Source organism: Acipenser ruthenus, chromosome 6 (genome assembly GCF_902713425.1).
Source record: "Acipenser ruthenus chromosome 6, fAciRut3.2 maternal haplotype, whole genome shotgun sequence".
NCBI classification, from domain to species: domain Eukaryota; kingdom Metazoa; phylum Chordata; class Actinopteri; order Acipenseriformes; family Acipenseridae; genus Acipenser; species Acipenser ruthenus.
Genome location: NC_081194.1, coordinates 17,575,477 through 17,719,655, shown reverse-complemented (window position 1 = coordinate 17,719,655; position 144,179 = coordinate 17,575,477). Strand labels below are relative to the sequence as shown.

The 144,179-nt window shown below is 37.2% G+C and overlaps 4 protein-coding genes across 5 annotated transcripts; all 4 read right to left on the bottom strand.

Moving 5' to 3' along the window:
- Nucleotides 1-3,229: 3,229 nt before the first annotated feature.
- On the bottom strand, nucleotides 3,230-24,198 carry LOC117410929 (low-density lipoprotein receptor-related protein 11-like). Its single transcript, XM_034017891.3, has 9 exons — nucleotides 23,301-24,198; nucleotides 21,775-21,932; nucleotides 13,831-13,972; nucleotides 11,474-11,599; nucleotides 10,973-11,200; nucleotides 10,562-10,732; nucleotides 8,261-8,317; nucleotides 7,941-8,012; nucleotides 3,230-7,009 (listed from the first exon to the last, which is right to left on the bottom strand). The coding sequence occupies exons 1-9, from the start codon at nucleotides 23,923-23,925 to the stop codon at nucleotides 6,855-6,857; spliced, it is 1,734 nt and encodes a 577-aa protein (XP_033873782.1). The 5' UTR covers nucleotides 23,926-24,198; the 3' UTR covers nucleotides 3,230-6,854.
- A 1,742-nt stretch (nucleotides 24,199-25,940) lies between these two features.
- Nucleotides 25,941-96,382, bottom strand: LOC117410928 (mitogen-activated protein kinase kinase kinase 5-like). Its single transcript, XM_034017889.3, has 30 exons — nucleotides 95,226-96,382; nucleotides 76,927-77,066; nucleotides 70,535-70,558; nucleotides 64,543-64,736; nucleotides 63,134-63,302; nucleotides 61,923-62,029; nucleotides 58,092-58,262; nucleotides 55,373-55,485; nucleotides 54,172-54,331; nucleotides 52,126-52,279; nucleotides 51,299-51,406; nucleotides 47,111-47,160; nucleotides 46,129-46,224; nucleotides 45,734-45,815; nucleotides 45,189-45,322; nucleotides 44,648-44,775; nucleotides 43,326-43,462; nucleotides 40,274-40,379; nucleotides 37,365-37,522; nucleotides 35,679-35,856; nucleotides 35,252-35,269; nucleotides 33,523-33,700; nucleotides 32,747-32,915; nucleotides 30,752-30,937; nucleotides 30,136-30,241; nucleotides 29,639-29,885; nucleotides 29,341-29,453; nucleotides 28,918-29,027; nucleotides 28,454-28,530; nucleotides 25,941-28,241 (listed from the first exon to the last, which is right to left on the bottom strand). Exons 1-30 carry the CDS (start codon nucleotides 95,632-95,634, stop codon nucleotides 28,181-28,183), a joined length of 4,083 nt encoding a protein of 1,360 aa, XP_033873780.3. The 5' UTR covers nucleotides 95,635-96,382; the 3' UTR covers nucleotides 25,941-28,180.
- Nucleotides 96,383-98,782: 2,400 nt separating this feature from the next.
- LOC117410910 (C-X-C chemokine receptor type 1-like) lies at nucleotides 98,783-104,353 on the bottom strand. Of its 2 annotated transcripts, none has more exons than XM_059025148.1 (4): nucleotides 104,237-104,353; nucleotides 103,794-103,843; nucleotides 102,687-102,755; nucleotides 98,783-102,441 (listed from the first exon to the last, which is right to left on the bottom strand). In XM_059025148.1, the coding sequence occupies exon 4, from the start codon at nucleotides 102,430-102,432 to the stop codon at nucleotides 101,434-101,436; it is 999 nt and encodes a 332-aa protein (XP_058881131.1). In that variant the 5' UTR covers nucleotides 102,433-102,441; nucleotides 102,687-102,755; nucleotides 103,794-103,843; nucleotides 104,237-104,353; the 3' UTR covers nucleotides 98,783-101,433. The 2 variants fall into 2 exon arrangements, with proteins under 2 accessions (XP_058881131.1, XP_033873746.2); XM_034017855.3 differs by having other exon boundaries at nucleotides 102,687-102,762; nucleotides 104,237-104,352.
- Nucleotides 104,354-110,628: 6,275 nt separating this feature from the next.
- Nucleotides 110,629-113,792, bottom strand: ccn2a (cellular communication network factor 2a). The gene is made up of 5 exons (XM_034017417.3): nucleotides 113,531-113,792; nucleotides 112,956-113,172; nucleotides 112,589-112,840; nucleotides 112,085-112,296; nucleotides 110,629-111,843 (listed from the first exon to the last, which is right to left on the bottom strand). The coding sequence occupies exons 1-5, from the start codon at nucleotides 113,591-113,593 to the stop codon at nucleotides 111,547-111,549; spliced, it is 1,041 nt and encodes a 346-aa protein (XP_033873308.1). The 5' UTR covers nucleotides 113,594-113,792; the 3' UTR covers nucleotides 110,629-111,546.
- Nucleotides 113,793-144,179: the final 30,387 nt, after the last annotated feature.

Genomic DNA, 144,179 nt, shown 5'->3' with positions numbered 1-144,179 from the left:
GTGGAGTAATGGTGCACCAGTCAACCATATCAAGAGCTCTGCATAACACTGGCCTGTATGGGAGGGTGGCAAGGAAGAAGTTGAAGTTAGCCAGAAAGCATGAGAGTGACCCAGCTGCGATGTGGGAAAAGGTTTTGTGGTCAGATGAGACCAAGATAGAGCTTTTTGGCCAAAACTCAAAGCACTATGTGTGGCGCAAACCTAACACTGCCCATGCCTCAAGACACACCATCCCTACAGTGAAGTATGGTGGTGGCAGCATCATGCTGTGGGGATGCTTCTCATCAGCAGGGACTGGGCATCTTGTTAAAATTGAAGGAAGAATGGATGGAGCAAAATACATGGAAATACTGCAAGAGAACCTGCTTCAGTCCGCTAAAAAACTGAAGCTTGGGAGGAAATTCACCTTTCAACAGGACAATGATCCCAAGCACAAGGCCAAAGCAACATTGGAGTGGCTCATGAACAAAAAGGTGAATGTCCTACAGTGGCCCAGTCAAAGTCCTGATCTCAATCCCATTGAGAATCTGTGGCACTATTTGAAAATTGCGGTCCACAAGCGTCGTCCAACCAACCTGAACAACCTGGAGCAAATCTGCCAAGAAGAATGGGCCAAAATCACTCCGACACTGTGTGCAAAGCTGGTACATACTTACCCCAAAAGACTTAAAGCTGTTATTGCAGCGAAAGGTGGCTCTGCCAAATATTAATGTGTGGGGGTTGAATACTTATGCAAGCAAGATATTTCAGTTTTTTATTTTTCTTAAAAATATTTCCCAACATAAAACCAATGTCACCTTACAATAATTGATTTTGAGTTTCAGTGTTTTAAAACAAAATATCAAACAGAACGAAATTTCAATGTACCATTTGTAATTCAGTAATATGAGAGAATTGGTCAGGGGTCTGAATACTTTTGCAAGGCACTGTGTGTGTGTGTGTGTGTATATATATATATATATATATATATATATATATATATATATATATTACACATACAGTACTGTGCAAAAGTTTTAGGCAGGTGTGAAAAAATGCTGTAAAGTAAGAATGCTTTCAAAAATAGACATGTTAATAGATTATATTTATCAATTAACTAAATGCAAAGTGAGTGAACAGAAGAAAAATCTAAATCAAATCCATATTTGGTGTGACCACCCTTTGCCTTCAAAACAGCATCAATTCTTCTAGGTACACTTGCACAAAGTCAGGGATTTTGTAGGCATATAGTCAGGTGTATGATTAAACAATTATACCAAACGGGTGCTAATGATCATCAATTCAATATGTAGGTTGAAACACAATCATTAACTGAAACAGAAACAGCTGTGTAGGAGTGTGGCAAAGTGGTGAATACGTGCAGGTGAGAGCAATGCAGAGCGGATTAATCACACAGACAACGTTGTACAGGTGCAAGGGTGTTTATTCAATTTATTAAATGTCCAGAGCCTTGAGGCAAACCTGCAAAAAATAATAGTGTTGGAAGTGGTACAGCGGCGTGTATCACTTCTGATTTATAATCCCACAGGTTTGACCCGTAACCCTAAGTCCAGTTCCTTCACCCTCACAAAACACAAAACACAAGACAGTGCGTGATTTTAGTGCTAGTGGTGAGTTGAGTGGTGAGGTACGGGTTTTTCGCTGGCCTGCGGCTGCAGCTCCGGATCGTGCTCAGTATTCTTTAGTGACAAAACGACACACAAGACACACAGTGTTAATACACAGACACGCAAAACACTCACGGTTCTTTAGGACACAAAAACGGGCTCCTTCTAGGTTGTTTGATTCAACCATATGCAAAGGAACAGATCACGTACGCTACCCCCCTATTTATATCCTCGCTCATGACCCCTAAGTTAACGAGCGTATCCGCTCCTCCAATCCTCGGATGCCACACCGTTTACCGTCGGGGTCGTGGAGTTTGGATACCGTAGCTCCGTTCCTCTCCTAAATGACCGACTTCCACCTACCCTACGGAATAGATTGTCGTGCCATTTAATTAAGGGTACTCTGATCCTCTTGCACCGTGCCCTCACAGGTCGAGAGGGAGATCTAACACCAAAAATCATTCGATCTCTGTCACAAGGAGGAATAAAACTGGGTGAGGAACAGCCAAACTCAGCTAACAAAGTGAGGTTGCTGAAGACAGTTTACTGTCAAAAGTCATACACCATGGCAAGACAAAGCACAGCAACAAGACACAAGGTAGTTATACTGCATCAGCAAGGTCTCTCCCAGGCAGAAATTTCAGGGCAGACAGGGGTTTCCAGATGTGCTGTCCAAGCTCTTTTGAAGAAGCACAAAGAAACGGGCAACGTTGAGGACCATAGACGCAGTGGTCGGCCAAGGAAACTTACTGCAGCAGATGAAAGACACATCATGCTTACTTCCCTTCGCAATCGGAAGATGTTCAGCAGTGCCATCAGCTCAGAATTGGCAGAAAACAGTGGGACCCTGGTACATCCATCTACTTTCCGGAGAAGTCTGGTCAGAAATGGCCTTCATGGAAGACTTGCGGCCAAAAAGCCATACCTCCGACGTGGAAACAAGGCCAAGCGACTCAACTATGCACGAAAACACAGGAACTGGGGTGCAGAAAAATGGCAGCAGGTGCTCTGGACTGATGAGTCAAAATTTGAAATATTTGGCTGTAGCGAAGGCAGTTTGTTCGCCCGAAGGGCTGGAGAGCGATACACGAATGAGTGTCTGCAGGCAACAGTGAAGCATGGCGGAGGTTCCTTGCAAGTTTGGGGCTGCATTTCTGCAAATGGAGTTGGGGATTTCGTCAGAATTAATGGTCTGCTCAATGTTGAGAAGTCGGGCAGATACTTATCCATCATGCAATACCATCAGGGATGCATCTGATTGGCCCCAAATTTATTCTGCAGCATGACAACGACCCCAAACATACAGCGAAAGTCATTAAGAACTATCTTCAGCGTAAAGAAGAACAAGGAGTCCTGGAAGTGATGGTATGGCCCCCACAGAGCCCTGATCTCAACATCATCGAGTCTGTCTGGGATTACATGAAGAGAGAGAAGCAACTGAGGCTGCCTAAATCCACTGAAGAACTGTGGTTAGTTCTCCAAGATGTTTGGGCCAACCTACCTGCCGAGTTCCTTCAAAAACTGCAAGTGTACCTAGAAGAATTGATGCTGTTTTGAAGGCAAAGGGTGGTCACACCAAATATTGATTTGATGTAGATTTTTCTTCTGTTCACTCACTTTGCATTTTGTTAATTGATAAATATAAACTATTAACATGTCTATTTTTGAAAGCATTCTTACTTTACAGCATTTTTTCACACCTGCCTAAAACTTTTGCACAGTACTGTATATATATATATATATATAATGTTTTTTTTTTTTAATATGATTGCAATGGAAGAGGAATTATGAAAATTTGTATTGCAAGGAGGTGAAACACATCTGCTAATAATTGTCTTCGGTGTGTTAGACAGACCTTTGTCATGCCCTACGCAACCAAAAGGTACGACAAAGATCTTGACCCTTATGTGATGTATGAAAGTACCTGCCACAGTTTCAAATAGACTTTGAGTACCACAGTATTTCTCATTTTGTATTCGTACCAAAGTGAAAGAGTGTATAACTCTTATTTTGTTTTTATTTTGGCAGGTTTGTTAGAATAATGACAGAATAAATCCCTAGAGTTTTTTTTTCTTTTTTCTATGAATGCTGCAGGAGATCCCAGAACAAGGATACCTAATAATGTAAAAATAATGATTCATCAAACGCAGTAGTAACTGCATGTTCAAGAGCCCCCCCCCCCCACAATTTTTGCCTTGCGTTTTAACTGTTGGCTGCCTGCAGCTTCTTTTAACTTGGCAGTCTACCATGTTTTGTCACATGTACTACCAACTTTATCTGAAAGCTCACTTGATTTTAGGTTTGTATATATAGGGGCATACAGTTCAGAGATGGTCAACATGCAACACTTAAAAAGCTTTATGTTGTTTAACAATCATTTCAATCACAATTCTGAAAATAACATTATTTGACAAATTGGGGGGCGAAACGTCCAGTCAATTGTTTATGCAGTGCTCTAGTTATTGGATCTCAGCTGGTAAACGTCCAATCCTAGTGGACCTGGATGCGAGCGAGTACCTGGAAGTCAATTGGCAATATGGCGCTTTGACAGTATACTGTCCACTGTCTTGTGTACCAAGGCTTCTGCACCCTTCAAGCCTACAAACCCTGGGAGAGTTTAGATACGAGACTGAACGATCATCTTGATTTCCACTTTTTGTTTTACCGCTTGTTTGGTCTCTAGAGTATTACATTTGGCTCAGAAAATCATTACAGATATGATTGCAATGGAAGAGGAATGATGAAAATATAGTCTCAGAATTAATTCCCCAAATGTGTTTCATATACACAGTCAATGCTCATTAAGACAAACTTGGATTAAACAAATTTCCTGATACTATGAATTTTCTATATGGTCCCGAACAAATTTAGCAGTTGCTTATTGTAAATTACAAATTGCCCTAGTTCAATGTGTGTAATATGGGAAATGTTTTAAGTTGCACCAGGAGGCTGTGCGGTCCAGTGGTTAAAGAAATGGGCTTATAACCAGGAGGTCCCCGGTTCAAATCCCACCTCAGCCACTGACTCATTGTGTGACCTTGAGCAAGTCACTTAACCTCCTTGTGCTCCGTCTTTCAGGTGAGACGTAGTTGTAAGTGACTCTGCAGCTGATGCATAGTTTATACACCCTAGTCTCTGTAAGTCGCCTTGGATAAAGGCATCTGCTAAATAAACAAATAATAATATACTCTATTTTAGTGCTATTTTGGTACTACTGATCCTATGATGCATTTTGAGTTGCCATAGTGCTTGCACATCAATTCCATTTCTATGAAGCACAGAAATGAGTGACCAGTGCTAAAAATGTGGATTATCCTTGCAGACAAAAGTGGAGGTGTTGAATTGCACCACCGTACAAAAAAGGAAAGATGTTGCTGCAGATTTCAACGTTCCCGCAAACACTTCCTCAACCATTCTGAAAAACTGGGATACAGTAATACAGGCCTATGAACAGCAAAATTGTGGATGCAAGTTGACAGCATTTCAGATTTGCTGAATACCCTGATGTTGAGGATCCCTTGCTTTTGTGGTTTCAAAATGCCTGTGATTAGAATGGGACATGCAGATATCAAGTTGCAAATGTATACTTTTTCACTTACACTTTCACTTAGAACCGTATTTTCAATAAAATGCACAGTACTTTTACATTTATAATACTTTTCATTGTACTGTAATTGAAATTTGATTTCAATGTAACTTCAATAAAAACTCCTGATAATAAGAATTACTGATCAGTGAAAAGACCTTTTTCGCTGGTCCCTTGCAATTCGTATTAATGAGAGTTGACTATATTTTGTATTTGTTTTCTATTGCTAGAGGATAAACACAATGATTGCTGTGGGTTGATCTTCCTGAAAATGAAAGTTGTTAAAGCATACAGTTCCCTGTACCTTCAATTAAAACACCATATTTTTACAATGTCACACTGGTATGCACCAAATAGTACATCACTTACATGCAATAAATATACATTGTTACACAATAGCACCATCTTCTGGATCAGATTAAATTAGCACATATATTTCTGCCTGACTGCTGAGTGTAGTACATTCCTAAGCTTTTCTAAAAGATGTTAAACTGCAGAGCAGGTTTTCTGGTTAGGTTAAGACTTTAAGAATATGTGGTAAATAGAAGGCTTTACAGTAGCACAAGTGTTTTGTACCAGCCATATCCGAATTCTTAGCTTCCATTTTGGAACCCATGTAGCAGGGAGGAGAAAACTGACTATATCATTGAATTCAGTGCTTTGGATTTATTTAATATTGGTTTGTAAGTTGAACAAATAAAAAAAAAAGAAATGGCCACACCATAAACACAAACAAAGGCTTTGTGTAGAGCACTAGTAAGCTAATACCTACTCAAGTTTTACAGGGAGTCACTGAGCATAGTATGACATCTGCTAAATAACCAGCAATGAGTAAAAACAGTAATTAGAATGTTACTGGATTATCACAACATTAACAATACAGAACAAACCCATTCTAAAAATCTGAACTGGGGCTATGGGAACAGGTAGGACATGTCCATACTTGCCATAGTAAACAGCAGTTGGTTGCTGACCTATTAAGATACATATATAAGGTGCCTTAATAATACATATATACATCAATAGTTTATTTTGATTGCTTTTTTAAAATTATTATTTATAGCTGTAGTTTTTTTTTAAAAAATGCACTGCCATTTTAAATAAATTTTAATTTTAAGGAAAATTTGACTTCATTGTTGTAAACCTAATTTCAGATCTCCATTAAACACTAGGATTTTCTTATATATTTTCCTTGGGCTTTAGTCTAAACAACACTGACTGTGCTGGTAGGTGGCTATTAACTAGTTAAACCAATAGGGAGTGATATGACACAGAGCGTTTAACCCATATACTTCTGGAATTATATCCTACACCTCCACTGCATACTGGTCCCTTTCAAACAACTAACTGATGCATTCTCTCATTAATCTGTACATAAGGTGGTGCACAAGAGGCAGGAGGCTATGCAGATGACCTTTTATTGGTTATATGGACAAATCTCAAAAATGGTCAAGGGTTGTTTAAACTGTTTCTTTTTGTAGGGTTCCATTTTATTTTATGAAAAACTACATAATTCTGGGTGCTTCTTCACATGTTCACTAAGCCTCAAACACAAGAATATACCCACTCTGCTGTACAGTATAATATACATATTGTTGGCTCAAGCTAAACAAAGTTGTTTTTGGGTCCTTCCAATTCCGCCGGAACCTCTGTGTTTGCAGCTACAAGTACATGCCATTGATGAGGTAGTCTGACTCCTCCGATGTTATAGGTTGCACTTTCTTCAGCTTCTTTCTCACAAGGCGTAAGCGGCAGACGACCATTAGCAGGAGCAGGGCGGTAATGGCCAGGCCCAGAGCAAGAGGCAGTACAGCACCTGGTGAAATGATATTCCAAGAAACCACTCTTAGACATGCCTTCAGGGGAAAACGGAGCGAATAAACAACGCCAGCTGTGTCCCATCGGACATTCTGCAGTATCAGTCACTGAACACAGAATAGTAAATAAACACATTTCAGATTCCTTCTTCGGAAAAGATTAATGTCTCCACTATCAAACTGGTTCCAATAGAAAAAGCACATTAATAGACATTCCATTACCACACAAACATCCATTACCGTATATAAAAGGCTAGTGACACTGCACAGTGTATGTTGTATGTATATTTAAGTTCTGTTCTGTTTAGGTTAGTAAGTTCTTCACTTACGGCTTGAATGTTTTTTGGTTTATCTCTAAATATGTCACACATAGGTTGAGACTGAGGAAAACAGGAAGCCGGTGTTGAACCTCAAAGTGAGTGTAGCTAACAAAATATTTCCACAGATATTCCCCGCTATGCACATCCGTTAACTATACACTGTAGCTCTCAGTGCAGTTTGTGAAAAAACTAATGTTTTATCAAACATGTACATTATTTTCATTTTAAAACATGATATCCAGTACTACAATAAGTTCAAGAAATCTATTTGCAAGAGATGCTTCCAGATTATCTTGCACTTCCTGGGTCATTTCACCTGGAGAGTGAAATTGTTCCCACACCTTCAAGGCTAATTTTGCTGTCGGTAACCAACCAGCTGCTTCCCCCTAATGATTGACATGCTCTCCAGCCAGTAAGATGCTTTGACCTGGAAGACACTGCAGGGACAGACTTTCTGGAAGCCAAGGCAAGCAAACGGAGAACCTTCTTGAATCTAGTGCAGTCCCAGACACCATGTGTTAAAATGAAAATTCAGCCAGCATAACAAATGCAGTATGTTTTGTAACAGAATATAAATTCTCTGGTAATGCATGTCCACATATTGTCTCACCTGACTCTGGGACTGGGTGTCCACCTCCAGCTTCACCTTTATCCACTGAATCTTTCTCTTGTGGAGCATCAGCTTTAAAAACAACAGAAAAAAAGATACATGTCAAAGAAACAAACAGCCCTGACTGGTTACCTACTTGGCCCAAAATAACATTCTTATTCATGAATTTCTGCAATGCTGAATCCCGGTACTGTGAATTAAACGTATCATCAAAAAGGGATATTATAATGGCTAGGTTGATAAGTGTTTTTTTTTAATTCACCCTTTAACAAGCGGTATGTGTTTGATTTTCATTTTTGATAAGATTTGACAGAACTTACCAGGCTCATTGTTTAAGCTGGAGGGAGGATCAGTAGAATTGTGTGGTGGGTCTTTGTCTAAGAATTAAAAAAATAGACATCGGTACAGTGTATTAAGTTTATTAACAGGGCTTACATAACCATGACTCATGTCTGCATCACTCATGAATAAACAAGAGTAATGACATGGAGGAAAATAACAATATTCAGCCACATGAGGGTAAGTTGTTATTAGGATCAAGGATGAACAAGACAACTGTAACATGTTCTGCACACTATATGTTGTTCCCATTTTAAGGGTCTACAAAGTCAAAGATTCTAAGGCTGCCACATTTAAAACATTTTGTAAACATGTAAACTACCTGCAGTGAACTAAATGGCACTATTTAAACGATGGGCGGGGCCTTTTCAAGAAAAAAAATACTACCAAAATACTCAGTACCTTGCAATCGGGCATTACGCATTATTTCACATTTACTGAAGTACTAAGTAGTACATAATCCACTTGTCAGTTAAGGAGTAAAAATAAATTAGATACATAAGGAAAAGGTATTTGCACACATGTGTTTATTAGTTTTGTCTTATGGCTAATTAACATAAAGCATGATGTTAATTTATACTCTGCAGGTCTACAGATAATTTACACAAGCAAATTTAAAATAAAAAATTGACACGACAAAATAATAATTTTAAAATGGGCTCCACCTGGGGGGGAGGGGGGGGGGGGGGAGGGATAGACTTGTCAGCTGCTTAGCAAGTTTATAGTTTATGGATTTTCTAAACGTCCATTCGTAGTAAACTAAACTAAAGGATTTACATGTTTAAAGGTGTAAGCCTTAGAAGAGTTCTAGTCTAACAAAAGAGTATATCCAAATACCATCTGAAAGTACTGCCCCTTAAGTACATCAGGGGTGTGCAATCTTTGAAAAAAACTTGTTGTCCAAGGGATAAAATGCTAGAAAAATCTATTTGGCCTTAAAAATCTACTTGCCCCCTCCCCATTGCACAAAACACACACAATAAAGTAGAATATAGCTTGTAGGATGTTGGTTTGATTTAACAGTGAACACAATCAATCACTTAGTGATTAACAGATGCAGATCTAGCCTTGTAGAGCTTGACAGGTTCTCTAAATTCTTGAATACACAAAAGGTTCCCTGTGACCCCACCTCACCTCAACAAATTTATAACATACTTTAAGGAAATGTTCCTTTCAGTGCAGTTTGGAACACATTTGCTAGTAAATTTAAGTAACATACTAAAGCCCCTTTCACACTGGCATGCTGTACTCGGGTCAGGACCCGGTGTCATGCGGGTCGGCTACGCGATTTCACACTGCTTTTGATAAAGCAGGGTTGACCTGGGTGACGTTTTTCCTTTTGTTATTTTTGCACCCGAACGCTTTGCATTCTGACATAATTCACCCGGACGTCGTTCACTAGTGTGGGTGACTGTCAACGATATGACGTAACAGCAGCGCCAGAAAGGTTCCAATATGGTGGCGGCCTGCATTTCCAGCTGACCCAGAAAGCTGACAAAAAAATTGAAATACTGGCCAAACGATTGACTTTTTAACAAAATTGGCGCAGCGAGACGCATTTGTTATGTATACAGAGCATTTTGAGAGCCTTGTTATTTTGAGTACAGTTCCCCTTTAAGAAAGCAGCATCATTTATTTGCTAATTTACAAACATAAATACTGGTAATTAGTCTGTATGTTGCCAGAAGCTTTCAGGCAGCCATTTCTGGGTTTCTTTGTAACCAACAGAAGATCAGCTTCTTCCACAGCTAGCCAATCAGAAGTCATAGGTGGGACAGAAACACTTCAGCAATTCAATTTTCAGAAACTTGCGCGGCTCTCTATAAACATACTCAGAGTGTCTTTCTAGCAACAGAACGAACATAGGAAAAATAAATAAATAAAAACTACTTGTCCGACGGGAAAAGTATAATGGCAAAACTTGCACACCCCTGTACACAATGGTGGTAAAACATGCAGGGGATGTAGTTTGCTTTCCCTCAACAGGTTTATAATCCTACCAGTAGCCGAGCCCTCACTATGTAAATAGTAGACACTTAGCTACTACTTAGCATACACATTTAATAGGGGGGTTCTCCCGACCAACCAAGCCTCTATTATCCAACCTCTATCAAAGTCTGTCTGCTTTCTTGCCCATCGTGACTGAGACTAACTTTCAACAGGAAGATTTACAGAATAAATGTGAGAGATGCCATCAGCATAACACCGTTAGTTTTGTTGGGCTAACCCTTGTAACTTGTAAGACCCACAATGAAATAAAGAAAACAAAAAGACTTCTGTACCTTGTTTCTTTACACATTCATTGACGCAGTCTGCTTCCTGTAGGAAGTTGTTTCCATTGCCTTTGCAGCCACCATAGATGAAGTGCTTGCAAGTCCCTGTGGAAGCATCAAAGAACCAGCGAGGAAAGATACCTTTGCAAGGGCCAGCAGCAGGGGGCGCCAGACAGTACTCTGAGAACAGAAACGCTGTTTAAAAACTGGATCTAAATGTAAATGCCCATCTGACACAAATTAGAGGGCCAGATGTATTTTTCCCATGTTCTGTGAACAATGTTGCATTTTGTGTGCACTAAATTCACAAGCAAAAAAAAAAAAGTGTACATTTTATAATTCTCAATAGCCTTTCTTATTGATGTGCATACATAATGGTTACATAAGCATCTATACAGTATAGACTCTGTACACAAGTACCTGTAACATGTTTGTTGCTTTGTGTAGTCTTTCCCTGAGTTAATGGGGGATTGGCTTCTTCCCTGTTGTATGTATGTAAGGATGGTTGCAGTTTTTCCATTGTTGTCTTCCTTGGGTCTTCGGCAGTGGTCCTGTATTCACTCCCCTCTGTCAGGATCATAGTCTTCATCTGGTTGACCCTCTCGGAGGAGTGGGTAACATACTTGCGGCTTCCTTTAGTCCCTTCAACTGAGGGAAGTGAAGACAATAATCCTTACTAAGCAGCAGTGAGTAAACAATTATTTCTAACCATTAATGTTCAATATAGCCTACCACTAATTTTATACTTTATAACGGTTTAATCTAAAAGACATAGGTGTCATGAACACCTTAAAAAAAAAGTTTTTCATTTAAAATATAATCTAAGGCAAAGTATGAATTTATTAGGCCCAAGGACTTTGAATACATCCTGAGCAAACAAATTGAAACATACTATGAACATCACACAGTATTTGAGCTCACTGCTTTGGCAGAAGGCTTCGTCTGACCCGTCGAGACACTGCTTTTTTCCATCGCATGCAAAGGTGATATCCACACAGCAGCCATCATCACACATGAACTGGTAGCGGGAGCAGAGCCCTGGACAGACTGGGGGACAGAAATACTCGTTATTATAGCCAGCAGGGAAAAATGCTCAAGTACCACTGTCCAGTAATGACCTACTCTGGGACAAGAGGGACTAAAGGTTTACACACTATGCTGTCAATGTGTCTCTCAAGAAGCAAGCAATACCTGTCCACTATTCCAGGAATAAGGAAACCACAGACAAAGCACGACAAGACAATTACATTTGATTGAATTAAATACATTGTGTCTCTGAATGCTAATGGTGTTCGCCTCTCTTTCAGGAGGGATAGAGATTTGTTCCTATCTGGCTCGTGACCTTCATGCTGTACTAACATTTATTGGTTTTAGATTTTAATAATTTTTCCAAGGATAAGGTCAGGATGGTACTTCTATATTTTAGCAATTTGTCTGGCTTTTTGAAAGTTTGTTTTGTTTTCTGCTCTATGGGCGTCACTACAGTAGTGTAACACTGGCTTTCTTTACAATAATGTTTGGCACCCAGAGTGGAACATTATTTTTCTATCGTACTGTTTGTCTAAATATGCGCCAAATTCCAGGGACAAATTGAAGAATCATCATCTTAGTGAGACAAAAATACACTGAATGATCTTCTGTAATCGTGTTGCAAATCTTGAATTAAGAAATGCATATCACATAACAGCAATAGCACAAGGACTAATGAAACTGCTTAAAAAAAAAAAAAAGTGGACGAGCTGTATGAGTGCATTGTCACGATTGTCATGAAAGCACATTCAGTCATTTCACAACAGACTGTGCTCAAATCTGTTTATACATTTATTTACAAACACAAATAAAAATACATTAGTCGATGTATATACACAGCTCCAGACTGTCACTGACAAAACTACTGAAATCTCAACAGCAAGCCAAACTCTGTATAGCTCAATCAATAAAACCTTTACATGCGATTTCTAAGATCATTACATTGAATCCCACTGTTGAAAAGTATTTTAATACAAAAGTATTTCTCTTATAATAAATATATTAGTTATATCCTTTCCTGGACTAATCTGGAATTAAGAATCGTACAGTGTACATGTGACATTCAAAATATTAGCATAGCTACTCCTTAACTACCATAAAATGGCACACACTGGCACGACACTTAGAAGTTTGTTGTAAACCTAAATAAAATGTCTAAATAAAAAAAGAACATGATGAAGTGGATTTGTTTCAGTAATAATTGTGCTACCATCATTACATGCTCCCTCTAATCATGTTGCAAAACTTGACCTCATTTTAAACTGAGCAGCGTACTAACCTGCAATGATTTTGAAATACAAAATCAACATATACAGCATTTCTGTTTCAATACTATGTTTTCCTCTGGACATTTAAGCATGAAATATAGTGCACAGCTTGGGTTAAATAACAGCTTGATCAGCAGGGTACTTCGCTGTATGCTGATAAACAAGTCATTATTCTGTATTTGTGTAATAGGAAAGGTCAAGAAGAAAGCATTAGCCTTCGCTCTGTGCTGTTATCACATACTTTAGCTAGATTGCTGTAATACAACAATACAGTTCAGCTTTAATCCACTTCCTAGTCCAAATGCAGATATACAGGAAATACAATTAAAAGCAAGTACTTGTTTAATAACAGTCCAGTTGTACTGTTTTCAGCTGCATGCTCATAGGAATCAGACCCAATTCCATATATATTTTGACCTATTTTCCATTGTAATGTGCAATTCTGCAGCAAACACCTTATCTATTTGTTAATTATTTTTTAGTCTAATGCTTTGGAAGAATATATAATTGTCATTGCAAGTACAAATAATGGATGTTGAGCTCTGTTTTGTCATGAGTATGGTGCTGAGGTACTCCTTGGTGCAGTAGCACAGCCCTCACTCCTATACGGTAAGTAATACTGATAATAAATAAACTGTAGAACTCCCATCCTGACCATTGATAGCTATATATAGAGCACATAGGGGTCTAAATTATCTAAGCAGTGTCAGTTTTGAATACAAATCACCCATGTAAGAAAATCCCCAGCTGGATTACTATAATATTAAACAGTGGCAGTATTCAGACTGGCCACTGACTAGAGCATTAAAATACAACACATAGTCCTCACATTACATTTTTTTTCAACTTCATGATTTATTGACAAACGAACCTTGAACAAGTTGGTAAAATGTAACACCAAAGCAATAGACAGAGAAGGAGATGAAGGAGGAGCTGACTGACAAAAACATAATTTCTCTGAGACACATCTAGGTGTTGTACCTGGTGCTTTGTGATCTGATTGGAGAACAGTGACTGTAACGTTGTCTGAGCTCTTCTGACCCGCAGTGTCTGTGACTGTCAGCTGGAAGTGGTAGGACCCTTCTTTTAGGCCAGTCAACTTCAATATCCCAGGCTGAGGAGCCTTCATGGAATAAAATCAACAGCAGAGTTAAACAGTGACGGATCTGAACAGCAAACAAACAAAAACAAAATATAATATAAGGTACAGTAAACACAGGTACGTATGGTAAAGCGTGGTAAAAACATATTAAAATCATGGAAAGAACATGAGGAAATGCAAAATTACCACGCAAATGTGCCACGGAAATCAGTAAAGGCTTATAATTTCCATACTGCATGAATAGAAACTCTGGTATCTTCCATAACTCTTACAGGTTGTGCATTTCTATTCATTATTGTGGCAGGGCGGAAATTTCAACCTGTCAAAACACGTGGGAATGTGCCTGGCGCCGACAATTGAATACATGATTATGATCCAGCCACAGGTGTATAAAATAGGTGTTCACGGGTGTTAGTTTAGAATTAGAATCGAGAATTAATGTCGGTGTTCGTGGTGAAGGTTAGGGTTTTTTTATTATAAATTTTATTATAAAAAAATTTAAAAAAGGGAAAAAAAGATCATAAAAAAGCATGGTGCAATAGCATCGCCAGTTACAGGCAGAAAGAGCTCTGTGGTGCGGAGCTTGTGGGACGTGTGCCCATACGAAGACCCCCTCTGGATGGAGGCCTACTATCGGGGTGAGGTGAGCATGGCAGAGGAATGGCTCTGCCTGTAGGTGCGCCAAGTACCGGCCTCGCAACCTCCAAAGATGGCCCCTCTCTCCTTCCCAGTGCTGAGGGATGGTGGCCTGGACACTTTCCTCTCCTGCCTCGAGGACCAAGGTTGGTACCTCGCCTGTGCAGAGCCTGGGCACTAGACAAGGTGCTGCCCCTTTCAGGGAGCAAAGGAGCCACCTGCCCTGGTAAAAAGGGGAGGAGTGGCCGTCCCCGAAGACGAGCAAAGAAGCCGGTGCCAGCTCCAGAGCAGAAGAGTGAGGAGCCAATGTCACCATTGCCAGTATACCACACATCCCAGCCAGCTGGGATGACTACCTCAGCGCGCTCGAGGTAGAATCTTTTGTTTAGGTACTACACCAGGTTAAATAAATCTAAGTTTGCAAGCTATGCTTTCAGTGTTGCACATGTTTGGGAATTTCACCTGGAGGGAGAATTTGTCCCCACCCCCTTAAATGGCTTCCTTCCTGTCATTACTCAACCACCTTCTTCTCCTATTGATGAACATGCTTGAAGACAGTGCTGTGTAAGTGCAAGTGCAAATTGATAACCTGACAAAAGGTTTAGAAACTGAGAGCTTCCTTTAACCTAAAGTAGTACCAGATGTCCTAAAATAAGAATTCAACAATTGCCAATAACATGTTAATGTTGTGACAACTAATTTAACTAATGTGCTCTTTGCTATATTATATAAATATATACATATACAGTATATTTTTGAATTTTATATATATAGAATAACATCAACCAACAGAAGATCTGCATTTTCTCCGTGGCAGTCCAATCATAAGTGAGCGGAGGTGGGACATAAACAGTTGAAGGTATTCTCTGCCTCGGCTGAAGAGTAAATTTAACCAATGGGAGAGTGTCACAGGTGGCTTTGTGTGACATGTGAGTGGTGACGTCAGGTTCAGGAAGCAGCAGTCAAAAACAAAGTATGAGCTGAAACTGAAGCGCTATGGCTGTGCTCAGTGTTTTATTAAAATAATAAAGAAACAGTTTAAACAAAACAAAACCACTTCCACAAAACAAAAGGGCATGTTGACCAAACAAATAAACAAACAATAACGAAAAACAAGTATATCGGTATATAGCGATTGTTTTTCTCTTACTTCACAAATCACGTCTCGCCTCTGACACTCTCCACCTTCTGAGCCGAGTGGGTCTTTTATATTCGTGGCTGGAGCCTTAATCACCTATTAATAAATTACCTTTTTAAGGCTCCAGCCACATTCCCACGAGAGTTCTAGGGAAGGGGTTTTAACCCCATACCCACGACTACATATTACAAGACCGGCTCTCTCGCCGGTCTCAAACAGCAAATAATAAAAGACGGACGGTGCTCGACCGCCCGCACATAAACACAATAATGATTAGAATGGACGGCTTCGTCCGCCCGCCTACAAATACAATAATAATAATAATAATAATAATAATAATAATAATAACAACAACAACAAATGAAAACATACATAAATAAATACCAAGGGGTGGGCACTTTGCTCCCGATCACCGCTCGCATCCAGTTCAAGACTCTTGTACTAGCCTACAGATGCCTTGACCAGTCTGCACCCAGCTACCTCCAGACCCTCATCTCTCCCTACACCCCCACTCGACCTCTCCACTCCGCCTGCACTAGAAGACTAGCTCTACCACCGCTACGCTCCCCTGCCTCCAAAGCCCGCTCCTTCTCCACCCTTGCTCCGCAGTGGTGGAATGACCTTCCTACAGATGTCAGGACTGCCCAGTCCCTGACCACATTCCGGCGCCTCCTTAAGACTCACCTCTTCAAAGAGCACCTGTAGAACTCCTCTGTTTGTATCCTGGGACACTATCACCCTTCATGTAAATGTGCTTTATTTTGCTCTTATCAGCCCCCTATTTTACTGCATTTAATCCTGTACTTCAGAATACTGTAATCTGCCAAGTTTTTAACCTGTAGTACTTTGTATTTAATCACATCCTGATGGAACTATCGCTATTTAATCATATCCTGATGTAACTATCACTATTACCTGCTGTATTATTGAATTGTGGTTTGTCAAACTTGTACTTTGCTTGAACAAAAGTTATCGTATTTCTTGCTCTTATTGTATTACTTGTATTGTAACGCTTGAAATGTTTTTGCTTACGATTGTAAGTCACCCTGGATAAGGGCGTCTGCTAAGAAATAAATAATAATAATAATAATAATTTCAGTTGAAGGTCTTGGGAGTTTAACCAATGGTGAAGTCAAAGATCTGCCCTGGTTTTGCTGCTGTCCAATCATTAGTGAGCAGGGGCGGGACATAAATATACTAGGGTAAGAGGTATGAGAGTAGCTGAATTTCATGCAGTATTGCTTATTATAAAGACTGTTATTGAGAATTATGTTGAGAACTTCGAAGTAATAGTTAGAATTACTTTTTACAAATTAAAAAAAAAATGTCATCAGACAACGGAGGCATCGTAGTTGATTTAGTTACAAATCAATTTTCACAAAGAACTTTCTCAGAAAAAAATGTCCTGCATAGTAATACTTAAAAAATCAATAGAATCTAAAAAAAAGAGAATTGGGTCTTTTTAAAAGCATTTTTATTACTGTTTTTATTTTAGTAAATGTAACAAATTTTCACAGAACTGTTCATTCGGGCCACTGGCACTACCTATGAATACTTTTGAATTTGCATTTTTGGAGTTTTGCAAAACAATTGCTGAAATAAATAATTGTAGACATCTATTTCTTGTAACTTCTTTTCCTCATCCACAAAGGCAAAACTTTTGCTACAAAAGATTTTTCCTAAAATTCTTTGTTTTGGAGAAATTTCTAGAATTATAAATTTCCATTTGGGTATGTAAACTTTTGACTACAACTGTATATATACAGTGTGGTATATATATATATATATATATATATATATATATATATATATATATATATATATATAGTGGTGGCTAACTCGACACCTTCACTTAATTCTCTTGGTCTTGGTCCCGGATTTTCTCCATATAAAATATATGCATCCTTCCTCTTTACATTTTTTAATTCAACGCCACGCTTTACTCGTAACTCGACACTTATTACCAGTACTGAAGGGATAAAAACTATTAAAAAGACTAGTGGATAACTTGACACTGTCGTTTCACGCGACTGATCTACTTGACACTCTTGTTTCACGTGGCTGACCTCTGACTGGAAACGGATCGTTCGTTCACTCATTCATTCGCAACTACCAAGTGCAGCTGGTTACAGACTACTATCAGTTCATAATGAGTGAGAAGTGAAAAATGAGTTCGCATTCAATTGGCTTTAAAGCTCAGGTTATTCCAGATAACAAAACCTTGTCAGCAGAACTTTCAAAGTGCGTGTTTTTGCATGCGAAACAATCGACAATGATTGATTTATGTGTGTGTGACAGGCTGACCAAGGTAAGGAGACTCAGAGTCAGGATTTTGTGTATTTTGTTTTAATTAAACAAAATACACAAAACAAAAGGCACGATGGCCAACCAAAAAGACAAACACAAAAACAGGCTTTAAACAAACTATATCAAGAAAACAACTCTCTCTCTCTCTCTCTCTCACACACTCTCGCTCGCTCGCTCGCACGCACGCACGCACGCACGCACGCACGCACGCACGTCTTCTCACAGACACAAACACTCACCAACTAACATACCCAACCACTCCCTTTTATACAGGTGCCTGGGCTAATTGGGCAATTCGCACCTCATTAGCCCAGGCACATTCCACACATTCCTCACACAAACTCACTGAACCAAACCCCAAACTCACTCTAAACAATACAAAAAACACAAAACCACCACAAAATAGGCTGCACCCCACCACAGTGTGGAACTGTAAGTTATTTATTATTGTTTTTGTTATTTATTAAGTTAATTCTGTAGAATGTACATTTGTTAACTTTTGCTATTTAAGCCGTCAAATTAGACAGTACAAGCCAATAACTAATAGTCAACAGTTTGTGCACAGTTTGTTTTAATAAAAATAACACTGTCGTTATTTTACTAATTGTTATTTCAATCGAACTCTACAAGTTGTACCGAGTTTGTACAGTACTGTATACTGTAATTGATTCAATCACCGCAGTTCTTTCAACCATTTTCATAAGGACATTTAACCAAAAATAAACTTGTCAATACTGTAATAATGTAAAGGTGTGAGTTCTGTTACTTATATGCATGTTAATGCCATGGCTCATGTGCATCCGTGGTTAACTTGACACACTAAATGGAATCCCATGGGACGTCGTGTTGACTATATATATATAATAATAATAATAATAGCTGGGCTTCAGTGAGTTACAGGAAAATAATTCCATCTAGGGTTTATGTGACGTCATAATTTACAAGACAGAAGGTCAAGTAATTTATAAACTGTCACAGAAACCCGAGATGGAATTGTTTTCCTGTAACTCACTGAAGAGGCCCATACATGGATACCCTTGTGATGCTAATACTAAAGAAGACGAGGTTCAGCAGGACAGTTGGGTTTTTTTAAACGTAGTGTTTCAGTCCTGTACAGACGCTCTATGTCGTTATCTGTTAGTGTTTCAGCTTTATTTGGATAATTGTCTTTACCTTGTTTTAATTTCCTGCTCCTGTCCAGTTTCTCTGAGATACGTGCCAGCTTTACATAATTTTTTTTTTTAAACATATTCTCATTTTGTTGATCGTTAATGAACATTTCTGTACTGTGGGTGTTGTCGAGTGATTGAAAACGAGACATTTTGTGTCTGAATTGAAAGTGATGGTCTCGAGGAGTCGAATAGGTCAAAGTTCACGTATATTTTCCTCTAGGGGAATTATTACTTTTTGACATCACTACTGTGCTATTATGCTTTTTTTTTCGAATGGCTCAGGATGCAAATATAGCCTTCATCCATGTATTATATATATATTCAGACAATACATTCCCAAATTACTGATGATTTATTGATAATGTGAGGCATATTAACCAACTGCTGAGCTTGCATGAAAGAACATGGCAATACAAAAACAATGCATAAAATACAAGTTAGACTGACAATGGAAAGTCCTGAAGTTTCTTTTTTGTATCTACTGTTTTGAAGTGAGTGGGAGTACCTGAGGGAGGATTACCACTTAGTTTCAAAAAGAGAATAATTATCCCTGGTACAATTTAATCTGCAGCCTCTCATTTGCCTATTGAAGTACAGTGATGTCAGGCAACTGAAGTGAGCTGTGTTAACAAAGGGAAGCTTTGTCCTCGGTGAGGTTGTAATTTGATAGCATCTAATCTAAACCCCAGCAGCCTTTTTTTTATCCTAAACCCTTTACTCTGTACTCAGCTTTACAATCAGGGGACTGCTATATGTTATACAAACATATCACAACTACTGCTTGGAGCCACTTCAAGGTTAATTAGTAATGTGGCCAGTCTGAAACCCTCAATGTCATATGCTTTATAGTATTGCTTCCTTACAGAGTGTACCCTATTTGGGCCATGTGTGCACAAAGTTTTTATCAGGAAAAGTAAACAAACTCTGCATTGTTCTCTAAACACAGGTGAATCCTTAGATGGCTTACTGTAAGCTGTTCCAAATGTTGATCTGGCCAATTTACCATTATGCTGGATAAGTTAATCAAAAACCAATCAGTAAATATAATCATATCCTATGTTTCATATACAATGTAAGAGTTAATCTATTCAATATAAAAACATTTAGAGCCAGAACCTACAATATCCTTGTGACTACTGTACATCTGGCATCTCAGCAATCCTTCAGCACTCAGCAGTACTGTGTTTTTTAACACAGTTTAAGAGAGACCATTATTGAACTGTTCCTTGTCTGCAATCTTCTCTATGTTTATATGGTCATTACGGCATAAGCATATTATATAGTCAGACTATTATTTGTAGAGGTTGTCTTACTGTAGAATCTAAAACAACATAAAGTTTCAGGAAGGTAATTCTAAGAATACACCTGTAGGGAGGTAAGGAGGCTGTGTGGTCCAGTGGTTCAAATCCCACCTCAGCCACTGACTCATTGTGTGACCCTGAGCAAGTCACTTAACCTCCTTGTGCTCCGTCTTTCGGGTGAGACGTAATTGTAAGTGACTCTGCAGCTGATGCATAGTTCACACACCCTAGTCTCTGTAAGTCACCTTGGATGAAGGCGGACGCTAAATAAACAAATAATAATAAGTAACAAATAAGAAAATCAAGCACAGATTAGATCAGGATACCCTTACATTCCTCTTAATTATCAATCAATTGGTAGCCAATAATAATCAATACTGGTAAATTTAAACCTACCTCCCAATGTTGTTTGTGACATGCTTTGAGTTTACATACTCCTCCTTAACATCCTAAACCTCCTCCTCACTTTCAGCCTTGGCAAGGGGGTGAAAATATAAAATGTCTAATCATCTGCTAATATGCTAAAACTGCATGAGTTGCTTTAACTGAATGTCCAGTCTGGCAGCTGAATGCACTGCAATGCACAAACCATCTAGACAAAATTATAAGGATGTATAATTTGAGGATTTGTAATTTATCCGATAGTAGATCTTTTTTGACAATCAGGTTTGTAGACTTTCTACATTCAGGTAGAAATAGCGGTAAAGTCAGTCTTGGGACACATACTACTGTCCTTTTGAAATCTGCTTGCCACTTTGTCACTTCTGTGAGCCAAATATTTATGCTGTAATTTGGAGCAAAATGGCATTTGCACAAGAAATATTCAATCTCTACTATTATTAGTGCAATACAGTTTTTCTATGCAGTTTTATGTTTATATTGAACACACATAGTGTAAAGGGGTGCTTTACCAAGACAAACATCTATTTTCTTACCCCAAATTAGCTTTATCAACCTAATCACTTCCTGTGCCATAGGTCACATGGTAAGGTTACATTTAAACAAATAGAGTGAATTTGACATGCAGCACAGGAAATCAGCATAATCTGCATTAAAGTAAAATACCAAGAAAATAATCTGCAACAAAAGAAAGATGGGGTCTGTGATATTAAATGTTGCAAGTGCACATTGAAGGCAAGGGATTTTATTTCAAACAATGGTTATCACAGCTTTAAACCCAGTTAACACATTTCAAATAAACACAAGAAATTATGTTAAATGCTTACTTGAGCTCCATATCAGACAGACAAAATAATCTAGCGCTTGTACCTTCATATCAACAGAGGGGTCACCCTGTAGTAGAGTCCACTCATAGCGGGTAATTGCCTGATCATCCAGACTGTCTCTGCCATCCAGAAGAACCCAGTCTGTAGGTAGCTGGAGCACCACATCCTGGCCAGCATCACTTCGAGGAGGCTCATCACTCACTATACAAGGAATAAAGGGATTGTAACAGATGATTACGGAGCACAGGAGGGGACACAGGAAAAAAATGTATAGATCTTGTGCGCACGACTTGAGATAAAAATATTGCATACATGAATCATTTGCCATTGTAAAACAAACACCAGTGATACAAACATAATATTCAATCCACTACTACAATATCCACTAAACCAAATGTTTTTATTTTAAGTATAATCAACAGTTTAAGATACTAATATAATTATACATCATAGCAACAAAAATGGCAAGAGCAGCCTGTCTGCTTGCTGGCTAGTGTTTCATCACCTTTCCTGCTGGAATTTTACTGAATTGGTTCATTGTATCAGATTTAGATAGAAGTGCCTGAGTGCAAGACCAAGTAATGTATCTAAACTTGGCTTACTGTATGTTTCTGGGGGAAAAAACTGAACATTATAAACCACAATAGTGGGTTTTCTGAACATACCACCACCAATACTGTCCTTCCCTGCACCCCCAGGTAACACCACAAACAAGTAAGCCCCATGGTCTGGCATTATTGGCAACTGTCATTGTGACAGGATACAATATCCTTATGGTTTAGTCCCACCCAATTAATTGGATGAAATGTCAATGCAAAATGTACATTAACATGTGCTGGGATACTCAGTTGACTGACCACGTGATATGACACTTCCAGTTGTAAGTGACCAGTTCAGTTAGAGTCTAAACACCTTTAATGCTGAAGGCTCAGTGACACACAACCTAACATTCAATTTACAAGAAATTACTCGCTGTTCTCAACCACCTCGTTACATATCTACCACACCTGTGCATCAGTAATCATTCTTCTTTACTGTGTTTTTTTAGACTCCATAGGGAACAAATAATGAGTTAAATAAACAAAATTCACACAATAAATGAGACGACTTTCCTTATAACCCATCCGCAAACACAGTTACGGTATGTAAATTGTGCTATTTTTTCTTCTTCTTTTTTGTTACTTCATTTGACTGATCTGTAGACGGTTGGAATTCGTTTTTATTCTAGTAAACTCCATTAAATAAAGCCAGACATTCGGTGGGATGTGAACTATGACTATAAAACTATATAATATTCAACGCATAATGTTTTTAACTTTACAATATATTCCACAGACGTAACCTACGTTACATAATGTACCTGTAGTCTGTAGACCATACTCTTGTGGTTATAGATCATGTATACATTTTTACATAAAAAAACAAACAAAAAAACATGTTTGCTTTTTAAAGTGTTGTTATATTATCTTCTACACAAAAACATATATTGAATAATAATAATAATAATAATAATAATAATAATAATAATAATAATAATAATAATAATAATAATAAGCAACACACACACACCTTGTAGTGTCGCATCATCCACTGGGCTATTTACATGAGGCCCTTTCCTGGAACCTGTATGTTTATTCAGATCTGAATCCGCGCCCTTGTCACCGGGGTAGAGGGTGTTGTTGGAAGCCAGACTGTAGCTGCTGTATCCCTGATGCAAGGAGAATTTGCAGACATTTCTGTTTTTGTACGTACAGTTGAATAAAAAGCAATTGAGACTGTCCTCCGACCGCTCCCGTTCCAGCTCTACCACAGCCACTGTGCAACGAGGGTCGGAACAGCAGGCATGCAGGCAGTCTCTCCAGCTGTAAATTCTTCCAGGAGCTGTCAGGAAGGTGGCCCCCGAGTCGATGGAGTCCTTCGCCCTGATGATGTAGTCCTCTATGGCATTGAAGCTGTCCAAGCACACATCCACTGGCCCCATCCCATCCGATCTCTTCTCTTCCTGACCTTGTTGGAGGTGCTTGCGAAATTCATCAAGCAGCTCTTCCATCCCTGAGATCTGCGTTTTTAAATCTGAAACACGAGACGATTTGGCGAAAATGCATTGCCCCATCCAAAGCAAAGCGAAGCAGAGAATGTGGAGACGGTGCTTGTGCAGAACCCCGTACGGCGGTGGCATATTTGCGCAATGCATTTGTAGTTTATATTTAAGAAAAAAAAAAAAAAAAAAGGTTACTAAAAAGCAAGCCCCACGTTCTCATTTTCCCAGTAATATAAAGGTCGTGACGAACGTACTGATTTGCTGCGCTCAATTAAAACAGCCCTCTTAGATGGTAGGCAAACATTCGCCGTCTCTTGTTCCTGTCGATTTGCACTGTAAGGAAACACAGATTAGTTATATTGATAACATGGTGGTACTGTACACAGCTCAGCACTAGGACTGGGTGACAGCTCCATCCAGCGCTGTAGAGAGAGCTTACACAGCCACCTGACGTCACAGAAACGTAACAGAATAAAATGTTGCTTATTTGCAAATACAGCGTTTGCTTATCCAATTAGAGCAGGGATCTCCAACCTGGTCTTGAAGCCTGGATATCCCCAATCATGCAGGTTTTATAGGTGTCTTTCTGTCATCAATGGTTAAGAACATGTTAATCTTGGCTAATTAAGCGAAATATTTGGTTCAATTAAGTAACTGAGAGCTCAGGTGAAACAAAAAGCATTAGACCATGTAGCTCTCCTGAACCAGGATTGGATACCCCCGAATTAGAGGGTGAAAGTACTGTTGATTATTTTTCATCCATAACTTCAAAAACACTCAAACATAGATTCCAAGGTAAACCATATAATACATTAAACAGACAATTGGTTCAGCTAGTGCCTTCATCAGTGTTGAATCTTGTGACCACTATCTGTTTGATTTACTTCTCCTTGAAGCAAGCTATACACTGCCCTGATGGGACGGTTCATTTTTGTATTGGCCAGTGCCTATATTTTGAGATTTTTATTTACAGTATAAGTCTATCACGTTATTTATTTATTTATAACTATGAAACCATTTACTGTAATGATCTTTTTATGATTCACAATTTAATACATTTTTCTTATTCTATTGTATAAACTACAACTGCTATTTTATAACCCATTGGAATTTCAGCCTATATCATATTGTTTATGGATTATGTTTCATTCACTTCATTTAAATGAGAGAGATTAGAAGGAGTTGAAATGATCTAGATGCACATAACAAATTCAAGATAACATTTATGTTTGTATTTGAAGTGCAGTAACTATAAGCACTATCACTAAAGATCAAAGAACACACATGAATAACTGGAAAGTTCCTGTCATGACAACTCTAAATAATAATTATACATCAAAGGAACTTTCCTTGTTTATGATGTGAATAAAAATGCATCACGTGACTTGGAATGATATGCAATACAAATTGCATTAGTGTACCAGATTACAGACAGGGGCGCTGGAACTAGGGGTACTGGGGGTGCGGTAGCACCTCCCGGATTGAAGTGCTGTGCACCTGCTTCCATCATATACAGGGGTTACAGTTTTGTTCAATGGCTTTCAGCACTCTCACTATAAAAATTGTTCTAGTGCCGCTGATTACAGAACAAGTTGGGGTTTGAAAAGAAAGGAGCTACAAACACTAACAGCCATCTTTTTTCTTTGGTTAAGTTACTGACATCTGGTGGTTCAATATACACATTTCATTATGAACTTTCCAGGTGTGCTGAAAATACATGCATTGAAACTACGCACAATCTGCCATTGTGGTACTCATAACCATAAATATGGTTCATACTGTACATAATTGTAACCTGTCTTTGTTCTACATAATTCCTAAACAAAATATAAAATAGCTAAATAGGTATTTGATGAACAGCACAATGCAGAATTATGCCCTTCTGATCCATTAATTCTATATTCAACAAATATGGAGTCATTAACATATACATATGTATACATATATATATATATATATATATTTTTTTTTACTATAGTCTTTCTCTAGTCTTATAACATACTAGTTTAATGTCCAGTTTTTACATGTATAATCCTCTCTGAGCAAGCATCTAATTTTTAAGGTTGTCATGGAGGCACTAAGAGACATCAACATCCATAGACTAGTGTCAGATAAAACTCTCAGAAGACAAATCAATACAGGGTTATTAAAGAAAACAGTCACACAGGGTCATGAATATATATATATTTTTCATAAAATGGTCTCTATAATGACTTTGCAAACAATACTTTTTTTTTTTGGTTGTTCAGATAATGTATTTATTTAAAAACCTAGGCTAAGATTTAGTTCAGGGATCATGGATGTTTGCTTCTCCTATCGACCCTTTCTCCCTAAATTATTTAAACACCAAGGAAACTCATCTCCCTAACCTCCACTTTATTTGCAAGCAGTCTTCAGTTAGGATGGATAGCGTGGCTTTCTTACGGTTGGTCCATCATGCTGGCCTCATCAGATTAGTTCCTCCCCAGAGTGGCTTCCTTCTCCCCATGTGATCCTGAACTATTAGCAGAAACCTCACCCAAAGAAGTAACCATGATCCAGGCACTAAATTGAAGGTATTTAACCAGATAAGCAGGAGAGGCAAGTGATATTCAGTAATTTGAACAATGCATGCATTATATAATATAATACACGTTGTGCCTTACTAAAAAAATATTTGTGTGGAAAAATGCATTCTAAATATATCTTGTAAGCTAGAATGAAAGGAAACTCTTTGGCAGAAAAAAAAGTTTGTTGAGATTGCATTTTGCTTATTATTCCACAAAGGAATCTGAAATAAAAAAAAAAAATCAATGCATTTATTTATCAACACACTTGAGTTGGGCCCAGTGATTTTTTTTTTCTTTATTCTTAAAATTACATCTTTATTTTACATTGAAGTTTGCAGCTACTTGGCATTAGGAATAGTAACATTTTTTACACACATGTAACCCTTGTGCTCTGAGCAATGATGCAGTCATAAATCGAAGCAAAGTAACCTGGATTTGGCTTTAAATGTTTGTGTTTCAAACACGTTACAACAATATCAAAGCTGTATAACTCAGTAAAAATTAACAATATGTTTTAGCAATACATATATTAGTTTAGATTAGATATAATTTTATGAAACAGATCATGCATTAGTCAATGTGTACTGAAATTATTTTTTTAACATTTAATATTAATTTATGTGAATTTATTAATAATTCATTTAATGAATCATTTAAGTGGCATTTCTTCTCTATCTCTACATAGAGAGAGTTATGACACTCAATATTTCCCCATTAAAAATAAGTCACTGCTGTAAGCAACAATGTTCTTGGTTCCATTATTGCATTTCAGTCTTCTTTCTCTCATACTGTGTGAAACGTGCTGCCTGCATGTTCCCAATGCTGTTTCTGCACAAACTTCAGTCCCAAATTAGACAAGAACAAATCAAATTACATTAAAATGCACACTGCCATACACAAAAACACAAAATGTGCACACAAATGTTCCATAAACTAACATTTTGTAACATGTGATAGAAATTGTAAACATGTAACTTTAGATTGTAAGTTTATGACATTATTATACAATTATTGATAATTTGAAAGGAAAACTACCAAAGGGGCGTAGGTAGAACTACAGATTTTGCAGTGAAGTCTTATAGAAAAACTATTTTCTTGGTATGGTCTTCCATTTTTAGGTCAAACATTGCACAAATGTATGTGTCCTACTATATATTAAAAACTTCTAGAAATACCACTTTCCACTACGTACCATAAATAAATAGTACAAGGGAATAAATTCGGGGAAGCATACCTCTAGCACTGAAAATATATATATCAGTGTCATAAAAATATATAGAAAAAAAGAAATTGTGACAGTTGTGGTCCTAGACAGTGCATTCATCAGCGAGTTTGTTACCAAGTCAATGCACTGTAAGCTTCTTTTTATTAGCATGGCATTCATTTGAGCTAGTTTCAGGTTATTTATTTACTAAACAACTAATATGGCTAAGTTGGACAATTTACTGTTTATTACACAATAGAACAGTTTTGCTTTTTTACTTCAGCACTAAAAATGCATTATGTCTAGTTTTTATTTTCTTCAAAATATAAATGGATTTACAGTATTTGAAACCCAAGGTGTTAGTTTCAGTTTTCTTAAAATTTAAAAACTGAAAACAACAATCATATCTAAAAGGCAAGAAAAAGAACCTCAGCCGCAGGATAAAATCATTGCACTATTTTAAAAGACTACACTTGTAATGGTACAGGGATTGTTTTTCATTGTAAGTAAATGTAATAATACATTACAGAAGCATGGTAGCTTAGATATAGACTAATAAATATTGAATAGTAAAGTGCAGTCTCTTCAAGAGAATACTATTTCAGATTTGATGGAGGCTTGCTTCCACGAAAGGAACATTCCACAGGTAAGGTTGTTACCAGGGGTTCTTTCTAAATTCCATGATAGCGTTCCACAACTTGCACAGCATTCCTCCTCTGAAAGACAACACAATAATAATCAACACAGTTAGCATTATTAGACAGAATTTTTTTGTTTTAAGCTTAGTTGCCATTCTCCAGTAGGATACTGGTCTTTCTACTCAGAACCTAATATAATTAGATAAGCCAATCTGTGATACGTTTAGAATTACTTTTTCTTTTATTACATATTTTTTTCAAAAATTGACAAATAAAAATCTTTAGTATACCTTAATCTTAAGCCCTTTAGATCATCTCTTGTCACATAGTGAAGAATATCAGTCAGTGTGTAATCTTCTGCCAAAAGCTAGGATATTGAACAATCATTAGTATGCACTTCATTGAAACAGAAACCTATTTCTTAACAGTGTCTGATCTAAGCTGATGTACAACAATGAACAGCACACATGAAAATTAAGTGCAAGTAAAAATGACTTCTAAATGTATTGAATGTATATAGGGTATGATGAAAAAAACTAAAACAAAACAACATTCCAGTCTGTAGGAAACATAATTAATGACTTCTGAGTCAGACAGAATCCCAAAATACATTGGGCTATTGATTGAGACATTCTTTCAATTTTATACTGGTTTTAAAATCACTCTCACGAAAACGCAAAATTATCTAAAACCTATTTTTGAACACAAAACCACTTGCACTAACCGATGTACAGTATGTGATAATGAATCTTACCCGCTCTATAGTATCATGGTCAGCATTGTGTTCCTTCATCCAATTAGTCAGCTCAGGGTCTCCTCTGTGTGCACTGGAAGAACGGTGAGTTGCTGATAAGGCAGGTATGTCTGTGTGAAAACAGGTAGTTGTTAAAGTCATTAAGTCATTAGGTACCAGGAAGCAGACAATTAAAATATCTTCAACAGAAGAGAAGGGGCACAGTGGAAATAGAGCTAGCTCTAATAAGAGGTAAGGATATTAAAACATTGTTGCTGTTCAGAGCTGTTCCTATGTGTATAATGATGTCACAGACTCTTAGCAGATATTTTAGTTAAAGTTATTGCAAGTTATTGAATTTCTTCCGATTTTGATTGGAAAATTGGTGTCTCTGCAAACTGTCAAGCAGCACTGACAAGTAGCACTCTATTGACAATTACCGACCTATTGGTTGAGATTTAATTCTCAGTAGTTTGATCTCTTGGTCCCTCTCCTCAATAACCTGATGCAGGATGCTTTGATACTCCTTTTCCTTCTCCAGCAATTCCTCCAGTAACCTTCAAGACAGAACAAAGTGAACCGAGGTCAATAAAAGGCATCTGAAAACTGTGACGTTTCTAATGTCTGATTAACTAATTCAGTAGACGATGATACAAAGGAAGGCAGATACTTTTCACTTTAAAATCAGATGGCAGTTATTTTTTCAGATCTAACACGGTGACAGAAAGCAGGAGTGACATGCCTGTTGGTTTCTAGTTTCATCCTGCCCAGCTGCATGCTCACAGATCTCTGAGCAGTATGCGAGTCGTCGTGGGAGACGGTGGAGCTGAGCGTGCTCACGCCTGAGGTAGGCACTGTGTCGTCGTTGGCGGCACTCTGCCTCTGACCGCTCTGATTCCGAGTGTCGTCATGGGGATCCAGGTCATCCTCTGCATCATCCTGGTCGGCCGCGTCGCTCTCTGAGGCCAAGCTGAAATGAGGCCTTAGTTCTGCAAACAACAAAAAAAGAATTACTAAGTACTAAGAATTTGAATCGTTTAAAAAATATTGTGAAGGGGTGTAATACTTAATGTTATTTTGGTCCTGCATTTAAATATACTTGAAGGGGAACAGCAACCTAACCATTTCTTAAATCCTGTTTAGACAAGTGATGTATGACACACGCGATATATCAAATTTGTATACATCTAAACCAATGCTGATACCAGCTCTGCTTCACAACACTGGCATGTCTCATACCTGGAACCAGAATGGTAATAGCGGTCTGCACAGCTTTGCGGATGATATTGTCCAGTGCAAACATCCAGTGGGGTTTAATGTTATGGTTTCGCAAGACTTTATTTACCTAGTGACAGGAAATGAAGTTCATTATTAGCATTATTCCTTAATACACATAACTTAACAGATTACACACACACACACATTTGTTAAATTATAATAAATGTACAGGTGCCACTTAAATATATTTTAAAATGTACTTAGAATGGACTATATAAAGCCATTGAGACTCAGTCATAAATCATGTGATATTCTTACTGCATACCAAATCATTTTTTGTATGTTTTTTCAGTCAAAATCCACTAAATACCAAGTTCTAAAAAAAGCTTGTGAATTCCATTAATTAGTTTATCCTGCCACAAACAATATTAAACGAAGGGTTGCTTGTAATTTTATTATCGGTTGAGGTACAGGTAAGTAGCATTGATTGAGAAAATGACAACAGGGCTTGCAGTTCAGAGGTGGGGATGGGGAGGGTGGTAGGTGTAATGTATTACATAGGGACAGCTTTAAAAAAATTACTCCTACTGATCAGGTCAGCGGCCATGACAGTTCCAAGTTAATGGGATTGACTTACCGCGTCCTGGAAGCCAAAAAGCACCACCTGCAGCTGGCTGATGGCATGACTGTCAAAGTCCAACTCCAGCTTGAGCCGGGAGAGAGTGTTGGCGATGATTTTGCGGTCAGTGGTCCTTACAAACTCTCTGAGACTCACCACAAGTGTGGATATGTGCTCTTGTTTCAGTATAATCTCCTCACTTCCCTGTGTAATTTGTGAAATAAAAGAATGAGCTGCTCGCTGTTTAGATGGCTGATAATTCATTCAGCTCCCCAGCTTACTTTGCAGCTTGAAGTATAAACACCAAAGAAAATTCTCACTTGCTATACAAAACTAGCTCTATAACACACAGGTTCAATTTCTTGCTTCACACTATGCTGAATGTGTTATTACAAACGGAAACATAACTTTTTTTTTTTTTGCTGCAACAAGTTTAAACTGCAGTGTGAGCCTTTTTTACTTACGTACAATTATAAAGGATAATCTGAGGCATCACAAAATGTAGAGGCATCATAAAGGTAGGGCTGTATCATATTACCATCAAATCCTATTTGATTTATTTTCTTTTTCAAAATCTAAAGCAGATTAACATTCTTGTCTGGCATCTTCCTGGTAACTTTCATTCCAGCTTGTTATGATAAAGAATTAGTATCAATCCACATGCGATTTCAAATCCAAAAGAAAATATACAAAATACAAATATGCAGATGAAAATTAGGCACTTAATTTTATTGATGACAGTCCTTTGGCAGTATTCAACTGCCTGAGAACTAATCTTGCATGTTCTCATTTAACATCACTGTAAATGTGGTGTGCACTTTACTGTCTATTCTTCTTCTTCTTCTTATTATTATTATTAATAATTACTATTATTAATTAGTTACTTAGCAGACGCTTTTATCCAAAGCAACTTACAGAGACTAGGGGGTGAACTATGCACGGACCTCGGTTTTACGTTTCATCCGAAGGATGGAGCACAAGGAGGTTAAGTGACTTGCTCAGGGTCGCACACAGTGAGGCAGTGGCTAGGACTGAACAGGCAACCTCCTGGTAACAAGCCCCTTTCTTTAACCACTGGATCACCAAGCCTCTAAGTCTTTGGATGACTCAACATCATTTAATTTAATATATTTTTTGTAGCACTAGTGTTGTCGATGCACAGCTGCCACAGATTTTCTGATCCCAGTTAATACGAGGTCAAAAGGTGCGTGTGCACCAGTAAGAGGAAAGTTAAGGGCTACAACAGTACAGCATTACACTCACTCATATATTGTTCTTGCCTTTTAAGTTGCATTTCTGTCATTTTTTGTTTCAATGTTTACAATGTTCTGGTATCTTTCTACATTTTACCTGCACCAACATTTTTAAATTAAAGGTATTCCGAACAGGTATGTGTTCTGTAATGTCTTGGTATGCATTCCCATAACTGGAAGCAACTCCCAAATCCCAAATCCCAGATCCTCCTTTACTCGCAAAGATGCAGCAGGAAGGGCAGGAGCTCACATGCACAGCTCTAGCATCTGATTCCCTTGGTCCTGAGAACCAGAAAAATCACCTGCAAGAGCTGGACAGATCTGCTCAGATTATCCCTGCAAAAACACTCCCAGTTTACCAAGTGGCACTGGTCCTGTGAGCTGCAGAAAATCTTGAAAGTGACAGTTGCAAATATAATTGCTGCAATACAATTATTTAAAAATGTATATGTTATTTGTCCAATGGCTAGAAAAAGAGAACAAATAGAATGTTATTGCAGTTATTTAATGGATGCACAGAAAGTATTGTTGCATGCCCTCTTACCAAAGACTACAGAAGGCCAGCATCTTCCAAAGACCTTTTATAAAGACATAGCTACGGTTGACAGAAACACATCTTAAAAGAGCCGGAACAACATGTGAGCAAATAAAAATACAAACCCTACAAACTTGTTCTCTTGTGGTGTGTGTGGTTACTTGCCCTTTCAAAGTTATCAGCAGCATTGCAATAAAGACACACGACAACACTGCTGTCTTTTACCTGTGCCAAAGCTTCCACCAGGTTCTTGACCACCTTGTCTTGGTCTTCTGTCAGTATTTTATGTAGTGTGGATCTCCTTTCACTGTCTTTCTTCAGCATGAAGAACCCAGTGTCCTTTTCTTCAGGGGATGGAGGTGCACTGTGGTCCTCAAAGTTCTCAACAGGTATGCTGAAAATAATAATAATAATAATAATAATAATAATAATAATAATAATAATAATAATAATAATAATAATAATAATAATAAATAATACATAAAATGGTTTCTGCAGCATGTTTTCTAAAGAACTGTATTATTCTGTTTATTCCAGCCTATGCTGACAGGAATTTACAGATTAGCAAAATACTTTTGCTCAATAATAGAATGTAAGCTCTGATTATTTTGTTATGTTATGTATATCATAATATGAGAATGTATTTTGAAACATACATCTGCGTTTATAATCCAGAAACATCAGCTATTGGTGCTTTTATTCTAAAGTGTTCACTTTTTTGTGTACTTGAGCTTGAAATGAGCAGTGTGCTGAAAAAACGTAATATACTTTATATAAAATACAGACACTGCATGAGGTGATGGAAAATAAATGAACGATTTGTAATAAAAAAAGAACAGTATTTAAATAGAACTGACAAAAATCAAAATGCCAAATAATTAAAACAATATTCAACTTGTAAAATGTAATTCTTGGCCAGTGTACATGTCTTCTCCATGCATATCGGTAATTGCTAAAACGGTGTTTGCAAACCAACTTTGTAAACAGAAGGAAACTTGTACCCCAAGAATAAAGATCTGCTTCCTTTGACGTCTTTCTCACTGAAGCATTTGACTCTTGGTTTGAAAACGAAGGGGTCGGCCTTCAAGTCTGTGTCGGGGGAGACCGAGTCGTATTCACTGCTGCTGCTTGTGTCTTCCACTACCACCGGGACTGGCAGAGAGATACTGCGCAGATACTCTGAGGGGGCAACAATAACATCAACAAAACAACGACCAAAAACAGAACACTTTCAAAAGACAACACCGTTTTTCTGCAAAACTTTTACAGCAAAAATTATGGAGTGGTATTTTTTTATTTATTGATTTTTTTTTAATAGAATGGGTTGCAAATGTTTGATCGTTTATACAGTATTCCAAGTTTTTATTTATAAAAAAATGCACTTTATTTCATCATCCAAATAAAAACATGTTAAGGACTTATCTGTTAGGGCACTTTCACACCTAGTTCACTTGCGAGTAATTCGAATTGTGGTTTACTTGCAGACAAACACATTTTTTTTCAGGTTTGCTTCGATTAGTTTCACACCAGAAAAATTCAAGTGAACCCGAGTTTCTTTTAAAATTAATTCAAATTTGCTTGTCTGGTTCACTTGCAGCTTCATCCAGACCACAGTTCTATTGGTTTAGAACGTAGCTGCGTACTAAGTAGCCAACTAGCTAATACAGGATGGAATACACTTTTACACAATACACAATACAGCATGGAATACACTTTTACACAATACAGCATGGAATACACTTGTAAGCATATTTAATGCTGCCTTCCCAAGAAGCGGCTGGGTACAGCAGCAAATTTAAAAAATATGTGGAAACGGCTGAAAGTAGAAGCACTGTAAAGTTGTACTGGAATTATTTATTATTATTATTTTATAAAACAGGCCTACATTAAGTTGAATAAGGATGAAAATGGTTTTGTTGCAAACATTTTGACATATATTCCCCCCATATATATAATTGTATATAATTTTTGGTTGTGAACAGTTAGTTTCATAAAAGTTGGCAATATATTTTGGGATTTTTCATATTTTTCCAGTTAGTACGAAGTCTGTAGTCTACAGAATTTTCTGGACTAACTTAGTAACGTGTTTTATTATCCTCTAGAGGGCAACAGCAGTTACTTTGGGTTCGTTGCAATTGAGAATATTTTTAATACGCAGCTGGGGACTATTTTGAGCTGCTTAGTTCGTTGCAATTGGTATTAACTTGCGTACTAGTTTAATACCGACCTCCGTACTAACCACGGGATCATCCCCAGTTAGTTTGTTCCTTTTAGTTTGTTGCAATTGACCCACGATGTTCTTGTCTGGTGTGTATGTATGTGTTTTTGACAAGCCCTGCGTTGCGTATGTGAGACAGTGGGGAGACACTTTCCTTGGTCCTTGCTGAAGTAGTACATCAGTAGCTTCGTGGTTTGGAGTGGTTCATTTCCAAGTGAACTGGAATACGTTTGGTTTCACATTGCCACACTGGTTTGATGCGCACCCTGGTGCAATTACGTGGTCCTTGGAGATTTCACATATCACTCCAAACAAACCAAACCACACTTCAATCCGCTAGAAAGGGTTACACGAACTAGGTGTGAAAGTGCCTTTAATTAAACTGATCAAGACCAGTCTATGAGATTACAGCTCAATTATTATTATTTTTTTACTATTATTATTTGCGGTTAGAAAATACATTTTTATTCTAAATATATATACATTTAAAAAACATGTAAAAGAATACAAACCTGACCCAGCTGAAAGAGCTGAAATAAAAACAAAAAATGATGTAAGAAGACATAATAAAAGAATAAGGATTATAAAAGATGATGACAAACGGCATTACAGATGACTCATCTCAAACTGCTATCTGGCATAACAGATGGGAAAATAAACAAACCTGAAATACAAGAGGGGAGAAGAAAAAATCCTAAAGAAATTACATATTGCAGGGTGGATACACTTGAAAGCCTGGCTCCTGGTACGTCTTGCTACCCCATGAGGCCTAGATGCTCAGATTGTCTTAAAATTGTCAGGATTCCTGTTCCCAACAATTCAGGACTAAATGGAAATGGGTTTTGTAGTGATTTTTCACTTGCAGTATGTGTGTGCTAGGGATCTTGTTTATACCCAGGTTCTGTTACCAATGTTTCCAGCCTGTCTTGGTTAGCGCACCTGTAAACTTGTTTTGGGTCCTCCTCTTCCTGCTTGTGACGGTCAGAAACTCGTCAGTCAGTAAGTCTCCTGCTGTTGCTCGCTTGTCTGGGTCAGGCTCGAAGCAGCGGAGGATGAAGGCCTTGGCCTCCAGGGACATGGACTCAGGGATTTCAGGATGGATTTTAAACATCCCAACCTGAAGAGACAGAGAACACAAAGTGAAGGAAAACTGTCCACCTTATAAACCGAAGACAGTCAATACCGTTAAAGTAAGTACTAACCCACACTAGCAAGAACCATTTCTCTTGTTTACAGATGTATTTGTCAGTCTCTCTTGTAGTTCTGTTTAAGTGCAATAGTGTAACTATACAGGCATTTTGGGAACCAGCTCTGTCTGCTATATATAATAACCAGAGACACCTAAAAGCTTGTTTAGGCAATGGGTTTATCCAGGATGAGCAACAGTTACACAAAAAGCATATTTACCATGACCTGGGCAAATACATGTCCTATATTCACAGAATAGCTGTGCACACTAATTGGCCTATTTGAATTTCCAGGGAGTTCATGCTCCATATTGAGATGTTAATTAAAAAATAAAACCATATAAAAGCCTTCTTTGCTTTGCACACCACTTTCTAAATGACACATCTACAAGTGCATAACAAAACACACAACTTTTAAATTATGAAAGGTTTTATTTATTTTTTGACTGATAATAATTGAAAGCATGTGTTTGTTTAATTGTAAAACTATATATTGTGTGAGTCTCTTTTTTAACAATATGCTGGTCCCATAGCAATGAAGGCCCATGAACTAAATAAATAAAACTATATTTTTCAAGCTTTAAAATACAATTTACTTTTTTTCTAACATCTGGTGGTTTCAAAGTACCAGTTACTAGACAAACTGCCTCTACTGTAATGAAAATGTGTGTTCTTTTAAATCAACCACATTTATTCTTTTGTCATCTGAGGGGGTTGACATGTTATGCTTTTTTAAACTAATTAGCTTTCAGTTCACGGTGAGAACATGGATAACACATCCCCCTGTCACCATTAATACTGTTACTAGGATACAGGAGTGACACAGCGCATTTCAATTTTATAAGGGCAAAACTATCATTGGCTGATTTTATTTTTTGTACCATGCTTTGTTCTCTCTTGGCCGAGTTCATAATGTAGGCTTGAACACAGCAAATCCATTAACCAATAACCTATACAGGCAATCCAGTTGCTGATCATGGAGTGTACATTCACAAACCCACTGCACCAGTTCAGAACAACAGGGCTGGGAATGGGGTTGGTATCAATTGCCTCACTCCAGTAGCCAGAAAACAGTTCCTTGGTTAAATGCAACGTGCACAAAACAAATCCATACATCCATCCCATTCAGTTACTTTTAAGTTTCTAAGATGTCTCTGTCTTGTCAACTACTGCATTCTTTATTGAGAAATATGTATAGCTGAAGAAACAAGAGATTCACTGCCCTAGCTGTTCCAGACTTGCCTTGGAGGAGTGATACTGATAACCAATACTTTAAATCTCAATCTCTCTCTCTCACTCTCTCTCTGGTCCCTCTTTAAATGGTGTCTGAAAAATATTTGAGTTATTCCCTATTTTTATGCTGATGTAGGTTTTGCTAATTATTTTTATTTAAAAAATGTATGGTTGTTTAAAAAAAAATTCAATGAAAGGATAATACCTTAAACATGGCAGCCTGAGGTTCCCCGAGTTCATAAAAGGGTGGCTTCCCAGTTGCCATTTCAATAATTGTGCATCCCAGGGACCATATGTCAGCGGGTTTACTGTAGCCTCTCGGTCCTTTGTCAATAATTTCTGGTGCCATGTACTGGAGGGTTCCTGTATAACATTAAACATTATGTTTGTGTTTGTTATAAAAAAATACAATAATATGCTTTTAGCTTGCTTGACAGTGTCACAAATGGACAGATTAAAAAAAACAAAACATGAAATGCTATGCCAAAAGCGCAAAGTACTGCATATTTCCTTTACAACAGGATACTTAAAAGGTCATCAAAACGTTGTTAGCAATGAGTAATGTAAACCTCCAGCCTTTTGAATAATTTTCAAAAGGCTGTATTTCCAACAGATGAGTCACCTACTGTATGCAACCACTAAAATTCTCTATGACCTTGTGTTGTGGAAAAAACAAATTTACACCGAATTCCAATTTTATGATTAATTTTCCAATTAACATATCAAAACAGATCATTAATTTGCTTGAACAAAAAAGGATATTTCTAAACATGGAGGACGTTTAAAATGTAATTTAAACATCCTCCAATCCTGATACAGTAGGGTGACGGTTTCCACATGACCATAAGGATAATGTACAAGTATTTCAACGGCATCCAAACTGCCCCTTTTGTCTACATGGCAAGTGTCCATGTTGGAACAATTCGATTTAATGATGAGGGTCTGTAGCCACAAGCTGAGGACAACATTTTACACTAAGGGTTAAACTAGGGTTAAATGAACTGCATTATGTTAGCATCCTAACAGGATAAGGAACAGTGCATCCAGTCAAAGGGATATAATTAAATTCTCTCAAGATTAGCCAACCACGTCACTTCCTTCTGTAAATAATAAAGAGTTTTAACTGCAGTACAGAATCCTTTGTATACAGATTCGTAAAATGAATAGATATTTTAAGCTGCCTTGTTGTAGACATCAATTGACACACCCATGACATTTGGTTGCAGTTCACTTTGCTAAGTAATACAATACTACTGTACAAACATGACAGAACTACAATATGCAGTTAACAAACTAATATGCTTCTATATAATAATACCAGATTCTGCCGAGTCAACGCCCATGTTTGAACTATCACCCCACCCCTGACAATAAAGACACTGATTTTGATTACGCTTTCCTGTTAAGCTACAATCCATTAGTTTTTTTTACAACAGCTTTAAAGGTTAACGTGTGTTTTATGAAAATTTAAAATACAGTGGAATTACGCAGCACCCTTTACTTTGTATTTCACCATTTAACAATAGAACTGCCGTGGTAACTCAGACCTAAAACCACCGCCGGCAGTCGTCATGACGGTTACATTTTAAACAACATCAATATTAAAATGAAAGACAAACTATCGGAAACAACTCAAAAGTTTTATTCAAGCACATCATATCAAACATCTGCACAGCCAAAATGCCATATTAAATGAAAAATTAAACATACAAGGGTTTATTTTCTAACTTACCACATATAAAGAAAGCACTTCTTCAAAAAATGAAAAACTATAATAAAATAAACATTTCAAAAGAAACTAGTGTGTAAACAGGTATATGTACATACAAAACTGTAAAAATGAAAGTCGTTTTTATTTTAGAAACGAAAGTAACAGTTTACTCTTATGTGAGTGTCACTCGGTGCAGCACAGAATCCAGGTTGAGCGAGAGGGGTATTGCTGCAGAATGAACGCTCACACAGGGTAGTGCTGCGTGCGCAACTCATAATAGACGTCATCATTATATAACATTATCATATGATGAGGATGATGAATTTACATACAAGAAAGAAGTTTATTTCATAACAATAACCTAACCCTAAACCTAAGGTTCGTGGGGTATTGGCCGTGGATCACCACTGAATTCTCACAGGGTAATCACTATGTTCAGTGTTCTCCCCCTCCCATACGCTGTTTATGGTCAAGTGGTAGGGGTGTTGAGGGTGAATGAAGCATGACGTAAATTACGAGTTGCGTACGCAGCACTACCCTGTGTGAGCTACCCTCCGAGAGCTACGCTGTGGGAGCCTTCGTTCTGCAGCTCTTGGGTTGAGCTGCTGCAGCCGGCTGCTGCTTTGTAGTTTTCTGATAGAAATGTTTCTGCCGAAGCGCTGTAATTGCACTTCTTGATTCTTTAGCGTAACTGTGTGCTGTGCTTTACCTTTTGAATTTTGCCCCATCCCTTGGCTGTTGAAGTTAATTTACTGTTTGCACCATTACATCCCATTAATATTGTTTGAGTGTTTCAGTACCTATCATAATCATACATGCTCCACATCCTGTGTGGTGGGTTTTGCAATAAAACTGAACTCTATGCAAACAGAGCAAATTGCTCACAAAGTATCTGCAATCATGCTTAGTATTTCCCTCAGTAGGTTAAAGCACATACACCTTCCACGTGATAGGATACTGCTTAGATTTATTTTAAAACTGCAAATAGATTCTTCTCATTCTCTGTTTAATGCATGAAATAATGTTAATAGAATTGGTCCCTAAATGTCCTTATAGTATACTGAACCTTCCACCACACTGTAGATTTCACTCTCTGGGCAGCAGGATTAGAACACCACCTGCAATTTTAAACTCCCTTTCCTGCACATGGGGCTTAAGGTCACATTTCCACGCCTGTGTTTAAACAAAAGACCCCCTCCACCGTACAATCACAACTATCAATAGTGTTTCTGTAGACACATTCAGAAATGCGATGCTCAGGATGAAACAGGCTTTAGCAGAATACATCAGAGAACAGAACGTGAATAAAGATTGGGGACTGTCAGTAGTCATCAGATTTATAGCCCCCGACATGAATGGAAATGATCAAAAAAAGTATGTTCAAATAAAGAGCAATTACATACCTGTAAAGGTTTCAGTACAAGGGTTGAGTCCAGCAAGTCTCTTTGAAGTGCCAAAGTCAGAAATTTTCAGCACTCCACTATATGTATTGATCAGTACATTGTCACCCTGGAAATAAAAAAAATAAAATTATATATATATATATATATATATATATATATATATATATGTATATATATACACACAGTACTGTGCAAAAGTTTTAGGCAGGTGTGAAAAAATGCTGTAAAGTAAGAATGCTTTCAAAAATAGACATGTTAATAGATTATATTTATCAATTAACTAAATGCAAAGTGAGTGAACAGAAGAAAAATCTAAATCAAATCCATATTTGGTGTGACCACCCTTTGCCTTCAAAACAGCATCAATTCTTCTAGGTACACAAAGTCAGGGATTTTGTAGGCGTATAGTCAGGTGTATGATTAAACAATTATACCGAACAGGTGCTAATGATCATCAATTCAATATGTAGGTTGAAACACAATCATTAACTGAAACAGAAACAGCTGTGTAGGAGGAATAAAACTGGGTGAGGAACAGCCAAACTCAGCTAACAAGGTGAGGTTGCTGAAGACAGTTTACTGTCAAAAGTCATACACCATGGCAAGACTGAGCACAGCAACAAGACACAAGGTAGTTATACTGCATCAGCAAGGTCTCTCCCAGGCAGAAATTTCAGGGCAGACAGGGGTTTCCAGATGTGCTGTCCAAGCTCTTTTGAAGAAGCACAAAGAAACGGGCAACGTTGAGGACCGTAGACGCAGTGGTCGGCCAAGGAAACTTACTGCAGCAGATGAAAGACACATCATGCTTTGTTCCCTTCGCAATTGGAAGATGTCCAGCAGTGCCATCAGCTCAGAATTGGCAGAAAACAGTGGGACCCTGGTACACCCATCTACTGTCCGGAGAAGTCTGCTCAGAAGTGGCCTTCATGGAAGACTTGCGGCCAAAAAGCCATACCTCCGACGTGGAAACAAGGCCAAGCGACTCAACTATGCACGAAAACACAGGAACTGGGGTGCAGAAAAATGGCAGCAGGTGCTCTGGACTGATGAGTCAAAATTTGAAATATTTGGCTGTAGCAGAAGGCAGTTTGTTCGCCCGAAGGGCTGGAGAGCGGTACACGAATGAGTGTCTGCAGGCAACAGTGAAGCATGGCGGAGGTTCCTTGCAAGTTTGGGGCTGCATTTCTGCAAATGGAGTTGGGGATTTGGTCAGAATTAATGGTCTCCTCAATGCTGGGAAGTACAGGCAGATACTTATCCATCATGCAATACCATCAGGGAGGCATCTGATTGGCCCCAAATTTATTCTGCAGCATGACAACGACCCCAAACATACAGCGAAAGTCATTAAGAACTATCTTCAGCGTAAAGAAGAACAAGGAGTCCTGGAAGTGATGGTATGGCCCCCACAGAGCCCTGATCTCAACATCATGGAGTCTCTCTGGGATTACATGAAGAGAGAGAAGCAACTGAGGCTGCCTAAATCCACAGAAGAACTGTGGTTAGTTCTCCACGATGTTTGGGCCAACCTACCTGCTGAGTTCCTTCAAAAACTGTGTGCAAGTGTACCTAGAAGAATTGATGCTGTTTTGAAGGCAAAGGGTGGTCACACCAAATATGGATTTGATTTAGATTTTTCTTCTGTTCACTCACTTTGCATTTAGTTAATTGATAAATATAATCTATTAACATGTCTATTTTTGAAAGCATTCTTACTTTACAGCATTTTTTCACACCTGCCTAAAACTTTTGCACAGTACTGTATATATATATATATATATATGATCAAGCATAATTATTATTAAGATGGCGTGTATTTCACTATGACACAAACCCATAGAGATGCAATATCTATTTTACAATCGAAATCTGGCATCTGTAGATGTTTTTTTTTCACTACACTTTAATTTGGTAGTACCTAATGGGTTGTGCATTTTTACAGTTTTCATTCTCTAACAGATTTTCATTTACATTTAAACTGCCTCATTAAAAAAAAAAAGATTTACTCAAGCAGAAGCTGATCAAATAAAATGTTCGAAGGTTCACAGACGGCAAATGATGCTGACATCATAAAAAAGTCATAAACAAAACAAAAACAAGACACTTAACATTTATCAATGTGTCTGTTAACAGCATGCGAAAGCAGCAATTAACATACACTTGGGGATGTGGCTACCTGCAATATTAGTACAATGGGCTTCTGTGAGTGTTATAAGCCTTAAATAAGCTGCTTGGTAGAAAACATTGTCACTGCAGGGGCATTGTTATTCAGTTGCTTGCCAATAGTCTCTAATTATGTTGGAAGCAGTGGATCTAATAACAAGTCTATACAATTGAAAATGAGTTTAAGCAATTCAGAACATTCTGAGCACTAAAGCAGAGGCTTAGTCTCATTTATAATTAAACACTCATTACTTCTTTATCTGTTTTACTGCTGTGCTACAACACTGCATTACATCTACCTGCTGGGTATTATGCTAATAATTTGCTCAAGGACTGCCCAGTGTAATTTCTCTAAACATTAAGTTACTTCTATAGCAGGTAAAGAATACAAAAGGTAATTTTTGAACATGACATATTATAAAGGTGTGTCACACAACAGGTAAAACCTTGCTTTGGAACATATTGACAGTATACAAGCGTGCTGCACGCCAGTTCGTAGACTAGCGTTGCAGTAATCTCCTGTCAGTGCTTGTATTTTTAGTTGCAGATGGTTTTCTCTGCTAAAACTGCCAGCCCCTCGGGTCTCAGATCTCTATCTGTGAAGGCTCATGCCCTACTGTCGTAACAGACAGACAGAATTAAGTCCTGCAACAAGAGTGCTCAGACATTCTGGTCCCTCTTCATTCTGGAGAAAACCTTCTTTGTTATGAAGGTCAACAGAAAGAATTTTAAAAAGACCTTGCACAGTGCAATAATGCAGTGCTGTAAAGTTAGATCTCCTGATAGGAGGCTGAAAAAGACAGTGACAGCTGTTCAAAACCCGGTATTGCATGAATGAGATTTGCTGGGAGTGTGAATAAAACACAAATACAAAACAATACCTTACCTTTATATCCCGATGCGCTATCTGATTGTCATGAAGGTATTTTAAACCTTCCAGGATCTGCTTGGTGTAAAAGCCTATTGTTTGCTCATTATTCTTTAAGGGTCCCCATTTAGATCGCAGGAGAGCAGAAAGGCTTCCTGTAATTAAAATCCAACATTTTAATAAATCATAAATTACAACACATTAAAGTTCTTATTAAAATTCTGACGGGCAGAATATGACCTCATTATGTTGCAGGATTAGACAGGCTTCAGTGTATTTGTGGGCTAATTCTAATTTGATTGTACTTACAAAACATTCTTCACACACTGACAATACTGTATGTGTCCTGTCTACTCAATTGCATTTTCTGCTGCAATATCTATTTTCTTGTTTCAAGAGCTGGTCTTCTGAATGAAGCATGCAGCATAAGTTTTGAAACAGGTTGGTTATACCTAATTATTTCCCTGAAAACAAGACAGCTCAGCTGTTTTACAAGAGAATATCTTTAAATCACAGATACAGACAGACATACAGACCTGGGACCTGGTGTTCTTTATGGCTTTTTAATCATTTAGAACTACGAGCCTAACTCACAAAGCTTTAAGCTTTAAAAGTCTGTTTTTATGAAGAAAATACAGTTCGATAGGATTTTTCCATGCTGTGATTTTATATAAAACAGTAAATCTTTAAGGACCTTTCTTTCTTGTGAGCTAGTTCCACAGATACATGGCAGATACATGTGGCGTTATCCCATTTCTAGGTAATAATGATTACTTTATTTTAATTAATATATATATATATATATATATATATATATATATATATATTTATATATATATATATATATATATATATATATTTATTTATATTTATTAAGTCTTGTGCCTTGTGTTTTATTTTTTAACCCTTTCCACCCCCCCCCCCAATCAAGAAAAGTAAGGAATACAGTCATGAAATTTACAAGTTTCAGCAAGTGTTCATACATTACACTTGATGTCACCTACATATAAACAGAGACTGGATAATCAAGTATCTTATACATGCTTAAATTATAATTATTATTATTATAAATTATTATTATTTCTTATCCAGGGCGACTCACAATTGTTACATTATTTTTACATACAATTACCCATTTATACAGTTGGGTTTTTACTGGAGCAATCTAGGTAAAGTACCTTGCTCAAGGTACAGCAGCAGTGTCCCCCACCTGGGATTGAACCCACGACCCACCGGTCAAGAGTCCAGAGCCTTAACCACTACTCCACACTGCTGCCCAGTTAACAGACCAGTCTTCATTCTAAAGAAATATAACCTTGCTTGGAGTAAAAGAGGCTTACCCCCAGGGACTTGCTCCATGAATATCTTGATGAAGCCATTTTCACTGATGGAGCCCAGATACTGGACAATATTCTTGTGCTTGAGGTGTTTATGCAGAGCTATCTCTTCATGCAGAGGCTGCGAGTATCTGAGGGCAAAGCAGACAACTACCATTTACTGTTCAGGTAACCTTTTCTGTCAGGGATAGCCTTACTTGGTGGGCAGATACAGGAGGGAACCTTGGAACAGATGGCATACAAAAAACATTAAAAGCTACAGTATTCGTGACTGATTTCACCCTTTTGTGAACTGAGGACTAAAGGAACTTACTTCTGATGAGTTTAGATGAGCTGTTACTGGTGCAAAATTGTTAGCTCTGGCCAACTGATGACTGGTGTTCAGTTACATTTCAATGACTACCAGTGCATTTAATGCATTTCTATCATCACCTGTTTATTTAATTTTGTATATGTTTCCTTCTACGAATAAAAATACCAATAATACAGAGGAGTTATATCACATTCTTTTTGTGTTGTAAAAACACAAACATTCAATGCATACCTGCTGTCCTTCTCAGGGATCTCTTTGATAGCAATTCTGACCTGGTTACTCAGGTCTCTGCCTGCGTAAACGACTCCATACGTTCCCTTTCCAAGGATCACCCTCTCACCATTCTCATCGTATTCATAGTCATACTGGAAGATCAATCAGGAAAAATATGTGCTTTATTGGTAGGTTTGGTAATAGCTGCGTATGACGAATGTAGTGAACGCTAATATTTGTTTATCCTTTCCCCAATAACATTAAATCTCCCCAAAAACATATAGACATCGACAACGAAATATCAGTGACATGTTATATACTCTAACATACATATACATGTATGTATGTTTGTATGTATGTATGTATGTATGCATGCATGCATGCATACATACATGCATGCATACATACCTCATTCTTGTATCTGTATCCATCCTTAGGGCCATATTCCTTCTCTGCGCTATAATACAACTGCTATACAGAAAAGCACTAGATACTGTACATGGGAATGTACTATTTAGGCCACAAAATGTTTTGCTCAAATCACGCAAGAAACTCTCCCTTACCTCAAGGGCGTACCCCTCACACTCTCCCTCATCTGGACCTTTTCCAGACTCTTCAGTAATGCAGTTTACCATCTCACAGAACCTAGATTAATTCAAACAGCACGCATTAACACCCAGACTTCTACAAAACCATGAAACTGGTACTGCAAAGTGCCCTGGGGCTTGCAAGCCATCTGAAAGTATGTCTGAATGTTTAACATACCAAGAACACTGCAATACCTGCTTCAAGGTCTTCTGCCATTGGAAAGAGCAATATATGTTTTAAAAAAAGGTAAATAATTGAATTACATGTAGGTGTTGCAAACAGAAATAGGTCCTTGACCCTTCTGTCACAAATAATAATGTTCTGAGATTATGAGCTACTGTCTATGATGCAGAACAGAAAAACCACAAACCTCTTACAGTGGAGCTCAGTACAAAAGTAAACTTGAAAGTCTTCAGCATTGTGCAGAACATACAGGAAAGAACATCGCTCGTCGAATTTTGAAACACTGAAAAAATACACACAGGCATAAGTTACACATAACCATCTTGCTTGTACACTAATAACACACTAGTGTGCAAAATAGTACACTGTCTATATATACTATTTAATATTAGCAAGGAATAGTTTTTTTTGGAAAAAAATCATTTAGTGATGTTCTGGTGCAGTTTATGTTTTTCATTTTTCTTTTTGTAATAATGCAGAGGAGTTAATTGCGGAACTATTCTGTAAGAATACTCAGAAATAACATTCATGATAATATAATCTATAAAACAAACTTCTGATGGGCAGAATATGACCTCATTATGTTGCAGGATTAGACAGGCTTCAGTGTGTTTGTGGGCTCATTTTAATTTGATTGTACTTACAAAACATTCTTCACACACTGACAACACTATGTGTCCTGTCTACTTCTCAATTGCATTTTCTGCTGCAATATCTATTTTCTTGTTTCAAAAGCTGGTCTTCTGAATGAAGCATTCATAGGTCCCTATGCCTTTGCTTTAAGTAGTAATGAATGGAACCAGTTCCCGTTTTAAACGGTAAACTTGGTCCCTGTGGCGGTTCACTAAGAAGCAAATGTGTGGTTCCAGAACAAAGTCCAAATTTTGGAAAACACAGATGCAATGGAGACAACTTCCTGTTTCTGCAGGTTTCTGGAGCTCAAAGGAAATTAGGCTGACAGATCACTTTATGAAAAGTGAGCCAAGGATGCAGATACAGTTATATTTAGATGACCAGCTTATAAAACACATAAATAAAGACTGGTTTAATCAGGGCGCACACATTTTATTATTTTTTTTTTATCTTGTATTGATACTGTTTGATACATCTCTTTGGAAACCTCCTCCTGACACATCAAGTACAGCAGCTTTTTTAATTTGTAAACTTGCCTTACACCCCTGATTGAGGCAGCTGTAAAGTTCCACTCGTGAATCCCCTTCTGCAGGTTGGTCCGTGTGGAGGGAAGATGAGAAAGACCAAAAAAGATAAATCTGAACACGCTGCAGTTAATACATTTAACCTGACCCATCAGGATGCGTACCACAGGAGAATGAGCAGTCACAGCAGCATATTGGCATGTAAACCCATTGTAACGATCCATGCAGTTAAAACTAAAATTAGGCTAAATAAAACTTAATAATACCGTAGTTTATTCCTGATGATATTTCAACAAACAATCTTTTTTAAATCTGAAAGATCATTTGAGCTGTTAATGTATTTATTCCATCTTCTAAAAAAAAAAAGAACCTTACAGTTATAATTAGCTATAGAACAAAACATAATCATTACAGTGCATTGCTGTTTTATTGATCTTTATTTTACTTTCCATAGTTATGCAAGTCAAGAGAAATTATGTTAAGTATACTAAAAAGTGGAAAATGTGACATCATTCCATTATCACCTAATTTAGGTGTCCCCAAAGGGTTACAGCTTGAACCTATATTAAAGGCCCATATCTTTCTTTGACCGCCCTAATATTTCATTTGTATCAGATATCACTGCATTATGGTGTTAATATTGTCATATTTACTAATAAACTTTTACCTATACAAGGAGAAACAGTTTCAAAATTAAAAGCAACACCTTATAGCTCCTAAGCGAAAACTAAAATTATACAGTTTTAACAGTATTTGTCATTGAACATTACTGCAGGATATACAGTAGAGTCAATTATCCGACCTTTGATCATCCGAACTATCTAATCAACCGAATGCACCTGTAATCACGTGATGAATTACGTGTGGTGTATTTCTCACAGCTTCTGCTGCTAAAACGGCTACGAGATTTAGCTGCCAAAAAAAGGGACTAGCAGACTGAGGCAAATGAAAGTTACAGAATTATTTAGACCACCAAAGCCTTAGCTGGAGCATTGTGTGCTTTAAATTGTGTCAGTTAAGCAACTTAAAACACAGTCACCTCGTTCTTGATTTTTCTTCTATTTCATCAATACGGGCTAGAGATCCTGTCTATGTTATTCAGCAGCTAAGAAATGTTATTTTATTCATTTCAATTGCATGTTATTACAATGCTTTAACAGCAAGTACCAAAGTATAGAAACATTTTATTGAATTTTTAAAGTTGAATAATGATTCCTAAAGTTCTGTAATGTGTCAAAGCTGTACTGAATTGTATTCTTTGATGATTTTCAAAGTTTGGTATATGGTAAGTTTAATTAAAATATGTCATTACCTTAACTGCAGGTGTTAAAGTTTTATTTTACTTTCCATAGTTATGCAAGTCAAGAGAAATTATGTTAAGTATACTAAAAAGTGGAAAATGTGACATCATTCCATTATCACCTAATTTAGGTGTCCCCAAAGGGTTACAGCTTGAACCTATATTAAAGGCCCATATCTTTCTTTGACCGCCCTAATATTTCATTTGTATCAGATATCACTGCATTATGGTGTTAATATTGTCATATTTACTAATAAACTTTTACCTATACAAGGAGAAACAGTTTCAAAATTAAAAGCAACACCTTATAGCTCCTAAGCGAAAACTAAAATTATACAGTTTTAACAGTATTTGTCATTGAACATTACTGCAGGATATACAGTAGAGTCAATTATCCGACCTTTGATCATCCGAACTATCTAATCAACCGAATGCACCTGTAATCACGTGATGAATTACGTGTGGTGTATTTCTCACAGCTTCTGCTGCTAAAACGGCTACGAGATTTAGCTGCCAAAAAAAGGGACTAGCAGACTGAGGCAAATGAAAGTTACAGAATTATTTAGACCACCAAAGCCTTAGCTGGAGCATTGTGTGCTTTAAATTGTGTCAGTTAAGCAACTTAAAACACAGTCACCTCGTTCTTGATTTTTCTTCTATTTCATCAATACGGGCTAGAGATCCTGTCTATGTTATTCAGCAGCTAAGAAATGTTATTTTATTCATTTCAATTGCATGTTATTACAATGCTTTAACAGCAAGTACCAAAGTATAGAAACATTTTATTGAATTTTTAAAGTTGAATAATGATTCCTAAAGTTCTGTAATGTGTCAAAGCTGTACTGAATTGTATTCTTTGATGATTTTCAAAGTTTGGTATATGGTAAGTTTAATTAAAATATGTCATTACCTTAACTGCAGGTGTTAAAGTTTTACTGAATTGCATTCATTTAATGATTTGTAAAGCTTTGTACTATTACTTATTTCTTAGCAGTCTTCTTATTTCTTGTAATGTTGTGTGCTTAATGTGACAGAACAGGTTACTAGCTATATATCATCAGTAGGTATTTGTGCATTAAGCACTTGTGTATGTTAACTTTATTCTATACATTATTAAAGGTACAGTAATTGTTATTAATACCTGTTCAATTATCCATACAAATCGATTCTGCAAACTAGTATCGGTCCCAGTTAGTTTGGATAATTGACTCTCTACTGCTGTTTGTCTATATCATTGGATACCTCATCTCTTACAACCAAGGCATTTAAATACTGCTTTATGCCTAAAATGTACACTGCTGTGCAAAAGTCTTAGACATGTTGCATTTTTCTACTCTGATGCATTATGAGCATCAACAATTTATTCAAAGCCTCCACTCCTGTTTTCTACTATTATAACAACCTTGACTTGCATAAAGAAGGAAAAACACTGAGTGAAATATCTTGCATCACTTGATTTTCAAGGCCTGGTATCTGAAGCATAATCAACAAGATGAAGATAATGGGGCAAATATTCAAAGGTCTTGCAAATTTTCTCACCTTTCTCGCAACTCTTGGTTTGATTGAATGAGTAGTACACAACAAGCTTCAATATGAAAGCTGAACATTAATTTCAATAAACAACACGTTTTTAATGAAAACAAATATTTGTATCCTACTTCACTAAATTGAAAACTGGCTTCTGTTATTTTTAAATACCACTGCTTCCGATTATACTACTGCTTAATAACAGGAACAACATTTTATTTAGGGTTAGTGTTGAACTTAAACGCGTTCATGCTTGCCTGTACCCCTACCCCCATGCAGGAACATTGCCCACTGACTTCCCCTATTCAAAAAAATATAAAAACAATAACAGCCTGTTTCTCTCTTTCCTTTTTCCAATGAATAGAATTTAATTAAATCGAGAATAAAAACAAACCAAGCTAACAACTATCTAGACTAAACAGAAATGTATGTATTTATTTATTTATTTTTTGCAATCTCCACAAACTGCAGGTTCTGTTGCATTGACACTGCTGATAATGTTAGATATTGCTAGATATTACTACAGCGCGGACCATGGGTCAAACCAATGTTTGTGTAGGGTGCGTGTATCGTTTATTTTTTATTTTTTATATCAATGTCGGCCTTCTGGAGTCATCTGAATGCTTTTCCACTTTTTATTTAATTTTAAACTGTTTAAATACCAAACCATAACAAAACATAGAATAATAGTGCATATACACAGAGCAAAAAAAAAGGACGGGCAGTGCCAACGACACCTGTGTCTTCTGCCAGTTCTGTTGTCAATTCAACGCTTGTCTTCTTTCTATTCCTTAAGGATATTATCTTCAAGTATTGCTCATCCTTGTTAGACAGCTTTTTGGGTCTTCCAGTCCTGGGTTTGTCAATTACAGATGAAGTTTCTCTGTACTTGTCGATTATGCTTTGGATACCACACCTTGAAAATCGAGTGATGTGAGCTATTTCACTCATTGTTTTTCCTTCTTTATGCAAGTCAAGGTTGTTATAATAGTAGAAAGCACTAGTGGAGGCTTTGAGTAAATTGCTGATGCTCATAATGCATCAGAGTAGAAAAATGCAACAGGTCTAAGACTTTTGCACAGCAGTGTATGCTACTTAGTATTACCAGCACACTCTGTCAAAAAAATTCAAACATGATTACAGGTTTAAAAAATAAATTCTATTGATTCTCAGTTATGGTTAAATTTGCATACTTAGGCTTCTTAGAAATCTACATTACATTCACATAATTTATTACATCTCAAAACCATAAATTATTTATGACTTCAAGCTGCAGAGGAGTGGAGTGGAGTGGAATTGTACAGTACAGCTTTGAAGTGCATATGTAATATCTGTTTTGTATCTGCAATCACTCCTATTCCATTGGATAATACCTTGTCATCCGGTACCACGTGCCATATGGACACAGTCTTCTCTTCAGCTTCATTGTTGATAGACAGATAAGAAGGCTGGTAGACTTTGGTGGGTTCTAATATCAAAACCTATGAAGTAAAAAAAGAGCAAGTTTAGAAAAGCATAGGGGTTGCAGACTCCTACAGTCTATTTACTTACTTTGGTAATCTAAACTCACAACCCTTCTAGTAGCATATCAAAAATGTTTGTTAATGTTTCGTGAATCATGCCAACATTAACAGTTGTTTTGCCAAAAAGGGTAGAATGCAGGTTTATAGAATAAATGTAATTAAACAATGTCATTATTTATAATGCAAGACAAGTATTAGACACCTGTGCATATATAATCTTGTGGCTTTATGACAAAAAAAACTCTTCAGTACGAAAACTAAGAACAGTTTCTAATAATGCCAGTGCCCACAAGGCCACCAGCCAGCCAAAACGCCTTGATTTTAATTCTACCGTCATTTTATAAACACAAGTGTATGTAACTTGTTACACCTGACAAAGCAACCAAATGACTTAGTGGTTACTGGTAAGTAACTTTGGAACAAACTAAAATAAATAAAATAAACTCCTCTCTGTAACATTATTGTTTGGGAGCCAATTTTGGGAGCCAATTATTTTTCATGGAAGAGTTCTTAAAATGTGTGGGTCATACAATCGTAGCCTTCCAATGAGGTAGACTAGCATTAAAAGTAAATAATATAATTATCTAGTTATCTTACCTGGTAAAAAAAGATTATTCAGACAAAGCTTAAACAAAACTGAGAAAGCAAAAAAGCAACACGGGCACTGCCATACTCACAGGGAAACGAACTAAAGACAGTTCCTTCTTTGTGGCTTCTACAAGGAAGTCCATCCAAAAATCCATTAGCTCCTGCTTGGGGTTGGGCTGCTCTATATTCTGCTCCTTAAATTGCTGGTAAATCAGTATAGTCTCCACCAGTGAGCATAAGTACCTGCAGTTCAAAGAAGGGCTACTTAACAACACAACTACAACAAGAATGATTTAAGATATGTGCAAGAACTACCACAGATATAGGCCTGTAATATCCATGATCCATCAAAATGAGACAGACAGATTTAAGACTGGTTTAACAGACCCTGATTAGCACGAGTCTTGGACTACTGTACCTAAAATAAAATTAGGCAGTCCAAGACCTGTGCTAACTGGGGTCCAGCCCATAGAGGGGAACAGGTGAAATGAATATAAAAGCCTGTTTATTAAAACACTAGGAATGTTTTATTAATGGAGAAATGGTGTTCATGGAAGCATTGACTGCATTAGTATTCCACCATTTACCCTGACAGACATGATTAAAAAACTGAGGGATGTATTCCTCTGTCGGACATGAACCAGTAACTGAAAGAAAGTAGTCACATAAGTACTGCTACTATTTATGTTGGGACATGGTCTTTAAACATTACCGTTTCTGCAATGCCCCTACTTGCAGAATCTTCACTGCATAGCACAATAAAAAAAAAAGGAAAGTTGTGAATTTTTCTTCAGTGGTACCTACTACTGCTATTAGTTGCGCATAATCACTATCTGTAGAGTAGTGGGAAGTGTGGCAGGATTCAGTGCAATTTATTATATATGCCGTACAACCTAAAATGAGCACAATTATACTTTGATAAATGAAATGTTGTGATTGGCTGAACAAGATCACATGAGTGTGCAGTAAGAATTGTTTTATGCACGGCTAGGGAGCGAATCACCTCTGATGATCAATCAATTTCCTTGAATTTATTTTCTTTCCAATCTCTAAATCTCAAGACAGCAAAGGAAAGAAAGTACAACTTATGTGTGGAAGTACTGTCGAGTTACTACTATACATATTTTTATCCAAGATAATTTTCACAGAGGTCCTCAGATTTTTTTTTTTACAGGACATCGGGACCACCTGTACAATTTCAAACTCAGACGTCCTGTGTCTTTTTAGTCCCGTGGGAATCAACCATGTCAGTGTTATGTTAGAATTGATACAGCATTTCCAGGTTATTCGCCTCAAAGCAACACCAGACTTTACAATAAACCATAATATAATATTAAAATTGTTACGATCTGTCCTGAGATTCTCCAGTTCAGTAAAACGCCACTATTGTGCGTAGCCAAATCGAGGACAGGCGAAAAAAAAATGGATGCTTTGATTAACGGTGCATTTGAAGATATATATGGAAAATACATATTACTCAAGGGACAACATGGTTATTCTAGCCATTGGAAAAGAAGGTACAACGAAATGAGTTATTTACACCTGGTTTATTGGTGCACAAAAGCACCTTCTCTGGCCACAACATTGCATTTCATTTTGAAATTTACCGACTTTCGTTGAGGACACCTGGTTATCATGCTATAGGCAGCGTGTTTGGAGGAGAAAATTGTACTCAGCAGTAATACGTTTTTCCAGCAAATTCGTAGCTTCTAAAACAAAGTATAGGAACAATTTTGCACTGACAGAAGGACACATTACATAAAACTTAATTTAAAGTTTCTAATGTTAATATTTTTGGGGGGTTTTATAAATGCAATTACCCACTTCAGGGTGTGCAGTAAGACATATCTTACTTAACTTTTGGGTTATTGCTTACTTAATTAACTAACTGTCTTTCGTTATTTATTAATACTCATTAACAATATTTGTCATTGAAAAGTCATTGCCGCAGAATTGGACAAGTTCTTTGCAGAAAATAAAAAATTCTCTTTGCAGATTTGAGGACATTTTACTGCAGATTTCCATAGGGAATAATTATATTTTGTGCAAGGAAAAGACAACAGTAATGTTACAAAACTTGTGACAAACAAGCCCTTAAAAGCAACCCTCTTGATTTTTTTCAATCTATCTCTTACCATATTGGTGCCTTGAGTTTGAAAAGTTTTTCGGAGGCCTGAATCACCCTCTGATTGTCGTTGGCTAGGATACTGGCCCCCAAGAAGAATCCCACATCCCAGTAACTCTGGAGCTTCTCCAGGCTCCCCTTCTTACCAAGGAGGCTGCTGAGCTTCACACCTGTATCAGAAAAAGCTTCCTGTTACACAAGGTCAATAATATGGAGCGCTCTATTGCAAACCAATCTTACCATTGTTGGGCTGCCAGTAAGAAATGAGTGGAGCACTCTGCATGAAATAGTATACCAGTACTTTATCTGGCACATGCGTTCTGCTCAATAACATTCTCCAAGTAACCACGTTGTGACACATAATAGACTGTATTTTAAAGTTCCATTGTACAAGACTATGAAGGCAGAAATCATTCGGACAATTCCTCTTGGAAAATGAAGATACAGTATGTACGTGTTCCTAAGAAAGGGTATTAATCCAGACACCACATACAATGTGATATATGCAACCCATTGTATAGAAAAATGCTGCTGCCTGAAACTTGCCTGACCTACTGTCTGAATTGAGCAGTATAGTATACCTCAAACTGCTTGAGCCTATAGAATATATCACATTATTGTATGAGTTATGTGATCGGACCAAAATGTGTGCTGAGGTTTTTTCAAATAGAGAAATGTAATAAGTGAAAACTAGTAGCCCTATGTTTGTATTGTAAACCGACATGGATATCATTAGCAACACAAAAGACCTTGGCAGAGATACAAACTCTGCATGATTAAAGATGTTTTCATCTTGTCAGTACATGTCTTTGACACCCCAGAATAACCTGTAGGATCACAAGCTGCATGAAATGATGTCATACAGTGTGGTGGGCTTCATATTAACCCTACTCGGCTCTATATTTAGCTTTTCGACTGTCAGTCACAGGACAGAGTTCTGTTCAGTTCAAACTTTCCCTGACACCTGCTCTAGTTTCCACTTCTGACATATAAATGATAATGATGACATGATATGAATTCATTTTTTAATGCACAACTGGTGGGTGCAAGGCAATAGAGCTGGTCTTTAATCTTTCAAACAATTACAGTTCATTATATTCAACTTTGTTGCTACAGTATGTGCTAAAATAATACAAAACGTTTGGTAAATTTATAACAGACTTGTTAAATACATATACATCAATATAAGAATTACAAGAGTTTGTAATTACCAACTTTTCGAAGTTCAAAAGATTTGTCAAAGTGGTGCCCAGCTGCCAGGAGAAGGACTGCATAGTTGATCCCTGAATGTAGTGTTGGCTCGGACTCAAATCCCCTCTTGTACCTAGAAAAATAAACGTAGTGTTTCATTCTGCAGTACCCATTTGGGAAAGCCATTCATTCACCTCACAAGAGCTAACAATTAAAAAATGTATATTACTTGTATATAAGCTGCATTCAGGGGGCTCCCGAGTGGCGCATCCGGTAAAGGCACTCCACTTGGAGTGCAGTTTGCGCCCTATAGCCTGGAGGTTGCCAGTTCGAGTCTAGGCTATTCCACTGCTGGCCATAGACGGGAGTTAGCACAATTGGCTGAGCGCTGCCCGGAGTGGTGAGGGCTTAGGTCAGCCAGGGTGTCCTTGGCTCACCGTGCACCAGCAACCCCTGTAGACTGGCCAGGTGCCTGCAGGCCTGCCTGCAAGCGGCCCAGAGCTGCGTGGTCCTCCGACGCTATAGCTCTGGGGTGGCTGCATGGTTGGGCTGCAGAGTGAAAAGAAGTGGACGCCTGACGGCACACATTTCGGAGGACGTGCATGTTTGTCTTCATCTCTCCTGAGTCAGCGCGGGGGTTGCAGCGGTGAGCCAGGCTTATGAATTGGGCATTTCAAATTGGGGAGAAAATGGTAAAAAAAATTGGCGATTCCAAATAAAAAAAAAAGCTGCATTCACAATGGATATGCAACTTGGCTATAGAAAGTGATACGACTGTAGCGGTGTTTATGAACAACATGAAGTTATAAGAAAGGAGATAAAAAAAACATTCAAGTCTGCAGTTTTGAGCCATCTAACTTAACTGCGACTGGTTTTATTGATTACTCAAGTTACCGTTGTAACGTCAGTGGTAACAGACAACAGATGGAGATAAACACATGAAATGATAATAACGTTAATAATATGAAACAGCAAAAATGATCTTGACAACAGCTTGTTCAAATTAGAGAACATACGGCCTCATTTACAAAAGGGCACTAAACATTATGGTGCACTGTAATTGCATTTAGTGTGCACGTTCATTATTTCCATATTTACTATTGCAACTTTATTCATTATCACGCAAAAGAGTGGGCATATTATGGCGCACACTGATTTTATTGTGCCACACTATGAATCAGAATGAATATGTGATTTGTATGGTAATGAATGATAATGTATTTGAATGAGGCACCCCGCTCTGAATAATGAGATGAGCTTTATTCAAATCGTATTTACTAAAGGGCGATAATCGTAGTTAGTTTGTTTGGAAACCAGGCTTTAACCACGGAAAGGCGCACTATTTAAACCTATTTTTCTGGGCTGAAATCTATTTGGCATCATGGAGGCATTACTTGCATTAAAGTTTTCATATAGAGCAGTGAAAATGACCTGTAAATAACAGGTTATATTAAACGTGAATAAAAGTGAATGAATGTATAATTTCTTATATTTTATTTTATAGTTCATTACATTGGTGCACAAATACAGTAGTAAAATAAAACACTGGACCAAACAAGGTATTAGAATTGAAAGCAACCTCCTCCACTAGAATTTCTCTGCATGCAGTTTTAGTTTGCGTTGCCTCTGCCTGTCCCCTGCTGAGTGCTGTGTCTGTTGATCGCTCATTTTCGGTCAGTGTAAGCCACCTCCACCTTTCACAATAAGCCACTGACCAAAAGATACGCCAGGACTGCTGGAGCTTGTTATATCACGGTGGTCAGATCACAGGTAAGTCTTGGACATTATCATGCACATTATCGCTCACAATATAACACCAAGTTATTTATTACCTGTGTGGCTTGAGTACATGATTAAAGAAATACATTCCCCAAATCCCATACCCTAAGCAAAGGGATTTCTAAATAAATTTTGAAAACCAATATTGTTTAAACAGTGCATAGTTTTACATCCTGTGATTGCAGGTCTTTAAAACAGTATTTTTTTTCTTCGGTGAATAGAAAAGTTGACTGAATTTTCTGAGGACCCCCTCTGTAGAACCTAGTCTGGTATATGGAACATATATTAATTTGAAACATTAACTATAAAACCTCTATATTAACCCCGACGTCCTGGTGGTAGTAACAGAGCTGGTCCTAGTATTTGTAAATCACAGTTACAGAGACAACAGGTTGTGATAAATGTACTGTAATGTGGTCAGCCAGTTTATTTGAATTAGGAGAAACAATTAAATGTGTTTTTAATCTCTCCTTCATGACAAGCTACATATTGCTTTATTGCTGTAGAATCAATAGCTGCCAAATATTTGCAATATCCTTTAAAACATTTGTGCTTATTCATTGGGTGGTCACAAATCTCACTACATGATTTCTATTACACAAGAGTAGATGTTCAAACTTCATGCTGATTTGAACTCGGCTCTCGCCAAGATAAGCACCAACTAAGACTTTACAGTAAACTAATGTGATCCATCTGTGTCTCCATCCCTTTGCGCTTCCTTCCATATGATGATGTAGATATCCTTCTGTCTGGTGTTGATGGCTGAAGTGTAATGCTGGCTCCAGGGATCAGCTTATTTTGCCTCCCTAGCACATCAGCACACACAACGGCTGCGATGCTGGCTCCAGGGATCAACCACAGTGCGGTCTCCCCAGCGCATCAGCATGACAACCGTCTGCATTGAGCTAAGTAGGGTACAATGCAATATAATATGTAACACAGAACTAAATAGACTCTTACCAATAAGCACCATTGTCTCTGCTCTCCAGGTCAGTGAAGTGAGAATCCAAAAACATATCCTTGTAGATCCTCCCAACCAAACAATACATGTCCGATGCAACCTGCTGATCAGATTGCACCAACGGTAACATTATAGCAATCGCCTTCTCTCTGTCCCCGGGCAGATTTCTCCTGGGGGAAAAAAAAAAAAAATGTGTAGAGATGTCTAGGCAAGTATATGCTGTATTTGACCCTACATATCCTGTATAGGTAGACAACTTTATAACTAATCAATACCGTAAGAAAATAAACTGCACAGTGAACTAAACACTACATGGAACTTTACTGAAGGCTTTGGAAATGTTCAAACAAAAAAACAGAAACACTGCCAAACCCAGACTTAAAATAGCATGGAAAATAAGTTATTTCTTTCAACGTCAACTTTCACATTTAAAATGTATAATAAACTATTATTGTTGTCCGCATGTAATCCTGGAAATTGATTCAGAACTATCACTTTAGTACCACCTGGAAATAAATAAAGTTTCTCTCTGTAGTGCTGTAGCACTGAGTTGGCAATATGTTGATGCCTTTGGGCTGATTGTGCATTGGAAGCCAAAGGGGCACTTTTCAAATCAGGATATGGATATGGCTCTTTTGACATCTGCATTGGCAGTGGATGTATAGTCTTTTGAACTTACCGTTAGACAAGAGCCAGGTCGACACATGACCCAGATCACCACTACATGCTTAATGTTAGGCACATGGAAGATGTGTGGACTAAACTAAACCCAATCATGCTGGGCTGGTTGCCATGGTAGTCGCTTCAAACACTTACAGGAAACCAGCCCAAACACTTTGTCCTAACACTGCCAGCCACAGATTTAAAGCAGCTGTAAAGTTCTGTTTAAAATTCTTTAAACTGTCGTCAAATATAATATCAGCCAAGGGTTCAAAAGTTCTCTGAAACAGCCCAATACAGTAAATATCCTTTAAAAGTTTTGAAGAGTCACTGTCCTTTGTGATTTAAAACCAAAACAATTGTAGTAACGACTGCCGACTGTCACATTTGTTTAATCTCTTAATTTTTGTAAGTATTCCAGTGAAATTGTGTACTGTTCATTACAAACATTACACAACTATGTGTAATTTCCAATACAAAGATGACTATTCTGTGGCCACCTACATACACGTTCAAGGTGTGTCCATTTCTGCTAAACCAACAACAACAAAAAAAAAAAACTACTGTAAACATTAATCTCTTCAGTTCAAAATCAACAAAACAAACCACATGATTGACACTATTTTACATCCTTTCAATGCCACATACATCAAATTTAATTTCCAGCATATTAAACACGAGTATGGCTTTTGTCAACAAAATAAATAAAAATAGCTGAAAGGGTTTAAAACAAAGGTTACTGTTAGAAATGTTTGTATAATTGAAAAAGTACAGAAGAAATACATTGTCTCACTTCACATATGTTCATACTCTAATTGTTCTGATTATCTTTACAATTCACATGTCAATGGTTTTAGTCACAAAAAACAGTGCTCTTTCTTAACTTCTAAAGCAGTGGTTCACAACCCTGGTCATGGGGACCCCTTGTGTCTGCTGGTTTTTGTTCCAACTGAGCTCTGTTACTTAAATGGACACTCAGTTGAACTAACAATATGGTTAATCACATTTTTAAACTATTTTTCATCTTATAGGAAGTTGGTGATTTCAAGTTCTATTGAATTTCATACACAACTTGATATCTCCATCTCTTTCAAATCATTCAACAGCTTTGATTAGGCCAATCGTTGGTTTAACTGAGTGTTCAATAAAGAAATTGAGTTGGAAAAAAAGTAACAGCAGACACAGGGGGAGTCCCAGGACCAGGATTGAAAACCACTGATCTAGGCATATTAGGCTGTTTCAGAGAACTTTTGAATCCTCAGCAACCCACTGACCAAGCTGGAGGGGACAGCGGTGGACGGTGCTCAATTTTCAAAATTAAAATTATCAGTGTTAGCATATATTTTGTATGTTTCAAACATATCCTACCATAGCACTCCTCTTACACTGTCTTGTACACTAGGTATTCAGTACATATTTTACTGAAGCACTACAACCGCTATAGGTACCCCCCCAGTGCTTTGGCATACTATATCCTGCTCGAAAACATGGCAGCGGCACCATATAGAGTTGCTGCTTATAACGATTTGGTAGTGGATTTTAATACAACAACTTTTGTTTACGTACTATGCATTATACAAATCCAAAAGATCCAATTTTTGAATGCGAGTGACATTTAAATGTGTGATTTATAGTATTCACACACTGTCAAACGTTTTCTGTTAAGAGAAAAAATGAAAAACACACAGTGCGTGAATGCCACCTGATGAGCCTTCGAAGGTTTAAAACTCTGAATTCCTGGCTAGCGAACAAACCTTTGAACACAGCCCTACTTTATTGCCTTCCCGGAGGAGTCTGAATGGTGACGTTTTCGTGGATAAGCAACCTGTTTAGACTGTGGATCGATTATATTTAGGGCTTCTGATTTTTGGTTTTGAAATCGATGTATATCCAATAAACACCGGAAAAACACTGGAAATGGTTACTCAATTCACATTGATTTCACCCCTTTCCCATGCAAAAAAAACCCCCAAAAAACTACCTTTCCAAGTGCAGCTGGGCAATGTCCCTCCTTCCTGACTTGTATCATTGATTCGTTCTGAATACATTAAACCCACCCCAGCTGAGTGGCAGCAAATCCCTACATTTCTATTGGAGACTTCGCTTGCGAGATTTAAAACGAGATTACAATTAGGAATGGAGGCCTGTTTGCGGGATTTAAAGCTGTATTACAGTTACGGAGGATTTAAAACAGAATTGCAAATTGTGGCGAAATGTAAAAAAAATGCCTACACACAAAACCCCCCAGAAGAATGTGCTCATACCCATAAGGATTTCATTGTGGAAGACAGCAAAGGAAAGAAGGTACAACCTAAGTGTGCAAGTATAAGTTACTATACATATTTTGACAGAAAAAGAAAACACCCAAGCATTTCGAAAGTAACCGAAAACAATCATTTCCAACAGTATATAAGGCGCAAAAGCCCCAGGAAAAGAAAAAAGCAAAACGATTTACATAAAACTCGAAAATAGCTCAAAATAAGCACAGAAAAATGAAATTAATAAAAACCGAAAAACAGAAGCCCTAATTATATTCTAGTATTGGGCTGTCCAACAGATGGCTCTTAAACCCTACATGGCACTTAGAGCTCCACAATATGTCTAATTTGAAGTTTAACAGGTTTGAAAGACTGCTTGGACAATCTGTGGTCTGTAGAAGCAGTGTAGCTATTGTTATTTAGCCAGCCAAAACTTACTTATTGAGGTACTGATTTTTTTTATGACCCTGGAATAACTCCCTGGTAATCAGTATATAAGAACATAAGAAAGTTTACAAACGAGAGGCGGCCATTCTATTCCATTCATATCTGCAGCTCTTTTAGCCAAAAAGGCTGTAGAGCTCTGTACTAGTTCAGAATACAGAGGCTGGAGTTATCACCTACTGGAACATTTTTTTAGATCTATTAAAATAATGTTGTAGGAATGCTTTTGTGATTGTACACCAGGACTATGTAAGACATGCCTTAAACTAACTGGACTCTATATACGAACACTATTCATCTGAAGAAAACCTAAAGACAGTAATTTTTTTTTTTAATATCCTATGCTACTCTTAAGATAACACATGGTCCTGCAGAATGGATACATATTGTTAACAAGCAGCTAATACTTTTTAGACACCACACACTTTAAAAACTGTTTTTACTTACTGAATAAAAAACAGCTCTTACCGATTTAGTGCAAAACCATAATGAAACTTCACATGAGGATGGGATACAAGATCAACGGTTGGAAGTTCTTCCAAAGTTTCAACCAGCTGCACAATGGAACCATAATCCTTAGACACACACACACAAACAAAAAGAAGAAAATCAGGAATGAGACATTTTTCGGAAGACTATGGAAACATACTGCTCCATTGTAATGTGCTACTTAATAAAAATGACAGACAAGCAGAAATCTGTTGAGGTCTTTTTTTGATATATTGGGGTCTATTCAATTGATCTAAATACTACTGCAGTTCAATTAATATAGGACCCCCCCTAGGAGTACATATTTTACAGACACAAACACACCAAAAATACACATAGGCAGGGTTTGATTTTCATAACTCCGGTACACACATCATTTTTGTCACATAGAAAAACTATTGTCTGAGGGTTTCAACAATCACCCTTACTTTGCAACAATGGCCTTATCCAGGGTTGTCCAATCAAGGTCCTAGAAGGCCATTGCAATCCAGGTTTAACAGGTTAAATGAGATAATTAACTACTTTTTTGTATGTTATATAGATGAGGGCTATGCATACTACTGGGATAGTCTTAGATATCTTTATTTTTTTATTTTTATAAAGACCCATAGAAACAAATGAACAGCACATCATTCTGGTGGCCAAATAGGTTCACTCAAGCACACAAAACATACTGCAGGCCATGCACACTTTTGGCCAATAGACCAGGGGCAAGGACTAACTTTTAGGTCACAACAGTGAACGGTTTACTGTCTTGCCAATGTGGTTGCAATCTGTCCAGTGTAATATCTGACAATTTATTGAATTGCTTTGGTTAATCATTGAATATTAGATCATTATTTAGAGTGCAATTGCTGTATTACCGTCTCTTAAAGCTAGCCAATAAAAGACAGGACACACAAACTTGCTATAGACAAGAGTTTGATCCATTCTTGGTTTTAGTATGCACTTTTAGACACACCAAAGCTTAAACAGTGCATGCTGGGCTGGACAAAAGGTGGGCCCAATTAAGCTCACAGTAAAACTTCAATGGCTAAAAGTGCTGTGGAATAGCAGGCTAATTCCCATCCCCGCAAAAGATCATATCATTCAGTGTTTAGCAATCAATGTTATTTACATATCAGACACACTTCAGTTATTGTGCTTATTGGTTGTAAAGTACATCCATCTGTTGAGGCCTATACTAGTACCTGAATATCCCGGTAGGATAGAAGTAGGTTAATAACAATGTCTGCTGAGAGACACTCAACATTATCCAAGCGCTGTCGTATCCTTGCCAGTTCAGCAGCCAGCTCCACGCCTGTGTACAGTTCCCGGGCTTTTCTGATGTCATTCAGAATAGATTCTCGGAAATACTGGCTGCAGTGGAACACATTCTGATTAGAGTATGCAAGGTCAAATAGCTTTTTAACACAGCTGCTGTTATCACAACATAAGGTTTATATAACCTGTAACAGGAGCTTGTTTGTAATATATTAATCAGAAATATCGATACAAGACAGAAATGGATCGTAAAGGAGCAAAGGTCAGGACTTGAATACAACCAAATGTCTTTCTTTCCATGGTGAATCATGATTTACAAGGCCATTGAACCAGCTTTCTGAAACATCTGTTAAGAGCTGCATAACTAGAAGGAATATATTATTCTAGATTGCTTAGCAAACCTGTTGGTAAATTCCATTTTTTAAGAGGCATAAAAAGCTTCACCAGACCCCTTTTTACTAACTTTTCATGAAGCTAAGTAACAACCAATCCAGGTGACACCAATATCCTTACAGAAGAAATGATCCTTTATTTCTGGGACGATCTGGTTGGAATCCAGTGAAGTAAATGGAGTCTGGTGGTACTCGCCATGGCAAGAGTATGCATTGGTTTGCATTACAGAAAACAATCGTTTTGATGTAAGTGATGTAAACTCTAGCACTACAAGAATGTTCCAGTTTCACAGGTTTACTTCCACTTGTTTCAGTTTTTTTTTTTTTTTTTTTTTTTTTAAAGAGCAAATACAAGCAAATCGATATCTGCTCTTAAATGGATGAAATTCTGATTCTGAAGCAAATTTTTTTATGAGGCCATAAGTACTTTTCTTGGGGGTAGCAGAACAGGATTTTTTGTCTGATTTATAATGTACATTTCATTATCAATATGAACCCCTTTTGCAGTTTTTTTTTTTATCATTATCACCACATGCTTTTAGTCAAGTTAGTTTATAAGGGTCACATACATGCAGCTGTCTTGACTCCAGTGACCCCTACTTTTAAAAGTAAGGTAGTACTTAGCATGGACTCATCTGTAACTAGCACCCACTTATTACTGTATCTTTTTTTTAGTTTTTTTTCTTCTATTTCTTAGCAGACACCCTTATCCAGGGCGACTTACAATTGTTACAAGATATCACATTATTTTTACATACAATTACCCAGTTATACAGTTGGGTTTTTACTGGAGCAATCTATGTAAAGTACCTTGCTCAAGGGTACAGCAGTAGTGTCCCCCACCTGGGACTGAACCCACAACCCTCCAGTCAAGAGTCCAGAGCCCTAACCACTACTCCATACTGCTGCCCTATTACAGTATTACAGTAGCAAGCAACACTTACCAACAGCTGGCCTGTGAGACCTTCAGCAGCTGAGTAAAACGATCTACCAGTGGCATACAGATTGGCCCAAGCAGCATCTCAAAGCTTGGCTGCATTAATTCAGTCAGTCCCTTCATTAAACTGCTCTCGCAGCAGTAGACTTTATTGTGTGGTGTTACCATATATGGTATAAAGTTGTAATTTCCGGTGCATGACTGTTGATAAAAAACAAACTAAAATTAGATATTACTCTTATCAGAATAGGAAGTTAGTGCCATACTATAACGGCAGAAAGAAAAAAAAAACCTGTCAAATAATATTTAGTACACATTGCATTTGCAGAAAGATAGAATATAAATCAAAGCTACATTGGTATTATTACATTCATAAGTATGGCCACTAGCCACTTTCACTAAATTCTCTCTAGGAGTGAGGTTTCTCACAATGTTTGGACAGAGTTCTTCAAGTTGCATATACTATTGATCACCTGGTAACACAGTGACCCAAGTAAAGACAGAAAGTTCCTGTAGGTAAGCAGCTAGTCAAGTCCAATCTTTCCCAGCACTACTTTTAGAAGTCCAGCAACAATGATTTAAAATGTACTGGTACTACAGTAGCTTTCTTTTGGAAAACCGTATGAGGGTAAATAGCTGGCTTAGAATTTTCTATTTTAGTGCTGTCTTCAAAGACTTACAGTGCATAACATAGTAATTATGTCTACAATGTGCCCTAGATTTGTGTAGACCAACGCAAGTAAAAAATATGTTGAGGTGTGTCTGCTTTGTGGAAATTCTTTCAGTTTTTCTTATTTTTTGCAGGGGTGTGCAATTCATATCGCCCGACACCCGGGACAAGTTTTGCCGTTATATTTTGCTTGTTTGACGAATAGTTTTTATTTATTTATTTTTTCTATGTTGGTTCTGCTGCTTGAAAAACACTCCGGGTATATTCTAGAGAGCCACGCAAGTTTCTGAAAACGGAATTGCGTAAATCTAGCACCTACACACAAACATTTAAAAAAGTGCTTACGTCCCATCCCTATCACTTCTGATTGGCTAGCTGTGGAAAAAGCTGATCTTCTATTGGTTACAAAGAAACCCAGAAATGGCTGCCAAGAGAGCCTCCGGCAAGGCACAGACTAATCTTTTAAACTTATGGTATTGTTTACATTTTTTTGTAAATTTGCAAATAAGTGATACTGCTTTCTAATCTGACATTTAATGCAGCAAAAAAAAAAACCCAAAAAACCACCAGGTCGCTAAGGTACTAGCGGATTAGAAACAATTATTTTGTATAATTTATACAAATTATTCTACTTTGTAGTCAAGCATGTACTTGGGATGCTTAAAAAAGAAAAAAGAAAAAAAGTTTACCGTTTAGAAGCATTTCAAGACAAACTTTCCCTGGCAAAAGTAATGATTTTTTTTTTCCTTTCTGTTTTAGTGTAACCTAGTTTGCCATTTACCATATTTGCATATTTTTTTAGATTTAAACGTGATATCAAAAAAAAATAATATATTATATATATATATATATATATATATATATTTTACTAGATTTGAACAGAAGCGACATGGACAATCACAATCCATCGATTTGTGAAATGTGAAGATTGACATATGTTTATAATGACAGAAATGAAATGCTTATATATGAGATTAGCTGTACAATATTTTATTATCATTTTGAAATAAAATAGACTGTAAATCTCATTTTTCAGTGAGAGTAGAGCAGGGAAAGAATGTTGCCCTTCCAAAAAAATAAAAATAAAAAAAGGCCATCAGGCTATGAAACCAGGATCATCCTGCTGCAGCAGTGTTCCAGTTAGCCATCATGGGACAACATGTTAGATGAGGAAAAATAGCTGTAAAATATTGTACACCATTTTAAAAAAATAAGTATATAATAGAAATAAACAAAATAAATAAAAAAAAAAAACATTTTGTCTTTGCAGAATTGTTGGAGCCTTGTGACAGACAGCAAATGAATCCTAGTCAACAATCTTCCTTCCGACCTGTGAGGGCGCGGTATAACAGGAACAGAGTGCCCTGGATTGGATGGTTTGGGAGTTCATTCCAGGGTCAGTTGGAAGTCAGCCATCCAGAAAGGGGGCGGAGTCACAATATCAGGGGATGTGGCAAAGCACTCTGTTCCTTTGTTATGGTTACGAAAGGACCAGTGAAGGAGTACTGCATTACAAAGAAAACGTGGATTTTTGTGTGCTGTTTTGTTTCTCTATTAAACTGTTATTTGTGTCGGTTATACAAGGCTAATATCCGGGAGCTGTAGCTAAACATCCAGCAATTAAACCTGGCCTACACTTCACCATTATGCATGTATAAACCTGTAAATCACCATTTTCACTAAGTGTACTCACTCTGGACTTGTGACCGTGTTGTGTTTGTGTGTGTTTTGTTTAGTGTCTATTATTTTGGGACTGAACCCCGTAGGTTACCTGCGCGATACATATTGTTGTGTAGAGCCAGGTTTTATTATTTCTGGTTGCAAAACGAGCAACCAAGCCAAATAAAGAGCTGTTTAACCGTGAACTGTGTTCTTTCAAATAATTCCTGTGCAATGCAAACCACTTTACCACAAGCCTACTGTAAATATTGAGTGCATTTTGGTAGAAAAACAGTAAAAAATGCAGAGTATTTTGACAGGTTATACACAAGTCCTTTAAAAATCTGGGGTTCAGCAGTTACAAAACTGAGAGTCAAGAAAAATCAGAATCCCACAAAACAGCAGTAATAGTTGGCAATGCTTTCATATATGTGATGCTACAAAGTAAAACACCTGTACATCACAAGTTGAATTCAGCTTTTAGAGAAAGTGGAAAAAAACAAACAGAAGCTATTTTTGTATTTTAATAACTCCAAGTATTGCTTATTATAGTTGATACTCTTAGTCTGTTACTTACATTTACTAGCAAATGTGTTCCAAACTGCACTGAAAGGAACATTCCCTTAAAGTATGTTATAAATTTGTTGAGGTGAGGTGAGGTCACAGGGAACCTTTTGTGCATCTTGAAGAATTTAGTGAACCAGTCAAGCTACAAGGCTAGATCCGCCGGTTAATCACTAATTGTGTAATTTGTGCGACAGGGAGGGGGGCAAGTACATTTTTAAAAGGACAAGTAGATTTTTCTAGCATTTTGTCCCTTGGACAAGAATTTTTTTTCTTTAAATTGCACACCCCTGATATGACATTGGGGGAGTTTCCATGTGTGCTTACTTACACGTGAAGCTACAATGTGTGTGCACAGCTCGAGAGGATCAGGTTTGTGGTCGAAAATAAGGCTGCAGAAAGGGAAAGGGCAAATCTCATTTACTCGTGAGCATGACTTAAAACACAAGAAATCCACGCCCATTTTCACACGGAAACCCGCATTTCACATGAAAACGTCCATTGCTCCCAATCCAGACAGCCTTGGGAGCATACGTGGAAGGTGTCTGGCACAGATCTCTATAATCCTAGTCTCCGCCGGTTTTCAGCCATGGCGATCTGCAATAGCTGGGTTGGACAGTTTCATTATATACCTCTGTGTTGATGATTTTCTTTTTTCTTTAATTAATAAGTCATGTAATAAATGAAATATTATTCACTAGTAACGATATGTCACCCCACCAATGGACATTTGAAAAACAATTTGGGCAAGAGCAGTAAAACAGATTATTAAAACAACCAGGCACGAGGCATTTACAAAATGACAACTTTATTACATGAGCTTAACACTGTGATTTAAAGTTTCACTCAAACAAGATGTCACCTGACAACCATGGATTTCCAGGTGAGATTCTCGTGTACCTGTTCTCTGTGCATGGAAACCACATTTTCCCGAACTGTCTGCGAAACCAGCAAGAGAACTCTACACATGGCTAATTTGCATATTGACCTCCTCCTTTTCCCTTCATTTGCATGATGTCTGGTAAAAAGAGGGTCTTCGAATAAAATAAACGGAGCCAATGGAAACACAAAATGTATAGGGTCATTTTTAATTTGGCTCGAGCACAATGTCTCGAGAAAAATTAGAACACACATGGAAACTCCCCTATTTAAAAGGGAAGTTGATGACAGCAATGCACCAACCAAACAAAACACAAATACATGGTTTGTAGCATGAGCACATCAGTCAGCAGTTACTTATTTTAACTCAATGAAAATATACCTGCCGATCTGATGCTCGCCTGATTTTCCAAGAATTAAGATCCAAAATAAAGCTGGAGCTCAGTCTGTACTGGTTTCACATTGATGAAACTTGTTCTAAAAGTAAAGTGTAATGCCGTTTACTCTACTGCTTATAACAACATTCAGAACCATAAATGTAACTAGCTTTCCAAAACTTGGATTATATTACGGAGTATAATACTTTTATTTGTTTCATTTTTTTGTTTGGCTTAAGGATCCACATTTCCAGTTCATAAGGACATGTCTACAAACTACTGGAAATCACATTTATATTACAATGTATTGTACATTTCTACCAATGGCCTGTGTGTGTGTGTGTCAGTCAGCTGCGTGTAGCAGTGACGTTTCAATACACCAGTCGAGAAATCCTTTTTTTTTTTGTGCAATGTGTTTATATGCTGGAGCGCACGCTTGCAGATATTGGCTGTGTGTTGTTGTAGCTTTTAAATGCATTTGAATTAAACAAAGCAAGCTTCATAAACACAATGCTTAAATCGGCCGTTTGTTTAAAATAGCCAAAGCAACATTCAAATGTATATGTAGCCGGGAGGCGCCCGGGATGAATATTTTAACGCCCGGAGGCGCACGGAGACGCTTGGGGAAGCATTTTTTTTATTACTATTTTGTGAATACTATGTTTGTATTATGGCCATCCTGTCTTAATGTAAAAAAACTATTAAGGATAATTACAGAATTATTTCAAAACACGGATAAATCTAGTAAGAGCTGATCATATGACAAACAAACAAACAAAAATCAAACACAATTAAGTATAAAAAAAGACCGAAATAATAAAAAAGGTAAATTTTTGACCCTGCTACCAAAACTGAAATCACAAGAAACACAAGTCGCTGCAGGTACTAGACAGCCAATCATCTCTATTCAAGCCTACAGTTTAACTGAAGACTTTTATTTTTGATCAGAATTTTTTTTTATAAATTTCTTTCCCTCCCCCCCATCCCCCAATATGTTCTTCCAAAACAGGAAATGGCATGTGTTGGGCATTTTTGGAGATGTATTGCTATAGCCCCACGGCATTATCAAAACATCGCTGCAATATTCAATATACAAGGTGAATAGAATGTAACATCTTTTTCTGTATTTATTATTATGCAGTAAAGGGTTAGTTTGCTGATATTATGTTTGTGGTCTGATTTTAAAACCATTTAAGAGGATGAATCCCTTTATTTGGACTTCTACCTCTGCAAACAGGTAGAAGTCCAAATAAAATTAGAAGCATTCAGATTAAAACAGAAATTGCTATAACAGTGACTGACAAATGTGCTATTCAACTGATTAACTACAAAGAGGAGAAAACCTCTAAATAACATGCTTGAAGACTGCAATGTTAAAAGTAGAGTTCGTTCACTATTTAGAAAAGTAAACATGATCCTCTATGGCCCCCGTGGAAAATAAACATGGGATGTATTACTATTATGATGATGATGATGATAATGCAACAATACATTAGTCAAACTAATGGCACATGCAAATAAGATAACTGATTTCTGAGAAAACACACACAATTGTTATCTCTGCCAAGCTAGGCTACCAATATTATCATATTCTTTCTTTCAGACTCCCTTACCAGATTAACAACTAGACAACATTTTTAGACTAGATTTACAGGAGGATGAGCTGAGTAAACACTGAGCCTAAATGTGGAATATTGTTGCATGGAGCACTGCCAAAAGAAAGAAAAACAAAGTGATGTTTATTCTTGTGGGAAATAAGGCCAGAACAATGTAAAGCTAGTGCTCTAGGAAGAGGACCTAGTAGCAGCTGCTTAAGACATTTAAAATAATTTATTAAGACGTATACTCACAGTGTTCTTCTGGAAAATGATTTCCTGTAAAACAAAAAGCATGCATCTGTTCAAGTTAAAGATCTCAAATGTGCAGATCTGAAAGAAAAACATTATAGCAAACATGCATTTTCATTTCAAAACAGAAAGCTTATACTACATTACGTTTGAAAAAAAAGCCATGCTTTAGTCTCTTGTGCTTTCGGGGTCATTTCATCAGATTCCCCTATCGACTCACATGCTTCTTTTAGAACTGCACATTTGAGACCTATGTAGCTAATGGAAGTACAAAATAGCTTTATGGATTTTCCCCCTCCCCCCCTCATATATATATTATATATATATACACACACACACACACACACACACACACACACACACACACACACACACACACACACACACACACACACTGCCTTGCAAAAGTATTCAGACCCCTGACCAATTCTCTCATATTACTGAATTACAAATGGTACATTTAAATTTCGTTCTGTTTCATATTTTATAAACTCAAACTAAACTGAAACTCAAATTCAATTATTGTAAGGTGACATTGGTTTTATGTTGGGAAATATTTTTAAGAAAAATAAAAAACTGAAATATCTTGCATGCATAAGTATTCAACCCCCACACATTAATATTTGGTAGAGCCACCTTTCGCTGCAATAACAGCTTTAAGTCTTTTGGGGTAAGTATGTACCAGCTTTGCACACAGTGTCGGAGTGATTTTGGCCCATTCTTCTTGGCAGATTTGCACCAGGTTGTTCAGGTTGGTTGGACGACGCATGTGGACCGCAATTTTCAAATAGTGCCACAGATTCTCAATGGGATTGAGATCAGGACTTTGACTGGGCCACTGTAGGATATTCACCTTTTTGTTCTTGAGCCACTCCAATGTTGCTTTGGCCTTGTGCTTGGGATCATTGTCCTGCTGAATGGTGAATTTCCTCCCAAGCTTCAGTTTTTTAGCGGATTGAAGCAGGTTTCTTGCAGTATTTCCCTGTATTTTGCTCCATCCATTCTTCCTTCAATTTTAACAAGATGCCCAGTCCTTGCTGATGAGAAGCATCCCCACAGCATGATGCTGCCACCACCATACTTCACTGTAGGGATGGTGTGTCTTGAGGCATGGGCAGTGTTAGGTTTGCACCACACATAGTTCTTTGAGTTTTGGCCAAAAAGCTCCATCTTGGTCTCATCTGACCACAAAACCTTTTCCCACATCGCAGCTGGGTCACTCTCATGCTTTCTGGCAAACTCCAACTTGTTCCTTGCCACCCTCCCATACAGGCCAGTGTTATGCAGAGCTCTTGATATGGTTGACTGGTGCACCATTACTCCACTCCCAGCCACTGAACTCTGTAGCTCCTTCAAAGTGATTGTTGGCCTCTCTGTGGCTTCTCCCAGTCTCCCTCCCTCTTGTTTGAGCGCTGAGTTTTAAGGGACGGCCTTTTCTTGGCAGTGCCTGGGTGGTGTGATGCAGCTTCCACTTCCTGATTATTGATCCAACTGTGCTCACTGGATATTATTTTGTACCCTTTCCCTAATCTATGCATTTGTATTACTTTATCTCTAACTTCTGTAGAATGCTCTTTGGTCTTCATTTTCCTTCAGATTCCCAGCCTGACCAATGATCCTTCAACAGTGGGGTTTTTATCCAGAAAATGTGACAGCAACTTTAATGGTTCACAGGTGGAGGCCAATGGTAAGGTAATTGTGTCCTCATTAGGGCAATTTCTTTCATCGGTGTAAACTGGGAGCTTCCACAGCACAGGGGTTGAATACTTATGCAAGCAAGATATTTCAGTTTTTTATTTTTCTTAAAATATTTCCCAACATAAAACCAATGTCACCTTACAATAATTGATTTTGAGTTTCAGTGTTTTAAAATAAAATATCAAACAGAACGAAATTTCAATGTACCATTTGTAATTCAGTAACATGAGAGAATTGGTCAGGGGTCTGAATACTTTTGCAAGGCACTGTATATATATATATATATATATATATATATATATATATATATATATATATATATATACACATATACATATACATATACATACACACACAGTACTGTGCAAAAGTTTTAGGCAGGTGTGAAAAAATGCTGTAAAGTAAGAATGCTTTCAAAAATAGACATGTTAATAGATTATATTTATCAATTAACTAAATGGAAAGTGAGTGAACAGAAGAAAAATCTAAATCAAATCCATATTTGGTGTGACCACCCTTTGCCTTCAAAACAGCATCAATTCTTCTAGGTACACTTGCACAAATTCAGGGATTTTGTAGGCATATAGTCAGGTGTATGATTAAACAATTATACCAAACAGGTGCTAATGATCATCAATTCAATATGTAGGTTGAAACACAATCATTAACTGAAACAGAAACAGCTGTGTAGGAGGAATAAAACTGGGTGAGGAACAGCCAAACTCAGCTAACAAGGTGAGGTTGCTGAAGACAATTTACTGTCAAAAGTCATACACCATGGCAAGACTGAGCACAGCAACAAGACACAAGGTAGTTATACTGCATCAGCAAGGTCTCTCCCAGGCAGAAATTTCAAGGCAGACAGGGGTTTCCAGATGTGCTGTCCAAGCTCTTTTGAAGAAGCACAAAGAAACGGGCAACGTTGAGGACCGTAGACGCAGTGGTCGGCCAAGGAAACTTACTGCAGCAGATGAAAGACACATCATGCTTACTTCCCTTCGCAATCAGAAGATGTCCAGCAGTGCCATCAGCTCAGAATTGGCAGAAAACAGTGGGACCCTGGTACACCCATCTACTGTCCGGAGAAGTCTGGTCAGAAGTGGCCTTCATGGAAGACTTGCGGCCAAAAAGCCATACCTCCGACGTGGAAACAAGGCCAAGCTACTCAACTATGCACGAAAACACAGGAACTGGGGTGCAGAAAAATGGCAGCAGGTGCTCTGGACTGATGAGTCAAAATTTGAAATATTTGGCTGTAGCAGAAGGCAGTTTGTTCGCCGAAGGGCTGGAGAGCGGTACACGAATGAGTGTCTGCAGGCAACAGTGAAGCATGGTGGAGGTTCCTTGCAAGTTTGGGGCTGCATTTCTGCAAATGGAGTTGGGGATTTGGTCAGAATTAATGGTCTCCTCAATGCTGAGAAGTACAGGCAGATACTTATCCATCATGCAATACCATCAGGGAGGCATCTGATTGGCCCCAAATTTATTCTGCAGCATGACAACGACCCCAAACATACTATCTTCAGCGTAAAGAAGAACAAGTAGTCCTGGAAGTGATGGTATGGCCCCCACAGAGCCCTGATCTCAACATCATCGAGTCTGTCTATGTTGGAAAACATGGAACAAGTATTGAATAGCAGTTTGCTACGCATGAGGAATGACGGCTGTATTCATGTTATTTTTCTGAAAAGTGATTTAACATTGGATAGAAAAAACTGTTAGTTCCAAAAATGCAAGCACTGCTGTGATAGATGAAAGCTGGCTATATACTCTGGGTATATAGATACTTGCACTGCATTGACTCCGAGCAAGCAAGAAATAATAGCAGCTTCATTGAGCAATGGCTGGCCAGCAGCACACGGCTGTACAAACAAGTCCTTTGATCTCCAGCCCTGACATGAAAGAAGTTTGCCCTTCGGGGAGTCCACTGGGGTATAAAACTAGTTAAACAGGTGGTTTATGAGGGGGTCATAAAGCTAGTTTTCAAGGGGACCAGAAGGAGCCAGGCTCTAAGACTTCAGAGAGATCCAAAGAGATAATGCCACTGGAATCAAAGGGTCTCAGGAAGATGACAAAAACCAGATGTATGGACCTTTGTGGCACCAGGGGTCTGAAGAATGCACTGAGTTTAGAGGTCGACACACAGACACACACACACACACACTCACACTAAATGAAATATATGGTAACAGGATAATGAGTTGTACCTTTTCTATTGGTTAAGTGTCAGAGAAAGAGGAGGTGGACCATCTATACAGAAGGGTATTTAATGTCATGCAACAATTGTAAGAACGAGTATTCTGTTTGTCCTGTACCTGGGACCAGACTCCCTGCATATTTCAATAAACCTAACAACTGATTGAAGAAAAGGACTCTGTGCAGTTTCTTGAACCTACTTACTCACCATCCTTTTTTTTAAGTTACATCAGTCTGGGATTACATGAAGAGAGAGAAGCAACTGAGGCTGCCTAAATCCACAGAAGAACTGTGGTTAGTTCTCCAAGATGTTTGGGCCAACCTATCTGCCGAGTTCCTTCAAAAACTGTGTGCAAGTGTACCTAGAAGAATTGATGCTGTTTTGAAGGCAAAGGGTGGTCACACCAAATATTGATTTGATGTAGATTTTTCTTCTGTTCACTCACTTTGCATTTAGTTAATTGATAAATATAAACTATTAACATGTCTATTTTTGAAAGCATTCTTACTTTACAGCATTTTTTCACACCTGCCTAAAACTTTTGCACAGTACTGTATATATAAAAAACACACTCCTTTTTAGGACCCCCTAAAAATACCTAGAAAATAAATTTATACATATATATATGTGTGTGTGTGTGTGTAAAATTACTTTAAAGTGGCCCCTATACTGTCAAGCTAAAGAAGGCAGATATTTTATTATATATATATATATATATACACACACACACACACACACACACACACACACACACGCTTTACATTTGTAACTATGATTTTGTACTTACTTATTTACGGTAGGTATGGTAAAACAGTATGCAGTACATTTTTGTTAATGCAATAAAAGGTCATCAATCAATTTTGCCTCGACATACTACCTACTGTACACACATGATCAAATTCATTTAAAATTCTACAGAACTTTTTTTGTATTCCTTTAACACAATTCTGCAGCTACATGTAATTGTAACACCACACGTGTATCTCCTACTACTTATGCAGTGTGTGAGCTTCATCTGTCTATTTATATCTTTACGACTTAAGGCCATTGCACACGGGATCCGATAACTCATCCAAATTTAACGTGCGTCTAAACAGTAAAAAACAATCATGTGCATTCCCTATTGCACCTTGCACACTGAGTCTGTAATTGGTGTACGACGGTTATGTGTCAATTTTGGAATCGAAATAAGTTTGATTTGATCCGATTTGACATGCGTTAAAAATGACATTGACCAATGAAAAATGACTTGAACACACATGGGTTCTTGCAGTACCTTCAACAAAATGGAAAATCTAATTACTTTATGACAAATCCAACAAAGATTTGTCGTGGACTTGGGCATGAATGATATGTATTACAAAACATGAAAACATGGATTTTGTGCAGTATAGGTTATTACAAGCATATACTAAATATTTCAATTGTAGTCGAGGAAGTAAAGAGTCAATGGCCTAACCTGGAAAGACATATCACAGAAAGAAGCGTGACAGGGAAGAAGAGCAGTCAGGGCTTAAAAACAGTCAGAAAAGAGGGGCAGTACATTAAAGTGATGGAAAGTTTTTTCGGCAGCTCATTGCTAGCTTCCCAACTTTTAGATATATATTTATTACAGGAGTGAGTGTTTGAAAAATTAAATATTGTTCATATGGTCCCTGATGCTGTGACAACCGTGTTGTGTAATATGATATGTTTTTTTTTATTTTTTTATCTATTGCGTAACATTATTGTAGTCTAGTAGAAACGTAATAATTAGCAAACGTTTTCCATCAGCGTTTTCTGATCATTAAGTTTATACTACCTTTAACATTTTTTTGTGTTCAAAGTTATGTAAGTAACAGAATTGTATTTAGTTTGTTAAAATACTGAAACTAGGTATATTTATTACAGAGCCTCTACTGCACATCAGCGCTCTGAAGTACAATATTAATGCATCTAGTGTGCAACAGATTGACGGACAACCTTTTATGATGACGGATTCTAAATGACGGAACGGATCCAGTGTGCAAAGGCTTTTAAATCAGACATTTTGAGTTACCTCCTCAACCTACCCTAGGCCACAGCTTCATTCAGCAAGGCTATTCCCTTATACTCTCCTACCCTATCTGCTAGATTGTAAGTCTCCTGTTTGCTGTATTTGTTTTAGACATTCATTGAACCTACCCGGTCTTACTATGCAAATTGGTTTTTATTTCCGCAGCAGGTTTAATGACGGTCTGTTTTTCTGTTTTTTAATTTCCCCTTTCTTTTATTAAGCACAGACATCACTATATATTTTGTGCCCTTGTTACACTGTGGAACTACAGTATTTATAAGATGACAGTCATGGCTCCCATTTGCCCCATAATGCCATTTAACTTGATTTCTCCTTTTGGTGCATAGATCAACATGTATGTTTTTACTGTACATACTGTTTTTATTTAACCCCTATTGGAAACATATATTGCATAATTAAAGTGAGTAATAAGTTTAGTGTATTAAAATAATGTATGTACTGTACCTGTAAAGACTGAAGGGAATCTGAATTGGTGTCACAGTATAAAATGATGTTATTGGCCATGCTGAAGCTTTCCCTCACTCCAAGATGGTAGAAAAGGGAAGGCTGGCGGAATGCGTCAGTCATTTCCACAACAGCAATATCTGAAAAAAACACAAACAAATCCTCCTGTCAGGTAGTTCTTTTTTTCATAGCATCACTATTTATTTGGCAAATATGGTAACAAAAAGAATGTTATCTGTGGTACTTTTAATTGACACACAAAGACAGAATCTTGCAGAAATGTTAAGATTGTGCTGTCAGTGGAGTGCAGGAAGATGATGCAGAGGTGTCCATGTGGTGAGTTTACAGTATGTCTTTGAACACCATCCTTTTCATCTATATTTGGCAGGAAAAACTATTCAGTACATATCATTAAAACAAGACTAACCCATGTAAATGTCAAACTGAGTATGTAGTCTGTAAATAACTGCTGTTCCAACGCATACAGTAGAAACAACTGTCCATTAACTCCCGCTAGTGCCATGACTACTACAGCATCTGGAAAAAATGTGCTGTGCCATCTATTATTAAACACATCTAACAAACATACAATGTTTCTATTAACTGGCACTGACACAACTGTGATTATATAATTGGAATGGAATTCAGGGTGGTCATACTTTCCAAAAAACCTTTATGAAAGAATTTGACAATACATTTGATTAATTAATAATACATCGATCTCGGTAGCTTAATCAGTTTTCTAACACAATAATAAAACAATACAATGTGCAGAAGAAAAGCTTGTTTTTGAAAGATGAAGATCAGGGGGTGTCCCTTATTGTCTAGCGTTCCACCCTGCTGCAGACCGCTCTTTTTATTACCATCAGGAAGTGGTTTTACGTCAGAGCGAATATGCAGCATTTTATGTCAGAGAAGCCTCATATAATGAATGTGTTCTGTTAGGAAAACAACAAGACACCAATTGCTGGTATTCACATGAATGAGAGGCCCTTCTTTACAATGCTTTGATTAGTTTGGTGAACATAAAATGATTTCGGGGAAAACAGAACTTTTTGTTCAATGCTGTAACAGCTTACAATGACAAAAACAAAAACTTTTAGCGGCATGCTGTACATCTCGTCAGGACATTCTCTTAAACAAAATGATACCGGGAAAAGAACATTTACATAGGAAAGGTTGAAAAGCATACATTTGTTTATGTGACATTTTAAAATGATTGCACATTTACAGTGAATTGAGCAGTACTGAGGGGCAGAATATCAAGATGTCCCTTCAGCTTATGCAGGCTAGTGTACTGATTCAGAATACCAACCAAGACAGTGCTTGTCAATGTATGCATAACAATGAGTTGCACTTACAGTATAATACAAGTAAAGGTTAACAGATTCATGCATGTAAACACATTAATATTCGTGCATTAATTTCTCAAACGCGAGTCTCACAGATTTTTTATTTTCAAACAAGCATCCTGTTGATCAACATAAAAGTTTACCCTTCACTTACCACTTAACCTTCTCAAATGCATATATCCACCTGCTTATCTTGTGAGCCTAAGCTTATCACAATCTTAACTCTTAAGGATAAGACAGCAAAATTTAAATACTATCACAAACAATAAAGCAAAGTTGATGTGTATAGTAATTTGAAATGAAGCAGGTGGCCTGTGCAGTTTGTCCCTTATAAAAGCAGTTTGCATTTGCGAAGCAAACTATACCTCAGTTGAGGAAAAGAGCTTTTTTGGACGGCTCTCCCAGCATCTGAGAGGGCTGGAAATGGGATATGTCACTCGTCATTTCTACAATGACAGTTAATGTATGCCCAGGTCTGAATTAACAGGCTGTTCTGTATACATTTCAATATGAGTTATTTATGATTAATTACCACATTCCAAAAACATTATTTAAATTGTCATTACTATACTGAAAATGGCACATACAATGAGTCAGCAACTTTTAAAAGGCCATTGAATTTGTATGGGCAATATAAGATCAAACAGAATGTCTAGAGGTGATCAGTAAGTGAGGACACTCACACTGTGACTGCATACTAATGGTATCTGCTCTGTGGATTAACTAAGGATTACATATTAACTACTGGACCTACTTCCCATGCAAAAGCTTATTAGCACTAAACTGAAGAACAAAAGTTAATTATTCTATCTCACTGCAATGTGGGACACCACATTCCAAAGATTTCACACCTGCCTAATGTTCCAAGCATTGATCTTCCGAGTTATAGTTATTACAGTATTTGTTTAATAGGCTAGGATTCATTCTCAGGGGAACAGTATGTATCTGATGATCATCAAGAAGTGATTGCCTACTTTGAAAATGTGTTATTTTATGTCTGGTTGTTTAAAAAAAAAAACAAAAAAAAAAAACCTTAGTACAAAACAGCAATAACTGGAATACATTGCTACTTCCCTTTATTTAGTAATAGCATGATCATGAGCATGATTAGTGGCAAAAATCAAGTTTCAATCACTGAAAGGAACTTAATTTTAGACCTAATGGGGCTTTCCAATTTTAAAAAAAAGACACCAGCATTTGAAGTACGGCGAGACTGTTATATATATAAAAAAAAAAAAATTCTGAATCTCTCCGCTAAACAGTACAGATCTTTTAAATCTAGCAGGTCAAAGTAACGTTATCAACACCTTTACAACGTGCGTGTGACATAGCCTAACCGCACAATCCCTGTTGAGCTTTCATAGCAAACAATTCACCCCTGAGTAGAGATCACATTGGGGAAAATGAAAATGAACCACTGCAGATTCCAAGAACACTTACATGGCTCTGGCCTAAGTTCGAGTAACCCTTTAATGGCATACAATGTTTTTTTGTTTTTTTTTCAAGCAGTACCCTCTAAAAGGACTCTATGGAATAATGTGTGTGTGTGTGTGTGTGTGTATCTATCTATCTATCTACAGTATATATATAAAATTACACACAGTGCTGTGAAAAAGTATTTGCCCCCCGTCTGATTTTCTGCATTTTTGCACATTTTTCACATAGTATTTGGTCAGATTTTTTTGTGGGTTGTATATAGAGGGAGTCTGAGAGAAAAAAAATGACACCAAAGTTTGCAAGGTAATCAAACTTGCAATCTTCAGGTGTGAAAGTTATTGCCCCCTCCTAGTTAACTCAACCCAATTAAAGGGATAATTAGGGTCAGCTGTTTGAGTACTTTGGTTAAGAACCAGGCCTGATTTGGGCCAGCCCAGCCCAATATAAATCTTACTAACTTTGGCCCTTACCATCAGAGTGAAGTTGTCAGCACACAGGTTCTAGAGGCACATCATGCCACGAACAAAAGAAATTCCTGAAGGCCTCCAGAAAAAAGTTGTTGATGCCTATCAATCTGTAAAGGGTTACAAAGCCATTTCTAAGGCTCTGGGGCTCCACAGAATCACAGTCAGAGCCATGTTGTTCAAATGGAGAAAGTTTGGGACAGTAGTGAATCTTCCCAGGAGTGGCCGTCCTGCCAAAATCTCTCCAAGAGCAAGGCGTAAAATCGTCCAGTAAGTCACAAAGAACCCTAGAACAACATCCAGGGATCTGCAGGCCTCTCTCGCCTCGGCTGTCAGTGTTCATGACTCCACCATCAGAAAGACATTGGGCAAAAATGGGATTCATGGCAGAGTAGCAAGGTGGAAACCATTGCTCACTAAGAACAACATGAATGCTCAATCTCAGGTTTGCCAAAAAGCACCTAGATGATCCTCAAGAGTTCTGGAACAATGTTCTATGGACAGATGAGTCAAAAGTGGAACTTTTTGGCCGACATGGGCCCAGTTATGTCTGGCGAAAACCAAACACTGCATTCCACAGTAAGAACCTCATACCAACAGTCAAGCATGGTGGTGGTAGTGTCATGGTTTGGGGATGGTTTGCTGCATCGGGACCTGGATGCCTTGCCATCATTGAAGGAACCATGAATTCTGCTCTGTATCAGAGAATTCTACAGGAGAATGTCAGACCATCCGTCCGTGAGCTGAAGCTGAAGCGCAGCTGGGTCATGCAGCAAGACAATGATCCAAAACACACAAGCAAGTCTACATCAGAATGGTTGAAGAACAAGAAATTTAAAGTTTTGGAATGGCCTAGTCAAAGTCCAGACCTAAACCCCATTGAGATGTTGTGGCAGGACCTGAAACGAGCAGTTCATGCTCGAAAACCCACAAATGTCACTGAGTTGAAGCTGTGAGAGACTAATCAATAACTACAGGAAGTGTTTGGTTGCAGTTATTGCTGCTAAAAGGTGGCGTAACCAGTTATTGAGTCTAAGGGGGCGATTACTTTTTCACACGGGGGCATTGGGTGTTGCATAGCTTTGTGTTATTTGTTCACTGCAAACAGCACAACTAATGCAGAAGCCTGGAGCCAAATATTAAAAGTGCTTCCAAGAAACATCTTCCTGTTAGAAAGAACAAACTGCAGAAGGATCACTCTACCTCGACACAACATATTACCATGAGGGGTTTGTTGAGTATTGATGCTGACTGAGAAAATAATACTTTCATACTAACTGTCATCTTGTAGCTACTGCACACATATTGTTCACCTGGTGTTTTGTCTAGTGCCAATTCACTGTGAACAGTGATATTTTTCTTGAGTCACATTGTGTCAAAACTATGAGGCAAAAAGTACTCCGGGGAATATAACAAATCTAATTTTAAAGGACACCATCAATCCGATGGTACATTAGTTTAGGACTATCATCACTGCCATCACAGTTGAAGAAGGCAACGTCAGATCTGTAAGCCAATGCAGGTATGATAATGTCTACTGCGTGCTATGTATAACCTAGACTTTTAATTGTTGAAAACAATTAAAAGTCTTAAGCATCTCTGTGTGTAAAAACAACATCACCCATCCCCAGTGCATTTCATTTGCATCCCTACACTATTGTGGGAAAATACTGTAATTTATACATACTTTGGAGCCAAAGTACACATTTCCTACCAGTCCTTATATTACTAAAACAGCTACTGGCATTCCTGAATTATACTGGTATGTCAAACAAGATATCATGCAAGAGCCTGAGAGGGTAGCATTCTCCTAAAAATAAATCTTCACTTTTTGTTTGTTTAAAAAAAAAAGTCAGATTCAGATTTCTTTGCAAAACGGATTAAAAAAAAAAAAAATTCTAAAACATTTGTAATTGTTAATTTATTTCAAAGATTAAATCAGAAAACAAAAAGCAAAAGCAGGTTTTGAATCTTATTTGACCAAAACCTGCTTTATTCTAAACAACTGCAAAAGGGACAGTATGTAATTTTTTTTTTTTTATTTACCCTTCTTTCAAGGCAAAACTAATAGTTTTGAAATGAAACCAATTACATTGATTTTATGGAGAAGCTCAAAGGGCATAGTACATTTAAATGGTCAGACTTTGTATTTTTGGTTGCTCCTTTTAATCCCATAGCCCCAATAACACATAATAACATCCAATGTTTTGTCATAATAGCTGGAAAACAGCTAGACTGTACACATATATAACAGTATGTGTATCAAAAACAAGAGATTACACTGTACCAAAGCATGGGGCCTTGGGCACAGATCATGTTTAATAAAAAGAGCTGTGCAGTTTATTAGGTTTATAAAATGGTTTTCATCATACCAATGGAATTACGACTCAAGAAAAATAAAATGTATTAAATATCCAGAATGAAGAATATTTGACTGTCAGTGATAACTATTTTAAAAAAAACCATTCCAGCAGTTCCAGCTGTTGTAATGATTTGAAATGACTCAGAGACTGCAGTAATGGTGTATGTAAGCAGAAAGACGAGAGGGTTAGCTATACTTTTCTACGATGAAACAGAAATCAATGATTTTAGAACAGTACAAAGCTAATATGATCTTATACTATATTAATCAACAAGCCCCTTATAAAAGTTCATCACAGTATTTGAGCAGATGTCCCATGCTTTTCCCATGGTTAAACTATGCATTTACCATAGATTGCCAGGTTTATTAATTTGATTTACCATACCTCACCTTTCTTTACAATGCTTACTTATGCTTTATCACACTGCTATGCTTTTATTATGATAAGCTTTTATAAAGGGGCCATTGACAGACTAGTTTAAGGGAATGAGAAACCTCCACCTCTCACTGTACTGAAGATTCTTCGACAGGACATACAGGTTAATTGGATTGACTTGACAGCTTACAAGTAGGGGCAGCTGTTTGCATAATTTCCTCTGCAAATCATCAGCACGATTGCATAGAACAACCACAATTACATCTTCATTTAGCACAGTGCTGCATTTATAGTTCCCTTTAGATGTATGGATTTAGTATTTCTGCTTTTCTGACAGGAGTGGGTAGAAGCATATTATTTCATTTTTACTTCTACTGTATTCAAAACAACATTTCTTGTTAATGGCAAAAGAAAAGCAAGACATATTAACTATTAAACATTAACTATAATTAGGTTACGTAATGTTTCCTTGCTGTGAATGACTTGCTATTCTTGTTTAATGGAAAAGATCCCCCAGGCAAGCAGCACCAGCCACACATGCATTTACGCTATTATATATATAAGCTTGATAAACTAGTTTGGTGCACCTGCTCATTCTTTGAAAGTACTGTCAGACTTGAATTACTATAATCCTCAAACTCTTTTGTTTGCTTGACATCAGATTAATGTGAACACGATGACTGCTGAACACTGAAATGCCTACATTTTATAATTCCACCTGTTTTTCCTAATACACTGTATATCGACTCTTGACGTCCATATAATTGATGGAGGTTTCCAAAGTAATGATGAAATTGCTTTTGTTACTGAAATAAACATTGTAGTTTTTTAAAGGAGGAATGAAAAACTACATCTCCCATAAGGCCATAGCTATCCAAGAACACTGATTGACTGGCAATCAGTTAAACTAATGCATCTGTTCGTAATTTAACAAGCCAGACAGGTATAAGGACAAGTTTCAAAGACAATAGCTCTGTGGGCAGGTAAGGAACTGTGCATAGACCTGAATGCGGTGGGCATTAAAAAAAAGTAGTATATTCAATCTGTGATGTGTATTTAAAGCCAGTAGACCAGAATAGCATCTGACTAAAGGTACAGTAGGGAACCTGTTAAGTTTAGTTAGCACTCCAAAACACGACCTAGGGTTTATTTTTGTTTTGCATTGTTTGTTAAAATATGCCGTGTTCCCAACGGAAAAGGGAAACCGCAGAAAGATAAACATACAGGTATCGTGTTAGGAAGCCAGAACTGTGTTCAAGGTTATACTGTAAATAAAGCTTTGTCACAATTTGTAATTATGTAAAAAGAAGTTTTACATAAATAATTGTATTACCCTACTTTTAGCAAACAATATATAATGCTAAATTGAAATCGCAAGCCCTTTTCTAAGTGTTACGTTTGAAATGTGTAATACTAATGAATTAATTGTTGTTTAATGAAATGGTATTCGTTTTTCTGTTGAATTGGTCTGACGTTAACAAATCCACAGTTTTAATCAACAATATATCTGCCTCGCACTCCCCATCTCTTCAAAGCCACTCAGCCACTTTTAGTTAGTACATTTGTAGAATTAATCAACTAGAATTAACACCTGCTCTTAATGTAACATTTCTTACAGTAATGATCCCTTATTTGTATAAATGTGTCTATTAATATTGATATTGATGTATTTTCTCACACATTGTTTTTATTCAACGTGAGCTCACACAGTTCAAAGAAATAAGACTGAAGGATGAAACAACAATCAAGTTCAAAGTTACTTTGCAGCTTGTAACTTTCTTTACCTAAAATCCATACCGTAACTTCTCTGATGTATTCACTAGATCCTGAAGTGTGTCACTTGGCAGTGCACACAGCTATACAAGTCCTTAACTATGCATTCCACTTGAACAGCTTCTCCAAGACAAAGAATTTATTTTGTAACATGGTTTTATTATTTTTTAGCCTTCTTATTTTTAATATCTTTTGGTTATTGTGTATGCTTATATACAGTAGTATTAACATATAGGGATATTAAAATATTTAAAACAGAACTAGATTAAAATTCAGTTGCTTTCCGGTACTTCACTGCCGGTGCTATTACAAATAATATATTTCCTTTCGTGCCTTCAACCCATTTACTGCATGGACTGCACTCGGGCTTTCTTGCCTGGTAGTTTAAAATGAGTTTAACAGATACAATTATCTAGTTGTGTACTTAAAATTTTGGCTTGGCTGTCTGCTATTTCACACACACGTGAATATCGTTCAAATAATGTAGACCTATATTTAAATGTCCATTTTAAATTTACAGCTTAGTAAAAAAAAAAACACATAACGTATACCACATTACACATAATCACATATTCTATGATCATATATGGTATAAGGAGATCTGATTCTATACTTAAAATTGCAATACTTTAAAATGCAATGGTGCAATACACATTCCGACTCCTTCCATGTCTTCAGTGTATACATTGATAATTTATATAGACATTTCAATGACCATTGCTGTTTTGTAATTCAGTGTTATTCCCCCCCAAAACATCAATGGTAAAAAAATGAACACACAAAATCGGTAGATAACTGTTAGTTTTGCACCAAAGAAAAAAAAAAAAAAAAGCAAATAGCTATGCATGACATGGTTCAAGTAGCAGCTCCCTGCGTTATGAAACGAGTAGGCAGACAACATAATAGTGAAGGAAACACGATATAGAGAAGTGGAATGATTTATTTTTGCGTAATCCCTTCTCACTATCTTACCTAGTTCTGCTTTTTAATTAGTAAAACGTGTGCTATCACCAAAGAGGTTAGAATGTGTATGCTTTAAAACAGCACACCTTGTTTTCCTGAATCGAGTGAATCAGAACCAGTGCCGTGTGATAATCACATCAAATTCTCCATGAAAATCTCAATTCTGAAAGAATACTATTTTTAGCATTTAAAAATGCATTGATTAAATGTTCACGTCACCAGCGGACAACTTGTTATATGAAATCCAGTTGAACTTGCTTACCTTAAATTATAAAACACATGGCATAGAGGGTTTTAAAAAAGCCTTAATTAATTACAGGGCACAGACAAGAGCTATATTTAACTATTGTTAACAGGGTAACAAACTTTAGTAAAAATACCCTCAATATTTATTTTTTGCCAAATTACCCTTTGTATTTTTTCATTATGAAAGTTTGTTTTTAAATTGGATATTTTTTATACCATTTTATTTTTACAATGGGAAAGTGACCTATATTTTATTTTTGTAACAATTAGTGTGCGAAGCACCCAGAAAACATTGTTTTTTTTTTTAAATTAACATTTAATCAACATAATAGGCTCTCTGTATTTATTTTTTTTGTTGTTTAATGAATGAGTATGAAATTACCTTGGTGCCCTTGAATTGGATTTATATTTTGCCTTTCTGCCCCCTAGAACTGTCTTGGTGCCCCAGAATCTTCACACCCAACGAAGGCAACATTGCCTTGCCCTTCAGATCTTAACTTCATGCACTGACATTCCATTACACCAGTGTAAATACTTTCCCTCTGAGTTATCTAAATTGCATTCCATAATGCATGTGCTCACCAGTATGAATGTATTCCAGCCGGCGTATTTTCCATTAAGATGCAGGAGAGAGAACGCATCTGGAAAGTGCAAGAGGATTATGTACAGACAACAGAAATGTGGTTACCTACTGCCAACTTTCCAAAGCACTGGCATTCTTTTGTGTTGTAAATATACTCATATATTTATGTTTGAAACCATTTCTGGAAGAACCTACATTGAAAACATAGTTAAACCTTAAAAGGGTCAAACATCTAGGATTTTTAACGATCATAATGTAGAACATCACACAAATTTACAAACCTTAACAACGGAAAAAATGTCAGGATGTTAAAGACAAGAAAAAATAAAGGTACGTTATTTAAACAGTTGTAGCAACATGTGGGGATGTGTAACGTTATATTTTTCAGAACCCCGCTAATCTTTAATACAGTATTTTATTAACAGTATGAAAGACTTGCTCATGGGCTGAAAAAAGCTGCACTATCCTTATTTTTTTCCCCACCTGCATTATAGCCCATGATGTTGATTTAAAAGTGAGTTCCGATGTTTCTTAAGAAAATACACAAAGCCCTTTTCTTCAATTAATAATAGGTTTATTATAATACATGCAGGTAATCATGTACCAAGCACAGAACAGACAGATTCAAAATTCTTACGACTTTACAAGATGTTAAATACCCCTTAACACAGGGTGGTTCGCCTCCCGTTTCTGGCATGTAACCAATGGTAAAGCAACCTGTTACTGGGTGTTACCCAGCCGAAGCCTGGATTTCAAAGGGTCCTTTGAAATTCAAAGTAACCAGATCTTATCCTGTTTCCCCAGACAGACAGGCAGTGTGTGAGATTACAGGGGGAGAGACAGTTTAGGACACTCCTTTTCACTATAACAAGAGAATTGTAAAATGGTTAAAAATGTCCGTGTTGTTGCATGGTCCGAGTGAGATACTTAAGCACGAAGAAACAGAAAAGTTCAAGTTTTCTTGGTACACACATACACAGAAATGAAAGAAGTGTGTGTGTAGCCCAATTGAGATGTGTTCAAAAGATGTGACGATATGTGTTCAGGTAGCCTTGTAAATGGCCTGTCTGCAAGAAATTACCATTTTTGTTAACCAGCTATTGTTGTGTTTATTATCTTGGGTGTGTCCGTTTTTTTTCCAGCTGCCAGTGCTGTTCCTTGGAGAAGGTGCCGTTGGTTAATTTAACCACCTTCTCAAGAATATGCAACTTCAGATGACCTTACCACTCGCTCCCACTTCCTCTGCTAATCCTTATGAACGAACAGCGTATAGGAGATTTGTGAATTTTGTCACTCAGGTGTATGGAATGCGTGCTGTAAACAGACAGATAATTTAAACCAAGCACAATAATATCTGCTGTTATTTCTCTTTTCCATGTTACAACAAAAGTGCTTCTAGTATTAAGAGTGACGTGAAAAACTGTTTTTGACTAATTGAAAATGTTGCTTATGATACAGAACAATAAAAATGATTACCAATTCATGTAGATATAAATTGCTGATATTTTGTTGCATGCCATTACGAATATCATATTTCAATGATAAACCTTCAGGAACATTTTTATTTACTTGTATTTATAATTGCCAACTTCAATTCTGTACAGCCAAACAATGCATTATAAACTAGAAAACTGGGGAAGTATTCAGGAAAAGGATCAGCTGCTCAGTCTTTTATTGTATTTTTTTTTTTTTAAGCAGTCAAGGAGACCTGTAATGAAAAGACCACAGTTGTCTATCTTGAAGTCAATACTGTATGTTCTAACATTCTTGTTATCATAGACAGTATGATGCAAATCATGCAGTAACAGCTGTCAGAGATGTGGCCAGACCATATTGACACACTTGCCACAACACTATACTGTCAACAATGGCAGTCAGGTAAGGTATTAAGTATTTGGAGACTGCAAGATGTTACAATTTAATAAAGCTCTTCTACACAGAATAAATCAAGTTGCAGTGTCCATCAAATCCTTGGACTCATTGGCTACATTTACAACAAAAACAGGTGTACAGTAGTACATCCACAACATCTAAAAAATCTAGAAAACTATAGTACAATGACGGTATGATGACATCAAAATTCTAGAAAAAGAATGCTCCATTCTGGATGCCAGAAGCCGTTGCAAACATAGGTACTGACAGACTGTCTGCAAAGTTGTCACTTAATTAAACTGGGAAAATTGGGGGTTGAAAGTTGGGAGTCTGTTCTCCAGAATAACCCATTTTCTTGTGAAACTGAGTAATTTAGTCTTGTTTACGGAAGCAGCTTCCAAGCAAATCAGAGAGTCAGGTTTTTCAGGTATCGATTCAGCAAAAATAATCAGTGAATAACAATATCCTTATATCACAGATTTAACTCATTACTCATTAATTTGCGACTTTCTCCCTAAGTACAGTAGCAGTTCTTTCACACTTTGCTAAAGAATGTCCTTTTCTTTGTTGCTTGTCATTCTCTGACTGGAGTTTTTGATTAATTAATTTCGGCCTTTTTTGGAAGACAATATGATCAACCAGGCATATTGTTTTAAAAGCTCTTGCAAATATGACACGTAATTAACAGCAAACACTGAGTCAGATTCAAAGCTATAATGTTCAGCACACTTATGCACATAATAAATGCAGTTGGCTGCACCTTTTTAAATCAGTTCTCTTATGTTGATGTATTTGCTGATATGCATGCTGGCAGAGTCTACTGCAAACTATACAGGTTTACTGCAGTCTGTCTTTGTGATAAAAAAAAATTACATATTTTAAAAAACTAAAAGCCAAGTCTAACACTAGAAGCCCCGCGGCGGTCATTTTGGTGTTTTTTGGTTTTAAAATGCAATTTTCTCCAGTCATGTAACACACATGGGGCTGTGCATCCATGTACCTTTCTGTCCATATGTATTAAATATTCTCACAAAGCATGAAATGCAGGAGAGCAGAAATAAAGGAGATATATTACATTATACCTAAAAGCCCTGGGAGCAGTCACATTGACGGCCACCAAAAAACAATTGTATTTTGATTATACAGAACGGTGTTCTACTTTATTATTTTTATTTACCAGTCTGCAATGTGTTTAGCTGTAATCAGCTTGCCAGCAGTGCTAATTTGGTCAGTTAATTAGCATCGGGACTAGTAAAAATAAATACCAGAGGCTGTGGAGTTTTACAACGCAACAAAATATGGAGTTGATGTTTTGGATCAGATGACATGGAAGTATTCCGTGAAAGCTGGCTCCCGATGGTGGTCTGTTCAGGTGTTTTACAATGTATTGGACCTAGCACCCATCAACTCCTGGGTACTTTACAAAGAATGCACGGAGAAGAATTTACCAAGGAGAGAATATATTTTACAGTTAGCACAGGAACGTCGCAAGAAGCATTTGGAACAGAGGGAGACTGCCAAGCGTGTACCCACAGATGAAGCTGGCAACCCCGCTGAGAGCCGCAAGAGACGCCAATGCCAGGTTGGCAAGTGCAATAAAAATAAAACTTTGGACAGCTGTGCCCTGTGCAGAAAGGCGACGTGCAGAAGCGCATTATCTGTGTTGATTGTGAACAGTCTTAGCCTCAAGGTAAAGGAATACCCTTTTGTCGAATAAAAGGAAAAATAAATTAGACTTTTTTTTATAACTTCTTGTGCTGTGCACTTCTGTAAAATGTTATTTTTATAAGTTTATTTCTTTATCTACGTTGTTCAGTTGCTTTTGCTCATCTGATAATAAACCGATTGCTGTTGAAAAGTTAAAAATGTATTGCTATCGTTTCAGTTTTATAAATAGGTATGTTGTAAACCGATGTCTGTTCAGATGTTTATTTATTTACATTTTCTTGTTTTGATTTGTAAAATAAATGTTTATATATATATATATATATTATATATATATATATATATAAAAAGCATTACAAGAGCCAATCCCTACAACCCATTTGTTTTTGAATTTATTGCTTTCACTCACTTTAAATCGAAAGCTACTTGTTTTTACTTACTCTCCTGAGCCTTTCTGAAGTCAAAATACAGTTGCGCTGTACTGATGAGTCCCAAAAAGTGCGAAACATGTATGCAGCTACTGTATTTTGACTTTTAAAACGCTGTGAATGTAGAAGCCGTTAGGCAACTTTCACGCAATTTGATTGGCTCTTGTAATACTTTATTTGCATATCTCCCTACAACCCATTTGTTTTTTAATTTATTGCTTTCACTCACCTTAACTCGAAAGCTACTTGTTCTTTTTTTTTTTTTATATATATATATATATATATATATATATATATATGCATGCGCTTTGGTTGTTCAAATGTTTGTGACGTACTCAATAAAAAAAAAAACTAATTACATCCGACGGTTTCTCCTTTCGTCATACTATTTACAGTGGCTTCTAGGTATGAGTATATCTCCGGTCCTTCTAGTGTTAACTCATTTTATTTCCTGTGTGCGTTCGTGCCTGCAAATCGATATTTCTTTTTTTCAATGACCCAATTAAAGTTTATTGTAACTTAAAAAGTATTATTGGTTCATTTCAAAATACAGAATGTATGGCCAATCAGAAACCAAAGTATTGCCATGCGGTCTAATTTGACAGGCCGTTACGTCTGGTGTGAGAATAAGAGTTTTTAGCTTTCAATCCAGTGAAAAAATATGGATTGTTGGCTCAATACTAGTGAAGGGTGATCAAGACGAAATACCGCCAGAGACTAAAAACACCAAAAATGTCTTTCGACTGAAGCTCTCTCCAATTTCCCTGCCATCATCAGTGATTTGTGTGGTAAAAAGCAGGGACATCCATCACACTGATACTAGGTAAGTGTTTGATTATTATTTAATTAGTATCAGTACTGTATGTTTTAGTCACCAAGAATTTTTTTTTGTAATTTTTTGTAATGAGGTCAGCTTTAGAGATGCGTGGATAGTGAACTTTTCTTTGCCTTCTTTTCTGTCATTTTATTATCAATAAAGATACATGATTGCCATTTGCTAACACGGAATAGTCCTATGTCATTTCTGATTGATTAAGGCTAGCACGGAGGCTTTGTTGATTTTAATTAATTAGTAATTACAATAAAATGACGTTGATGTTTCCAACAACTAGAAACCTGTTTGAGGGACTATTTTTAACCAAAAGTATATATTTTTTTCATTATAATACTGTCACTTTTATAATTGTATCCATCACACACTCCAAGGCTTGTGCATTTTGTTGTATCATGTTATTGTACAGACCTTTTTTTTCTGTTTTCATTTTATTATGTCTCTCCGATGGGGGTATACGGTGGACTACATTTTTTTGGAAAGGGGTATGCAGCTTAAAAAGATTGCAAACCCCTGTTCTAATGTGATTTGGTACAATGAATATCCTCTACTCAGTGATACACCAGCATCACTGACACATTTCCCAATATTTTCCCCAAAAGTGACAGTGAGTCCTTGGTTGTATCTACAGCTTTACAGTTTTATTGTTTTGTTATTCAGAAACAAAAGGTCAGTAAACTCTGTTGGCATATTTAAAACAAACAAAAATAAGAAATGGTGGTTGGTTCTGAAACAAACATATTGACCCCCTCACTGAAGAAAATGTCCCCCTAAAATTTTAAGAGGGGGCCACATTGACCCTCAGTCTGCAAGTCCTGGAGCAAACACTGAGGTTTATTACCACAGTTTGTTTGCTGTGCTTGGGAAAGGTGCATAACTGACATCACTGGAAGATCCCTGCACTATTGTTAGCAAGAAAATCTGTTTAAGAAAGACCGCACAAAATGCTAGTACAGAAAAACAAAGTTTTAATAGTAATAGTTTTTTTTCCTTTATGTCAAGGTATACAACTTTATTTCAAAGAACAGAGATTGGAAAAAGGCTTATGGTAAAATACCTCATTTTTAAGATGGTCACTTCAAACTGATAGCAGTAAGTTTTGTGGTGATAGGACATAAAATGCAGTATTAAGCCAAATGCAAATATTTTGTTGATACACAGAATTCAGAATAGGGACCTCGGCATGTCAAGTCACATCACATGTTTTATTAAAAACAGTAAAAAAAAAAAATTAAAAAAAACCCAGAATTTTTTTTAACTGAATGTTACATTTCCTGAAACAGGATCTGTTTTTTATTTAACTTTTTATTTAATTTTTTATTTAGGTGTGTTCAATTATTATGTTTCCCCTGATTTTCTCCCGGTTTGGAATGCGCAATCACTTTTACCCTCACCACAGCAATTCCCCACCTGGCTCCGATCCCACTACCAAGCGTGCTTCCTTTTTCAATCAGGAAGTCGACAGCGGATGTCAGAGAGCTACCGAAATCTGGAGGACAAAGGCCAGCTTTGTAGGTGTCAGCCTTTGAGCTCACTGGGCACCAGGCCAGCAAGGTTCGCTGTAGCGAGATGAGGAGAAACTGTCCCTGACAGTTTTGCCTCCCTAACCCACGTGAGCGCCAGGGCCAATGCGACACTCCCTTCGGAGTCCCCAGCGAAGACCAGCCTACTTCACACAGCCAGGACGCGAACCTGCGCTGTCTGACTTGCCCTGCGACCCCAGCAGCTGCAATTCTACCAGGTAAGCCACTCGGGGACCCCAGGATTTGCTTTAATACATTTAAAAACAAGATCATTAGCAGACTGAATGGGATGAATGTCTGCACGGTGTTGAAAATCAACTCAACTAGGTGACAGTAAATTGCCACTTATTACCTTTTCAATAAAAGAAACACTAAATAACAGAACATGACATCTACAGTATCATGGAATGATAATACATGTAAAAAAAGCTAAAGGAAAGCTAAATCAACTAACTTTGAAAAACAATTAACACCAAAGACACCAACCAAGCAACCATCTCTTCAGTCTGTAAAACACTCCATTAAGGTTAAGCCATGCAGTGGCCACCAAGCTCTTTCATTTGTATTATTAACTGGGGCTGAAAACTGTGGCCATTGGTTCTTTTAAGATACAGTCCCCATCGTGTGCCCCTGCCATACACCTTTCTAAATCTACTGGAAAATCTTCATTTTCTTGCAAACAGAAAAAGACAAACATTTCCTTATAACCACGAATGGAGGCTGATCTCAAATTTTTAACCAAATCTGTATAAAATAGCGATATTACAGGTCAGCTTAATATTTGACCTCCCGCTACAGGCCAAGTTGGTTGTTGTAAGCTCATTTTATCATTCTCTGTCCACCTCTTGGTGTTGACATACATCAATAGATTAGCTGAAAAATCTGGGAGGATTCAATTAGTACTTCCCAGGTCAAAGGTGAATTTAAGGAACACTGGTAGGTACTGAGTTACAATGATCTCATCCTATGAAACATTTGCAGACATACCTGTACAGTACATTTCTATATTCTGATTAAGCAAAAGGAAAAATATCAACTGCCCTGAAGTTCCCAACCAACCAACCATAGGAGGCTGTGTGGTCCAGTGGTTAAAGAAAAGGGCTTGTAATCAGGAGGTCCCCGGTTCAAATCCCAGCTCACTCACTGTGTGACCATGAGCAAGTCACTTAACCTCCTTGTGCTCCGTCTTTCGGGTGAGACATAATTGTAAGTGACTCTGCAGCTGATGCATAGTTCACACACCCTAGTCTCTGTAAGTCGCCTTAGGCGTCTGCTAAATAAACAAATAATAATAATAATAATCTTTCTACCAGATGAGAGGAATGTGGTGTAAAGAGTGCTGTAGAAGTGTTGAAGTTCACTATCAGTAAACACAATATTATATCCTGTAATAAATAGTATTAAACAGTACGGATCTATCCTTAGCTATTCAATCAAATATATGGATTCAATGACGTTGCGTCCAAAACTCCCTTTTGTAACGCAATATGGGGCCAACCATTGCAATACAACTGGTGGTGAGTTACTTATGGGTTCTCTTGCCGTACTGATGAAAGAATAACATAGTGTTTGCAATAACACTGTGGGTCCACACCTCTGGAGAGATCAGGCTATTGTTTGAAAACTTTTTTTTTTTTCTCACTTGGTAACTTGCAACTGCTGATAGTGATTCATACACACGAGTGTAATGCGAAATAGGAACATATCCCTACAACGCTTTACATTCTTTTGATCGCTCGGATACCTGCGGCCATAGTCAAACAGAGATACAATAAGCAGTCAGCATGTTAAAATGGCAGGTTTCTACACAAATACTGGTGCAGGTGTAATTAAGCTATGGATCTGGTCTTAATACAGCAGAGGCACCCCAAGTTAAATACTGGTCTGACACAGCCAGTGTGGCAGTGTTTCACAGTGAGCTCCTGTTCTACATAGACAACAACCATTAAAAAGTACCAGGTGGCTCACAATAAAGGAAAATTAAACACTTAAAGTTTTGCATTTTTTTGGCCATGGATTATTTTCATGGAACTCTGCAGGGTAGCTTTCAAAATATAAATGACTGGTATACAATTTTAAAAAGATAAGATACATCCTTCTGTGATACAAGAAACGTATTAACTGTAGGACAGCTCAAGGCTCAAAAGAGGATGGGTGGATCTGGAGCTCTCACTTTGCAAACTATTAAATCCTGAGAGTTAAACAGTTCAGAATGGTTGTACATGTATTCATTGCAGTTTCTGAAAACCTGCATGCAGACCGTCAGAACCATCGACAAAAAGGCCTGTACTACAGGTAAGAGGGTCAAAAACTCTCAAAACAATCAATGGTCATGACGGTGTTGCTGGCAGTTCTGACGCTTTTGACCAAAAATCTGCACATTTATACAATAAACAACAGAGAAGGTACTTGGTGGCACTCACCTGCATTATAAAAACGATCTAGCACATTGGTCTCACCAAAGTCGAGTTTTCCAAAGTGAAGAATTTCCAGCGTTGTGCCTCCGTTGTCACATGCCTCTTTCAAACACTGAAGAGCCATATTCTCTGCAGCATGCATTTGGGTCGTCTCATTTATGACATATGCCACCGTAATTGCTCTGTTTTTAGTTTTACCTACTGTCAAGAGGCCACCACTTGTTTTGGGGCAATTGAGAGTAGTCGGACTGCCACTGGCAGTAGGGTCTTGCCAGTACGTGCCAGCTGCAGCAACCGTGTTTGCATTGTTTGACTCACTATCTCCACAGGAGCATGCAGGTTCTCTGATACCATCTCCTGTAGAAGGCCAGAAAGAAGGTACTGAAAATGTGATCCCTTCGATGTCGTGGCTCATTTTTAAAAAACAGAGGACAAAAATACGATTTATACCTATTTCCAGAGAACAACCGCTCTCGTTTTAACACTTATCCGTGTTCAAAGTTTGCATTAATGTATGTTACGCATTTTGTGTCTAAAATGAGTTTATGCTGCTATGCTGCGTTTATCAACTGCTTTCTTTACCCGAATCGTTTGGTTCTGGCATGCAGGAAATACCGTGGTAACATGTCTTTAGTAGGCTTCAAGATTGCCAGATTGTGTCATCCATCCATGCACGTTACACACACAGTCAGAAGTGTGCCAAGTGCAACTTCAGCTGTTCAGTTTGTTTCATTTAATGACTGCCATGCAATTGTGCAATAACAAAATCCGAGCAACTGGTCTTCAATCTCAATTTACAATGTATTCCAAAAGTCCTTTTCGTTGAGAATGGCTTTAAAAGCTTTTATAAAAACAAATTTTCCTCCACGTTGTCACGCTATTTATTATCTCGTTTCTCCCTTAGTAATTTCAAACTTCACAGGATTGAAACGTGTTCCACTCCAGCAGCTTTTAGGTATTAATGTGATACTGTACTCCCTTCCGAAGCCATTTAGCCAGAAATCAACTGCTGTGTTACTCGATTTATTACATTTATGTAATCCACACAGGCCTATGTTATCAGGTTATAAAATATTAAACTTACAACTACAATAGCAGTCATCCAACCCTGTCTTACGCTCGCGCTGGTGTTGTCAGATAGACACACATAGACACACACACACACACACTTCACACAGGCTCAGCTTTACTTGAGGCGGGTACATTACCAAAAAAGGAATGGGGCCTGGCCTGGGCTCTTAAAGCTGAACTACAGGTCTTGTTTACGCAAAACTACGGATAGTAAAGTAGGAAAGAACCCCTGCTTAACATTTTTTTAATGTAATATATAATTTGTAGATTTATGCAAATATTTCGATAGCGCATGCATCACGAACTTAGACAAATGTATTCTATAATAAGGCCAGGGTCGTCCAACAATCACGTACCAGTTTACATTGAAATCTGCTTGCATCTTCATCACTCTGTTAAAGCTAACTAGGCATGCAGCAGTAGGAAGGTATATATGAGGGTATTTAAAAGAAACAGAATCAAATGCACTTAATATTATACCTGTACATAAAACATCTTAGAGGTGATATTTTGTTTTCCGGTGTTTTCATTTGTTTCCATTCTTATGAAATTTGCATTACTTGAAAATATGCTTTCCATTTGCTGGGATTGGAGGTCATAGAGTGACATTGTAAGTATAGTCTAAAGTGGAATGGCACGCCTAGGAATGTTGTGCCTCAACCACAGGCATGCATAACATTGAGCTGCAAACGCTATTCACAAACCTAGTCAATATTTTGAAACACTGTAGGTGAAACAGATAATTAAAAAGAAGCAAAATGTTTTTTTGTTTTTTTTTTCTTTGAAGTGTTTACCTTAAATTATGAGAGAGATCAGACAGCTATAAATTAAAAACGCTCTAGACCAGGGGTGGGCAATTCCGGTCCTGGAGGGCCGGTGTCCCTCCTGGCTTTTGTTCTTACTGTGCCCTAAATTACTTAATATGACCAATTATTACCAATTATTGGTGTAATTAAGTAATTTAGAGCACAGTTGGAACAAAAGCCAGGAGGGACACCTGGAATTGCCCACCCCTGCTCTAGACACATCCTATTCAAGGTCAGTGAGGGCCCATATAGTCATTACCCTGTCATCTATCCTTCATCACTACAGACAACGAGTAGCAAATAACTTGAGGACATTTTTACAAAAGAACCTGAAATCAACTGTCACAAGTTTCTCAGTGCATCCACTTATTAAAGTAGCATTCTGGGAGTAACAACTAATTAAACTTTTTATGTTAGATAAATGGAAACATTCTTAGAACAAATACCAACTTTTACAGTGTATATCCAAATAAGCTGTTTCACCTGTTGCTTGCTACCAGGAATCAATAAGAAAAGGACAGCAAACATGTGCAAAATATAACTATTTAAAATTTGATAAATCAGGGTTTATTCAATTTATCTGAAAAAAAAATCTTTCAAATGACAAAGCGCCCTATTTGAATTATTTTAGGCAGTGGTGACATTTTTATCTGCCACTGCTCAGATCTATTAAATAGACTGCACATGGTTCTTGGCAAGATACATTTGAAAAATAGGGTCTCAAAATGACTCGCTTGACTGTACTGAATACAGATGTTTCCAAGGAAATATTGGTGCTGGATATTAAAACAAATTCTGTATACACCTACTGGCAAATCATGACATGGCTTTTTAACACCAGTCAGAACATTGAGGATTTAAAGGTGTTCGTATACATGCTCTTGTTATATACAAATATATCACTTTTTTTAATAATACAAAAACCATATACAGTATATTTATTTTTTTTCTATCGTAAGCCAGCTTTTGAAGCATAATTGTGTTTTTGGGGTTATTTTTCACAGAAATACCAAATCATGCTGTACATAAACCAATAATTTCATTCAATGTACTTTGATTGATTGATCGATTGTTTAATTAATTAAATAGAGCCCATCAAGTTTATTGAAGTTTACAGTAAAACAAATATTTGTCTTATTATTTCCAGGACACCACTTGTAAAACAAACAAAAAAAAATAGATTTAGGTATATACATACCAAAATGTGTTTATAATATATTGTGCAGTATGTTTAATTCTTAAACACTTGATTTACAGCGTAGCAATGCTGATAAACAGTATTTTTTGCAAGAAATAAATAATTAATTTTTAATTGTAATGTAATTGCCCTAACGGTCTTATATGGTCTGTTGCTCCATATGATGCATATTGTATATTGAGGACTTCGTACTGCAACAGGAATGTAAACAGACCTAGAGGGCAAGGATGGGTATTTGGAAATATGATTGTGTCTGATACATATGGGCTAGCAAAGCCTGCAATTCTTTTAAGGACAATCTTAACATTATTAAGTGCCGAAATCACATGATTAGGTTAATCTGGCTACCTTTTTAAGAAGCTAATCGTGTTAACACACCATAATGTCACTGCCCACGCTGCAAACAGACGTCATACTCTAATAGATGACAGGATTGTTTGTTTAAAAAAAAAAAAAAAAAAACTTTACTCAAACTATTATTTCTGGTAACTTAAATAATAAATTAATAATTTAACATAAATGAAGCTACATTTAAACCTGAATTACAAATGCCACTGTACTGAATAAGAAGCACTGAGGTTTCCAACAATAGACATATTGAATATATCCATCTCCAGTAATGCCAGTGTAAGCTTCATTTCTGTACACTAACTAAATGTATTTTTTTATATTGTAGAGGAAGACCACTATAACTGCACTTTCACATTTATAATCAAGGTGAATCTAACCATTATTTTGTTGAAATAGCATTGCTCTTTTTCTATCAGTTTCCTCAGTGAACATACAAGATATTTAATGAAAGGCATCCTTTGCTTTGCTGCCACCTAGTAAGAAAATAGATACATTGCAAGAGTGTGGCCTTTTTACCAGGTGCAATCTTATGTGGGGTTTTCCTTTGCAAGTTTCTTGGAGTTAATCTAGAATCAGTACTGTTGTTTCTTTTGGCAGTAGAATGTAATCTGAATTGAGTTATTGGCATACGTGGCTGTCAGGTATTTCTACTATCAGGGAAATTTTTAAGTTAAGGAATTAAAAAATGGTACAAAAAATAAATAAAAACAAACATGACATGACATGTAGGTTTGTGTTTACATGCAAGGATCTTCATATTTGCATTTACAGGTTTGCTGTTATCTTTATCAATATTTCAGTTGCAACAAAATTAGAAAGTTGCTAAAATGCATCACATTGCTAAACACCATAATGTAAACCAGTGTAACAGTACTTAATACATTTGTAAGGATTGGAGGTGGTTTCCAATGAGCAGATAGACAAGACAAATGTGTATTAACTTACAAAACACAAAACAAGCTTCTGTTCCTTTAAATCTGGGTTCCTCGTCTGCCCAAATGTATAATGCTCATCATCAACAGACTGGTTTACATTTTTAAGGCTACCACACAACAAACGTGATGCAAGAACACTTATGGTGAAAAAATCATGCACCACAGATAAAATGCCTGCTTTTGATAATTTGTATTTTGTTACAACCATTGACACATTTCCTTTGTATTAAAATCACTTTAGATTTAAATCCATTTTTGTGGAACAGCGTTTATTAATATATATATTTTAATATGAAAGTATTAAGGTAAAAGAAACAACTAGATACATTATAGAGCAAAAAAGAAGTCAGGCTTCAGTAGATTAAAAACTTTATACAGAAACTGAAAATATTTCCTGTTCATACACAAAAGAATCATCACTTGTTTTTACCACTACCATGTACACACATCAATTAACATACAGTACTATACCAGGCATCTTCAGGCAACTTCATCATCTACAGAACATTATAAGTAAAAGCGAGTTTGACTAAGAGCAGTTAAAACTTATAGTATATATTTGCTTATATGAATAAAGTCCAGTACATAGTAAGTATGATAAATAGATGAGAATGAATTCAAATAAGAGCAATTACAAAAAATGTGAGTATGGTTACCTATAGGAGTCAAATCAAATACAAGATACAGTAAGTAATTATAGTTAGGAGCAGTATTTGAATGCGGCAAGGTATGGAGCAGTTCAGTGCAAGTACAAGCTGATGCAAGTACTGGTACAATTCGGTGCCATACAGTCCAGTATAGTCGAGAGTTGTGAGGTTTACAGATGCTGTCTGAACAGGTTTGTCTTGAGGAAATGCCAGAAGGTGGTCAGGGACTGAGCAGTCCTGATATCCATGGGTAGGTTACTCCACCATTGAGGGGAAAGGGTGGAGGAGCGGAGGGGGTGAGAGGGGGTGTAGGGAGAAATGATAGCCTGGAGATAGGAGGGAGCAGAAAGGTCAAGACAGCGATAGGCGAGTACAAGAGTTTTGAAGTGGATGTGAGCAGCATTAGGGAGCCAGAGCAGGGAAAAGACAAGGCGAGCAGCAGAGTTTTGGATGAGCTGGAGTGGACGGGGAGCAGAGGTAGGAAGGTTGGCCTGGAGGGAGTTGCAGTAGTAGTGCATTACTGTTCGTTAACAGGAGTTGTCTGTATTTAATATAAAACTAATTAGTTACATGTAGAGTAAAATGTTAGTTTACAAAACACGTACTTTCATATCCAAAGAAAAAAAACATATGGGCATGCGCAGCACAAGGGGCAAATAGTCTGGGCATGCACAGTGCTAGGGGCAAATAGTCTGGGCATGCGCAGTGCAAGGGGCAAATAGTCTGGGCATGCACAGTGCTAGGAGCAAATAGTCTTCATAAAAATTGTTTAAATGGTATATGGATATATGGAAAATAAAATGTGACATACATACCAATTGTATTGGCCTTGCAAAGCCTATCAAGAAACCCTATATTTGGTTTATCCTCTCGAGCATTCAGAATAAACAAGGTAGCATCATTGAGGCACATTTGAAAGTATATATAGTGTACCTCAAAGGGAAAGTGCAAGTTATCCAGGTGAAGGGGTGTTCTTAGAAAGCCAAATTTACAGTTAGGACTGATTGTACAATCTGTTGAACTGCAACACTGCATGCTTGTAATCCTGCAGCACAGGTGATCCACACTGTCCCAAGAGAGTTTCCTTGACCTGAAAATATCAGCCAAAAAATGAAACAGCCCACCTGCAATACACAGTTGTTTCTAAGTATGCCCACTTTTTTAGAAGCGAATAGCTTGCTCACACCTTCATTAGTAGCGAGATGGCTAAATGTCTCCCAGCGAAAAGCTCTCAGAAACATGTTCCCTTCTGAACCCAGTTTTCTTAAGAATCCTAAGGAGATCCCGTCTGAACTTCTTCCACATTATGGGGTACAAAATGGGGTTGATGCAGCAGTGTAGAAAGCACAGGATCTCTGCAATCAACAGGGCAGCATTGATGTAAACCCGAACACGGCACGTCTCACTGATAATGTGCAGCATCATTAAGGTGTCGACCAAGATGACTAAGTTGTATGGACACCAAGCGATGATGAATACCAGCAGCAGTGCGAAGATGAGAGGTTTTTTCTGGTTGTTTTCAGCCTGGGGTAGTTGTGTTTGGGCTTGGTTCCTGAAGCAATTGTTTAAAAATAGGTCAAAGAATAAAATGACCAGCGGCATAAAAAAATGAACCACAGGCCTGAAGAAGCAGACAGGGACTTGCCACATCTCTATGTCTTCATGTCCTGCATTCTCAGGACAATAAAGAATGTTACCTAGTGCCAAGGGGAAAACCTTCTTATAGAGCAGGTCGGACAGGGAAAGGTAGATTGCCACCAGCCAGACCAATGCGCATACGACTCTGTAGTTCGTCAGGTTAATGGTGTCGACACGGATACAAACTAACAGCAGGATTCCACTGTAGAAGTTCAACTGCTGCAGTGTCTGGCTCACAGAGTCACTGAAAATCCATTCAGAGCTGCCATAGACTGCCCAGAAGAGCACTGTGAGGGCAAGAATAAGGTCAGCAACAGCCAAGTTTACCAGGTACACATCAGTAGAGGATATTCTCTGCTGCCTGTGTCTAATCACCAGCACCACAATGGTGTTCCCTACTAGACTCAAGATGAACACTAGTGAGTAGAGACTCACCAGAACCTTACTGTTGATGCCAAGAACTAATTCAAGGCAGGGAGAGGTGCTTGGATCGAAATCAAAATATGTGTCATTAAAGGTGAAATTTACAAAGAGATCCTCTAGATCATTGGAATCCAAGCTGGACATCTTGGCTTTCTGAAACAAAACACAAGAAGCACAGCTTTTTATTGCATCCAGGCTGATATTTGGATTCTACTCTTATGTTCAACATTATCTGTCCTACCTCAGAGATCTGATTGCAAGTTATTTTAGTCCTAATGAGCTCATGTGAAATTCACATCCCAGGGGCACCTGTATTTTAGATATCTTCCAAGATGTAAAGTCACATTCCCATTGCACCCTTACCTTGTTAGCCAAAATTGTATATCATTAAAATGTACCTTCAGTTTTCTGATTTCAATCTGCCTGTTGACTTTGTTTTGTGTCACAGCATCCCGGGCAAGGCAGGTCTGCGCACTTTTAAGAAATCACAAATAACAAAGCAAACAAAACACATGAACAAAACTTGACAAGTAAAACTCTTCAAAATAACTCTTCAAAATAACTCTTCAAAATAACTCTCCTCCTCTCCTCCTCCTCCTCCTCTCCCACTCTCCACTCTCGCCAGGGGCACCATGGTTCAATCAATCATCCAATCACCACCTGGCCACATTCCACACTTTCAATCAAACAATTAATCATTTAATCTAACAATATGATGAGCATATTTTATAAAAAAAAAAAAAATAGGAAAATCAATCTGATTAAATTGCTAAATTTCAGATGACAATTAAGCTATATCAAGAACGCCTTGCTGCAGTTGGTAAAGTAAATAAAGTCGGAGCAGGTATTAATGGGAGTTGAATACGTTTTTATTTTCTCCCAAACAATCTTTATTGGCAGCACAGACATCACAGAAGAACGTTAAGTAGGTAAACAGTGTCAAACATACCCAAACTTGTATTTGGATATGTAGCAGAGCAGAAGGAAGCCCTGCACATAATAAAAGAGGGCAGGGCAAAGTCCTGCATATCAAAAGAAATGTGTTTTGTGTTTAGTTAAAACACGCCGTTTTGTTTATTATTATTGGTTTAAATGTGGTCTGGCAGATGTGGTGTTAGTAGCTCGTCTCTGCCAGGCAGCTCGTGAGAATATGGCTGGTGCTGTTTATTGAATTGTTGTTTGAGTGTTTGTAATTTAAATGTAGTCACATGTATATAAGCCTGCAGCTTTTGTTGTTCGGTGTGAAGTGTTCAGGAAGTGGAGAATGAGAGCGAACGGAGAATCAAAAGCAACATCCAAAAAAGTAAAACTGAAACTAAAACAACTGTTACGCGTGTAGAAAGGAAGCACGGTGTTTGTTTTGGGTGTCAGTTTTGTATGCGAGATTTGTTTTTGTTTAAACTTTTACTTTGCTCTGTGAGTGTTGTTTTTCTAAAAATATTTACTTTTTTATTTTTGTTGCAATAAAAACGGCGCAAAAACGCGCCTTTCACCTGAGTACCTACCTGTGTGTTGTCTGTCAGCTTCTGGTCTGGGTACTTCACTCTCGGCTACCCTGTTACAGGATATATAATGCATAATTTCAGCAGTAATCAAAAATCATGTTTTTTGTATAAATACATGAAAATCAATCACTTATAGAAAGTAATGTGTTTTATATTTGTATGCAATCCAATTGTATAAAGTAAAAAAATAGACAGATTCTGTTGTTTTTTTCAGTGCCTGTTTCCACAATTCTGTACATGGCTTCTTCCTTCCTTCCTTCAGCTGTTCTCACAAACATGTTCAGATAACATTCTACAATGAAATTCTATATTATCATGCTCCATTACATTTTTGGACTGCAATAAACAAGTATTAACAACTCATACAGATTGTACTGTTGACACTAAATAGGTTACCATATTTAATATAGCACATTATAATATTGAGAATGTAGACATATTACCTGAAATTTCCTTTAGAAACATTCAACAGGAGTGGCATCAGACAACTTTTTATTTTTTTAGTTAAAGAAATGTGTCTTTTTACTAGTGCCTTATGGGTGTGGTTATCATAAGATAACCAAACCACATAAGTTGTTGTGCCTTATTGATAAATTAATCAACGCCCCCAGCTTTAACATTTATCACTTAGGTCTATAGTTACCAGGCGTTATTAACTAATCTTTTTCAACCACACAGGTTGCTTCTGCAAGGACTCCTAAATGCGAAATGTCTGAAGTAAGTAAGTAAGTAAATGGGAAATATCTATCCAAAAACCCAGTTTCAACAATAGTGAATGCTAGAGAACCAGGGTTACGGTAAGTAACCTAATGTCCCCTTTCAATTTGAAGACAACTACCAATGTCATTATGTATGGGAAGCACTAGCACTGCCTAACCCAGCCTAACTAACAAAAAGCTACTGTAGCTAACTAAATAGTTCCATAACAGTTGTGCAGCTTTGAAACATGTATTTGAATTTTAAAACATAATATCTGGTACTGCCCTAGGTTAAAAATGTCTCTTTTTACAAGCCATTCTTTTAGACTGTCTTGCGCTTTCTGGGTCATTTCATTTGGTATATTCACTAACATGCTTTCAGCTAGTAACAAGCTTTGATCCAGAAGACATGGCTGAGGTGAAATGACCCAAGAAGTGTGCAAGTGCAAACAGATAACCAGAGAATAAGGCATTGACATTGGGAGCTTCCTTTAACCTTAAGTAGTACTAGATGTTTCAAAATGAAAATACATGTTTGCTATAGCATGTGTTTCTTTCAAAACTACACATTTCAGTCCTTTGCCGCTGATGGAATTATTTGGTTCACTGCAATTCCTTTAGCACAGTGATAAATGTATCGTGAAGATGGCCCTTGCTCTTTTCAGTTTACCTCAATAAATGGGTGTTATGCAATGGTGACTGCCAAGAGAGTATGTCACCTTAATCTTCTTTCAAAAAAAGAAATGACACACTCCTTCCTGTTACACAGGAAAACAACTGCCCACATTCCCTTAGCCAGCATTGGGATCAACACCCTCTGGTCTGCTAGCAATATTTGTTTTATAAGACGGCATTATCACTCCCTTTACATTTTGTTCAAAAACACTGATCTTTCACATTCATTTTCATTAAATAAAATATACTCAAAATTGGATGATAAGAGCATAGTATGTCAGAAGAGCATGCAAACTCTTATTGGTATGACCCACACACACGACTGCACAGATTTCCCAGCATGACAAAGGTGTCTTATCAATGCAGTTTTATGTGGTTATTATTTGACATACATTTTCTGAAAATGGCGAGGAGCATTCAGAATATCAGCATTGATAAAGCTACATGTAGAATATCTGCATACATTTTAGATCTTACGTGTTAACCACTGTGAACACATACTGTAGCAAGACCAATACTTAAACGAACAGACTTTATATGAACTGATTCATAATACCTTGGACAAATGGAAATAGATACTCTCACTTCAATGAAATAAGGAACTGAGAATAAATTAATTGCAGGCGGTTTTAAGTTCATGTATTATGCTACTATATCATGAATTATGCATTTTTCACTGTATTTAATGTATTATGCATTTTTTTTTTACAGTAAGTCATGTATTATGCATTTCTCTGTATTTAAAGTATTATGGATTTTCTTGCTGTTACTGCATCTTGTAAAGCGCTTTGTGATGGTGGTCCACTATGAAAGGCACCATATAAAATAGATAGATAGATAGATTGATTGATAATATTCCTTGTGGTGGAAGCATATTTGAACATTGCGTGATTATCCATTGTCATTATTAAAACAACCACAAGGAGGCAGGCAAAGATAACTAAAAAGCATAGCAAAGTGAAATAAAGCATCGTGATTGCACGACAGTAAGGTACAGAGAGGTATGCTAAAGCATATTGCAAACCATGGTAAACTATGGTAAACACAAAGCATAACCATGGTAAAAGTGTATACTTACAGTCCAAATAAATATGAAGGTAAACCTTTATAAGGAATATAACTTGTTTTAAGTTTATCCTGTCAAACACATGAACCCTTGTTCTTTCCAGTGGTGTTTTCTAGTGGTGTGAAAAAAGAACAGTCATTTTCATTTATTTCTTTTTTTATAAAAAAAATATCCTTCAGAAAAATGTACAGTGCCTTGCGAAAGTATTCGGCCCCCTTGAACTTTGCGACCTTTTGCCACATTTCAGGCTTCAAACATAAAGATATGAAACTGTAATTTTTTGTGAAGAATCAACAACAAGTGGGACACAATCATGAAGTGGAACGAAATTTATTGGATATTTCAAACTTTTTTAACAAATAAAAAACTGAAAAATTGGGCGTGCAAAATTATTCAGCCCCCTTAAGTTAATACTTTGTAGCGCCACCTTTTGCTGCGATTACAGCTGTAAGTCGCTTGGGGTATGTCTCTATCAGTTTTGCACATCGAGAGACTGAAATTTTTGCCCATTCCTCCTTGCAAAACAGCTCGAGCTCAGTGAGGTTGGATGGAGAGCATTTGTGAACAGCAGTTTTCAGTTCTTTCCACAGATTCTCGATTGGGTTCAGGTCTGGACTTTGACTTGGCCATTCTAACACCTGGATATGTTTATTTGTGAACCATTCCATTGTAGAATTTGCTTTATGTTTTGGATCACTGTCTTGTTGGAAGACAAATCTCCGTCCCAGTCTCAGGTCTTTTGCAGACTTCATCAGGTTTTCTTCCAGAATGGTCCTGTATTTGGCTCCATCCATCTTCCCATCAATTTTAACCATCTTCCCTGTCCCTGCTGAAGAAAAGCAGGCCCAAACCATGATGTTGCCACCACCATGTTTGACAGTGGGGATGGTGTGTTCAGGGTGATGAGCTGTGTTGCTTTTACACCAAACATAACGTTTTGCATTGTTGCCAAAAAGTTCGATTTTGGTTTCATCTGACCAGAGCACCTTCTTCCACATGTTTGGTGTGTCTCCCAGGTGGCTTGTGGCAAACTGTAAACGACACTTTTTATGGATATCTTTAAGAAATGGCTTTCTTCTTGCCACTCTTCCATAAAGGCCAAATTTGTGCAGTATACGACTGATTGTTGTCCTATGGACAGAGTCTCCCACCTCAGCTGTAGATCTCTGCAGTTCATCCAGAGTGATCATGGGCCTCTTGGCTGCATCTCTGATCAGTCTTCTCCTTGTATGAGCTGAAAGTTTAGAGGGACGGCCAGGTCTTGGTAGATTTGCAGTGGTCTGATACTCCTTCCATTTCAATATTATCGCTTGCACAGTGCTCCTTGGGATGTTTAAAGCTTGGGAAATCTTTTTGTATCCAAATCCGGCTTTAAACTTCTCCACAACAGTATCTCGGACCTGCCTGGTGTGTTCCTTGTTCTTCATGATGCTCTCTGCGCTTTAAACGTACCTCTGAGACTCACAGTGCAGGTGCATTTATACGGAGACTTGATTACACACAGGTGGATTCTATTTATCATCATTAGTCATTTAGGTCAACATTGGATCATTCAGAGATCCTCACTGAACTTCTGGAGAGAGTTTGCTGCACTGAAAGTAAAGGGGCTGAATAATTTTGCACGCCCAATTTTTCAGTTTTTTATTTGTTAAAAAAGTTTGAAATATCCAATAAATTTCGTTCCACTTCATGATTGTGTCCCACTTGTTGTTGATTCTTCACAAAAAATTACAGTTTCATATCTTTATGTTTGAAGCCTGAAATGTGGCAAAAGGTCGCAAAGTTCAAGGGGGCCGAATACTTTCGCAAGGCACTGTATGTACATTGAAGTATTCTACAGAAATCAAAAGTTGTAAATTAACCTATTTATTTAGTACTTTGAACTCTAGAATGTCAGAAAGAATCTGGAATACCCACATATACTTACATATGCCTGCTAAGTGTGAGTTGTCTGTGTTTTAATTAATCATATTACTGCTCCATTTTGTGTCCAATACCTTTTTGTAACAGGCGGGGTTTTATGTGCAACATACTTCTAAAGCTTGAATAAAGTTAACTTGTCTTAAAATCACATGTTACGGTTTCAACACTGCAATGTCATATTTATCCAGTACAAAACCACTCACATTTTAGTACTACATATATACAGCTATGGCCAAAAGTTTTACATCACCCTATAGAATTAAATAATTTTGCTTCATAAAGTCGAATTAAATCTGCTGAATAAAGTTACATTAACATTGACTTACATACCGCTTTGTAGTTTTCCACATACTTAATTCACTGGACATGATCGAGGGCTGCATAGAGGAAGAGACCCCGGGAATTGATAATAGAAGATATGTGCTTATAACTTAGAGAAGAGGAAGGAGATTCCCCTTGGCTCACTGAGAGCCACCCTCGCGGAGGTGAGGCCGAACCGTTCGTTCTCCAAGGCTGGGAAGCAACCGATACTTCCCCCAAGGGGGATCTAGAGGAGAGAAATGGGAAGGTGACAGTGATAGTTAAATTTGGCCGGGGGTCCCCCTTGACCTGCGGAGAACCTTCCTCGCTGAGGACGAAGCCAGCGGCGGCTGGGCTTCTAAGGTAGGGAAGTGAGCTTCACTTACCCCCAAGAGGGAGACTGTTGCAGAGGAAGCCGTAGTTGCATAGGTGGAATAGCTGAATGAAGAGGAAAGTGTAATGGGGGAGGATGGTGGAAAAAAAAACTGTAAAATAGAGCAAACTCAAGGCTTGGGGTTTAAATAGGGGATTAGCAGATGTTATTGGTAGGAAGGAAGTAGGGGGAGGAGTCCTCGTTCATGCACCCCGAATAACACACAAGTGTATAACAAAAAACTGACAAAAATGTGACCTTTCACATATCTAACATGAAATACTGTACTACTACTTTGTGATATAATTTGATAGTTTCTTTCATTGCATGATGTTAAATAAAATATCTTAATTATGCTCTAACAGGGGGATGTTACCTGCATGGGTAGTCACTGAATAATAATAATAATGAGTCAGACACAGAGCAGTGGGTGTTGACATGCCGCACAGGTGAGCATATTTAATAATAGGGTGGGTAAAGCAGGCACCTGGCGATTCTTTCTCTATGGAGAACTCTGCTCAGAGCACTCTGTGATACTCATGAACTTTGCAGTTTTCAACTCGTTGTATAATTAAATACAAAGCAGTGAAACACCATCTTTCTGTATTTTGTAGAAGTATAAATACTTACATTCCCACACACATGCACACTATTTACAGCAGCATGGCTTCTGCCCTGCCCCATAGCTGTATATATAAACCACCCCCAGTGTACTGAAGTACTATAATACAACTAGTTTGTCATTTAGACAATAATAAACATGTGGAATATCTATATCTGGATTATATTATTCCTTTTTAGAGGATCCTCTGTTCACTGGTGACATAATTTGTCCTTGTCATTCCAGTGTCCTAAAAATGATACAATATCTGACATAGTAATGTTTTAAGAATATCACACCAGGCATGCAAAACTCTTTTTGAAAGTTTAGCATCACAGCGTCTACTAGTGTTCAATGATCAAATCCCACCCTTATCAAGGCCCCCTCACGTCCCACACGAAACCTTCTCTCCTGTGTATGTGGATGAGTGTGGGCTGGTCCTGTGAATAACCAAATCCCAATGTGAAACTATCATCATCTATGGTTGCTAAGGAATAAATAATAATAATAATAATAATAATAATAATAATAATAATAATAATAATAATAATAATAATAAATTAAACATGGTGCCAGAATGTAATGTTGCTGCCACTATATTAGGTACCCTGGCGCTAGAATCTAGAGCCATAGCTCCAAATTGCACCACTGCACATAATGTACAGTAGATGATGTTTGCAGGGGAACGAGCTATCGTTTGATATAAAGGCTATAATGTGATAATTATGTTACATGCTGTAAGCATATTGTTTTGTTGTATCAAGCATTCCTGAATAAATAGTAACCTGGCTGCAGTCTCCCACAGTCGTGTTCAATTTTAGAATAAAATATAACAGCTGAGGTATAGTTTAACCATGTGCACTCAGAAGGCAGACACGGTCACTTGTTTATATTCACCAAACGTACAGTAACTTTTATATTTAAAAAAAGCTTCTTTCCATTTCTTAAAATCTACTTGCAATTATGTCACAAAGGGTGACAACGGATGCCTTCAAAACAGTGTTTTTGTTATACAGTACTGTTAAAATGTTTCAGGTAAGAGATGTTTTATATGTGGGCTGCAATTCAGACAATAACCTTCTTAAATATGTAAAATTGTTTTAAAACCAAATGCATGACACCTTATTATTATTAACACCCCAGTATGACCAGTATTCATTTGTATTACTGTACTGGAAAAAATAAAAATGACACATTGCTTATTTATATAAAAATATATAATACTTTATTCCAAACTAGAAAAGTGCAAACATGTAACTTCTGGTCACACTTCTTGAAAGATGTTACACAAACTGTTGAATAAACAGTCACTTTAAGAAACAAGCTACCAATAAAAGTATCAAAGCAGTAAACAAAAAAAGGCACATAACTTTAAATTAACTTAGACAACTGTACAAAAGATGTACAATATTTACAATACTATTACAGTTGAAGGGAAGAAACTCCAACAGGTCATCCAGTCTTTTTTTGACACAACTCTTTTACAGCATTCTGAACCAGAATGTTAAATTCAACGTTTTTTTTTTCAATGCTTTTTTTCAGTGCTGTATCAAACATTATAGCACATTCACAGAGCACCTTGTCTTGGTGGAAGGTTTTTTTTTCAGACAAATGCTGAAAACGTAACCTGTCATTAATACTGACAGAGTTCTGTAACAATAAACAAAAAATAAGAGCACACAACTGGCAAGAGGATCAAGGTTCAGTTGGACTGAAGTCTTCATCCTTCTTAACCAAAAGTGCTATGGGTTTCAAAACTGCCAAATCAATGGGACACCTCACCGCAGTTTGGTGGCATCTGCCAATTTGCAACCACCTCCTGGTGGTTATTGTATTGGACTATAGTGCAGCATTTTTTGTGTGTGTGTGTGTTTGTGGGGTAACCCACTGTCTTTCAAACCCACTCAGGGGCAACTGTCTATAAGGCAACTGTCTATAAGGCAACTTGCCTCAGACATATGTCGAAACAATATATGTATATATATGTATACACATTTCTGTATTTTTTTCTCTGTAAAAACAAAGAAACACATAATGTGTTGTGCTGTTTTGTTATCTCTACAAATGAGATGGTTATGCGTTCAATTCAAGTCAATGGTATTTTGTTTTTATGTTTTTTAAGCCATGTCTCCAAGCATTTTTTTGTAGTACATGGACTGGAAGATGTCGTTCTCCCCAGGGCAGTTGTAGTGGCAGGCGCAGGACTTGATGAACATCATCTTCTTCTTCATCACCTCACCATCGGGGCACTTGAACTCCACGGGGAGGGTGGTTGTTCTGTGGGGAGTGCAGCAACGGCCATCGGTGCAGACTCCGCAGAACTTGGGCCTGTAGGTTTTGGTAGTGGTGCAGCTGGAAAACTCGAATTTCATGGGCTTGGAGATCCTGGGGGTGCGGATACACTTCTTTCCTTTCTGCAAAGATATAAATAAGAGGAAATTTAGAAGACTTGAAATAACCTTTTGTTTAAAATGTGTAAACACCAAACAGATGCGAGATTCACACAATATACTTTTTTTTCTATAATACAATGTGCTGGCTATTAACTTAAATCTGAATACCCCAAACCAGGCTGAACATATAGTCATCCTATCTGCTTTGATCAATAGTCTTATTGAAAAAAATATATACGTTTTTAGAAAAGGTTTTTTTTACCTTAATACTCTCCTCCATCTGTGACTCGCATGGTCTGACCAGACACAACCTGGTTTGCTTCTCCAGCCTGCATTGCCTGTTGTCGTTGGTGACCCTGGTAGAGATTCCCATGCCGCAAGTCTTGGAGCATGCGCTCCATTCAGTGGTCTGAACCAGGCAGTTGGCACGCATCATGGAAGGGTCAGGACCGTAGGTAGCTTCCTCTCTGTAAGCTGTGAAATGAAAAACAAAGGATAAAATGATTAGTCTTGCTGCAATTTTCCATAAAAAAGAAACGTTTTATCTTGTAACTTTAGCAAAGTAAGCATTTTCCAACTAACTGATTCCTTACAGGGAGACAGTAACATGAACATCATGCTAAAGGTTCAATGTATTCTTAAGCTTTCTATAATGTATTATTGCAATGAAATGTAAAAGCTAACCTACAAGGGTACTCCATAACGTTGCGGAAGTAACTGTGTGGTTTTAACAAAACATTACAGATATACATAAAGATAAACTCACCAGCCAGGGCAGGGCCGACCATGGTTTGTTGTCTTGGGAGATCGCACACCCACTCCTCACAGCATTTTCCTGGGACCTTAACTCGTCGTGGCATGGGGCAGTCTGGGCTTGGAAGACGGACGTCAATGCTGCAGAGGGGCACACAGCCAACCCCCCCATCCAGACAGGTGCACTGGTATTTACAGCTGTTCTGGAAGCTCTCTCCACTCCTGTACACCATGCCTCCAAAGATACATGGAGAACCTTCTTTGGCTACAGGAGGAAACAATAACATCAATTAGATTTTTAGAACAGCTACGTTCCAGCATGCACACAAAAGCAAAAAAGTAACATTACTTGAATCTGTATGCTTTCAGAATGTACATACCTGTGCAAACTCCGATTCTGCGGTTCATAGGGGATCCAAAGTCACAAAAAAGCCCTTTGTGATGGTCACAGATGTCGTTCTCAGTGCAGAGCTCCCCGATCTGTTTGGCACACACCTTGCAGCAGCTACAACCATCCATGACCAAGCTCACACCAGCAGAGCATTCGGGGGGCACATCAGGGCACTTGCACTCGCCACTGCAATCCTGGGCAGACACCTGTGTGGAACATCAATGTGAATTTACTGTACCGTCAGATTCTGCAAGTTCACCAGAAAAAAGCCTTTATCTAATAATGTTTAGCCTTGCTACTGTATGCTTGATCTATTTGAAAAATCAAAAAATAGTTGACAGTTATCAGACACATTTAAGTTAGCAAGCTCACTTTGCTAGAATAAATCAAGAGCTATTTTACAATTTAACTTGACACAGTACATAAATCTGTGATATAGCTCTATATAGCAATACAAATATATACAAGAAATATTAATAGTCAAGGATAAATAAATTGGCTTCAATATAACGCTTTCAAATTGACCCAACTAACTATTTTTTTTTAAATAGTGTCTTAACTTACCCAGCAAAACAGGGTGAGAAAGATGAAAGAAGTTAATTTCAGGTTTTTCATTCCAGCAGACATTTTTTTCTGTATTTTTATAAAATGATTCTCTCGTCAAGTAGAGTTGCAAAATGTTTCTCTGATCAAGTTGATCTCGTTGAGTTTCAGATATTCTTGTTATCTTTCTCTAAGCCTTTAGCTTCTGTAGATCTGTAGATCTGTCTCTTGAAGTTCTCTCTTTTTATCGAGTAGAGTTGTTCTGTGTCTAAAGCTGGGCTCTCTCCCTGTATTTATACTCTGCTGGCTGCTGTGACGTGCCAGCAGAGTGAATGGAGTCCTGGACAAACAAGGACATTCTTGGCATTCTTTCCTAGTTTCCTGCCTCTTCTAGACTCGCACCGGATTGCTCGTGACCCTCTTGACACCCAACATTCCTCCTGTCTGAAAACTCAGTACAGCCTGAACATAATGTGATATATCATAATACAATATTAAATTCAATTTGATAAAACTGTATTGAATCTAATTTTAAATAAGATTCTAGGTAAATAATATAACAAAACTGAAGCATGTTTTTTTCTGTATAGTGTATTATTATTATTATTATTATTATTATTATTATTATTATTATTATTATTATTATTATTATTATTAGTAGTAGTAGTAGTAGTAGTAGTCATAGTAGTGGAAGTAGTAATACTACTACGACTACGACTACCACTACTACGACTACTACTACTACTACTAATAATTATTATTATTATTATTATTATTATTATTATTATTATTATTATTATTATTATTATTAAGAAACATTTACCCTGTGTGCCATATCAGCACTAATAGTGCACATAATAAAAGCTTTGTATTGCCTTCATAATTTATTTTATTTTTTGCTAAGTTTGCAATTTTCTTTTTGTATCAAATGTCTTCTAAAAGTATAAACCTCAAATCATGTACAATTATGGGACATGCTGGAATGCTTATGTTGGCGAATACAGCCTCCCCTGAATTCCATTATGGTGTAGGGTTCCATTAATAATAAACTCTTTACAATGCATGGCTTTGCTTTATTCTGAAAGCTAATAAGACAGTCAACCAAGTGTGCCAGAGGGCCAGGTGTGGATGCCTCACTAGAATAGCATTTCCAAATGTTTTGTGAATTAGGTAGTGATTCTGTTTCTCTTCACATGCTTGTAGAGCTTATTGCTACTGTCTCACTTGATATTGTTCTGTGTTGTTGAAGGTATATGTGTAAATATCTAACAGCTTAGGCGGTATACTGCCTCTTTTCAGGCTGCAATCTTTTTAGATAGCAATTACCAGGTTTAGGGCAGTATAAATAAGCACAGGTGCAAATGTTTTCATTTATCTTGAACAAGCTTCAGACATAATAGTAATTCACTAAACCATTACATTGCCTTGCTTTCAAGATTTATCTTAATATCGTGTGTTGTTATTTATAATCCAACCATATTTGTTTTTTTTATATATTATATTCATAGAAGTTAGCATACATTTTAGCAATGTTTTAGTAAATGCAGTTCAACACTAAAACAATTTTAGCTGCTTGCTATTGTTGTTAAATCCTTGATAAGCAATTTGCTAACAAATTACTGAAATACATAGCAAAAAATAATTCAATACAATTATTCTCAAAAAGCACTCATACTTTTATGAATAAGCCCCAGTACAGTTTGATATATTTCACCATGCTTTAATGTTACCCCTTTTCTTTGTCATATGTGGGCTAACTGTAATTTTACAAATAAGGTTTAGTCTATGTGCTTATAGGCACAGGTGTGATACATTCCTTCTGAAATATCCTATTATGCTTGATCAGTTACGAGACATTAAACAGACTTAAGGATTGCAGGAAAGTGGCTAGACTCTGGGTGTTTGTATATTTTTAAAAAAGGATCACACAAGCCCCAGACTCTCCGCCTTGCTCTTATGAAAGCGAGGGCTGCTTTTTGCCAGCCACCAGATCGGAAATGAAATACTCCCAGAGAAAACTTCTATATAGTGGAATGTATCAAGTGAGCCAGCAGACATACTCTTACTACAAGCACACAGACTCACAGGAAGCTTAGCCATGTATGGCGATCTTCACTTTCAGCTTTTCTGTCTCAGTAGAAGTACTGTACTCTACACATCATACTGCTGACAGATGTCCAAGATTTAAATCAAGTCACATATTTATATTTTCAGTATTCCAAGACTAAAATTTCAGAAGTTGCCTTGTTAAACTTTATATATTTTTATGAAGAAATTAATATTGAAAAAGGTTTGCGAAACACACAGTACTTACAGCATGTAAACATATTTAAATAATTTTTTTTTGTATCCCTGGTACTGTATGTAGAATTTGGCATAAGCCTACTGAAACTGTTGTAGTTCATGGATCAAAGTTACATTTACACTGATGTTATCATGGTGTTGGTAATACTATGTTATCTCTTAGTTCATATCTCAATTAAATGTATCTACTTTCTCACAGTTCACTGGTTTCCAATGCCGAAGGCCCCTTGTTTTAGCTAACAACGTTCTCCAAGAGGTATGTGGTTACTGGGGCATTACCAAGTCCACTCAGGTCTGTCAGCCTTTAATGTCATGGATTGTCGTTATCTACAGTCATTCTATAGTATGTAATCTGAGCTTTGTAAATATGTAAATATGACACTGTAGGTGACGCAAAGAGAAGACATGGAGCAGTTTTAGTCTAAGTTTAAGCGGGGTGATTCTGTATTTACCTGCAAATGAGTGAGGAATTTAGCAGGAAGTACATTTTAAGGCAGGGGCGAGGAGTGGGGGTTAGATATGACCAACCAAAACAAGTTCATACATTATAACTTTCCATCTTTACCAATTATAATGAATGTTGTTTTTTTGCATAATCAAGTACAATCAGCACACACTGTAAAGGATTTCTCAACATATCAACGTATTTGAATTTGTGCCAGCAAATGTGTGCCAGGATGTACTCTACGAGAACAATGTTCCTGTGGAATCAGCATTTCATAGCATCTTTGGCTGCCTCCACACAATTATAATCACTATAATCAGATATATTTCAGCTCAACTGAAATTAGTCACTTAAAGTGCGTGACAGTTTTCAAGTATAAGAAAACTGTACATGATCCAGAACTTGATGCAATGGTCTGAAGGCAAAGGCTGGCAAAACCTTTTACTAACACAAGCCATGCTTTCACATTTTATTGGAATTTCTACCTTACTGTAATGTCATCCCAGTTATCCAATATACACCACAATTTATTCAGAACAGTTTTGTTTATCATAACTTATCCTTTATACCGTAAATTACTTTTTTTCCTGATATGCCAATATTGGTGAGTGCATTACCTTCCCATTATAGAAAACTCTGTGACAACTTATTGGCTTCTTAAGACAAGTGGTATACAAGGTGCCAAGTCGTAGGTAATTACTAGGGGCAATATAAATCCCCAGCCCTTTTGGTTAATTTACTGTGACCTAGTATAATCTGAGTTAAGACAATTATTTGAACTCCTCCTGTTGGATTTATTGTTATGTGCACAGTGAGGGTAGGGATACTCTACAAGAGATAATGGCAACAATTACCCCACACTCTTTCATAAAGATGCTATATTGCATTGCAGTCAACAGGCTACCTGGAAAAGCCCATTATGTTTTCCCTTGATATATAGCTATGGCCAAAAGTTTTGCATCACCCTATAGAACTAATTACATTTGCTTCACATAGTCGAATGAAACCTGCTGAATAATGTTACGTTAGCATATTGAATTACGTAACGCTTTGCAGTTTTCCATATACTTAATGAAAAACAGACAAATTGAAAAATGTGACATTTCGAAATCTAACATGAAATACTGTACTACTACTTCCGGTAGATTTTTGCAATATCATTTTGTAATTTCTTTCATTACATGACGTTAAATAAAATATCTAAATTATATTACTATACCTGTATATATATATATATTTAAATTATGTCTCAATCCTAAAATTGCAGCTGATACCAAATTTTTGGCCATAGCTGTACATCTGGGACGTAACTGTGCAATAACTGTCACTTGAAACATACACAGTATTTCAGCAGGGTCTTAGTCTGTGATTTTCATAATTATTTTGATATGAAAAAAATAACTACAGTATATCTGTAATGAAAGCACAATAAATAGGGACAAAGGACCAACATTTCATGTCAGAAACAACAAATTAATCCCTATCACAGCTATAGGTATGTAAAAAATAATTTACTATAATTATTATTTTGAATACAAGGAGAAATGATCCTACTGATCACCACTAGAAGGGGTACTGTGTGCTTCAGGCTGTGCTGGAAACAGCAGAGCTGGAAGCACTGTGGCTGAGTATACAGGGATCCTTTTTCAAAGTCTTGTGAAAATGAGGGACGTCTCAAATTAGAAGGTTTAATATAGCTGTGTTCCTATATCGATCTGCTGTCAACCCACATTGTAGCAGATTGATTTATGAACATGAAATAAAAATACTGTATGCATGTATACTATACATCAGCAAATCTTCTAAAAGGATATGTAGACTATGTCTGTTTTACGGTAAGTAATGTGACTATTGTTTACAATAAAAGTATATATTTCATTTTTATGTGTTTCACGTCTGGGCCACAACTAGATAACGGCTGGTTGAGAGGGAAATGTTTCTGGTGATCTCCCCCCAGCAGTGGTGTAAAGGTTTAATAGAGAACTTGATTCAAATGCTAATCACAAAAGGGAAAACAGTTTGCCTTTTTTGTGTTGTATAGAATATACTAGTTTTAGAATATATAAAACAGAGTGTGTACGTTCTATCATGATAGGCGATGACCAATGACCCATTTTAACAATATTGGCCTTTGACTAACTTTCAGATATTTCTCAATAGGCATTTTCATAACAGCAAATGAATAGCATTTATTGAAAATTAAAGAATTGCAAACACCAGAAAAACAACAAAATAGTCACATCCCTCGTTTGAAAGATTACCGCTTATTTTCCAGAACACCGTTGCTACTAGATGAAACTAACCTGCTTTTTTATTATTGTGAAAAAGCTAAATATACAGGGAATTACAGAGGTTTATTTGTAGTGTGACAAGTTAGACAAAATTCAACAGAGCCATTCTGACTGAATGGCGTCAAATTAATGAGATTTGTGGTTGCTTGCATTTTCTCAGTAGCTCTTATGAAAAATTGTGAACTAAATTCTGCATCATTACTGGCTATTTCTGGGAACTATTTTCCATGTCTAAAGATTTATTGAACTCTGTGTTCTTTGTGGTACCCAATAAAACAGCATGAGCAGTGTCGTGCCACAGCACAATGCTCTAAACATACCTTCTCGCTGTATCCACGGATAATTGCACTTGAATTACACTGAGGACACTTTCCTTGACGTTTGTGGGCACATTCCTAAAATGGTGTCTTTTCATTCTGTGGTAGCCTGAGAGATGCCTGTTTGTGTTAACCTTGTCAAGTCTTATGTTTTTAACATTTTTCTCAGTAAATCTCATTTTTTTAATGTTTGCAGTGGCATAAACAAACATACATGAAAAGGTCATTTGGGTCTCCCCTTGGAATCAACGTGCATCTATATAACTCTGTGATCCAAAAAGACACATGGCTGCTATTAGGTTAGAAAGTTTAAAAAGAAGCCCTGTGATATAGTGACATTGTAACTCTGTTGACCTGTATCATAGTATAGTATAAAAGCATGTTTATCATACACTTAGTACTGACATACAGAAATATGTATGCCTATTTTCTGTATTAAGCATTCTGAAAACATAAAAAAAGAAGCAACAGTAAGCATACTTGAATCAGTACATTGCAAAATCAAAGACCACTGGGACCTACTTGCAGTGTCCTTAGTGGTCACAACCATTACATTATCACTAATTGTCAAGAGGGTAATGGTTTTAAACACTTCACAAACTGCTTGATTAATTTATTCTGTTGGGATTAGCAGTGTGATATCCTCTGTGAACAAAGCGCCAGTCTCATGAGATTCCAAATCAAATTAAAGGCTCCTTCGTGCCAACCTCTGGAGAGATTAGCTTTCCCTCCCATGTTTGAAAACAGTAATAAAAAATCAATATCCCATTGGTGATTAAAAAGAGCAGATAATGAAATCCCATTTCATTTACAACACCCCTAGTTTTAAATAACACTGTTTTTTGGAGAACTATATTGACACATAGGACCCTATTTTTCTACTCTGCTAAAATGATAAGGCACAACTTCAACAAATGATGCTATAATCATGCTTTCTGTAGTCAAACCTGTTTCGTATTTGAATGTGACGCCTAATTACATTTTTTTTCTTATTGTGTGTTACTTAAATGAAAATGTAACATTTCCTCACAACTTAATAAGGCGAAGTGCAAAACCCAGCTCTTAGTTTCTATAATGTTTTTAAAATACAGAAAAATAGCCTTTGTGCATTATAGTACAGTAATCATAAATTACCTCAAAAAGGTTGAAATTATAGAAATGTATGGGATTTGCATCTTTTCAGCTTTTTTCAATTTTTACTAAGAGAAAAATACTGAAGGGTCAAAACTCAGACTAAAAAAGTACACTAAATTGTTCAAAGGTTTTTTTTTTATTTATTTTTTTATGATTTTCAATTATCTTTATTGTTGAATAGATACATTTTTAAGCTTATGTCATTTTTTTTTAATGCTGGTCCAGGGAATGTGTTTAATATGCTTCTGCATGAACGGAATTTGTTGTTAACCAAGTCACAGGAACAACATTGACAGCGTCGAGTATATGTTTACTAAATCTCATTTCAGCTAAACCACACATAAAATTATAAATACCTTGATTTTACAGTATATATTTTTTTTGTTTGTTTGATGAGTGTTATCTAGACAGCAGTGGTCAAAAAGCAAAAATTGAAGATGAGGGACTTGTATAAATAATAACCACATGCTGTGAGATTGACCAATAAAATGAAGCTGTTATTGAGAAACTAGGGCTGGGACCAAATCAAAACTGACAACCCGCTAATCGCACTTAGCAAAACTGTATTTAATAGCTTTTTTCTTTTTATGAGTAGAAGAAATAAGATACTATTAAATACAGTTTTGTTAAGTGCGATTAGCAGGTTGTCAAAGTTTTGATTTGGTTCGGGCCTAGGTTTGAAATTGGTTCTGAAACAAAAAAAAAAAAAGTAGAAGCACTGAAGCTGAAACTGCGACAGCCATACAGTATATTGGGGTTGCAGTTAAAAAATGTTATGGAAGAGTGAATTCGCTACCAAGATAATATTTGAGAACAACATAATATTTACAACAGTGTCCTGGGCCTGTGCATTTGGGTTACCTGGCCCTGTCAGTCCTCATGTCTGTTAGGAACACCAGCACCCATAGGGAAGCTTCAATACTTTTACTTTTCATTAGCAGTGTCCAGAAGTGGCACAGGAATTGTGTCAAGCAGTAGAACAAAGGGTAGTAAACAGCTCATCAATTAGAATGTGAATGACGTCTGTTGAAACCCTAATGAGCTTTTAATGGTTGTTGTAAGGGCTTAGTTAGCAACTGTTCATACACCCTGAGGAGCACTTGAACAACACACTGTGAATCAAGTAAAAGAAAATACATTTTCATTTTATTGCTGATACCCGTTTCACACTTAAACACTATAAGCACCGACTTCTTTGGACAGAGTGCAAAGGCCAATGTATTGAGGGAACCAGAAGCACAGCATTCTAGTCAGATGTGCTGATGCCAGCTGAAAAACTACTGGAAATGAAAAATAAAAACAAACTAGTGTCAAGTGTAAAATTTAGAATACAGAAAGTAATATATGTATAAAATGCAGTATAATAACTGGGTTGAGGTCAAAAAATATAAAAAGGCATTGTTCAAAGTAAAATTCAGAATTCAATGATAGTATTGATTCTGAAATCTATAATACTTATAAATCTATTTTCTCAAATGTTTTCAAGCAGAAATGCACTTGAATAGAAATGTAGTATATTAAGCTTATTAAATGTAAACATATTTTTAAGAGGAATTAAGAAAAGCAAACTTACTTGGGATCATCAATCTTTTTTTTTTCTCATTTTAATATTTTAAGAGTTTAGGCTGCTGTTGTCTTCCTTGATACCCATGCAAATTAAATGCAAATATTGATGGATTTGTTCCAAAACAATGAATGAATTATTCAGCTTTCTATGGACCTTTCTTTGAATATTGGAAAAAAAAAAAAAACATTGTTGATTTTTCTTTTGGACCATTACTGCATATTCCAAAATGTATTCCTTTAGGCACAGGAGTTCAAACAATAACCACAAATGCACTTTGCCTTTCTCAAGAGACTTGGTTAAGTTTTTTGGAATATGTGAACTCCTAACAAATAAATGGAAAAATCAAGAAACATAATAAATAAATAAATAATACCAGCAAGAACAAGAAATTCTTTGTTTTAGTTTTGGTAGATGACTAACCATGAAGGCCCAATGTTACATCTTAATGCTGTAAACAAGTTTAGCAAAATTGAGTAAAAGTTTAAAGTACAAAAAAAACAAAAAAACCTTCTGACGTCAACTCCACCATCAGTGGAGGATGAAATTACGTTCCCTCCTGTTTTTTTTTTTACATTTCCTCTTCTCGCAAGTTGCCATCACTGTGTCTTTGTTTTATCAGCTCATACATTGACGGCTTCATCACACATTTCTGACCAGCTTCTTAATTATTGGGCTGGAATAAAGAAAATCAGTTATACAAGTAGTAGGAGACCAACTGGTTAAAGCCACATCACACAGAAACAGCTTAAAAAAACCTGGGGCCAGGGAGGGAAGCTTGTACTTGGGACAATGCTAAAACGCAGCTTATCCCAAATTTGCGGTTTTCTGTTAAGTGATCCAATGTCAGGTAGAAATTCACAGATGTAAGACTTTCATACAAAAGCATATTCTTTTGTGACATGCCTTTTGTGAACATTTCAGCTTATTTTTCTCAATTTCAGCATTACTAAGGACAACTCGGTAACACTGTGTGTGTGTTTGTGTTTAAGCATAGTTGGGAGCATCAAGTACTGGTGGGTTTTTTAAGTGTTGTAGTGGTCCTAGAGGGTAGCCCCTATATAACTATGTGACTGATTTTAGGGGCGACCAGTCACGCTAACCCTTGTAATTCAGACATTAGTCTGCAGAGGACATTGCTAAATGAATCCCAGTGAAGAGTGATTCATGTTGGAGTGGAGCTATGTTATGTTGCCCGCTTGGAATACACCCTTATAAAAGTTTACCATAGTAAAGCACAGCAGTGAAATAAAGCATAGTGAAAGCATGGTAAAACATATGCAAGCATTGTAAAGAATAGCAAAGTATTGTAAAGCATATTAATAAACATGGTCAAATTGCAAAAATACATTGCAAAAACACGGTGGTAAACTTTTATAAGGGCAGAGTTAGGAGCTTAGATTGGTTCCATTGTCTGCAATCTTAAAGTCAAGGAATGTCTTCAGTTTTCAGTACCGTCGATTTCAACTCACAAGTTAAAGCTTTGTGAAAGTTAACAATAGTGTAACATAAACTTGTGAACAAACAATAATGCCACACCACTTTATCGGTGTTAGCAATGATTTCAGAGACTTTATTATAAATTCGCATTTGTTAAAGTAGTGACTGTTATATAAATGCTTATATTAATAAACCAGATTAAACCGGCTTACATAGATTCATATCATTTTAGGTAAAAAGGTCAAGTGTACGTAACAGCATAAATCTACAGAATATAACAATTCTTATTGTTAACAGATGGCAGTACCCTTCATGTTTTGCCACTGTGTTCAGCTCGGCATCAGTGATAGATCATTTCAATACTATTTTGCAGGACTTCAGTAAAGGTTGCTGTTGATTGAGTCTTGCAGGTGTTTTAAAGTTTGGTTAGTTAGATGAGGCAGCCAGCTGATGAGGCAGATTTTAAACTTCTAGAATGTTGCTAGCTAATCAGGGCCCTCCAGCCACACAGTTGCATAATGTCTGATGATAGCTAAGGATTAGCTTGAATAGATGTAAGACAGACATTGTTTGTTTATGTACACATGGCTGTGACATAATAGGTCTTTATTTCTTGTTCTTGATTGTTATCATTGCAGTTTGCATTCTCTGGAGATTTTTGGAAAATGCATTTGGATACCTGTGGGTCAGTGCTAATGGATCTGAAAAGCTTTCATTCATGGGAACAGCATATAGTGATTCAGTGATTCACGGTTGCCAAGGTAAGCAGCAAATTAATACCCTGTGTCACTTAACTGCTTCTTAAAGAAAACCAGTCTCTATGGTAACAAGCTGCTGCTTCCCAGGGCCAAAAATCTGTCTTTTTCACCCCCCCCCCCCAAAAAAAAAACCTCACCAAAATATACTGAGAAAAAAAATCTTTATAAATGAGAAAGAAAGCAGATCGAATGGTTTCTATTCTGGGGTCTTTATGAGGGCCGAAACTTGAATGTTTTGCAGTGCATTGTGTGTTAAACACCCCTCATAGTTTTCTTTCAGAACCATGGGTCTAATGAGCCAAGTTATGATAAGAATTGTTGACAGAGGTCTCTCAAGCCTTGCATTGCTAATGCAGTCAACAAGACATTTTTCTGATTTGCAATCCTTCTTTAAGGTTTTGGGATCTGCTGCTAAAAAAATAAATAACATTTTATAGGACAGAAGACATTTTGTTCTGTGGTTTTGGCATCTACTTTGACATTTTTCATCTCACCAGGAATGCTGTGTCGCACTTTCTTTTTGTCTTTTTATTTCTTTATTTTTAATTCAAAATATTTATTAACTGCACATGGATAATGAAATCTGCTGAATATTAAGAGCTTATTAAAATATGCTTGTGGTTACATTTTATCAGGCATTTACTTTTCTTCATGGTGACTTGTTTTATTAGGTACAGAGGAGGCAATGTCATAATAACTACCAATGCAAACGTCATTCCTAACATATATTCTGTAAAATAAAAAAGCTGCTTCTTCCTGTTGCAAGCCCGTTTCAGTCCTGATAATAGGTACTTTGTTGGAACATATTCACGACTGCACAATGAATGATGTATGACAAGGTATATGGGCTATTCTTGAGAAATTACTTGTAGGCAGAATTTCAACTTCCCTGAAAGAATAAGTAGTGGTAACCATTAAGGAATGATCTTGTATCTCTCTAGAATAATTTAGACATTTTGCATCTAGTCCCGTTTAGCCTCGGACAGTGTGGATTTGGAGGGATTAAGAGCTAAACTTCAATGGGGAAAGCTGACAACCCTACTTACTATAAAGACTTTCGTGTGAAACAATGGGCTGCTTGCCATAATCATTAAATAGTGTAACTGAAGGGCAGACTGTTGTGTTGACCTCATCTGTGGAGACCGGAAATCATGCGGAAACAGTGAAGATAAAAAGGGCTTTGTTTTGTTCTCAGTGTGGTAAACTAGACTAATTACAAGTAAAATCTTGTTGACCACTATTTTATTACTTTTAGTTTCACACTAGTGTTAGACATAAACACTACTGGTATTACCTTCAGCGCAATGCCCAAACTGGCCCAAAGAAAAGCACAGTTTGGGCCTATTTTATTTTCTCTATTTGCAATGTATTACAACTTATCAAGAAACTACTTCGGTGCAGGTACTGTCGTAGAAATGTAATTAATGGTCTGGTTTTAGAACATTTACAATGCTTTTTTACCTGCATACATGTTTTTGTACTTCTATCATATAATCATTACTTTTTTTACTATTGTAGTTTATAATTCAATATCTTGCCATATTACAAATCTAAGCAATGCTTCTGGAACTGGTTGTTAGTTACCATGTTTATAAGAAGATTATATCACACTGTAACAGGGGACTCGCTGATTGAAGGATGACTGAAGATGACATGAATGTGTGATCGCTGCGTGATTCACAAGAGACTGAGGTTGAAAGGCTGGGATTGATGGCCCGCAGGTGTGCAGGTATATTTACATAGACGTATGTGCAGGAACCCCAGCAATCATTAAATCGTTTCCAGATTTAATGATCGAATATGTTGTTTTTTGTTTTTTATTTAAATGCCAAGTGGAATACATTTTGATCAATTAAATTATACCACAAAAATGTTACTACTTATTAATAGAATCAAGAATTTGGGACATACAGCCTGGCGTACAAAAGACAAAATAAACACTGTACAAAAACTACAAATAAAAGGCGCTACTCCGCTAGCAAATGGAGGTCCTGCTTACACATCTGTCTGCTATACTGGGTGGGATCTACTGAAACTAAATCCCTGTCCCTCGGGCAGTTCACCCAACTGCATCCTCAGAATATACATACGATCGTTGGTCCATTGCAGCTTCCTTCTCTGGGGACAAAACCCCATTCGTTTCCTGCAGTTGTTCAGCAGCACAGACGGACCGATGCTTCGGCAGCAGCAGTGCTCTGATCCCTATGGCTTTACCGCAGCCATTGTCTGTGTAATCGGGACCCTTTTGTTCCTGGCACTTGCTGCACAATGCCTACCTGCTGATTAGGAGCTTGCAGCTGGTAAACACACACACTCTGCGTGTTCTTGCAACCAAGCACAGCAGGCAAGCGGCTACACATAGAGCATCAGTTTCTCCATTAAAACGAATCCAGTTCTTACGTATACAATCATAACACTCGTATTTACAATACCCTCCAGCCCTGCTACACACACCCACAAATAAATGACATTTTTGTCACACAGCTGACAAACATTTTATTGTTTGTGAACTCAGCAAAAATGACTTCTGTCAAGTAATGTCAAAAATGTTACTACTTATTAATAGAATCAAGAATTTTGGAAGTTACTTAAAAAAAATGGAATAAATAAGTGCAAAATTCTCGGCCTGTGTGAATTATTGGATCAGTATTACATTAATTCTATGTATAAAGCTGCATACTACTGACACCAATTAAGGTACTGGTTTTGGCAAGCTTTTTCTTCAGTGTAAAATGTTCCCACTTTTATTCTAAAAAGATTAAGAAACTGTAAATGTAGTGAAACTAAAAGTAATAAACTCATTCATTGTTTAAGCTGTCACTTGTTTTATCACATTAACAGTATTTTCCCTTTCAGATCAAAATGTGATTTATCATTTCTGTTTGGTTAAGTCTGACTAATCTGTTTTATGTGCTTATTCCCTTAAAAGGAAGCGTTTTGGAACTGCTGTAAATAATCATCATTGTTAGCTTAATGGAAGACACATATGAGAATAAAAAGGATTGTGAATCTCTAAACTATCTGATATTGGTGGTCTGGGTTGAACTGTCTGGTGAACTAATTCTTCAAAAACCGCACTGCGATGTTACAGATTAAAGTTATTCGGATTAATAAAACTGAGCCTATTTAAGCAAACTGTCTTACTGTATTTAGTTCAACAACAGTATTTCTAATAATAACAATGTTTTTTATATGCTTTGTAGATTATGATATCTAATACTGTATAGAAAAACAAAGTTGGCTGACAATAAACCTTTTGCTGTCTAGCCTTCTTCAGGAGAAAGAATAATTCATAAATATTAATTTTATTTGACCATAATTTGCTTCTCATGAGTTTACAACAGTTAAAGAACAGAAATGATTTGAGTGAGCTATATCAAAATCTACTTGTGGCAAAATGGTTTGTAGTGCACAGGTGTTTGTAGTGCAGACAAGTAATTGACCCAACACAATTCCACAGTTAAACAGTATTTATTTATCAGCGTTTTCGCTGTTCTGTGCTCTAAATAATAATGGTCTGGTGATACACATCAATGTGTAACAACCAGCCAAACACCAGAATCCTAAAACCCCATGGTTTACAAAACAACATGAACATGAAATGAATCAACAAGAAGTCGTCCAGTAATAGCATGAGCCGAGTGCAACAGGTGTTGGTGGTGACGTGCAGTCCGGGTTTGATGCTGGCCTCTGAGCTACAGCTGCCGGCGTGTAAAGTATTATGGTTCTAGTAATGAGAAAACACAGCACATTAATACAGATACTTTTTACACAAGCAACACTCACATTTTCTCCTCGTTCGCCAGTCCTCCGTTTAGCCACAACAAAAGGAACCAGTTTACTTTGCCACACCCCCATTTATACCGTCAGTCATGCCCTCTTGGTAGCGGGTGCAAATGCCCTTTCTCCAATCCGTGATTGCCACCGTGCCAACCGCGCAGGCAATGACTTGCGGTATTGAGGCTCTGCCCCTTTTCTGGATGGTCAACTTCCAACTTTCCCTGGAATTAATTGACTGCCCATCCAGTCCAAGGCACATTGTTTCCTTTACACAGGAGGGAGATTTATGACCCAAACTCATTCTCTCTCTGCCATAGTACAATATAAGCTTTTTTTTATATAGAATACTAAAATAAACCAGGACATTTCAATGGGTGACGTTATCCATAGACATGGGGTTAATTACCATTCTTATGCGGACAACACACAGCTTTATTTGTCTATAAAGCCAGGATATACTTGTGCTGATGGGCTACTTACAGCTTGTCTAGCAGATATTACTGTAAAAACTGGTGTATAAGTCACACCGGTGTATAAGTTGCTCCCCCCTTTTTAGGACCCCCTAAAAATACCTAGAAAATAGACTTATACAAAGTCTTTACAGTAAGTGCTGGATGATTCAGAATTTTCTATTGCTGAACTCAGCAATAGAGGTTATGCTAGTGGCTTCCAAAAAACAAATAAATAATGTGATATTACAAGAGCTTGAGCTTAGTAATTTCTCTTCAGGTCTTAGACCAGATATAAAAATGCAGGTGTTATTTTTGACCCCGCTCTGTCTAAAGTTTCCTACAATCATTTGCAAAATATAAAAAAAAAATAGACACATCATTACCATATGTGATACCGAGAGACTTATGCATGCATTTTTATCATCCAGATTTGATTACTGTAATGCACTCCTCTCTGGTATCCCAAAAACTGTGCTATTTTGACTCCAACTCATCCAAAACACCACTACTAAGATCCTAACTAAAACTAGCAAAAGGGAACACTTTACCCCTGTTCTGGCTTCTTTACATTGGCTCCCGGTGGAGTTTAGAATTGATTTTAAGATTCTTCTGCAAACCTATAAAACCCAGAATGGCCTGGCACCCGTTTATTTACAAGAGTTATTCGGTATGTACCCAGTCATTCACTTAGATCACAGGATGCAGGTCTTTTGATTGTCCCGACGGTAAAACGGGTGGAAGGTCTTTTTCACACAGAGCACCACAGGTATGGAATGCCCTTCCTCACTTTGTTAGGGAGTCTGGGACTGTTACAGCTTTTAAATCTAGACTTAAGTTTTACTTTTATACATTAGCCTTTGTATCCTAGTGTGCCTCTACTGTCTTTTTAAACATTGTTTTCCTGTATATTGTTTGTGTTTTTTGGATTGTATTTGATTATGAATTGTTGATGCTGTACAGCGCCTTAGATGCCTTTGGTGTGAGCATGGCACTTTATAAATAAAATCTGATTTGATTTGAGAAGGAAAGGGAATATGTGGCCAACACTCAGACAAAAAATAAATAAACTAACTAGAAACACAACTCAGATAACATCAACATGACAGTAAAGGTCTGGCATTCAGAACTGTTGTAAATAAAAAAAAAGGTAACCAATTCAAGTCAGGGGAGCCATTGTTCATTATTGCATGCCATTATGCCATAAAAATAACTGAATGGGTGGGGGCTTGGAATGTAATAAGCATCTGGTCGGCAAAGAATGAAAGAAAACCTGACGTTGAAATAACAGAAAGAAAAAAAACAACACCCAGAGTTATTGTAATGAAAAGCAACTCATTCAAATGTGAAAGGTCTATGGAATGTTGATCCCCTACCCGTATTTTTAACACATTGTGGATTTGGGGGTTCTGCTGATGCATGAAATGCAATGTAAAAAAAAAAAAAAAGGTTTTGTTCATAAAATCTCTTTCAGTTTGCAGTAACATTAACAGATGAAAGTGGCTGTTGAACTATAACCTAATGTATTTTAGCACCGTACCAAACAATTAAGGGATAGTCACAGATGTGCATATTAGGCACCATATTGAGTATATGTGTATTAGGCTTATTATTGTATATATTTTCACATTCCTCTTTTTTATAGTGTTTGCAATCATTATAAGTAGTTTTGGTTCCTGTTGCTCCAATACTGAGCTCTTATCATTATGCTTTACAATGTGACTGTAAGATAGTGTGGTCAAGTGGCTGATGTTGTGCAGGAAACAATCAGGAGAAGAAGCAACAGAAATGCAAAAAAATATGTAATTTTATTTTGAGGCCAAAGCGAAAAAATAACAAAACAAAAACAAACAGTTCAAACGTAATCCAGACCTGGATATAAACTAATAATAATAATAATAATAATAATAATAATAATAATAATAATAAAAAAACAAGATGTACATGACTGTCAAGGGTGGAACCCTCAGAGTACGCAGCTGCTCAGCAGACTCGACAGCCTACAGCCTCTTCTTCTGAATGACCCAGCTCCTGGTATTTATACTCTTGCCCACACTAGCCCCCAAACTCACACATACATTTCTCTTTGCAGGCTACAAGTACACTGAACTCAGCACCACAAACAACCCCCATCAGGTAAGTTTATTTTTTCCTTTACCACTCCCTCATATTTATAATGTTTACAATGTTACAAATGCATAAAAACAGTCATAAGCACCAGCTTTGCAAACAATGTCCCTTTTTTTATCACAGGTAGGGCACTAGTGATGAAACTTATTTAATCCTGTGGCGTTCACTCCATCACAGTGACCTTCCCACCCTGATGGTCAACTCAGTATATAGAGAGAGAAAGATTGAGAGAGAGAGAGTTGAAAGGTCACACTGTCACATGATTTGAATATGATGGCGCAACCAGGTAAAGCAAGGCAAAGCCAGATATAGAATGACACGTGAAACTTGAAACACTGTGACTCTTTGGAGCAATGTACTGTAGTTGGACCTTTAAGAAATAAAATCCCAACAACCTACTCATTTTTGTTCCCCAACATATAATTGGAACACATCAGAGAGCGATGGTAAGGAGATGACCTTGGTGTAGTGTCTTTTGCAGGGTGGATAAAACACTACCGATGGAACCAGTGCTAGCCCCAGTTTGATTCTGGAAAAAGATGGGGCTGTTGTTGAGAAACTAGTTTTATGGTGCAGATGGAATAAAAGCCTTTATTTAAAACAGCTAAGATTCAATAACAGCTTTTCTGCAAAAGTGCAGCCTATTATTGCTAATTGAGCCGGTTAAACTGTCTGACGTTGCTTGGCAGACTGTTAATCATAACCAGCCATTTACTGGCATCAGTCTATTGCTCCCTTTCATTTTCTGCTACCTATTCATTATTATGGCCATATGGCAAAGTAGTTAGTAGTGCGCAGGTGTAGAGGTGATGCAGTGCTCATACAACGACAATAACACAGTGTTCACGGTCCAAACAGTTCCTTTAATTGTTGTCACGGTTTGGCACCATCAAATAATAATGCTGGCAACTACACAGCAATGTGTAATTACACAGAGCTAAGCAAAACAGGGTTTCAGTCCTGAAATAATAATACAATAATACAAGCACGGCTTTGTGTCCTTTCTCGTGGTGCTCCAGTGCTGGTGGTGAATACACAATTATTAGTGACTAGTGAAGTATTTGGAATCCAGGTTTAATGCTGGCTGGAACAGCAACAGCTCCTGGTTGTTAGCCGTCTACTAAATACAAATAAACAGTGGTTAACAAAACAAATCCAAACACTCACGGTTTCGTTTTACACGGTTTCCTTTACAGGTCCTTGTAGTAACCAAAACAAAGGAACAGATTGCATTGTCACATCCCCTGAAATACCCTTAGTCACGTCCCCTCCGATAGCTAGTTCAATCACGTCTCCTCCAATCCATGACTGACACATCACTTACCATACTAGGGCGATGACTTCAGGTATTGTGACTCCGCCCTCTTCCTGGATGGCCGGCTTCCGACTGACCCTGGAATTAACTGCCAAACCATCCAGTACGAGGTACACTGTTCCTGTTATACAGCGCCCTCACAGGTCGGGAGGGAGATTGTTGACTAGGATTCATTCGCTCTCTGTCACAGGCAGTTACCAGCATTATTGCTCATTAAGAACTTGTCCAAAGCAAGGCAGATAGTCCCTCCTAAGGAAATACTGTATGTTGACTTTCATTTCAGCTTTGCCAGGTACAAAGCAGAAATTAATGTCACAGATGCAGCTGGATAAATAGGTGAAGCAAAAAGGAAACTTAATTTCCTATAATTTATTGTACACATTCTGAAAAAAGGGAGGGAGCAGTGTACCTAAACAGTAATTTGATTTTTTTTCAAAGCCCACCATTACAGGCCACATTAAGCAGACTTGATAGGAATGTACAATCCTCAACCATTTTGGTAAGTAGCTAAATTCCAGTGGGAATTAGTTTCCTGTAGAACACTTTGAATATTTAAATCAGAGCTGGTCAACTGTACTTGATTTGTTTTATTATCTGCCAAAGAAAATGTTACTTTAACTTGTAGAAGAACCACCAAAATGCAACTTAACTGTTTTCATAGAAAAAACAACCCCCCTAAAAAAGCAGGCGTTAACAGTACATAGCGTGACAGGAATGTGTTTTCTACCAATTTTGCACTTCCTCAAAAATGTAAAATAAGCCCCCTGATATTATTCTTCATTTAAAATTTGAAAACCTTAACTGAAGCTACATTATAGAAATAAGTGTGGTTTTTACTTTGAGTTTTTAAAACTCGATCTTTATTATTTATAGAGTGAGAACAGAAAGAGCAAGACATTGCCCATTTTATTGTTATGTATCTGAGTTTTATGTATCTGAATTTTCAACAGGGTTCTTTATGTAAAATGATATAAACCTAAAGTGCCTTCATTTCGTTTCCAGATTTAATGATCGAATATGTTGTTTTTTGTTTTTTATTTAAATGCCAAGTGGAATACATTTTGATCAATTAAATTATACCACAAAAATGTTGGACCCAGCCCCAAGTCAATTAGTCATGCAGTTTCTTCTATGTATTTGGAAACAGTCATGCAGTAGCATGCTATCCCTCCCGTATACCCCTTAGTTTGAGACACATGAGGCTAAACCTTCAGTACCCCTAGTGAATCTAAAATACTAGAACAATACCCCTAAAAGAAAATATATAATCTCACAAGAGTTGATGGTGGGACTGTCCTTAATGCACTGAAATAGGAGGTTTTTGTAAAAACTGACCAACATTGGCGATTGTTTTTGGGCAAAGACATTCAATTGAACTTGTTTCAGTCTAGCATAAAATAACATGCTACACACTAAGGCATAAACAATCCTTTACTTTTTATAAGAGTTGCAGCGGCTTGAATGTGTCTGTATCTAATTTATTCTATATCTACAGCATTGATTTCAATTGCCTTTGAAAATAATTTATATTTTGACCACCTACTGTACAGTACAAGCATAGAATAAAAGAATTGTAGACCATTTATTAATGCTGATGTGCTACCTTCCCTTACAGAAAAGTTTGAGAAATACCACTTAAAACTTTCAGGAGACCACAGCATCACCAGCAATACCAACACAATGGATTCAGAACCATATGGCACTGTCAGGCCCGTATTAAGGTATTTGGGGGCCCAGGGCTACTAACATTTCAGGGGCCCCCTTGGAACCCCCCCCCCCATAATACTGTACAATCAGCTGATGTTTATTTATTTATTATTATTGATTTCTTAGCTGACACCCTTATCCAGGGCGACTTACAATTGTTACAACATATCACATTATTTTTACATACAATTACATTATTTTTTACACATTATTTTACATACAATTACCCATTTATACAGTTGGGTTTTTATTGGAGCAATCTAGGTAAAGTACCTTGCTCAAGGGTACAACAGCAGTGCCCCCCACCTGGGATCGGTTATCGGACCCCAACATGCCGTATCGGAGCTAGCAATAGCATTATCTGTTTTGTCAGTTTCTCCCGCCTTAAGCTGGCAGTTCAATGGCTCGCTCTCCTCTGCTGTTGTGGCTGTGCACTCAGCGCTAACCGACTGGCCGCTCTCTGCTTGCTCCTCTGACTCATGTGGCTCTTCCTCACTTTCATTCTTCTGACACTGACTTTTAAAGAATTTAGTTAGTTTTGGGGTACTGTTTACAGTATAACCTCCTCAGCTTTAGCTAGTTTGAGTTTAGTGATTTTTCTTTTTTTCGCACCGCTCTCGTATTTCCGTGACATGTTTACCGCTAGCTACTCAGCTTAGCTTATTTTAGTTGAACGCCAGTGGGTATAGCTAGCATAAGATTTTTTTATTGTGTCAAATAACTATGGCATGCCAAAAGGACACAAAATGTTTTAAAAAATAGGCAAATTGTTTCGTTTAGTCCATGCTTTTTTATTAGCCAACCGTCATCAGTTTGACTTTACAGGAACGGCGGGGCCCCCCTAGGAGGCGGGGCCCCGGGCTTCAGCCCATGTAGCCCATTGGCTTAACACGGCCCTGGGCACTGTGGTCCTAAAATGGAAGGACACTAACATGGTACATCAAACAATTTTTACAACCGTGATACCATATGATAATTTTACCATTTTGAAAATGTTCCCACTTTGGTTCTAATGGCTTAAACCATTGGACCTACTTATGCACTACAGTTGGTTCCAAGTAACATGTCCCCAGTACCACGGTAAACTAGCAGTACCCCAAGGCAACAGAAAGTAAAACCAATACTTTCCAGCAGAGTGCACCAGAAAATGTTTAGGATTTGAATGGGCTGTATACCGTTGTCCATTAACAAGACGATTTCTGCTTAGGATCTGTTTAATACTCTCCTCTATCTCTTTTTTTTTTTTTTTTTTTTTTATTTAGTCGTTGCCAATTATTTTTATTATTTTCTCCCAATTTGCAGCCACCCAAGAGCTACAGCGTCGGAGGACAACGCAGCTCTCGGGCAACTTACAGGCAAGCCCGCAGGCGCCCAGCCAGACTACAGGGGTCGCTGGTGCGCGGTGAGCCGGGGACACCCTGGCCGACCTAGCCCTTCCGCCCGCCCTCCCTCCCCTGGAAGCTCCCATTCCTCGGTCGGCAAAGGAATAGCCTGGACTCAAACTTGCGACGTCCAGACTATAGAGCGCATCCTGCACTCCACGTGGAGCGCCTTTACTGGATGCGCCACTCGGGAGCCCCCTCTCCTCTATCTCTTGGATACTGTATTAACAAACCATACTTGCCAAATCTCCCATATTTGCCAGGAGGGTCCCGTATTTTTTACCCTTCTCTCTGACGGCTCCCGGGACAAACTTTCTCCCGTATTTTAAACTTTCTCCCGTATTTTAAACTTTCTCCCGTATTTTAAACTTTCTCCCGTATTTTAAACTTAATATTTGTTTGAAAATAAACTTAAAACTGCACAGTGTGCCTAACAGAACATTAACCGAACATAAACAACCAATCACAGGGGGTTCACAATGTTAAAAAAAAAAAAGTTTCCATGGCGACTGACCGGTAACCCAAATGAGGTAGCATGATATCATAAACTGGGATTATTGTCGATGAAACCCACTGTACCATTTCCCTTAGCTACAGAGTCAGCGCCATTATATTTTCATTGCATATCACTTGATAGGGGCTTTTTGTGTTACACAGCTTTCCAAAAAATATTTTGTGTTGTGGTTGTGTTATATTTTAAATAGATAGGAAGGCAGAATTAGTAAAGACAGAGCTGCCAAATTCATACTCCAGGAAAGTGCAGCAGACATATATCAGCCATTTATTAGTCCTATGTGAAGACTGGAGGATTTAGCATTCTGTGGAACAAAATATGTTATTAAATCTTATTTAGTTACATCCGGTATTTGGATCCATGTATTGACTGCTAAATCAGTCTATCAGGAAGCCTGAATCAGCTGTGGTGCAGATCTCATGCATTCCAGATTCTTGCTGCTTGAAAGGCTCACATTGTAAAGTTTATATATTAGTTTTCCGTCTCAGCAGTTTTGCTGAAGAGAGAGAAAGGAAGAGATGCACATTGTGAATCTAATGGTACTCCTGGCGTCTAATCAGGTTGCCTTTGAGTTCACAAAAGACTCCCTGAAGTTACTTTCTGGATCTAGAGCATAATCTATAGTATGACTTCAAATTGGTATGAAATTGGTATGAAATTTAGTTTTATCCTTGATATATGAACACGAACCTGGAAATAATTTTCTGGGATATTTACTTTTTTAGTTACATAGTACTTTGAACAGATGCCTTGGTTATAGGTCCTGAACACTTTTTGAAACAAAAGAACAATGCAGTGATATATGAATGTTTGTTCTTGCTATCTGTTCATTTTAGTAACATTTAGGCCATGTGTATCCTATGTAAACTTTGTGGATAAAAAGTGGACTATGGAAAGTTTCATCACAGGTTTTTGGCATGAATTATACTTTAATTTCACATAAGCTGGGACACTTATTGGTCAAGGAAACAAGTTGACTCATTAAAAATACTACCATTGTTGTTGCAAAGGTACACAACCACAAATTTCACTTTGGCCCCACAAGTGATTTTTTCAGTCTGCAGACTAAATAAACATCATGATCTGTCTGCATAATTAAATGCTTCATAAAATACCTTTTAACTCCCCCCTTCAACAGCTACAGTAATAACTGAACATTCAGTAGTTGTAAGAGAAAGGCTGTGGCTAATTGGAATTCCCATGGAAAAATACAAAAATAGACAAAGCTGTTTGCTACCACAAGTTGCAGAAAATACAACGTTTTAGGTTAGTATGTAATAAAGTTAAGGCTGACGGAAAATGTGTTGTTCCTGTCTGGGAAATCCAGATTGAGTAATACCAATAAATGTATAACCTGATGTTAAATAACACAGATGTTAATGGAACATTTTCATTTGTTTACCGTCAATGGAATAGTTTTTTTTTTAATGCAAAATAAACCTCTTCATAAAACTATGGCACAAAGCTGTGAACATAAACTTGTTTGCCCACAAAATCTAGCACCAAGGTGGCTGGGAAGTGAGCACTTCCAGGTTACCCACCAGCTGTCACAAGGTTAATGGCAACAGGCCTCTTAACTGGAAATACTGGTAGGGTATTTAAAGTTTACGTTCTTGTGCTTCTTGTATCATTTTGCAGGCATGACAGCTGTCATTGGATGTGTTATTATAAGAATATCCACTCATTGGTTTGTGGTTTTATTTATCGCTGATATTAATACTAGAGATCTAAAAAAAAGAAGGCTCCTTGTCACTTAGACAAGGTTAAAAAAAGACCTCTCATTCTTTTCATAGTAGATAAAGTCTTAATGCTGAAACATGCATATTTTACATGTTTTTTTGCAAAACCATATACATATTGTTAACTTGGAAATTCATGCAAAAAAAAAAAGTATCCTGAACAGTAAGAACATACAGTAGTAATAAGATTATGTTGATGTTTTGTTTAGATTTTCTGTAAAAGCATTTCTACATATTTGTGACTCAATTATCAACATCATCATCAATGTCCTTAAATTGGAAGTTCCAATTTACCTTTATCGATCTATTAAAATATCAACAAAAAAGTATTAGCTAACATACATACCTGCCTTTTCATTACTGTAATAATGTATTGCGAAATGGAGCCTAAAGAATAATGTTTTCTAGAGGAACTGTAATGGCTATAACCCATCCATAACTCCAGCATATTCTCAGTACTGCTGGAGTTCCCGTCCTTTAGATGGAAAACAAATCCATGGCAAACTTTGGACATAAGAGACTTCATGGCACTTTTCCAAAGATAACTACAGGGAGGTTAATGTTCTCATACTGTATACTGTAGGTAAAAATATATATGACTACTAAATCCTTTATGAGGTGATTCCTTGTAAACTTGGTTGCTTTTTTGCAAAGCAGAATCCGCCCCTAACCAACATGTCATCAGCAAGCGCATAAAAGCTCTGTGTGTTATTCTTCAATGTCGCTTCTTTTTGCTTCGGCTGCTCAGTCAAGTGCTGGGAAGCCCTCAGCCATGGATTCCCCCTAAAAAAAAAAAATATCTGAGTATGGGTTTTTTCCTTACCTGAGTGCTGAGCGGTTCATATTTAGTTCTGCAGGGTGAGTGGTCGGGTTGGACAGGCTGGGCTCTCTCCCCCAGCACAGTCATGCTCTGGGGGACGGGCCGTGTCTCAGCTGCTGATTTTCATTAAATTCGATATTTGGGGGATAGGGGGCAGGGCGCCACTGTGGAGCTCCTTAATTATTTATTATTATTCATTCATGGTTTGGCGGCCTCGTCTTTTTGGGGGGAGGTGGCCACAGCCACTTCCTGTCTGCGGCACTGGGATGCGTTATTATTATTTTATTATTATTTATTTCTTAGCAGACGCCCTTATCCATGTTTTTGGATGTTTTTCCAGCCATCCTCACGCAGGTAGCCGTAGGGAACCCACGGACGAGGCCTCCGACCAAATTTATCTCGCCATTGTGGGGTGTGTTAATTATTCATTATTATTCTCCATTCATGGTTTGGCGGCCTTTTCTTTTTGGGGGGAGGTGGCCCATAGCCACTTCCTATGTGCGGCACTGGGATGCATGTAACTGTTCATGTTTTTCTAGCCAGCCTTGCTCAGGTAGCTGTCGGGCACCCACGGACGTGGCCTCCTGCCAAATTTATCTTTCACTCTGGCCCTGAGTGCCCATCACAGTTCATAAATAATCTGCAACTGCAATTTCATCATTCATTCATCGCCATTCTTTCATTGCGGATTCTCTGTGCTGAATTGATAAATATCTTAAAATAAATTAGGGAGAGTTTTTTTTTTTTCTAGAACATTTTACATTGTATGATTAGATGATTCTAATGTAAGGGATTTTAAAATCTATGAGAATTGTGTCTATTTAAGCATTTGTAACGCATTACTGTAATTTTAGTTGCATTTAAAATAAGAAAGCACTTCAACAGTGCAAGTCAGACATTACAGGTCATATGAATGCGCTTTTCATATCATCTTGCAGGAAAATGGCGCTAAAGCAGGGAGCAAGTGGGTGCAATAACTGAAGTTTCAAAGAATATTTTGAAAAATGTAAATTGTGCATGGGAAGTAACTATTTGTAGTTACTTACTGTAGTATGTAGTAAGTTACTGTAACTAGTTACTATTTTATGCAAGTAACTTGTAACAGAATACTTTTAAAAGTAACTTCCCCAACACTGTTTATAGCAAAGTTAAGGCTTTTGACTGTACATGAATAACAATTGATTTGCTATTGTTATATTTAAACACACTGTCACTATGCTCTGTTCCATGACAAAGCTATCAGCATACCACAGCTGTGTTAAAGATAAGCACATCATAAAACTGCCCATGAACTACAGACCAATTTATCTCTAAGCAATAAGGCTTCCGGGTTTACTCAAAAAGAAACTTGATATCATTTTGTACACAAATATTGATGCACTTTTTGTCCCTATATGTATTATCTTTCTTTTCATAATACCAGGATAATATTTTGACAACGTAGCTACATTTAAGGGAACAGTTTTACATTTTAATTTTCCATTCACAATATTGCATCTTAAACAAATTCAATTTCAAATTAAATGAAAAGCTTAGATAAGGTAAGCTTCTGCACTCACTTTCAAGCTCTAACAGTCTTGTTTCAATGTCCTTAATCTATTTTTGCTTGATCTCCAAAGTATGTGTCTAACTTCTTATGTCTTAGATATTTAAACCTGAATGGAATACAGTAATTTCAGGGGAAGGCTGTGTCTTATTATGAAGGGAAACTATTCAAATATTTTAGATAACACTAATATGTTTGAATGGGGCACCACAATCTGATATCAAATGGTCCAAAGCTTTGATAACAATTGTTGTGCATAGTGAAGAATACGTGTATTTATGTATTGGTATTTAATAAAAATGCCAAATCAGAGACAAGCTTTTCCAGTGTAAAATTGTGTTTGTTTAGAACAGGTTAGCAACAATCACTAAAGTAAAAAGTGAATGTGACATCACAGCTGAGGCACCCCATAGGGGAGGGTAACTTGATCAGAATATTCACGGATGCCATGCATGTATGTCTTTAATGTGACAGATGCTATTCTATCCTGCCACAGTTTTTCATTTACCGCTTTCCAGCAACTTAACAGAAGAGGAAAAAGGTGTTGATATGGTCCGCATGTGGTTTACAATGTGTTTTGTGCTAAGGAGGGTGATGAGGTATACACCATTAAACAAATATAAGCATTCTTAAAACAGGTTGGAAGTAGATTTCCTTAATTAACCCCTCCCCCCCCCACCCCCCCAGCATAGTTATAGTTCTAGTTTCTCTGTCCATAGTCCTGTTTTAATATCCATTTTCTTACCTCTTTATAACATTATCAGCATTATCACTGATCCCCTTTTCTTGTGTTTAAAATCGTTCTGGTGTTGAAGAGCTTTCATTAATTAAAACTGTATATATCCAATCACTTCCTGTGATGTAGGTCACATGGCCTAATTGCAGCTAGATCTTGAAAGTGAAATGGAGCTACAGCACATGGAGTCATTTTGTACCAGGAGTCTTCTGGGGGAGGGTGTCTGCTATTGTAGCATATAAAAGAGCAGAAACACAATACATGTCCAGTTTTATTTATTGTTCAGGATAAGACATTGAAACTATTTAATTAGTTATCCTATGGTAGGCTTTCTGTGACATTACTTAATGTTGAAATAGTTCAAATATTTGGGGCAGTTTTAAAATTGTATGTAATTGTAGGTACTGGGATTCCCATTACTTTTCAGTGGATGCTGTGTTTCAAAAATAATATCCCTTTAGGCTGTCTTTCTTTTCTACTGCTTTCAAATAGGATACTTGGCAACAGGCATTCTGGCAGGTCTTTCACAACATTTTTTGCAAAGCCTAATCAAAACTGGCATAGTCAGGCTGTGAGGTAAAGAAGATATATTGTAATTCTCATGTCATCTGCAAAGGAACAGCATTCTTTGAGGATTGTGTTGCAGTACAAACATTGCTGTCAGAGCTCCTATATCATGTATGCATCATGAACAAGATATTTCCATGTTTTTACTGGAAGTATTTATACATACTAGTTGTCCTTCACACTTTTCTTTGATTAAAGTAGCTCAGACTATAAAAAGGAAATCCCACTGATTTTATTTAAATATCATTCAGGGGTGTTAACTTTCCCATTGACAATTAATGATGTCACTGTGTGGTGTTGACACTTCTACACCGGCTGTGGTGTAATCCAATGAAATGGAGGTAACATTTTAATAGGGTGTTAATTAGACCTCAGCATAAATGGTGGGGATCTGTTGACTTGAGTAAGATACTTAAGATAAACTTTAATAACACCCTCCAGCAAATGATGTTCTCCCTTTCTCATCAACTACTGTGTCCAAACAACTGACAACAAATCTCACACACTCCGATGTTCAGTTTTTGCCAGGTATCATTAACTGTGCTTTATTGCTTTCCCACTGTAGATATCTAAGCCATCAAATTCTTCTTGTAGCCAAGTGGCTCTCCAGTGGGCAAGTTCCAAGAGGTTATGGAACATAATGAAAATAATGACATTTTTTAAATTTAATCTAGTTCCCACAAAAACTATTCACCTCAATTCAGTTGACTACAGGGGACACTCAGTATTTAAACTGCTTGAATTTATAAAATCAGTGTTTGAAAAAAAAAATAACAAATGATTTCTCAATACACTGTATTATACTATTCATTGGAAATTTAAGAAGCATTTCAAGTAGGCCACCATCAATGCTAGATAATCAACATGCTCTCAGCTACAGTTAGAATACTAACGTTACAGAGAGAGCCTCTAAAAGCTGCACTTTTTAAAAGAACTTTGATAATGTATTAACAAAAAAAAAAAAAAAAGAAAAGAGTTGAATTCATCTGACCTGGAAATAATCTTTTCCAATGCAACTAAATGAAATGTATTCATACTACTGAGTACTTCCATTGCAGGGTGTAATGAAATTCAATACATGTTAAATGTAGACCAACCTAAGTATTATAAGGATTACTAAAGAAGGATTAATAAATATTTAAAATAGAAAAAAAAACACATTTCTATTCTTGCTTTGACCTACCCATTTCACCTGCTGGGGTATGCTTCTATTGAATGAACTGACACTAATCCATAATGGAATTCAGCAAAGCCTATTTGGGAATTAAAATATAGGCCCTGTAACAGCTATTTGGCAAAAACACCTGCAATAACTCAATTCTTACAAGAAATACCCCACCAGGACAGAACGTTAGTTGATTCACAAAGCCAGTGTAAGAATGTATCTGAATTCTCTACTGTCCGCTGTTGCTTAGCTTAACATACTTTTCTATATTATTGTTCTATTATAAAGCAGGACAGCTGTATCAGCATTCATTGTTAGATTTACACAAATCCTCTTTTGTAAATGTAAAATAAAAAGTTTCAGGACTCCTCGTGCAAGATGCTTGGTTCTGCATGAAGACTAAAACTGGTCCCTTATGCTACTATTACTAAATAAATGGCAAACATGTTGATAACATCTCCACAGTCAATTTAACAGTCAGCTGGCAAGCTCAAAAAGTAACAAAATTGGGAAGACAGGAGGACTACAGTAGTCTGAGAAAAGAGGCCAGGCTCTCATAAAATCATTTTTTTGTCCATACAAGTATATTGCATGATTATGTTTAAATAAGATCATTATTTAAGCATCTCTGCATTTCTTTGTATACTGTACAGTATAATAATAAGGGCACAGAAGTAACTTTCTACTGAACTTTACAGACTGTTCACAAACCAAAGATTGATCCACAAGGGACATTACAGCAAACTATTATTAAACTTTTCAGTGGCCAATCCAGATGTACAAAAAATAGAAAATATGTTATGTGAGGCATGCTGGGTATTTTCAGTTTATTGTATTAACTGTACACTTGAAAAATAACCTAATATAACAAATACTCTATCCAATATGTATTTTCAAGTAAAGGATCAGTGAAAATCTGGTATTGAATAATGTACTATTGTTTGGATGATCGTATTCCAGGCCCACATTGCCAAACAAAGAGAAACTACAGTCCATATCTATTACTGCAATTTTCATTTTTTATATATCCATTTAAAATAAATTACTCAGGAACTACAGTAAAACAGTTATATTACTTGTTTAAATAACATGCTGGGATTGTAGTATGTGTTTTACTTTGCATTCTTGGTGGACCTCACCCTTTTTAGGCATTTCCAATTTTGTACAGATCAGAAAATATTTCCAGAGTTATATGCCTCACCATGTAGTCAGTCATTTTAATGTTGAAATGAAGGACTGAAAGGGGAATGAAAGATGTGCAGTAGAGCAAACTAACACAAAATGAAAAGAATGCCATGAACCAACCAACCCAGCCAGATAAAGAAGGTCAATGAAAAATGTATTTGTTAAAAGCAGTAGAAACTATTCTAATGATTTCATCTCAACCAGATTCTTTAATCTTGAAACAGTCAGTGGGAATGCATTCTTTTCCAAAACAACAAAGGTCATGCTAGGGATTTATGTACAGGCGCTCCTTGACTTAAGATGCACGGCACTTAACAGTCTTGCATTATTACCCTGCTTCGACTTTACGAGATCGATATGGCATTTACAACGTGGCGAGACAAGAGCCATGCGTCATGTGCGCACGCTTGGTGTCTGAACCGCAGTACCTGTCGTGGTCGCCCTGACTCAGTCACTTAGCGTTTGTTTTTTCATGGATGTAACTGTTTTTTTTATAATGTATTTGTGCTTAATGATGTCTGATAAGAGCAATGGACTCAAAACAAAACCTAAGCTGTGAACTCTGTCACATGATGAGGGGCTTAACTTCAGGCGACCGTAGTTCCGGCTAGGAGTACCACATACACACAGTGAATATGTCTTTGGAAAGCCCCTAGTCTGTACTTTTAAACAAGCCAGGTAGATGGCTTTTACGGTAACCACCGGGACGTCGGCGCCCTGAAATCAACGGGCTGAGTGTAAAGAGTTAAATAAATGTTTGCATGAATACAATATAACGGGTCATTTTTGTAAAAATATATTATCTGGCCAAAGAGTCAGGGGCGTAACCACAATTTATAACTTTGTTCCAGATGGGAAAATGTGCTTCGACTTACGACACTTCGACTTACAACACGACTTTCAGGAACCAATTGTGTCGTAAGTGGGAGGACTGCCTGTATTTACAGTCTGTTGGGTTTTGACAAATGATAATTCCCTTTTCTGGACATATTTTCAGTCTGTTTCTAAAAACAAAAAACATATACTGACCAACCCAGGTGAACATAATTTCTTGGATTTATTTTTGTATTTGTAAATGCTGTTTTCTTAACAAACTTGAATTTACTTGTGTAAATTGGGTTGTTTTTATAAAAACAGTACTGAGGGCTATTCAGACATTGGGAAACTTTTTTTTTGTCTTAGTAAACAGGTCAGGTAATGATCGTGGTTGCTGAGGTTCTGGTTTCCATTGAAAAGAGGTACAGCTGGGTCAATTTACCAATGGCCAGTCCTCTAGAGTCAAACTGCAATATTTTCTACCCTCTTCAGGGGAATCCTTTAAAATCAAACAAGGCAAGGCCAATTAGGCCTACCATGCACATATGCCTTTTCTTGATATGTTG

Bases quoted from the DNA above. Each gene is read 5' to 3' on its own strand.
- LOC117410929 (XM_034017891.3), bottom strand. From the start codon at position 23,925: ATGCATTGCGCAAATATGCCACCGCCGTACGGGGTTCTGCACAAGCAC. The intron at 8,318-10,561 runs GTACAGAAGTCT...TTTAATTCTTAG, and splicing joins TGAATGTGTAAAGAAACAAG to ACAAAGACCCACCACACAAT. The intron at 8,013-8,260 runs GTAAGTTCTGTC...TTGTTTTTAAAG, and splicing joins CAGCTTAAACAATGAGCCTG to CTGATGCTCCACAAGAGAAA.
- LOC117410928 (XM_034017889.3), bottom strand. From the start codon at position 95,634: ATGAGCCACGACATCGAAGGGATCACATTTTCAGTACCTTCTTTCTGG. The intron at 51,407-52,125 runs GTGAGTATGGCA...TTTACTTCATAG, and splicing joins TGTCTTTAGTTCGTTTCCCT to GTTTTGATATTAGAACCCAC. The intron at 45,323-45,733 runs GTAAGGGAGAGT...TTGATCTTCCAG, and splicing joins GTGAGGGGTACGCCCTTGAG to TATGACTATGAATACGATGA.
- LOC117410910 (XM_059025148.1), bottom strand. From the start codon at position 102,432: ATGTCCAGCTTGGATTCCAATGATCTAGAGGATCTCTTTGTAAATTTC.
- ccn2a (XM_034017417.3), bottom strand. From the start codon at position 113,593: ATGTCTGCTGGAATGAAAAACCTGAAATTAACTTCTTTCATCTTTCTC. The intron at 113,173-113,530 runs GTAAGTTAAGAC...TGTTCCACACAG, and splicing joins TTCTCACCCTGTTTTGCTGG to GTGTCTGCCCAGGATTGCAG. The intron at 111,844-112,084 runs GTAAAAAAAACC...ATATCTTTGCAG, and splicing joins AGATGGAGGAGAGTATTAAG to AAAGGAAAGAAGTGTATCCG.